The 144,179-nt window shown below is 39.0% G+C and overlaps 2 protein-coding genes and 1 non-coding gene across 4 annotated transcripts in view; 2 read left to right on the top strand and 1 right to left on the bottom strand.

Annotated features, from left to right (window-relative positions):
- The first annotated feature begins 10,136 nt into the window (after window positions 1-10,136).
- CALD1 (caldesmon 1) lies at window positions 10,137-120,307 on the top strand. 2 transcript variants are annotated; one of them, XM_049774430.1, is made up of 13 exons: window positions 10,137-10,244; window positions 75,673-75,822; window positions 80,756-81,704; window positions 83,038-83,112; window positions 88,411-88,556; window positions 93,416-93,659; window positions 96,776-96,916; window positions 102,095-102,138; window positions 102,226-102,307; window positions 104,577-104,714; window positions 107,539-107,634; window positions 114,406-114,486; window positions 118,051-120,307. In XM_049774430.1, exons 1-13 carry the CDS (start codon window positions 10,174-10,176, stop codon window positions 118,054-118,056), a joined length of 2,223 nt encoding a protein of 740 aa, XP_049630387.1. In that variant the 5' UTR covers window positions 10,137-10,173; the 3' UTR covers window positions 118,057-120,307. The 2 variants fall into 2 exon arrangements, with proteins under 2 accessions (XP_049630387.1, XP_049630394.1); XM_049774437.1 differs by lacking the exon at window positions 83,038-83,112 and having other exon boundaries at window positions 80,756-81,149.
- On the bottom strand, window positions 43,911-44,050 carry LOC126032829 (small nucleolar RNA SNORA48). Its single transcript, XR_007504012.1, has one exon. It is a non-coding gene; the product is annotated as a small nucleolar RNA SNORA48 (small nucleolar RNA).
- An 11,869-nt stretch (window positions 120,308-132,176) lies between the features above and the next one.
- The window catches only part of AGBL3 (AGBL carboxypeptidase 3), a 66,049-nt gene continuing 54,046 nt past the window's right edge, over window positions 132,177-144,179 (top strand). The window contains exons 1-3 of the mRNA XM_049782454.1: window positions 132,177-132,238; window positions 135,637-135,690; window positions 139,298-139,491. Of these exons, the coding sequence (XP_049638411.1) occupies window positions 132,177-132,238; window positions 135,637-135,690; window positions 139,298-139,491 (310 nt within the window). The remainder of the gene's footprint in view (window positions 132,239-135,636; window positions 135,691-139,297; window positions 139,492-144,179) is intronic.

The raw sequence follows: 144,179 nt of genomic DNA on the forward strand, positions 1-144,179 counted from the left end.
ATTGAGGCACAAGTTTTGCAAGGGTGAGCCTAGATTTGTTCCCCAACACAATTTGGTCAACACCAGAAGTGGCTTCCTTACCCCTCAAAATGATCACTAATAATTATTTATTCAGAATTTCTCTGGGGCAGTTTTAAAAACTTTATCTAAACACCGTAGTTACAAGGTTGTTCATAATAATACTGTTGATTTATTTTTTTCACAGTTACAAAATTGTACTTGATTGCGTTTCAGTCGTCCAATGTATAACATCCTTCACCAATGCATATTTTCTGTCATCAATGTCCCCAATTTCCCTCCAACCTTCTCCCATACCTATTTCTATTTTCTTCTCACTTTCTCTTTTCTCCCTCTTCCTTTTTATCCCCCCTTTTAGACACTGTGGTTTGCAATATTGTTACAGCAAGGGTATCGTGCATATCTCTTTACCTCCTTTCAGCCCCCAATTCTTGTTCAGAGAGATAATTTCCAACTATCACTGTCATAGTCGTCCCTTTTCTGCACTAACTGCCCTAAGAAGTGGCAAGCTTCCTACCATGGACTGATCTTCCTACCCTTTATTTCTATTGTCTCTGGATATTATTACAATACTACCTATATTTTTATATCTCACAAATGAACGTGATTATTTTATGTCTATCTCTATCCACTGACTCACTTCACTCAGCATAATACTCTCCATATTCATCCATGCAAATATCATGACTTCATTTGTACTAACAGCTGCAAAGGATTCAATTGTGTAGATGTACTAGTTTCATTATCCACTCATTTGTTCTCGGGTACTTGGGTTGTTTCCAGATTCTGACTCTTGTGAATACTGTTGCAATGAACATAGGACTACAGAGGGCTTTTCAGCACTGTGTTTTTGGACTCCTAGGATATATTCCCAAGACTGATATTGTTAGATCATATGGAAGCTCAATTTCTAGGTTGTTTTTTTTTTTTTGAGACTATTGTTTTCCATAAAGCAGGGGGTCTCAAACTCGCGGCCCACGGGCCATTTGCAGCCCTCCGTACAACATTTTGTGACCCGCGGCCAGCCTTCAAATATCGCAGTATTTGCGATTATTCGCTTACTGAATAATCGCAATAAAAATCGCATTAGTAAGAAAAAAACCGCATTAAACATTCGCATACCCCCGAGCAATTTCGTACCGGGTTTGCAAATGTTTAATGCGATTTTTTGCGATATTTTTTCTTACTAATGTGATTTTTTTTATTGCGAATATTCGGTAAGTGAATAATCGCAAATAATTTGCGCCTAGCATAGACTTCATTTCCGCTGCTCCTGCCCACTGTCCCTTGCATTATCGAAGGCCTAAGGGAGAGAAGAAAGAGAAGGGAGAGAAGTTTATTACAGAATTAGATTTTGTCATACCTTCATCATGACTTCAACAAAGCCTGCAGTGAAGAGAAAGATTGATGACGAGCATAGACAATTTCAGGAAAAGTGGGAGAGGCAGTATTTCTTTGTTGAGCACAGGGGCATCTCCACGTGTCTTATTTGCTCAGAGAAAGTTGCAGTGCACAAGGAATACAACTTGAAATGCCATTATTCAACTAAACATGCTGAGGAATGTGCAAAATATCAAGGAAATGAGAGAGCCAAGCAGGTTGCCAGTCTTAAAGCATGTCTAATGAGGCAACAAGATTTCTTCAAGAAAGCAACCAAAGAGAATGTTGCATCAGTCGAAGCTAGTTCCATGGTTAGTGAGATGATTGCTAAGGCAGGGAAACCATTCACAGAAGGAGAGTTTGTTAAAAAAAAATGCATGTTACAGGCTGCAAGTATTATCTGTCCGGAAAAGAAAGGTCAGTTTAGCAAAATCAGCCTTTCTGCCAACACTGTGGCAGAGCGCATTTCTGACATATCAAGTGACATTTATCATCAACTGTGTGAGAAAGCCAAATGTTTTGATGCATACTCAGTTGCTCTTGACGAGGGCACAGATATAACAGACACTGTGCAGCTCGCAATTTATGTCTGTGGTGTTGATTGTGATTTTGAATTGACAGAGGAGCTGCCCACAATAATTCCAATGCATGGCCAGACCACCGCTGAGATATTTTGGCATCTGTGTGATGCCATTGAGAATGCAGGTTTGCCATGGAAGAGGTTTGTTGGCATAATAACTGATGGAGCGCCATCGATGGAGCGCCATCGATGACAGGGAGGAACAATGGACTGGTGGCACTTGTTCAAAAAAAACTTGAAGAGGAGGGTATAGAGAAGGCCATTGCTCTTCATTGCATTATTCATTAGCAGGCCCTTTGCAGTAAATGTCTGCCGTGTGACAATGTGATGTCTGTTGTGAAATGCATCAACCAAATCAGATCCAGGGGCTTAAAGCACAGGAGGTTCCATGCTTTTTTAGAGGAAATGGAGTCAGAATATGGAAATGTGCTCTATTTCACCGAGGTATGTTGGCTCAGCAGGGGAAATGTCCTGAAAAGATTTTTTTTTTTTTTTTTTTTTTGGTTTTTGGGTCACACCTGGCAGTGCTCAGGGGTTATTCCTGGCTCCAGGCTCAGAAATTGCTCCTGGCAGGCACAGGGGACCATATGGGGCGCTGGGATTCGAACCGATGACCTCCTGCATGAAAGGCAAACGCCTTACCTCCATGCTATCTCTCCGGCCCCCTGAAAAGATTTTTTGAGTTGAGAGAAGAAGTGAAAACCTTCATAGAGAAGGATGAGAATGCTGTTTCTTAGTTGAGTGATCACAAATGGCTCATGGACTTAGCTTTTCTTATTGACATCACACATAAGCTGAATGTATTAAACAAGATGTTACAAGGCCCGGGGCAGCTTACCAGTGCTGCCTATGACAACATGAGAGCATTCTCCACAAAACTTGTGTTATGGAAATCCCAGCTCTCTCAGACAAACTTTTGCCATTTCCCAGCATGCAAGGAACTTGTGGATGCAGGCATACCATTCAGTGGTGAGAAATATGTTGATGCTATTTTTAAGCAAGAGAAGCAATTTGATCACAGATTTGCAGACTTGAAAAAGCACAGAGCCACTTTCCAAATTTTTGTGGACCCCTTTTTCTTTGATGTGCAAGATGCCCCTTCTGTGCTTCAAATGGAGCTCATTGACCTGCAATGCAACCCTGATCTCAAAGCCAAGTTCAGGGAGATTAGTGGAAAAGCAGACACGCGTGGGCAATTTTTGAGAGAATTGCCCCCCAGCTTTCCTGAGCTTTCCCGAATGTTCAAGCGCACCATGTGCCTTTTTTGGAGCACATATTTGTGTGAAAAGTTATTCTCCACATTGAACTTCAATAAGTCAAAGTACAGGTCTAGACTTAATGATGATCATCTTTAAGCCATACTGAGAGTCTCAACTGCTTCCTCTCTAAAGCCAAACACAGTTCAGATTTGTGAGAAGAAGCGCTGTCAAGTCTCCGGCAGCAAGGAATAGACAAAAGATGCCATGTTCAGAAGAAGAACTGTTCATGATCTTCACTCAATATTCTATTCATACTCAGAAGAAATAATTAAAACTGTTAATAATGACGTTTGAGGACTTTTTTGTGTGAAATCCCTTATGCGGCCCTGCCTCACCCTGACTTTGCCTCCTGCGGCCCCCAGGTAAACTGAGTTTGAGACCCCTGCCATAAAGGCTTTATTAGGCAACATTCCCACCAGCAGTGAATGAAAGTCTCTCTGGGCATTCTTATTTCCTGAGAGGAAAACATTTCTTAGAAGGAAATAATTCATTCATGAATATTTTAGTGATGAAACTCATGCACTTCAAAATTGTTTAAATTAAAATTATAATAGTTACATATCATATTTATTATATTCTTAAATTTATATTACATGTTTTAAGTATTCTGATAGACTTATGCTACAAAAAGACACTCAGGATACTTCAATGCATATTACTAAGAGGAAAAAAGATTGTGAGCAGGGTGTAGTAGTGTTTTATACCTAATGTATAAATGGCATAGATATAACACTATTGTAAAATATGCTACACCAACAACAGCAATAAAAAATGTTTGTCTAAAAAGGAAACTTGCTATCTTATTTCAACTGGAAAAGGCAAAGGCAGAGAAGCATTTAAGAGTCCAATAATTTCTGAGGATTAGGTTCAAAAAGGAGAGAGAAAATGGTGGAGAACCACAACTGCTCAGGACATTGAAATGATTCTGTCTGGCTGTGGATGTATGACATCATATATCTGGCAAAACTCAAAAAACTTTATGTACAGTATAAAGTGTATACTTCATATGATCTATGAACTGTGGTTAATAATAATATATTGGCATTCATTCCTCTATAATAACAAATGTTTCATTTGTGATAACAAATGTACACACTTTCAAGATGTTAATAGGCTGTATTAGTTAATGAAAGCTGCTGTAACAAAGGACCACAGACTGGCTTACCAAAAGAAACATTATCTCCTATCTCATAGTTCCAGAGACTAGAAGTCTGAGATCAAGGTGGCACAGTCCCTGAAGACCCTTGGAAGGATTTGTCCTGTGCCTCTCTGGTAGTCCTGGGTGTTTCCTACAGTTTATCCCCTCATACAACTTTCTCAGAATCTTCATATTCTTTCTTTCTTTCTTTCTTTCTTTCTTTCTTTCTTTCTTTCTCTTTCTTTCTTTCTTTCTTTCTTTCTTTCTTTCTTTCTTTCTTTCTTTCTTTCTTTCTTTCTTTCTTTCTTTCTTTCTTTCTTTCTTTCTTTCTTTCTTTCTTTCTTTCTTTCTTTCGGGATGGTGGGAGGTTGAACTACTCAGCTATGCTCGACTTACTCTTGATTTATAACTCGAGATTATATGAGGTTCCAGGGATCTAACCCAGGTCAACTGCCTCAAAGAAAGCTACTACTGGGGCCGGAGAGATGGCATGGAGGTAAGGCGTTTGCCTTTCATGCAGGGGGTCATTGGTTCAAATCCTGGCGTCCCATATGGTCCCCTGTGCCTGCCAGGAGCAATTTCTGAGCCTGGAGCCAGGAATAACCCCTGAGCACTGCTGGGCGTAACCCAACAACCACAAAAAAAAAAGAAAGAAAGAAGAAAGAAAGAAAGAAAGAAGGAAGGAAGGAAGGAAGGAAGGAAGGAAGGAAGGAAGGAAGGAAGGAAGGAAGGAAGGAAGGAAGGAAGGAAGGAAGGAAGGAAGGAAGGAAGGAAGGAAGGAAGGAAGGAAGGAAGGAAGGAAGAAGAAGGAAGAAGAAGAAAGAAAGAAAGAAAGAAAGAAAGAAAAGAAAGAAAGAAAGAAAGAAAGAAAGAAAGAAAGAAAGAAAGAAAGAAAGAAAGAAAGAAAGAAAGAAAGAAAGAAAGAAAGAAAGAAAGAAAGAAAGAAAGAAAGAAAGAAAGAAAGAAAGAAAGAAAGAAAGAAAGAAAGAAAGAAAGAAAGAAAGAAAAAAGAAAGCTACTACCTGTTCTACTGTCTCTTCATTTCTCTTTGCCTGGCTCTGTCTCTATGTCAAAAGTTCCGCTCTGTAGGACATTAGTCATATTCTACTAATGCCACCCAATAACTTTATCTTAACTTGTCTACATCTATAAACATCATTACAATAAATTAATATTCTGAAGGACTAGAATTAGGACATTAACATAACTTTTAGCAAGGAGTCTCTATTTTAATGTATGCAGAATCAGTTGTGTGTAGGCTTAGAGGGAAAATGTAAGAAATCTGTATTCAATTTTTCTTAAAACTCAAACTAATTTTATGCCCTTAAAATTCTAGAGTTCTATAAACCTATAATAAATTCACTAAAGACAAATAAATTAAACTACCCTATGAAAAAAGACCATTATATAATCTAAATTGTTTTTTTAAATATGACAAAGCATATAGTATATCCTATATTGACTATATATGTTATGTATATATATATATTAGTCAATGCATTCCAAGAACAATCCTGAGACTGCTCCCATTCACTATTCAATTTCTCATGGGTTGATATTGGCAGGGTTAAGCTTTCCTTTTATAGTTTCTCCCCCTAACAATTCAGTACTGTATTAGAAAACTTCCTATTTACATCTTTCTCCTGTTTGGACTTTTCGCACGTAATTGCCTACTTGCTCATATACATACACCTAGGATGATGTCATATGCTTTACTCAATCTGAATTATTCCGATTCTGATTTTGTGATCACTGAAAGGCAGGGCAATGTGTAAAGTGCATTTATATCTCCAACATTGGCTTTGTAAAGCAGCATAGGAAAAACCTGAAAGTCTGCTAATTGAGGATCCTGTTAGAAAGACTGATATATCAGTAGCTAATGATTTGTCTACCTTTGAAAAGGGCCTTTTCCTGTTAAAAAATAAAGTCATGTCAGAGTTCTTTCAATAGAGATCATAATCTCCAGCACAGAAATTCAGATTTTCATAAAACTTTTTAGAGCACTTCTGTCACAGAAATTGTTATATTCATTAGCCTATGTTTCTTTCAAGCTACTGTGTTCATGTGTGATATTCAAAGCTTTGTAGAGTTTCTCTGCCTAGACCTGCCATAACTTCATTGAGAGTTTCTTTCCTAAAACCAGTGTCTCTGGAAGGAATTCAGCATTGACAACGGGTTGAGGAGGATATGAGAGTATTGAGCAGGGTACATGTCCCAAAAGGACAGCAGGAATTAAACACGGTTTTATATAGATACAGCTCCCTTCCTCAGGAACAATACCAGAGAACTTCAGTAAGGCTTTATGGTATCAGGGTGTGAGCATCAGATTGCTCTCTGTCCCAGTCCTGGTTTGAGACAACAGTCATTTTCACAAACATGCACCTCTCCAATGCCCTGCACCCTCCCTCACCCACCCACATACATCACAGTGTACATATGAGCTCGCTTTTTTTCATCAGATATATCCATCACATGTCCACAAAAGTACTTATCAGAGTAGATCCATCAGATAATAGCTCTTTATATGTGTCTCCCTTTCTCTTCCCTCACTGACTCTTTGCCTCTATCTCTGTCTCTCTGTCTCAGTCTGTCTCTCTCTTTCTCTCTCCCTCCCTACTTCTTCCCCATCTTCCCAATTTTTGATGACTCAGCAGAGCTATCATGCCACAAAGAACCAGAGGACATTTGAATGCTTATTCAATCCGTTCATAAGCATCCTCCGTAGCATTCATATGAGTGAAGAAGTAGATTTCTGCTGTTGAGAAAGGGGACATGATCAGGATGGGGGTGTCCAAGTAAGTAATACAAGGTGCAGAGTAGGAGGAGAGAATGGCCAGTGGAAAGAAAGAATGTGTGTGGGTAGGGAGGGAGTCTGTGGGGAGATCCAGTTCCAGTGACCACATGCTGTGAGTCAGTTTCACTTCTATCACACCAAGAGGCAGCTGTGGCATTCATAAGCATCTTCGTCTGCTTGGGGATATTTATTTCACTGTTCATTAGCACCTCCACCAGAGGTAGAGGTTGAGAAACTTGAACCATGGTTGCTAACACGCAGTCAGCATGATCACTTAGCTTGCAGGAGGGAGGTGTGAAACCCAGAAGTTTAGAGGATGCATTTCAAGGTACTTAAATAAATTAATGAAAGGAAAGTCTTAGCTTATGAGCACAGTTGGTCCATCCCGTTAATGTTTGCTGTTGCTATAGTTATGTAGCAGTTGACGTACAACATAAGACTTGACTGAAGGAAAAAAGAGCAGAGTTTGGTCTTTTTTTTTTTTTTTTTTTTTTTTTTTTGGTTTTTGGGCCACACCCTGTGACGCTCAGGGGTTACTCCTGGCTATGCGCTCAGAAGTTGCTCCTGGCTTCTTGGGGGACCATATGGGACGCCGGGGGATCGAACCGCGGTCCGTCCTAGGCTAGCGCAGGCAAGGCAGGCACCTTACCTCCAGCGCCACCGCCCGGCCCCCAGAGTTTGGTCTTAATGCACTCAGCAATCGCATAACTTGGGCTTGCTTGGGTTTAAATCTTCTTCCCACACAAAGCCACTATCTTCAGTCTAACCTGGGAAGACAGACCCGAGAAGTGATAGTTTCTCAGAGGGCCTGCAAATCTTTTTTTTGTTTTGTTTTGTTTTGTTTTGTTTTTGGCCACACCCGGCGGTGCTCAGGGGTCACTCCTGGCTGTCTGCTCAGAAATAGCTCCTAGCAGGCACAGGAGACCATATGGGACACCGGGATTCGAACCAACCACCTTTGATCCTGGATTGGCTGCTTGCAAGGCAAACGCCGCTGTGCTATCTCTCCGGGCCCTATTTTTCTTTTTTTTTTTTTCCCCTGACACTGGAAAGGCTGCAAAATGTAGAGAAATTTCATTTTGTTTGCATCATCCAGAAAAAGAAAAGTGATTCTTTCCTTTATAATCTATAAAGACTTGAAAGGCCTCGGTAAATAGCAAGTAAACACCAAAAATTGAATTTCTAAAAGATACATCAGCACTATAGGTAATAACATAGAGAGGGTTGGAGGAAGTAAAGGTGAGAAATTGATAGAATTTTATTTGTGTTGAAGTGTGACCTTTGACTCCCCATGCCAAAATGTCATGAGAGTTTTGCCTAGATTTTACCCAGCTTCCCTCTTTCTTACACAGAGCAAGTGACTTGTCTCCGGTGCAGAGAAAAGAGGAAAATAAGTTTGATGATCTGAGCACAGCAGAGTCTAGGATTCCAGAGGAAACAGAGAGGCCTCTTGCCCGGCACAGGAAACAATCTCGAAGCAGGCCTTAAATGCCAGCTTCCAGACTGAGTTTCACTAACCACTGACAGCTCTGTAAACAAAGCACGAACAACAACCAAAAAAAAGGCCTACTTCCCCTTTTCTACTAGTCATTTTGGGTTTGGGGGCTGTGGGGAAATTCTAGAACATTTGAGTCCGTGGTATAGAGACACAGTGACAGTGGGCTGCTCAGTTGAAAAACTGGAAAGGGAAGATCTCTCAGGGATTCAAACCCTCCCAAAGGAGGGAGGAAAGAGGAAAACCAGTGGGCTACAGCTGGAGAAAGACTCTCAGTTCTGAAAACAGCATATTCTCAAGAAAATGTTTTTTAAGATGCTGCCTTAGAGTTTATTCATTGTGTGACCCCCTGCAGCCTTAATGATTCTGATATTATGTGGCTTTCGAATATGCAAATTGTGCCTAGAAGCAGGTATTATCTTTGTTCTCTTTTTATCTTTGATTTTTCTTCTCCTTTTTCCCCCACAATACTTTACATTGATTTTCTACTTCTGGAATCAACTTTTAGAAATAACATTTTTTTTTCAAAATAATATCTTTAGGGCCCGGAGAGATAGCACAGCTTTGCCTTGCAAGCAGCCGATCCAGGACCAAAGGTGGTTGGTTTGAATCCCGGTGTCCCATATGGTCCCCCGTGCCTGCCAGGAGCTATTTCTGAGCAGACAGCCAGGAGTCACCCCTGAGCACCGCCGAGTGTGGCCCAGAAACCAAAAAAAAAAAAAAAAAAAAAAAAAAACTTTATTTAAGCACCTGATTATAAACATGATTGTAGTTGGGTTTTTTCTCTTAACTTCCACCTTTGCTGATCTTTGGTTTTCCTCTTGTTTTCTTTTGTCTCTTTGTTCACAGTCCACAACTTGGTCTGTAAGTGGTCCAGCAAGTCACAAAGAACAAAATATACATTTTCAATTGATACACCACATTTTTAAAATTAATATCTTTATTAAAACACCTTGATTATAAACATGCTTGTGGTTGGGTTTCAGTCACATAAAGAAAATACCTTCCTTCACCAGTGCAACATTCCCATCACCAATGGCCCAAAATCTCCTTCCTCCCCAACCCACCCCCGCTTGTATTCTAGACAGGCTTTCTACTTCCCTCATTAATTCACATTGTTATGATAGTTATTTCTCTAACTGCACTCATCACTCTTTGTACCACCAACATTTTAAGACTTATAGAATCTATCTCCTGAGCTTTCCTTTCTATTTTTTACATTTTTTCTCTTCTTTCTTTAAAAGGAAATTGAACACTTATTTATCTTCATTTTTATGAATGAAACTGGCATGATTACAGAAAGGACTGAGCATCTTAGACAGTAATAACTGACATCAATTGTTTTGCAATATTTTTCTTGAGAGTAAAGAAAATGAAGGGATGAACAATGGTGGGGAAAGAGTTAAAACTGCTCTTGGGAGATAATGCTCCAGACTCTGAGATATTTATTTTGTCTCTTTCCCTTTAAATCCAGACATTATCTGGTCTCCCTGAATTAGAATCCAAACCATGGATGACTTTGAACGACGCAGGGAGCTGAGAAGGCAAAAGCGAGAAGAAATGCGCCTGGAAGCTGAAAGGTAAGAACTTTAGTAGGCAGTGATTTTGTCTTCTGTTCTTTTTGTTTGTTGGTTTGTTTGTTTGTTTGTTTTTGGGGCCACACCCGTTTGATGCTCAGGGGTTACTCCTGGCTAAGCGCTCAGAAACTGCCCCTGGCTTGGGGGGACCATATGGGACGCCGGGGATCAAACCGTGGTCCTTCCTTGGCTAGCGCTTGCAAGGCAGACACCTTACCTCTAGCGCCACCTCGCCAGCTTCTTGTCTTCTGTTCTTAATAATGTGGGTCTCAGGTCCCAGAGATCATGATCTGAAGGTCCAGATATCTTGTGCACCAACATGTTTGTTTGCAAAAGCAACTCTGAACATATTTTCCTGGGAGGGCTCTAAATTCTGCAATAAAAGAAAAGAAAAAACAATGAAGTATTAAATCATTGCATTTCATTAGCGCCTTGCACATTGGAAATTTGGCCTGACATGGGCAAGGTGTGGAGAAAAGTTTAAAAAGTACTTATTATATTGAAATGACAGGAAAATGGCAACTGTTGAAACCATTTAGGAAATGGGAGTTTTCAGTCTAAAAAAGTAAAGGCAACAAGTCCCAGATGGAACTTGTGACTAATTTTTATTCTTATTAGAAAAGCATCCAGTTCCAGTAACCTACATGTTCGGGATTAATTGCTGGTAGAGTGTGCTGCTGTGGCCATTCTGAGTCCAATTGGGAACTGTTATGTTGAATGATTCTCTGTAGATGTGACCTCAAAAGCAAATAGGGTAAAAGAAAGTAAAGGCTTAAAAGCATGGGCATACATGCAGGCTTTAAAATGTTTAGGCCTGGGCCCGGAGAGATAGCACAGCGGCATTTGCCTTGCAAGCAGCCGATCCAGGACCAAAGGTGGTTGGTTCGAATCCCGGTGTCCCATATGGTTCCCCGTGCCTGCCAGGAGCTATTTCTGTGCAGACAGCCAGGAGTGACCCCTGAGCACTGCCGGGTGTGACCCAAAAACTAAAAAAAAAAAAAAAAAAAAAAAAGTTTAGGCCTTATTAGTGTTGTTTAATCAGCTATTCTATTGAGAGTGTAGAGTAGACATTCATAGGATGAAAAATGTTAAATCATGATCTTAAAATCAAATCAAAACTTTAAATCAAACCTTAAATCAAAAATTTACACTATACAAAAATATTTTTAATATTTTTGATATTTTTAAAATATTAAAAGACACTTAAGACACTCTGAACTATATTTCAAAATTCAAAACTGAACTCTGTGATTTGTGGTGACTTCTGTAACATGAATCTTGAGTTCTCCAAAAGCTCTGGTTTATCTAATTTGTAAAATACAAGTCAGAAACTATATAGTTATTGTGAAGATCATTGAACTTAATAAATGGTATAATGTAGCAATTGGAAGATAGGTTTTTCCTACATAGTAGCCATTATTTTTATTATTATTATATCCCATTATTTTTTATTATCACTATATCATCACCTTCATTAAAAAATTCATTATCTTATGAGGCTGGAAAACAGTACTGCAGGTAAGATATTTGCCTTGCACTTGCAGACCTGGGTCTGATCTCTGGCATTTCATATGGTTCCCAGAGCATGATCCGAAGTAACTCCAGGGTGCAGAGCCAAGGAGAACCACTGTATTATTGGGTGTGACCCAAAAACAAACAAAAAATTACTAGCATTAGCTGAGCAAGTAGAGAGCAACATAGCAATAATAATAAGAAATAAACAAAGAGGGCTGGAGAGATAGCACAGTGGTAGGGCATTTGCCTTGCATGGCACCAACCTGGGACAAACCGGGTTTGATTCCTGGCATCCCATATGCCCCCCCCCCGAGCTTGCCAGGAGCAATTACTGAGCGCAGAGTCAGAAGTAACCCCTGAGCATCGCCAGGGGTGCCCCCAAAACCAATAAAAATAAATAAATGAACTGCTTAAAAATAAGAAAAAAAAAACAAGAATACACCAAGAAAGGAAGACATGTATCTTGCTGCAGTGAAATGGCTCATTGGCAGTGCTGAACACAGAGGAAGTAGTAAGGTGATGGGAGTGAAAGGGAAGGGACACACCTGCCAACATTTAGAAGTGGAAAAAGAATCCTGTGTAAAAACCGTGTTGAGAAATAAGAAAATCATGAATTGACATCCTGAGCATTCCTCTTTCACAATAAAAGTCAATGATTTATCACATAGAGCTCTGTGTGATGAACATATATTAAAGAATATATACAGTGAATTTGAATAAGAGTATCAATACTCAAGAAGTTAATATCAAACATATAATATCAAAAATATTGAGGATCTGAATAAAATATGGAAATGAAGAGTCTTTATACATGGTGAATTATCAAACCTTTCAGGAGAGAGATAAATGTCAATATAATTGCATAGAATGTAAATTTGAGAATTTACTGCAGGTAGGTCTCTACAGTGTCTAAAACTGGGAAACAGAATTAGTGCATTCTTGGGTAAGTTTGCGGTAAGTGTTCCAAGTATAATTCTCCATGTAAAGAGTTCTTTCAGGCACTTGGAGATAGAGATTTTCCATCTTTGCTTAGAAAGGGAGAGACAATTGTTAGAAAAAGTAAGACTGGGTGTACCAAATATGGCAGTGGCATTGTATAAAAGCTGAGTAAGGATGGCAGTGATGGCACCAAGGAAGCAAAAGTAGGGAGAGCAAGAGACCATAAAGACATAATGAGAACCATCAAGGGAGACAAAAAAAAAAATAGTGTAGAAGATGGAGAGAAACAGGAAGAGTGTAAGAACGCCTACATGTATAAATAGCGAAGTCTTGGACACAATATCCAGATTCAAAGGATCTCTCTTCTTATTTCCATGATATGCAAGTTTGCCTAAAAATCTACAGAATTTCCTTACCCAACTAATTCTTACTGAGAATTCCTTACAAATATTTACAAGTACTTAAGCTAAGGTTTAGTGTTTGTGCCAGAAACAGGGAAAATGCTGATGAGATCTAAAAAATTTGATTCCTATCTTAACTCCCTCATGATGTAGGCTAGAAAATCAAAGTGTAACAGGATTAGAAAACATACCAGAAGGAGTCTGAGGGAATGATTTTAAAAAGTTGGGCTATGGACAGGACAGATAGCATGAAGGTAGGACTTTTGCTTTGCATGCAGAAGGACGATGGTTCGAATCCTGGCATTCCTATGGTCCCCTGAGCCTGCCAGGAGCCATTTCTGACCATAGAGCCAGGAGTAACCCCTGGACGCTGCCGGGTGTAATCCAAAAACCGAAGGAAAAAAAAGTTGGGATACTAAATAACTAGAAATGATGACATGGGAATTGGGCTCCAGTCTTAATCAGTATTTTTGTTTTGTTTTGTTTTCCATATGGATAGAGAGACAGGGAATTAACCAGAATTTTTTTAATTCTCAAGAGTTCACAAATAGTTCTTTTTAATTTTTTACTTTATTTAAAGAAAATGCATCACATAATTGATACAGTTGGCCATTTGTTTTCAGATAAGTGAAAGAAAAGTTATTTAAAAAAATAGAAAGAATAAAAAATAAAAAGGTCGAGAAGAAAGTTTAAAAAAAGATAGAAAGAAAAATGTAAAAGTACAGTAGCAAGCACATTTGTGAAAACTATGTATCTCCAATGAAGTCATTAATACAATGGCAAAAGGTTTTGTAAGCTCTTTTTAGCTATTCATTCTGTTAAATTGATGTGATCCTATAGAGATGACAGCATCAAACAAATGAAGTTGTCCAGAAATTCAAAGCACTCTTACTAATACTGTGACTTCTGGGTGTTTACGAAGCTGGCAGTCCTCCTAGAAGAAGGAAGATGGCGGGAGGAGATGCCCGTACTCACTCCAAAAGGCCCTGGTGATATCAGCCCAAAAACCATTGTACCAGAACCAGGAATTTTCCCTAACACTTACTACATAGCTATATGTTCTATTCTTCCCAGTTGGTATGTGTGTAAAAAGGAAAAAGGATAATGTCTTCCTTAAAAGTATTCTTTTTTTTTTTTTTTTTTTTTTGGTTTTTGGTTTTTGGGTCACACCCGGCAGCACTCAGGGGTTACTACTGGCTATAGTAAAATTATTCTTAAAATAAATGAATTTTGTTAAGTGCCCTCAATAAAAAAAAATAGATCTCATTTAACTTACATTTCTGTAATTTGGGGGAGGAATGGACATTGTTTTTCATCTGATTCTTTTTCTTATTTTTTCTTTCTTTTCCTCATAGCTCTCTATTCCACTTTTTTTAATATTTCCTTTTTACCCTTTCTTCTTTTCTCTTTTTTTTCTTTTCCTTTTTGTTTCTTCTTTCTTTCTTTGTTAATTTTTTTTATTAAGACCATTGCGAGTTACAAGTCCTTCACTATTGTATTTCAGACATTTAGTGACAGTGAATTAGGGCCATTCCACAATCATTATTGACCTCCCTCCACCATAGTTCCTGCATGCATCCCATACCCCCACCCTTAGCCCCCAGGATTAAATGTGTAACATGTTCATTCTGGGTTTAGCTTGCTATAGTTTGGGTCTCTTGATTCTATTGTTGACTTTGGCTGGGGTATTTAGATATTACCAATTTTTTCCCACTCAATGCTCCTGAGGCTTCTTTCTTTCTTTGCTTTTCTTTCTTTCCTTTCTTTCTTTCTCTTTCTCTTTCTCTTTCTCTTTCTCTTTCTTTCTTTCTTTCTTTCTCTTTCTTTCTTTTCTTCTTTCCTTCTTTCTTTCTTTCTTTCTTTCTTTCTTTCTTTCTTTCTTTCTTTCTTTCTTTCTTTCTTTCTTTCTTTCTTTCTTTCTTTTCTTTCTTTCTTTTTCTTTCTTCCCAAGAGGATATTTGAGTACTTTCTTGTGTTTGTAATTAATTTATCTTTTTCTGTTTCAAAGTGAACCTTCTATTTCTTTATTTGGGAAACTAAGAAGTCCATTTCTATCCTTCAAGAATTGTGTAATATTCTTTAGAGGAAGAGCAAAGGTCAGGCTTTATGATCCAACCAACTTTGATGGGAAAGTTCAGGGTATGTACAGGAAACAGATGGCCAGAACTAGAAATTAAGGGCTGTCTACGATGTGGTTTTTATGTAAAAAATAAAAGGCATATAAGACCCTGGGCAATTCCCTCTTCCTTTCTCTTTAAACCTTGGCTTCCTCATTTGTGTAAGGAGTTGGTTTTTCTCAAAGGAAATTCAGAGGAAATACTGGTCATTTTTACTTTCCTTTTGCTCCTCCCCCCACCATTTTTCGTTGAATGGTTTTTGTCCTATTATTTCCCCTGGGGTTTTAGGACTACACCCCATCGTGCTTAGGGACTATTCTAATCAAAGATCACTCCTGACAATGCTCTGATGATCTTATGCAGTGTCAGGGATCAGATTGGGGTCAGTCACATGCAAGGCAAGAGCCTTAACTTCTGTTCTATCTATTCAGCTTTATCTGAAAGGCATAACCATGGGAGATGGAGTATCTCAAAGAGAAGGGTGTGGACTTCAATGTAAAGTAACTATGTTGTCAAACCCCAGGAGTGCCTCTTTTTAACTACCTAAGCTGTGTTCAGGAGGTCTGGAGCGGGGGATTGAGAGGTTGTTCTACCAATGATTCTTGGCCAATTATTAGTTGGGACCTCCAAGGGGAGTGGTGAAGTGCTAGGAATTGAACCTTAGTGGGTGCTTGCAAAATTATCTTACAAGTCATTCAATCTTTCTATTCTTTTCCTCACTCATGAAGTGAAAAGCATAGAAATATCTTCTTGTAGGGTTTTGGTTGGGAGATGAGGAGATGACACCTGAAAACATTAACTAGTAGTCACTAATAGTGAATCCTATAAATTAGTATCCTGAAGTGAATACTAATTAATGTGCACTAAATTATTAGCTACTGAATAACATAATGAATAATTATTGAAAGTTACTCAATAATCATAGAAATTGCTGCTATTATCTAATTTGATTCTTTGGAACCAATAAAGAATTGAAGACACTTTCGTGCCTTCCATAAATCAACACAAATTTAAAATGCAAAGGTTCTCAGAGGTCACAAGATGAAAAGCAAGAATGTGCTTTCAAGTGAAGAGTTTCAAGTCAATTTGAGGACCAACAAGGACTGAAGAAATATTGATTGTAGAAGAGTTAACATAAATTCAAGCTGATTCTTCTGCATTCGGAGATTTTTGAGCTTCAATAAGTATTCTGAGAACCTGCATTGTTTATCCCTGAGGAGATCTTCCATATGACATCCTTTTCTTAGAGCTGGGCTTTTTCTTCCAAGCAGCTCACACACATTGTTTGGGATGTGAACTCTTTCCCATTTCCAGTTTGTGTTGCTACACCCACTATTAGTTCCTCTTTCTGACCAGAAGAAAGGCCCCCATTGTAGAGTTGTGTTACCAGATTCAGGGACTCAGAAAGACACATAAATATAAGGAATGAAAGCACTCTTGCTATTGTCATTGTTCATACATTTTTATGAGTTTCTGAAATAACACTGATGATTAAACATTTGCAAGTAAATATTTTTACTGCTCTATAAAAACAAAAAACTTTTTAAATCTTCAGGGTCTTTATAGTCCCCTCCTAGAAAAGCATCACTCACATTCTTTTATATGATTTAATTGTGTGGTCAATCAATGATTATATAGCACACACTCTTTTTATTTTAAGTACTTTAGTCACAGTGCTTAGCATTGTACCCCTGAAGTTTGAAATCATAGTCTTTACCCCAAAAAATGTAATTTTTTGTTATTCTGTAATCAGAAACTTGTTTTACATTTGGGAGTTAAAACATTCTCTTGAAATTGCTTAATCAGAGTAGCTAAATATACTTTTAAAAATACCTCCTTGGTTCGCTCCAGAAATTGATTACTCCAAGGAGAACAAAAAAAAAGTTAACTTTTTTTTTTTTAATTTCAATCTGGAAATTTTTTTCAAAGAATTTTAAATAACTTTAAAATATTTCTGTAAGGGTTTTTTTCTATTTGATATCATTTATGGTCTGGGATCTTTGATTATTCATTGTATTGACATGAACAAACAAAATATATGCATATATTTACATCTTTCCTGTCTTGTTCATTTTCTTACTATAAATGGAATTATTTATTGTTCCCATCATTTTATAAATTGTCTTATTATAACCAGTATGACAGCATGCTTGAATTTCTACTGCCCTAATTATTCCTCTGGTCTAAAAAGGATTCCATATCTTGGTAACTAGTACAATGTCAAAACTATCATAGGTGATATCCGTTGAAAAAATTGTGAAAATTTCTTTGCGAAATTGAAATTTGTGGATTGTAAAAAAGATGTAACGAGTTATGTGCTGATTCATAAGCTCAAGTGAAGAAAAACATGGCCGATCTGTGAGTAAATACTGTTTAAAATAGCAATGATGTTTTCTTTACAGTCAATGTGATGTAATTTATCAATCGTTATCACTTGAGAAAAGCAGGATGCTGTGGTAGCTAGGTATATGAGTGAAAAAAATCTCACAGGCTTGGGTTCCAATTGTGACTGACAACTATTAGTTGAGTGAGTAGTGGCAAATCACTTCTTACTGCTGTTTCTTTATTCATAAAATGGGAATAATTTTTCTGCCTCACATGACCATTATGAAGTTGACATTTTGTAAAGTTAACCCTTTTAGAGAAAAAATACAGTGACTGGCTTGTAGTAAATAATCAATAAGCATTAAATGTGATGATTCAACTCATTAGTGTTTGACAGGCTTTTGATATCAAATGATCTCTCACCTAATTTAAATCATTATTCATTTTTCAGTTTGGTCATAATGATTTTCTGCATCTTTACTACAAAACATCTTCCCTCTGCTGAGCTCAATCCTGCTAAAATGTATAGACTGAATATGGGAAATAATGAAACTAAAAACATCTAAGTCTACCATATAAACATGTTGCAGAATGGTGATTTCAAAGTCATGTTTTGTATCAATGGTGTTAATTGCCATGGAGATAATTGGTTTGTATTTCATATCTTTTAAGAAACTTAATACAAAATGTCACCTGAAGAGTCCAACTGAGCAAAGAATTCTCAAACCAAAAGAATACCAACCCAAATGTAGTGTTAGAAGAAACTGTCATCATTTAGCATCACCTAAGTACAAGGCTAGACAATGTACTTGATACACTTACTTATATTATCTAATGCCAAATTTATCTGAGAACCTTATCACACTTTATTCAGGCTGCTATAACAGAATGGCATAGATTGGGTGACTTATAAATGACAGAATTTTATTTCTCACAGGTGGGGAGTTTGGGAAGTCCAAAACCAAGGTACCAACAGATACCATAGCTTAATGCCTCTTCTTGCCTCACAGTGTCCTCAAGAGGGAGAAGCTTGAGAACTCTTGATGCCTCTCTTATAAGAAAGACTAACCCCTTTAAAATACTCCCAGCCTCACAACTTAGTTTGTAAGGTTTTCAATTGACGAATTGGTGGGGGTAGGAGATACAGATGTTCAACCTATAGCATCCTAGATCACTCTCTATTTAACAGTTGGGGGATCTGAAATTAAAAAGTGAAACTAACATGTCCAACATCCTAGAATGATGATATTCACTCAAGTTATGCTAACTCCAAATCTCAGAATTTTTCTATCATAGCAAATTGATCAATGTAATGTTTCATGTTTCTAATACCAAGACAACTCCTCACAAGGGAAATGAGAGGGGTGTAATTCAGTTACATGGCAACAGATAAAATGGGGCTGTTGGGCTACACCAAACTGTTGTTTCAGCTCATTCAGGTAAATTGATCACATGTGTATCATGTGATCATTCTTTTTATTTGCTCTCAAAATTAAAAAGCATTTTTTCACATTATTCTCACTTCACAGAAATATAAAAACAATGAAGATTATTTTCTTCCTCAAGCCAAACAAGTCTGTGTACATAATTATTTTTTACTTTTCTCTTGACTTTACTTTATTTTATTGGTTTTGGGGCCACATCCATTGATGTTCAGGGCTTACTCCTGGATCTACACTCAGGAATCACTACAAGCAATACTCAAGGTAGTTGAGGATATGGAATGTTGAGGATCAGACCTTGATTGGCCATGTGCAAGGCAAGGGCCCTACCTGTTGTCCTCTTTCTCTGGCCCCTCTTTGATTTGTTTCAATAGGAAAGTGTTAACCACAAGGACAGGGACTTGGTCACATCATCATTCATCAAAGCGTGGGGCTATCACTGACCTTATAAAGAATCCCCTACAGCAAAATATTACTTTGTCCCTTTTGGACCACACAACACTTTAAGTCTGTGATGAAAGCTTTAGACCCTCCTCTGAGAAAAATGTACATTTGCACCTACAAAACTTGGCACTTACTTCCAATTGTGCTGTGGACCCCAACCCACAGATCTCCTGGGGCCCATGAACACTGGGCCAAGAATCTCTGATCTAATGAATTTTAAAAGCTTCATTTTACATATGAAAAAACTTAAGTCTTGGGTAATGACCTCCCCCAGATCACCCTGTGGGGCTGAAGCCAAGACTGTTTGCACTGTATAAACTCCAAAATAAATGGAGCCACTAGATTTTGCTGTTGTAACAGAATGATACAGCAATTGATTTGGAAAATAAGCATGCCACCTCTGGGAAAATACTAAAATGTATTGCTTATAAGGTATTGGGGTATATTTCCCCTCCACTAACTACCATAATTTCCAACTGAGTTTAGTGTTTGGTTTTGTTGTTTCTTGTCAATTCATTTACTTTTATTATTTCTAGTCCACATAGGAGTGAGACAATTCCATCAATTGTCTTCCACTTTTTTACTTAGTTCATTTAATATAAACTCTTCATAAGATCCAATCATTTATCCCAAAAGGCAATCTTGTCTGTTTTGTTTGTATGTTTGTTTTGTTTGGGGACCCTATCCAGCAATGTTCAGGAGTTACTCCTGAATCTGCACTCAGGAATTACTCCTTCTGGAGCTCAGGGGACCATATGAGATGATGTGCATGCATCATGTGCATGTGCAAAACAAGCATCCTACTCACTGTATTATTGACCAGACCTCCCAGTCTTGTCTTTTTAATGGTGCTTATCCCACAGTTTCTTTACCAGTAACTTGTTAATGGACACTAGGTTGCTCAATGTTCTAGCCACTGTGAATTATGATGCTGCTATGAACATAAAAGCGCAAGTATTTTTTAAATTACCATTTTTATATCCTATGGGTAAATGCTGAGGAGTGGTATGACTGGATTGTGTGATATTTTTCTATCACTCCAGGGGTGCTTAGGGGATGTCCCTGCCTCTGTTCTCAAGGATTATTACCCTAAGTGGTACTTGGAGAACTATATTATATGCATTGCCAAAGAATGAGCCACTATCAGTCACATATCAAAGCAGTGCTTTACTCCCTTTCCTATCCCTCATCCCCCTGATTAATTCATTTTTTAAAGATTATAGATAGGATAGAATCTCTTAAAATCTCTTAGAATCTTCTTAAAGCATATAGATAGGATGGATTCTACAGAGAGCATCCAAGAGATTCTTTCCAAATTCAGGTGAAGGTGCTACTGAGAATTCATTGTTCTCAGGGTAATAGTTTGCCTATCCTGATTTGAAGGTCCAAAGGAATCCTTCTGGGGTGTAAATCTGCAATGCTTGGAGAAAAATGGTATTATCAATCAATGAGTATTCTTTTTTGCTTGATTGTTTGGGTTTTTTTTGGCCACACCCAGTGATGCTCAGGGGTTACTCCTGGCTATGCCCTCAAAAATCACTCCTGGCTTTGGGGAATATGGGGGACACCAGGGATCGAACTGTGGTCAATCCTAGGCTAATGCGGGCAAGATAGATGCGGTACGGATAGCGCCATCGCTCAGGCCCCCAACCAATGAGTATTCTTACCAAAATAAAATAAAAGTATAATTAAAGCCATGAGTTATCCATGTTAAATATGCTAATTCTTTCATTATCTTTCTCAGCAACCAGCCATATAAAAGATCTGCATTTGTAGCATCATTAGCCAAATAGTAATGCCAGACAAAAATGATTCTAGGGGCTAAAGATACACACAGAGGTAGGGTGTTTGCCTTGATGAACCAGGATGGACAGTGGTTCGAATCCTAGAATCCCATATGCCTGCCAGGAGTGTTTTTCTGAGCGCAGAGCCAGAGTAACCCCTAAGCTCCACTGGGTGTGCCCCCAAAAAACAAAACAAAACAAGAAAACAAAAAATATTCTAAAGGGGCCAGAGAGATGGTGCAGCAGTAGGGCATTTACCTTGCACTTAGATGGCCCAGAACAGACCAGGACTCGATTCCCGGGCGTCCCATATGGTCCCCCAAGCCAGGAGCAATTTCTGAGTGCATAGCCAGGAGTAATCCCGGAGTGTCACCGGGTGTGGCCCAAAATAAAAAAATAAAATAAAAAGATTCTAGGATGCTAGAGAAATATATCAATATCAATATATCTCAGACTGGAGAGCAAACTTTGAATACCAGCGGCCTGAGTTTGATCCCCAGCACCACATGGGGATCAAGCACAAAGCACAAAGCTGAAAATGTCTCCTAAGCACTAACTACCAAATTTGACCCCAAAAATCATAAAGAAAATAAATATATTTTTAAAAATAATGAATAAAGACCATTTCAAATTCTTACTCAAGGGAAATCTATTTTCAATTGTCTTTAAATCTTCTAGGGAATTTTCTGACTTTTATTGTCCCAAAGGTTATCATGCAGATTACAGGTACCAGATATGAAACATGAGCATGTTGGCATAATTCAGTGGTTATAATTGCATTTTTATTCATTTGAGAATGGGGTTAAATGTATAATTAGTGAATAAAATTGGTTATTTTTACTAGTGCGTGACCTATTATGCAATGTCCAATAATAAAACAATTTTAGTGGACAATAAATCTTTATCAATTCTTTTCTCTGGAAATTTTTATCCTTTATTCTGGTACTATAGGAAATAAAAACAGGATCTTTGAACTATTTATAAGTTAAAATTTTGGTGAGCATTTTAATTATGTAAGTTACATTCCAGAGCTCCATTTTTTAAGCACTTGAGAGCACAACTCTCAAAAACAATTTTTTAGAACTTTAAAAATATTAGCTAACATTTAAAAGCTTAATTGTCTATTTATAAATCACTTTTAAACATGTTTCCACTGTTTTTGTTAGCCTGGTGGAAGTTACCAGGTGTTCTTGAACATTTTCAAATATTCAGATTAGTGAGATGTTTCTTGACATTTGAGATTAACACCAATTGATTAAGTTAACATGGCAGGATTTATTTTCCATTTCAATAGCTCTCCACATCACATACAGATCTTTTGTTGGAATAAAAATCTCTGCAGAGTAGACATCAACCACTATAAATAGCAACCCAGGGCCTATACATTCAGGAGAGTCTCCAGAGAGTGTATTTTAAACCTCATGTTGTTTAGAATAGGAAATTCTTCCAATGTTCATCTTTTCCATGGTGGATGACAAGGACTATTCCACAGAAATTTCACTGGCTCCTTTTTCCTCTGCCCTTTAAAAGAATTCAGCTGATAGCTTCCAGAAGATGGCTCCAACTGTACTTTTTATTTTCCTAAAGCTAACCTGGGTCTTGATGTCTGGTGGGAATTTTGCAGACTTCAGAGGCTCTCCAAATGAAAGCTCGATGATTCCCAGACCCAGCACTCACAACCAGACTATGAAAGAGTCCTTTATTTTTTGGAGTGAGTAGTGCTACAGGCCCTACTTAGAATAACAGCCGCCAACCCATTTTTGATTCCCACTGAAAACTTTGCACTTTTGGCAGGACTTTCTGGACAACTCAAGAGACTTAATATGGAAAATAACTGAGCAGGAAGTGAAAAGCAGGCGAACAGGAGATGATGGGTTATCATGCTGGTTGAAAGACAAGAAGTGTCCACAGGTATAATTACCCTGCAACTTTCCCCAGGCACTATTGGCAGCCAGAGTTCATATATACTTCTGCCCACTCCTTCCTTGAACAGATCTTCTGTTTCTCTAATCAGAATTGTTGTATAAATTTTCAAAATTTTTTTAAACAGGAGCTTTAATAGTCTCTTGCCATTTTATTTTTTATTTTCCTGATGAAGATTAGTAAGTGAAGGAGACTTGGATAACATTTTGGTATAGAAAGAATTGACATCTAATATCCTTACTTTCTGTTAAAAACCTTCTGATCTTCCACTATATGAATGTAAACCATCCCAAATACACACCACACACACACACACACACACACACACACACACACACACTTCCTTTGGGAAGGAACCAACATCCTCAAAATATGTCCTGGCTAATCCAGGAGAATCATGGGTGCATGATTGTGGTTTATCGATTGAACAGGATGAAGTTTTGGTAACATTGAAGTCTAGTCCTTTCATTTTTGTGTGCCTCCCATTCTACGCAACCTTTATCTATCTTTAGATGCATCTGCCCTTTTTTTAGAACTATGGGATGTGAATTACTTTGTTTTTCTATAAAGTCAATTAGGGGAAGATGTTGGATTACTGGTCGGTCCTACACTAATCAGTATTTATAAGCCACCCTAGTGTGTGATCTGGTGATAGGATTACTGGATCACTCTCTACTTGGTATTCCTTCTCCACTCTAGGGTGTGGCCTGGCTCTTGTGAATAAAAGCTTGGGTTTTAAAAAATAAGAGGTTCCTTCTTCAGTCTTTCTCCACTAGCCTGCTTTCCTTCTTAGGAATAGCAGGCTTGTGTGGTGGGATTCCTGACCTTAGTGTTGGAATTTCTGAACCCGTTCTTTGACCTTTTCGCTGTATGGATTATTTCTTGCATCGACATTTGCTTCCAGACCCACATATTGCCAGATTCTAGTTTTGGAAGAGGGGGGCTTCATTTATAATCCTATGGTTAAAACCTTCTTTCCCAAAAATACCTTGCCAACAAGATTGATTTCCTACCTTGGGTGTCCATGACACATTTTATAAATGTTAATTATTCTCACCTATGTGTTTGTTTGTACCAGCCAAATTGAAAGTAATTCTAAATGTAAATTAGAGACAATATCTTCCCCATATTGATTTCCCCAAAGGTCAGTGAGTGATGTTAAATGAACAGCTACTTCAGTTCCTATCTATATTCCAAGCAGAACTTTACTCAGATCACTAAGCTACAGAAAATAGGGGTGTGAAGACGGGACGTGGAAATAGTAGTGATCTCTGTGGTATATATTCTCCGAGTTCTTCATACTTTCCTTGGGGTTCCATCATTTTTCCCTGACACATCACTGGAATTTTGTTGCCACATCTTTTTCTCTGGAGATATGAAAAGACTCTTTCATGTATTCTGTAATTATTAGGGCTAATTGAATTTCCCCATCATATAATTTTGACCATTATGCTTACTTAATTGCTTAGGGAGACAAATGATATGAAAATGGTAAGAGACATCCTTTAGTTAGCCTCTTTAAGTTAATACTCAAACCTTTCATATCATTTGCAAGTAACATCTGCATTGTAAGACCAGATGTTCAACAAATTACATGTTTCATATCAAACCATTAAGAGTTCCAACAGTGAACAAACTATATTATAAAATATTTCTCTCATAAAAGACCACATTTGTGGCTTGGAGAAATACACTTCTTCAGCTAATCCCAGAAGGAAAAGAAAAAACCAATGGTTGGGACCAAACCTAAACTAGTATTTATCAGCACTCTCTCTAAAACAGACTATTTGACATACCAGTGGGGCCTAATGTTCTGACTAAATAGTAGAGTATTCTCTCCTGTTGTAAGGTAATTATGAATAAAGACAAAACATTAAAATACTATATTAGAACTCAAAAAGTTGGGTATTTTGGTTTGGATTAATTTTGTGTTTTTTTTTTTGTTTATTTATTGTTGCTCTTGGTTTTGGTTTGGTTTGGTTAGATTTTGGGGGTTTGGACCACACCCAGTTGTGCTCAGGAGTTACTTTGGCTCTAGACTCAGGAATTACTCCTAGTAGGCTCAGGGGACCATATGAAATGCCAAGAATCAAACCTGGGTTGGCCGTGTTCAAGGCAAATGCCATACCCACCAGGGGTCTCAAACTCAATTTACCTGGGGGCCGCAAGAGGCAAAGTCTGGGTGATCCTTGAGTGCAAAGTCAGTAGTAAGCCTTGAACATTGGGGGGTGTGATCCAAACAAAGAAAACAAAACAAAACAAAAAAAGATTCCTCTAGGGCAGGGCCACAAAATGTTGTTCGGAGGGTTGTTTGCGGCCCGTGGGCCGTGAGTTTGAGACCCCTGCGACTATACTGTCATTCTGGCCCCAGAACTCAAGAGTTTTAAACTAAGATATGGGAATTAATTTATTATTAGATTAAAATAGATTTAAAGATTTAAAGATACTTTAAGTTAAAGTAAAGTAGAGCACTTTTAAAAAATAAATAGCCGGGGCCGGGTAGGTGGCGCTGGAGGTAAGGTGTCTGCCTTGCAAGCGCTAGCCAAGGAAGGACCACGGTTCGATCCCCCGGCGTCCCATATGGTCCCCCCAAGCCAGGGGCGATTTCTGAGCACATAGCCAGGAGTAACCCCTGAGCATCAAACGGGTGTGGCCCAAAAACCAAAAATAAATAAATAAATAAATAAATAGCCAATATACTTCTTTTAAAAATCACTATTTGGGAGTAAAAGTAGGAGTATTTATAAATGACTCATTTCAGGTTCATGTTAATTCAGTAAATGCTGATTAGATAACATTCTATCACAAACATAGAGGTGTTTTTTTTTTTAATTACAAAAGTATACCCTTTGGGGAAATAAAGTATACCCTTTGGATATCCTATTGACATAAAATTTGTAATTAAAATAAAATTAATTAACTGAAGCTCAGAGCCACAGATCTGGCTGATCTATAGAATAGTTTCAAGATTATATAGCTTATATAAAAATTAATTTTTAATTTTTAATTCTCCTACTTAATAAGAGTCTGAAGAAAAGATAATGTGGAGTTATCATAGAAAGGATCTGAATTTTAAAATACCTATGAGTTCAGATTACATCAATCATCTCTGCTTTGTAGCATATTTTCAAAAGTTGAATGCATATTTCATATCACTGACTTTCCAAACTGAAGGGACTATCTGTACTTTTTGTAGAAGTATGATCTATTTATTTTCTTTGCTGTCTTTATGAGACCTTACAAAGGTTTCCAGAAGTATTTGTACTTCTAACTAAGGAAAATAAATACTATAATTTTGTAATTTTTAAATGTATTTTCTTTTTTTATTAAAGCACTGGCGTTTACAAACTTATCCACAATTGAGTTTTAGACATACAATGTTCAAGCACTGAACCCACCACCAGTGTGAGTTCCCTCCACTGATGATCCCAAATTCCTTCCCATATACCACCTCACTTCACCCATCAACCTGTCATCTTGACAAGCACCTTTTCCTTTAATATAAATTTCTTTATTTATACACCGTGGTTTACAAATGCTCATAATACCATTATTTCTGGCATGTGATATTCCAACACCAATCTCACTACCAAGGTAACATTCCCTCTACCATTGTCCCTAGTTCCTCGCTCCCCCAAGACCACCCCTTGCAAGCATAATTTACTTAATATTATTTGTTACAACTAAATTGTAATGGATTTATTGGAAGAAAATTCATTAAAAAACATGTATGAAAATATCTCACAATGAGATCATTAAGTATTGTATGAAGATTTATTAAGCTGTTTGTTGCCAGTTGAACCTTCTATTACTGGTTTTGTTTGTTGAGCTTAGGTGACTTCTGTGATAATTTCACATCTGATTGGTGCATTCAGACTGGAATATCAACATTAGAAAATATGAGGCGGCACATGGTCCAGGACTTAAGGATTTGTGAATCTGGGTCAATGAGCTTACATGGCGGTGGCTATACAGAATACTATAGCTTGGTGGTTTAAACATCGAACCTTTATTTCTAAATAGATTTCTAGAGGCTGGGAAGTTCAAGATCAAGGTATTTGGTGAGGGCCCACATTGTGGTTTGTTAACAGCTGTCTTTGTTTTTGATCCTCACATACTAGAGAACAGAAAGAGGAAAGGCAAGCTCTTTCTGATAAGGACACTGATCCTATTCATAAGGCACCATCATTATGACCTCCCATAGAACCCATGTAGAATTTTAACATTTGATTATAAGAAAAGGAACATAAATATTCAATCCAAGTCATCTGTCAAATTAGTATCAAGAAAGAATGGGTCTGGGGCTGAAGCAATAGAACAGCAGGTAGAACATTTGCTTTGCACACAACCAACCTGGGATTAATTCCCAGCAACCTCTATGGTTCCCTTAGCTTGTCAGGAGTGATTTCTGAGCACAAAGCCAGGAGTAACTCCTGAGTGCCACTGGATGTGGTGTAAAAACAAAAAGAAAGAAAGAATGGGTCAGTAAGAGAAATTTAAACTAATGCCAAGTCCAAGACCAGCATTGGCACTAGGCATCTAGGACTATCCATTTGATAGTTAAAAGCTCATTATGTGCTCAGTCATGACATGGGAGGTATTCTTTCCTGCAAGAAGATATTTCCTTATACTTTTGCTTGGCTTGAGTGAAATGTTCCTTCTGGTGATATCACCTCCATTTCAAATGACTTTACACCCATGAAGCAGTCTGTGGTAATGGTGAAGTTCTTAATCTGGCTTAAGGAAATGAGGGGTATGTGTGAAATTTGACAGTTTTCCAGTGTCAAAGAGGGAGATCACCCATTTGACCTTAACTAATTGGCATTGGCAAACTAATTTCACTGAGCCCTGCAAAACCTGAAACTTTCAGCATCAAGCTGCTTCTGCAGCAGAAATCCTCCAAAAGAGGCTCCCCATGGAGACCAGCAGGAGAAAGCCAACTAGCTTTCCTGTAGAGAACCTATTCTCCATTATTATTCCATCTTCAATGAGAAGAGAAAGTGATGAGTATTTACTGATACTCTAACACTATCCTAGGGTATATCCAGTGCAGGAAGGTGTCAGGAAGTATCTTACAAGAAAAATGTTAATAATTTCTCAGACAAGGAAAATCATGTACAGGTGAACAATGAATAAAACTGTATTCATCTATATATAGATTGATATTTCATGTAATAGTACAAAGGACATGTTTATTGTAAAATGAAACCTAAAAACTATCATCTATATAAGTAATAAGCACTACATATAAAGTATGCAAAGCATGATATGATCTTTTTCTCTAGCAATAGAAACAAATAGACCTGACTTCCCCTGTCAATAAAAAGTCAAAATTTTAGACCTTATATAATATTAATGAAAAAATTAGATTTTCCCCTCTATATAAATTCACTTTTTATATGTACACTGTGGATTCCATCAAGTTATTATTGTAAAAATATTTAGATATTTAGCACAGAATGATACACACTGAGAGTTCTATAACTTACGTTTTTTTTGTTTGTTTGTTTGTTTTGGTTTTTTTGTGTTTTTTTGGGTCACACCCGGCAGCGCTCAGGAGTTATTCCTGGCTCTATGCTCAGAAATCGCTACTGGCAGGCTCGGGGGACCATATGGGATGCCGGAATTCGAACCACTGTCCTTCTGCATGCAAGGCAAATGCCCTATCTCCATGCTATCTCTCCAGCCCCCAGTTCTATAACTTATAACTAACATGATTTCTCTGAAGATTTGACCATTTCCCCTAGATGAAAATCCTTGGGACCTCAATGATAGTTTCTCTCTCTTTTTTTTTTTTTGGTTTTTCTTTTTTTGGGGGGGGCACACCCAGCGGTGCTCAGGGGTTACTCCTGGCTGTCTGCTCAGAAATAGCTCCTGGCAGGCACAGGGGACCATATGGGATTCGAACCAACCACCTTTGGTCCTGGATCGGCCGCTTGCAAGGCAAACGCTGTTGTGCTATCTCTCCAGGCCCATAAATGATAGTTTCTTAATTTTCTTCATAATTAATTAATTATAGGTACAACAAAATTTCAATTCTAGAGATATCTAATACAGAATCTAGATTCAGTTTCCTATGAATAGAAATCATAGCCTTCAATGTATATGCTTCTTTACTGGAACTATACAAGGTATATATTGTTATTTCAACTGAGATTAGAACTGAAACTTTGTTGATAGGCAACAATGAAAAATCTAACTATTTCCCCAGAAGTATTTTATTGTCAGAAAGGTTTATTTTCGGGCCAGAGCAGTGGCACAATGGTAGGGTATTTGCCTTGCAAGCGCTAACCTAGGACGAACCGCAGTTTGATCCTCTGGTGTCCCATATGGTCCCCAAGCCAGGAGCGATTTCTGAGCGCATAACCAGGAGTAACCCCTTAGCATCACCGGTGTAGCCGAAACAACAAAAATAAATCAATAAAAAAGAAAGGTTTATTTTCATCCTCTGCCCACACCTGACATCTATGTGGCATAAAAATTGGCCCCAACTTCTACACTACGCTCTAAAACAAAATGATGTTCACTTTCCAGATAGTCTTGTCCAGGCTGGAAACACTGCAATCGTTTCAGATGGGGATGGGCAGATTCCTCTTTCTGCCTGAAGGCACAGCATCCCACAGCCATACCCAACACCCTCCTATAGTAAAGGCCCACAATTTAACCTTATGATACTGCAAAGCCACCAAATTTGTTCCAGATCTATAGGTCCTGAACCACACAATGGGACACCTCAACCCAGTAGTAAATCTGATGGGAAAGTTGTATAGAAGAGCACCAAGGTCAGTGAGCCTAAACAGTAATAAAGAAGGCTCAATTAACATCAACCACTGCCGGCCCGAGAGATAACACAGTGGTGTTTGCCTTGCAAACAGCCAATCCAGGACCTAAGGTGGTTGGTTGGAATCCCGGTGTCCCATATGGTCCCCCGTGCCTGCCAGGAGCTATTTCTGAGCAGACAGCCAGGAGTAACCCCTGAGCATCTCCGGGTGTGGCCCAAAAACCAAAAAAACAAAAAAAACCATCAACCACTGCCTAGTAAATCCTTAGATAATGACTTAGTAACACTATTGAAAGATATAACAATGATTACAAATATACCTTTGTTGATAAGTTTTGCTAATTCCACATGTCTTTGTGTTGTAACAAACAACATGAACTAAAATTGTTTGAACCTGTAAAGGGGTAGACTGGCATAATGAGTGGGAAACTGGAGATACTGGAGGAAAGATCACACTGGTGGTAGTATTGGTATTTGGACATTTAATGTTTGAACAATTGTATTATGAACAACTTGGTAAACACATTGTTATAATAATTTTAATAAAACAATGTTCATAGTGTGCTTAGTTAAAAAATAGTGTATTTCAAGTTGGAGGATACTGGGGAAATGGATTTGATGATAGAAATGTTTCTCTTTAAGAAAGAAAATAGTCTTGCTAGCTAAAATATGAAACAAAAATGAAACATATTCTCAAAAGACTTTGGTGGGTAGACCTTAATAATTATTGCAAAACAATTTGGGCAGCAAGTTAGCTGAAAGTAGTGACTCATGCATGACAACTTACCAGTTTCTCAAATATATGCAAACAAGTGGGATAAAACTTGCTCATTTTTCCTTTTAAGATGATGTAAGAAATAAAATCAATCAATTAAGCCTAGGAAGTCTTCATTGAGGCGAACTGGACACTGGGTTCTAAAGAAGCACCAGAATTCAGAGAAACCAAAAGAATATAATAAACATTCTTTGAGGAAAAAAAAAGATTAGTTCATTATTTTCTTCTTATTTTTATTTAGGTCCTGTATTAATAATAGAGTTTTAAATATATAATGATCCAATACCATACTACTACCAGCATGTCAGTATCTCTATACCAGTGTGTCAAGATCCCCTCCACCACCAACCCCATTTACCTGCTTAGCAGACTCAAATCTGTAGGCCACTTGTAGGTCTGTTATTGTTGGTCAACTGCTAGTCTCTTACTATGTTTCTTCTTATCACTCATATGAAAGAGATCATTCTGTATTTGTTCTCTCTCTCTGATATTACTCCATTTGATTTTACCCTCTTGTTTTATACTCATAGTAGCAAATCACTATTTCATATTTTTATAACTAAGTAGATTGATTCCATTTATTTATGTACCATTATTTTGTTGTTTTGGGGCCACACCAGGTGATGCTCAGGGGTTACTCCTGACTATATGCTCAGAAATCCCTCCTAACTTGGAGGACCATACCAGACACTGGGGGATCGAACCACAGTTCATCCTAGGTCAGACACGTGCAAGGCAAATGTCCTTCTGCAGCTCCACCACTCTGGCCCCACCACTATTTCTTGATCTACTCTTCAGTTCTTGAGCATTTGTGTTGTTTCCATGTTTTGGTTATTATAAATAGCACTGCAAGGAACAAAGAATGCAAATGTCTTTTCAATAGTGTGTAGGGACCCATTTTAAAGTTAGCAAAACTTTTGTGTTGATCATTTCACATTATTATCCATCATTATGTGATACACCATTACGTTGTACAAACTAATATTAAGTTATAGGTCAATTATACATCAATCAAAATGTATTTAATAAGATTTTCTGGACAAAAGGAGAAAGAAGAAATTTGTTGAGTAAGTGTAAGGTGTTCAGAAAATAGCAAGCAAACGGTGGCAATGCCAGTAATATTTTTATTGAAACAAACATTTCTTTAAAGTTTGGTAAAATTTGGAGCATACTACACTGCACTGATTGTAGATGTGTATATAATTGCCAGCAGAGGCATAGCTAGCAATATGCTTTAGGGGAAGAATAGCATGGATTGCTGGGATTTGAGATTTAGCCTTAGGAAAGACAGAATATCATCCTTCTCAATGGTGACACAGTCATAATAAGAATCTTGCATTTCACCATGAAGCATCAAGTCACAGTGAAATGACATGTCACTCCCACACTTTAATTTTATTCTAGAACCAAATGCACACCATTGTGTCATTGGTGGTGGCCCTATTGGAGTAGGATTCATGGATAGGGTGGGAGGAGGTGTAGAACAAGAATCCTTTGGAGGCTGAACTCACAGCAGTAAATAGCTTCCTCTTGGGGAGAAAGAGAGCATGTTTTCATAAAAAACCACATGAGGTCTCTAAATTTTTTGCAAGGTTTATTCCTTTTTTTTTTGGTCACACCTGGCGGTACTCAGGGGGTTACTCCTGGCTCTGTGCTCATAAATCACTCCTGGCAGGCACGGGGCACTATATGGGATGCCGGGATTCGAACCACCATTCATCCTGGATTGTCTGCATGCAAGGTAAATGCCCTACTGCTGTGCTATCTCTCTGGCCCCAACAAGTTTTATTCTTAATGAGAATGGTGACCACACCATTGTTCATCATAGTCTCCCTGGCTGGCTCAGTTGAGTTCATCTCAAAGAGCAAAGAATAAAATATAATTTCAAAAGGGTATGGAAACATTATTGCTGCCATTCACATATTCTCATTCAAAATCTGTTTGTGTCAATAGGTTGTCAAAAGAATCACATTACTAACAATCTACTCCTTATTAATGACTTTGATTATATCATCCCAATTGAGACCCCTCTGAATATTTCTGAAAGTCTATTTCATAGACACTCATACCGATGCATCATCTACCCCATACCCCTTGCTGTGATTCTTTCTGGAAAGTCCCTTCCCCCATTAGTCTCCATAATGCCATGAAGTCATTTGCAGATGACGCTCCACTGCCATTACCTAGGGTTATTACCTTGATCAAAGATATTGTCTGTCTGGAGCTAAAAAGAGGTTCTCAATAGATCCAGGCTCAAGCCACAGCACCACATTGTCCCCCAAAGCACTGCCATAATAGGCTCCCAAGCTCCAAGCCAGGAGTAGCCCCTAAGCACTGCTAAGTGTGGCACCAAACCAAAAACTTAATACCTAAAGATGCTGTCTTTAATGGTCTGAAACCATAGTAATTCAGCCTTTCAAGACAGCAAAGGGACTCAGCATTTTTGTAGTGCTCAGCAATATGAGCTCATACTGTGCTCTGGGATAAAAATAAGGATAAGTAGGGACAAAATTCTCTTTTCTGTTGTTTTACTCTCTCAGACACCAACTTGATGCCTGGATCTAACAAGTACTTTGTAGAAACAATTTCAACTCCTTAGTGACCCAGTGTTCCTCAGGAAAACAGGACTCAAATCTGAGGCATGTAGGACTGGAGCAATAGCAACAATAGGTAGGATTCTTCTTGCACACAGCCAACCAAGGTTTTATTGTAGGTATCACACATGGTCCTCAGAGTCCACATGGTTCCTGATTGCAGAGTCAAAAGTAAACCCTGTGCATTACCCAGATGTGACCAAAAAATAAAAAAACTTAATCTGAGACATGTATGGCTCCTAAATCCTCACACCAGACCTTTCCCTAGTTCTCCTCTCGCCATTCAATCATACCTTCTCAGGTACACCTAAATTCTAGGGGTAAACACAATCAAACTTGAGGCCAGACCACCATTCACCTCATTTACCACTTTGACCATTTATTTATGGAAAATTTTTATGTGGTCCCGGTTGTTATTTTACTTTTTATCAATTCAGGTCCATTCATTCATTTACACAGCACATATTTTGGAAGGCCCACGCCATATGAGGCATTAAATTCAACTGATAAGAGGGATCATCAAATCATCATGAAATATGATCTTCTTATCTCTGTCAGTCTATCAAGGACAAGACAAGAAATACATCTACACACACAAAGAACAGTGGAGCCTGTCTATGTTTAGTCTTCCCAAACATTAAAATTCAGGTTGATGGTCTTTGAAAGATTCTTTTTGTCCATTTTTGAAATCATGTTTTGCATTTCTTGCTTTGTTATTTCGATTAATACCTGAAACAAGAAAAAAATATAGTACCAAGAGTCCTGAAAGTGGGAAAAAATGAGCCTCTATAAAGAGTGTCAAGTTCCCTTATATTCAGTGTCAGTATTCACAACAAAAATGGCTTTAGAGATGAATGTGGCAAATAGGCTGACCAAGTAACCAATCTGAAAAAGAAAAGAAAAGCAAACAAACCTTGGAGTTTGCACAAAATAAATAAACAGTCTCTGTAACTAAGACCTGGATAGCCATGTGGAAATGGTGTGAAGATGTGTTCACAGGAATGTGGCAGATAATATTAGGACAACATCCAGGCATATTCAGGCTGGGTCAAGCCTTTATTATGTCCAACTTTGGTCTCCCATTTGAAGAACTATTACATTATATTATAATTCATTATACTATAATTATTGCAGGCTGGTATTATAAAAATGGAAAATAGAACTTAAATGTAATCCTCCCCCCAACTTCCTGTTTCCCTAACCTCTTCTTTTGGTATGTAAAAGTTCACCTGGATTACAGGGCCTTCCCCCACCCTGGTGGGTGGGGTTCAGGATAGAAAAGAAAAAGTGCTGGCTTTGGGCTGGAGAGAGAGAAAAGTACATGGCTTAGGCAGCATAGGGCCGGGAGAGCTCAGCAGAGAATGAGCACAAGAGAGAGAGAGAAAGGCATGAGATAGGCAGCACATGGCAGAGGCTGCACATGGCAGAGGAAGGCCATGAGGAATAAAGCGAGCTAACTCCAATGAATATCTTTCCTGACAGCCTGGTGTATTATTTCTCCACCATTACCCTTCTTCATCAGATCCATTTGCTAAAGAGGTTAGAAATACAGTGCCTGGGGCAGCCTCACCCAACTTGTGGACTTTATATATATATATATATATATATATATATATATATATATATATATATATATATTTTATTTTACACTTGGCTTCTGGTCTAGAAAAGGTGAGACTTACGGGATGACTTAATATATGACCCTGGTAGCAGCAGTGCTTTTCTAGCTCAGCCATAGAAAGTAAAACTCACTCAGAATAGATTGAACAGAAGCAATGGATATTTGGGACCTTGGTCACTAACTGCCACATTTGAAATATAGTACTTTCCTTCTATTGTATTCAGAGTATTTTTTCCTTTTTAATCTTGTATTTAAATTTTGTCTCCATCTCTTTTCTCCCCATAGCACTATCCTTCTTGTCTTTAAATACCCACGCATAACTCTTGACATGCTTATGGAAGATATTCAAGTGGAGTGGTTTGGGTGTGGGTAAAGGAATGAAATTATATGGCCACCAATTCCAGAAAGATAAGAGTATTGAGGCAAGATAGAGACCAGTAACTAATTGAAGAGGCAAAGAATAATAGTCCAGCGGACTGTGAACAAGACCATCAAAATTCTGGGGAAGAACCGGAAATAGCTCTGAGACTAAGAAGAGAGGGAAGTGATGCCTGTTTGTATTGTTCATACATTCCTCACCCCACACCATGCTTCCCCAGGAAAATATAGAGGGAACGACAAGGACTTTAGCAAAGACACAAAGAGGAAAAGAAGTTCTGGAAGGTAGAAAGTAGAAGGAATAGAGGCACCTACAATTTCTTCAAAGGGAGTGAAAAAGGAGGAGGACTTCATAAGATTTCTTAGGAAGATGCTTTAAACAGTAACATCATAAGATAAAAGAAAGAATCATAGTTTAAGTGAATGTGATGTTTAGTGCTGTGATGTGTGTGTGTGTGTGTGTGTGTGTGTGTGTGTGTGAGAGAGAGAGAGAGAGAGAGACTCAATCAGCTGTAAAATGAGAACTACAATAGAAGAAAGAAAAGGAGGAAAGAGGTTCTGCCTGTCAATATATAGTTATTCTCTTCACTTCCTTTTCTTCCCTGAGTGAGCAGCTGTCTCAGCCAGATCATCAGCCTCATTCTGAGTATAGGGTCCATGAATTTCTCTTTAAGAAAATTTATCTTTAAGAGCCTTTCATAAAAATCCTTCTTTTTAGTTTTGGGTTTGTTGTTGTTGTTTAGGGGCTCTGAGAAGAGTTCTTACCCTTACATTGGTTTGGGATCACACCCCGAAATGCTCAATGTTATTCCTGGCTCTGCACTCAGGAATGACTCCTGGTCATGCTTGGGGGACAATATAAGATTTTGGGGAGTAAATCTGGGTTGGCTTGCAAATCAAACACTGTACCCACTATGCTATCTCTCCAGGTAACCCAAAAAAAATCTTTAAAATAATTGCAAGGCTGGAGAGAGTGAGTGGTTAAGGTGTTTGCCTGGCATGGCAACTGATCCAGGTTTTATCCTTGACACCATAGTGTGATTTTCCCCCCAACACTGCATATGGTTTTCTGAGAACCATAAAAATGTTCCCTGAACACTGCTAGATATGGCTCCAAAGCAAAATTAAATAATTACCTTAATTGTTATCTTTCAAATGAATAAAATTTCCTTTGTGCTTAAGTGGGTTTCACACACGCTTGTCTTACATGCATTAGGGCAATTCACAAGCACTTCCCACATACCTTTCTTTTCCTTAGGGAATTGCTCCAAGGTAGAAGCTGTTCTGAAACAACCATAGTGACTATAAAGTCTGGAACTGATCATGTGGTCCAGTCTCCTGGTTCCATGCAGCCAAGTTATTTTTTTCATCATCATATTTTATTAATAAAGGACCACCCTGTGGTGAGAGCTATTCCTTTCAATTGCACTGACCTCCCTCAAACCTTCCCAGTCCAAAATCTCTTTGATGAAACATTAAAGTATCCAGGACTGGAGGATGTTAGAAGTAATCCTAGAGTGGAACCAGCGTCAGCATCGCTGGCGCTGGCGAAAGGGCTAAAAATCACATGTGTGACACCTGCCTCAGCCAGATCACTGGAGAAAGGCTGGCCAAGTTTTTGCCTGATGCCAGGATATCACTAATTCCATTCTCAGAGACACCAGATCTGGAAGCTGGACCCAGGGTGGATAACTCTTCAGTGATGCATAGTGAATTACCTTTGGTCTGATTAATTCTTGCCTCTCTAGCACTAGAAAGAAGCCTGACTTTAGAGCACTACTTGGAAACTGTGGCCTCCTCCCAGTCCTGCTATCCACTTGTGAATCACTCATCTATCTAAGTTTTAGATAGATGTCTAAGTCTCAAACTCGCGGCCTTTTGTGACCCTCCATACAACATTTTGTGGCCCTGCCCTAGAGGAATCTTTCTTTTGTTTTGTTTTGTTTTAGTTGTTTGGGTCACACTCCCAATGTTCAAGCCTTACTACTGACTTTGCACTCAAGGATCACCCTGACTTTGCCTCCTGTGGCCCCCAGGTAAATTGAGTTTGAGACCCCTAAGAGCTGCTTTCAAACACACACACAACACACACACACATACACACACACACACACACACACACACACACACACACACATACACACACACAATCTCCTATTAGTCTCTGTGCTCTTCCAGTTGAAGAGTCACTTCTCTCTTGCCTGATGGCATGCCACTGTCCCACTGAGTGATACCCATGATTGTTACTATCGAAATGAAAACAGTCACTTCCTCCAATGAGCCCCCTTAATAAGAGGGGGTCAAAAAAGATTGGGCATGATTTCAGTTTCCCTATCTTGGATATCTTTCAAACAATCAACCAGTAGCCTACTTTTACTACATAAATGTTAGCATATTAGTAGATGATTAAATTCTTGATCTCCTTCAAGAAAAGGAGAGACATAAAAAGAGAGGAGGAGGTAGGATGTTCGAGAAAGGGAAGGAGGAGAGAATACAAGAGAGGGACAGAAAATAGAGAAGGGAGAAATTAAAAGGAAGGTAAGAGAGAAGGGGGGAGGGAGAGAGAAAAAAGAGAAAGAAGAAGAGAGAAAAGGGAAAGGGAGAAGAGAGAAAAGGGAAAGGGAGAAGAGAGAAAAAGAAAAAGAGAAAAGGAGAGGGGAAAGATAAGGAAAGAGAGTGAGAGAGTGAGAAAGAGAGAGAGAGAGAGAGAGAGAGAGAGAGAGAGAGAGAGAGAGAAGCCAGAGGATATATTCCAGACTTGATTTTATGAGCTCATTCCAAAAATGTAACTACAAACTGTAGTTACCACCTCAGAATTAGATTGGGGGGAGGGGGGAGAAAATCAGGGGATGGAATGAATTCCCAAGGCCAAATGATTTTTGTAAGTAAATGTGTTCATTTTCTGTTTACTGCTCTGGCAAATAACAAGAACTTATTAACTACCCTTATAGACGTTAACATATACTGCATAGCTGAAGTCAAAGTATGGGCAGAGCTCATTTCCTTTCTTAACTTTGGAATTCTAAGAGAGAATCCACTTCCTTGTTTTTCCAGCTTCTAGAAACTCCACATTCTTGGGCTCTGGGTCCCCCTCCCCCATTGTCTGGGCCAGCAGCTTTGCCTTTCTCTGGTCATTTTTCTACCATCCTATCTCCCTCTGACCGAAGTTGAAGAGGGTTCTCTGATTTACTTTAAAGACCACTGTGATTAGATTGAGTTTACCTGGATAAGCCTGGAGACTGTTTATCTCAGCGTCTTTAACTTAGTCATATCTACAAAGTCGCTTTTGCCTGTAAGGTAGCATGTTCTCAAATTCTGGTGATTCAGGCTTGGATGCCTTTGGGAGGAACATTGTTCAAAACTGCCACATCATACCATTGAATTCTGGGAAAGAAAAATAAATGAATCCAATTTGATAGGAAGGCAATTAGCAAAACACCCTCCATTCAGGTTTCATTATCAGCCCCAGAGCAATAAACTCAAGCCAAGTCTGACTACAGGAATGCCCCACTCCCTGACAGCAGAGCATTTATTTGGTATTGATTCAGTAGGTTCTTTTTTGGGGTGGGAAAGCTCAAACTGGGTTCCATATAAATTAATGGTAATAGTGTCTCTTGTCATATTAAACAGGAAGTTCTGATTTCAGATAAAGAGGAAGACCTGACTTTTATTAAGGCCTTCTATATAAAAGCAGACATAGCTCTATTTGAATGAGTGTCTCATGTACTTTAAATAATCAGTATGTTGAGTGATAATATGAGTCACTTAACAATGGGAATTTAGTCTCAGAAATGCATCTTTGGGTGATTGCATTGTTGTACAGAGTTCAGTTACACAAACCTCAACATAGCTTCTACACTCTCAGACTCTATACTATAGCATATTTAGACTACCATTGTATATATGTTCATTGCTAAACAAGGTTCCATTAAAGTGACTATGGCTATATAATCAAAGGAATATTTAAATGTGTATTTACATTATGATATATATAGAGAGAGTTAACTTTGCAGTTCACGAAACTACATTTAGTCTATAAACTGTGGCTTTGCTAAAAGCATGATATTTAAGCAACCCGAGTTTTCCAGTCAGTTGGATGAAGAGCATTTAACCTAATTAAGTGTCCTCAAGTAAAAGCTTAATTGTCTTGATTCTATTTGTTGCATGGTGCTAAACAAAGTATTAAAATACTCTGTGCTTCTGTGTGTCCTTGTGACAAGAAGCTAGAAAGCTCAACGTTTGAGAAGTGTGTGTGTGTGTGTGTGTGTGTGTGTGTGTGTGTGTTCTAAAAAGAAGTTCATAGTATATAGAAATGACTGCTTCTCCTGCTGTTAACCCAATGAATCCACTTAACCTCATCCTTTTGACATGGGAGCTCTTCTCTTATTTGACAGCAAGCCAGTTTCATTAGTAGCTCGCTGACCTAACACCAACCTGTACTTAGCTTGTTAGAGATGAAGAAACACATTCATAACTCAAGTTGAGATAGAGTGTCATCTCCAGATAGAATGAACACCACCCCCTCTTCAGGGGCTGGAATTTGGTTGCTTTCCAAGCTGTGGCTGACCAGGCTTCCTTGCCAGGGTTGGCTGATGAGATCACCTCTGAGAACCCGGATGCAGACCAGGCTCTTGGTTACAACATGCCCAAGGTGGACAGTCACCCTCACTCTTCCATAAGCACCAGACTCCCTAGGTGGTTGTTCTAGTTTATCCCTGATGATGGGGGAAATATTTCAAGTTTTCCCTTTGTCTTGGTCTGTATTTTTTTATTTTTAATATTGCATCTTACTCTGGATGAAGGGCTAAAAGATGTTTCACAGATTGGATTTCTCAGTGGAAACTGTTTTCTTTGGAAGCAACCTACCCCGATGCTAATTGAGAACAGAACCCAGAATGGGGACCTGAGAAACTGCACCCAAATGAACTTCTCCTTGGCATATGCACCGAATGAACTTCTCCTTGGCAGGACTGGTTTCCATTGATCTCTTTCGAACTGATGATTTGTGCAAGTAATATTGGGATCAGCTTGTTCTCCAAAAGCCTGAACACGTGACATTCCCCTATAGTTCTTTAAAAATCAGAATCACTATTTGTATCTAATTACATAAAGTCCTCCTTTTGAAAACTGGGGAGAAGGTCGGGGCGGAATTGGGAATCCCTAAACCTAACTCCCCTGTAATAAATAACATTCTGGAAGGCTCCAGCTTGTGCTCTTTCCCCGACTAAACTGGCTGTGCCTCTATTAGAGAGATTACAGTAAAAAATAACAATCAGTTCTCTGATGATCCTCTGCAGAGGGGAAGGGTGGGGAGGAGAGATTTGGCCTGGGACAAGCCCAGACTTTCGTCACCGGGACTGACCCAAGTGTGAACACAAAGAGCGATCCCGGGAGCATCCCGCACAGAAATCTGAACTTCTGCCAGAGATAACATGGCACCTCCGAGGCTCCGGCCTACGTCCTGACCGCCCCAGGTTCTCAGCATTTCCAGCTGTTTGTGTCGGACCCTTCCAGCTGCGGACATGCTCCCCGGACCCGGATCCAAAGGAAGACGCTGCCTGGCCGCGCTCTCCCAGTGAGTGCTCTAAGCTTAGCCTCTCCACTCCTTTTCCTTTCTTTTCTTTCTTCCTCCACTCCTCCACCTTTTATTTATTTTTTTTAGTAAAATGTAAAAAAAAAAAAAATTAAAAAGAGAAAAAGAAAAATTCCTTTTACAATTGTAGTGATGGGAGGCCCAATGAAAAGCAAAGAAAAAAATGTAAATTTCAGACCTGTATGAAATGTACCAATCTCTAAAAAACTTCTTATTCTCCTGATTGGGTTTATTTATTTGTTTGTTTCTACGTTTTGGGTGGTTTGAAGACCATCTATCTATGTGCAGGGCTTTTTGCATCTCTGGAGATTCTCTAGTCCAAATACTGATCCCCCAAAGCATCTTGTTTCTAAAGATCTGCTGTTAATTTAGACCGGAGTCCTCTGTTCAGAATGAGCCCTTTGCAGGGCTCAAGAGATTTTTTTTTCTGGCTAAAGCATACATTGCCCAATCCTTAAAGTCAACAGCCCAGGGCCCTGAATATACTGGCCATCTGACTGTTGAGAGAACAGGACTGAGCACATGGTATTGATCAGGGAACCGTTCAGATAACAAGCTCCCAGATTTAGGATCCTGAAACCCTAGACTGTAGAAATTGGGGAGCCTCTGAGATTGTTCACTGCAATCCTTGCGTTCTCTGAGAGGAAGGAAGAGAAGCTGAGGGATAACTCAGTTTAACCAACTTCTCCCAAAGACAGCAAATTCTTATTACCCATAGGCCAGGGGCCCTTTCATCCAGGTAATTTATGAGGTTTGGAAAACTCTCTAGGTCTTAGGGAAAGATACTCTGTGAAAGAAAGGACATCAAATGGTCTTTCAGTAAATCCTTCCCAATTCTGAGAGTTTGGGCACTGATTCAGCATGGCAATTGTTGTTCCAGTTGTTCTAGCATTTGTGCAACAGTTAATCAGAGAAACAGAAGTGCTCAACAGAGTGGGAGAAGTAAGCCCCAAGTGTACTCTCTGATAGCAGATCTCCTAACTGGCCAGTTTTCTGGAATTTTGAACACTGAAGTTTGAGGAGAGCTCAGAGGGATTTGAAAGCTTATCTGCACAGTCCAATGGAAGTCAAAATAAGGGGGGTAGGGGTTGTGTTTTACAGTGTTTTATTCTTTGGTACATTTGATCTTCACAAACTATGAATTTTATATCAGAAAAATGTTGTGGGTATGTAAAAGACTTGGGATCTGCATGTGACTGCATCCCATTGGTTACTCCTATTCCCTTCCTCATTCATTCTTTACCCATCCAGTTGACCCACTCCCCTAACCTCCTTCGAAATCATAAATCTCCATGGAATAGTTAAGAAGCCACTGATCTAATTTAGTGCTTTCATTCATAGTTCTATGGAAAAGTAGGACTCGAAAGTAGTTTTGGTTTCCTGGGTGGAGAGGGGGAGAGAAGGAAGGAGAGTGGGATGGAAAACAATAAAGGTGATTGGGGGAACAGAGTAGGGCTGAGGAACACTACTTCATCTACTTCCTGTCTTCTATCCTTTCTCAAAACTGAATCAAATGCCCCATTACTCCACAAGCCTCCCTGGCCTCCTGGTTTTCTCCAGGCCAATAACTTCTACCCATACTTCTGCTATTAGCCTTCCTGAAGAGTCTCAACCTTTCTCACTGCTCAAAAGATACCCATTCTTTTTTCTTTGATTGATAAGTCAAACTTTGCTTCTTGAAGTCTAGACTTTGAATTATCAGGACACACAGAGTGCACTTTTTGCTTCTGGAGAAGCAGGAGGTTAAATGTCCAAACAGGGGCCCTACCAAATAAATTCTAAATACCTTTTCCTTTACATCAGATGATTCTCTCTGTTACATCATATTGGCAGTGTTTTTGTTTTTGTTGTTGTTTTTTAATGAGTTGCATTAAAATTCCAGAGCCCCCCGGTTCAATGTTAATATGTACCTAAAATTATTACTATGAAAGATATGTAATCCACTGATCAAAAAATGTAAACTGGGCTTGAAATGTTTCTGAATATATTTAAATGATCTCATTGTTGGTTTACATAGGCTATCATATACCACTGTTTAACTTCCAACTGTTGGATGAGAAGTGAGTCCAAAAGTGATATGTCCTAGCTATGGTCAGATTGTGATATCATGGGATATTTCACTCTAGAACTTTCTAATTTAGCCCCTCATGTATTCTGGACCTACAGAAAATATATAATAAAATAAATCAAGGATCCTCAAAAAAATTCCAGAGCCCCAAAACCTACATATAGCTGTGTTACTTTCTTGGGGCTGGTATGAAGGGCTCTTCAATTACTTAGTTTTCAAGGTGTTGTTAATTTGCTTCTTGGAAGATTATTGAGGAATTCTGTCACTTGGTCTTTGAATTTTCTTCTTTGTACTTTTCTCATTCTCCCCGCCCCCCACCGCAAGCCCTAATGAACTCTACTTGAGTCAAGAGTTCATGTTTCTTTTTTTTTTTTTTTTTTTTTGTGGTTTTTGGGTCACACCCGGCAGTGCTCAGGGATTATTCCTGGCTCCAGGCTCAGAAATTGTTCCTGGCAGGCACGGGGGACCATATGGGACGCCGGGATTCGAACCGATGACCTCCTGCATGAAAGGCAAACGCCTTACCTCCATGCTATCTCTCCGGCCCCGAGTTCATGTTTCTTATAAACACATATGCATAAGAACAAGCTTTTTTTTTTTTTTTTAACTTCTTATTATCTTGAAGATTAAAACAGTAGTTTTATTCTGTTCCCATGTTTTGTGATCAATGAAGAAGGGCATATAAATTTTAAACCTCCTGTCTCAAAGAGACACAGGAAATCATTTGGTTTATCCTGCTGAGATATTTTTTTTTAAACTAACAGGGAAGTACGTAATTACCATCATTATAGCAATGACAGAACAGATAGCACTTAAGATTATTCAGATTTTTTTTTTTAAAGAAAGGTACTTGATTTCTTCAATCTTCCTGGGGAATTTGATAATACAATTTTCTAGTATAACAAAGTAAGGAACAAATTAAAACAAAAAAAAATTGAATGGGAAGAACCTCATTCTCTCTATTTTTTCTAATGTGCCCCAAGCATGAAATAGGCTGGCCACCAAACCAAGCACCAAGCTAAGAGGAACAAAGGACCATCTGCTCTAACCCTGATTGATATAAGACCAACACCACCAATGAGGCGTCTCTTTGCCCAGTGCCAGGATAATCATTAAAATAGATACTATAATACATGTGGTCAATCTTCCAGTTGCTGAGAATTGGCAGACACATAGAATATATTTACCTTTTTTTAAAATTATGCTGCAAAACAGTGGTGCCTCAATGTATAAGACTCCTATCCCAAAATGATTTTGTTCTGTTATCTGTCATCTACTTTGTGTCTTTCATCTCTTCAAACTGTCATTAATATATTTGCCTTTGTCGGTCCCACTTCATTCTGCTATAATCAAGTCTAACAAGAAAAGCTCCTTTGTTAGAATTATGTTGAAAGTAAAAAAAAAATCAGTATTCCTGGGGCCGGAGAGATAGCATGGAGGTAGGGCATTTGCCTCGCATGCAGAAGGATGGTGGTTCGAATCCCGGCATCCCAAATGATGCCCCAAGCCTGCCAGGAGCGATTTCTGAATGTAGAGCCAGGAATAACCCCTGAGCGCTGCCAGGTATGACCAAAAAACAAAAACAATAACAAAAAATCAGTACTCCAGTAGAAATTTACTTTTCTCTTCCAATGACATGCATGCTTTTGGTTTGCCAACAAGCCAACCTTGTTTGCTCACTTTGAGGTACAAAATTAAGTTTCCAATGATTGATTTTTTTGGGGGGGTGTCTTATTTAGACCAGCTAATTAGGGATAAAATTGCAACTTGCTCTTTATAGATGGAAAATAAGATAATAGCAGAATAGCAGTGAGTGAATGAATGTGTGTGTGTGTGTGTGTGTGTGTGTGTGTGTGTGTGTATTGGCCAGAGGAATGATCATGACTTTCTACGCATGTCTTTTGGCCATCTGGCCACAATCACTCTAGTTCAATACTTGGAGGCCACTGGCCTTTCTTTTCCTTCACATTGGTACTCTTTATAACACATTTCTTTCTCCTTACCTTTGAACTGTTCCTGCCCTAGAAATGAGCACTCTCTAAGCTTCTTCTTACCTCCTATTCCACAGGAGTTCTATGGGGAAGAGAGGGGGAGATGACACAGAGTAGGTCTGCCCCCTTCTCCAGAGTGGAATGGGGGTTTGGGGGAGGTGCTCCCTTGCCATCTGGAGGCTGCCATGCTCCTGATATTCCTAAATGGATCCATAAGGATGCATCCTTACCATGAACATGTAGCTTCTGGGGCTGGAGCGATAGCACAGCGATAGCATTTGCCTTTCACTAGGTCGACCCAGGACTGAGCCAGGTTCAATCTCTGGCGTCCTATATAGTCCCTTGAGCTCTGCCGGGTGTGGCCCAAAACTCTTCTGTTCTTAAGCCTAGTTTCAGCTTAATCTCCAGTGACAAAGATGTTTTATAGGCAGCCTGGGACCCTAGTTGCCATGTGTCATGATGTTTAAAATTCTAAAAGCTACAGGATGTGGCTCAGCAGTTAAGCACTTATTTTACATGTGTGAGGCCCTGTGTTTGATCCCTGGTACTGCTAATATATATAATAGTATATTTTATATATATATGTAAAATCAAGAATAGGTTCAACAACTAATTTGCTTCCTGTACCAGTGGGGGCTGCTTTGGAAGGTCCTGAGAGCATCTCAGAACAAAGCTGTGGCTGAGGCTGCTCTGGTGTGTGAACCCTCCCCCACTGTCCAGGGCCGGAATCTAGCTTCAGTCCTGTTCTACCCCCAGCCGAGCCCACATCCTTTCTAGGACCTTTTAGGCTTTCAGGCTCTTCCCATTCGTTGGCACCCAATAGGCCATGGCTATTTTGCTATCTTCCTATTTTCTTCCCACCCTACCCCACCCAGACTTGTTGAATAAATGCAAGCTTAAGGGCCTAAGAGATAGCACTAAGGGATAGGCTGCTTGTTGATGTGTGTGTGTGTGTGTGTGTGTGTGTGTGTGTGTGTGTGTGTGTGTGTGTGTGTGTGTGTGTGTAAATGCAGAGAGACACAAATGGACACACAGGGTCTATCTGTAATTAATAAAAGTATCCACTCTTCAAATATTTTATAAAAGTACCTACTATTGCTATAGACAATAGCTTCTTTTTTTGAAAAAGCATACCACTGATTTCTTTTGTTTTTATTGCAGTGTCATGAATGGTATTGTTTTAGGAAGGCATAATTTATAGGAGACAAACTGATAAATAAAATTGTAATAGGTTGAAAGTGATGCTTGGATATAGATAGACACAGTGAGTGAATTCCACCATCAGGTTCATTAGCTTGCTCACTCCCTCCCACATTTCCCTTCTTTGTTTTTTTGGGGGGAGGGTGAAAACACTGAGGTTCTCTCTCAACAAGTTTCAGTTTTCCAATGCTCATGACCACCTAGAGTCACCACACTTTACAGTAAGTAAAATTCAGACCTTATTCCTCTTACAATTGCAAGTGTTTTAGTTTATTCTTTAACCAACCTCTCCCTCTTTCCCTGCCAACAGCCCCTTATAACCAGCATTCTATTTTGCCTTAAAAAAAATTCCACACAGAAGTAACACCAAGTATTTATTTTCCCTCTTCTGACTTGTTTCATTGTGCCCTCTAAATTTTCCCTTGTTATTGGAAATGGCAAGTTCCATCTTTTGTGAGACTGAATAATAGAATAATATTCAAAAATCTATATATAGAGAGAGATTTAAACATATATACCATTTTCTTGATCCATTCTTTCTTTAATGGACACAGGCTTTTTTTCATGTCTTTTTTTTTTTTTTTCCCATGTCTTGGCATCAGAGAACATGGCAGTAGAGGCAACTCTTCAAATTAATGACTTAACTTTCTACCACCTAATAGTTTTTTCTGTGCTTTAAATTTCATTTTAAAATGAATGTGCTGATTCTTATTCAAATAATTCAAAAGCTGAAGTTGCTGAAGCACTGACTGTATGGCATCATCCAGGTACCTGGCCCATGCTTCAGAGATATTTAAGAGGCTTAGTCACTGATCAGCCAGTGGCTGCTAGCTGCAGGGGATCGTGTCTTGGGGGGGTAAAGAGAGACTTTGCTGACAAGGATCAGAGTATGTGGATTCTGATCAGCTCCTTTAGTCACCAGCACTGTTACCTCCAGGCAAGCAACATGCTCATGCCTGCTTTGGGTCACTTGACAAGAATGACCAGGAGGCCATGCACTAAAGTCAACAGAAAAGCGAGTCTGTAGACATAGTACAGGGATTAAGACACTTGAATTAGGCTGGAAAGATAGTATAGAGATTATAGTACCACGCAACATGCCCCACATCTGGTCCCATAGAATGGCAAGGAGTGATCTCTTAGCACAAAACCCTGAACACTGGGTGTGGTCCAGAAAACCAAGCAACTAAAGTTAACAAAGGCATTTGTTACCCCAAATTCTAGCACCACATATAGTCCTTGAACATCACCAGGGTATGGTCCAAGAAACAAAAAGAAAAATACCCAAGTCCAAGACAGATGCAATTTGTTTTTATAGTGACTTATTTTTTTTCTCAGTTAAAATGTAATATCAGTGGCCAGAGAGATAGTACAGCAGGCCAGGCTGTGTGCTCAGGTTTGATGCCTGGTACCATGTTGGGCCCCACCAAGAGTTATTTTGGAGTACAGAGCCAGAGGTTAGCCCTGAGCACTGCTGGGTGTGGCCCCCCAGTTAATTTTTTAATACTAGAAGAGCCAACTGGAACCCCACTTGTCTTTTATAAAGTTGGAGTAATTAGCATGGAGCTAATATTTTGCTATGTTTTCATAGATGAAAAGTTCAGTGGTATCTTTGGTGTTGTAACCAGTTCATATTTGAGAAACAGCCTGGTGGTCTGCCCTCCTCCACCCCTGACTACTTTCTCTGGTTATAAAATTCAGGAAGCAGCTAAATAAATGGTCAGTGAGTTTTATTCTCAGGAGGGAATTTGGAAGGAGTGTGATACTATCTACCCTCGCTTCTTCCATTCATAAACACTGATTTCCACCATCATTAAAATGACTTTTTATTAAAAACTACTGGCACTGAATAAAAGAAATCCACAAAGGAGGACATTTTACTGCAAAGTGTTTGGAACAGATGAAAAGTGTGATTTCTTCATTTATCTTTTTCTTTTGTCTGTTTGTTTATAACTTTGTAGTAAACTTCATCTCCGACCAATATTGACTAGAATACTCCTTTCAAGTCCTGATATTCCTACTTAAGGCCTATTATTGCTGCAGTCTGCAGTTATTGGTGCTAATGAGTTTTCGTGAACACTGGACATTTGGCTCTTACCAGCTGGTTCTCTAGATCTCTGTGCTTCTCTAAGATGGCTTTTATTGGAGGGGGGGCCACATGCTGAGGTGCTCAAGGGTTACTCCTAGCTCTGTACTCAGAAATTACTCCTAGCAAGGTTGGGGACCATATGGGATGCCAGGGATTGAACTTGGATTTTTCTCAGGTAAGCTGCCTACAAGGTAAATGCCCTAGCACTGTGCTATCACTCTGGTACCTGTAAGATGGCTTTCTGAGGCTTACATGGAATGTCTGTACCCAATGTTTGCTAGAACTCCATCTTCAAATCACATAGAAAAAGTACAATAAAATAACAATGCTATTATAACCCCAAAGGAAGGAAATAAATTTAACTTTAACTTTTTAATTTTGGAGGGGAGAGGATTGTGCCACACCAGAATACTTAGGGGGATATTCCTGGCTCTGAGCTCAGAAGTGATCCCTGAACTTTTCCGTGGCACCATATGTAGGACTGACTTTCAATGCAGCCTCATATAAGGCAAGTGACTTTACCTTTTGTACTGTATCTCTGCTTCCTCTTGAGATGCTGCAGGGGAGAAGGGCATGAGGTTTTTGAGCCAAACTTAGAGCTTTGCCCACATTAAGCATGCGCTCTACCATGTAGGCTGCTTATTCTTTTTGAAACATGGAAGATTTTGGGCTGGGGGTATAGATAGTCTTGATGTGTAGCCAAGTTACAAGCCTTGAGTGGGCTGACCCCAAGAACATCACCAGGTATGGAGCACCTTCTGGGAACCCCCACTCCAAATCAAGGTATGGAAGCATTCTTTACATAGAATAGTCATGTCCTATGGAGCTCACATCTCATGTCAACCCATGTAGCCCATTTTATAAATCTTTAAGCTATGTCCCAGAATTGAATGGAAAACGACCAAGTTTTTAATGAGCTAGACTTGGAGGCCTGAATACTGAGTATCAGAAAGGATGGTTTTGAAGAGAAGCATTTCACATCACTTGACCTCCTACCTCTGGAGTGAAACAGTGTCTCCAATTTGGGGTAGAGGTCTCAGCACCACATCTATTGGTCAGACCCACATCATACAGCTCTCAAAGGACAGGAAACCAGAACCACACAATCTGAACCCACATTTTGGCTTGGTTCCTCACTCTTCACCGTGTGTGTATTCATCAAGAGGTTACTAGTTTCATTGTGCCTAAGTTTCTTCTTCCTTTTTGAAAGGTTATCTGCCTTGCAGGTTTGGTGAAAGGCTGTTTGTCTTGCATGTTTTGTGAAAATGAAAAGAACTAGAAAAATGAAAAGAACATATCATTAGTAAAATGGAAAATGAAAGAACATTCTTTTTTAAGTGAAAGTGAAAGGCATAAAGAACATTCTTTAAGGAAAAATGAAAAGAACTAGAAAAGTACAAAAGAACATTTAACTTCAGCGTGTAAATGTAATGGCTTTGAAAACAGAATGGCTGAACTTTTTCTCATAAGAAAATAGTTGACCTCACCATTGTTACTACTTTATTTTTTTAATTTTTAATTTTTAATTATGAGAACAAAGATGCAAAGAAAGAGGACAAGGTGTCCTTACAGTGGAAGGACAACCATCCATAACATAATTCTCAGAAGTCCCCTTGCTGATATCTTAACTTTGAACTTTCAGCCAAAGAACATTAAGATAAATAAAACAGAATCCATGTACAATTTCTTTGTCCCTCAAGTCCCCAGATTGTAACACATTATAATATTTCTTAACAGCACACAAGGAAATCTAAAGCCATAAAACTTACTTAACTCCTTAAACATTAGAGGCATAGTATTTTTACATTTCCATGTACATGCATTTAGCTTAAGTTAACCTCAAATTTTATGTGGGTTTTTTTTTTTGTTTTTGGGCCACACCCGTTTGACGCTCAGGGGTTACTCCTGGCTATGCACTCAGAAATCGCCCCTGGCTTGGGGGGACCATATGGGACACCAGGGGAGGGGGGATCAAACCGCGGTCCATCCTACGCTAGTACTTGCAAGGCAGACACCTTACCTCTAGCGCCACCTTCTCGGCTCCAAGTGGGTATTTTTTTTTAAGGATTAGAGTCAAAGGAGCACAGTAAAAACGGTGTTAGAGTGGCAATTGTTGTTTGCATAGGCCCACCAAAATATGAGGGACATGGAAAGGAATAACCTTGGCCTAAATACAAAGAGACCCCTGAAGTTTCCTGGCATAAGACCAACTCTAGGCTCCAGGCAAGCTAGATCGTCCAATCCAAGACATTGTCTGTAGTGCCAACACACTTTTATTTTTCACACAGTCTCTGTTGTTGGTATCATGTTTCTGTATTAAAGATCCTGGAATCTGCATATCCTACATTGAAGTCAGGATGTGGAGCATCCTCTCGTTTCACCTCACCATTAAAGGGCAATGCAGGGAGCCCTGTCCTGTAAGCAGGTCTTTGTTGTTGTTAGGTCCTCTCAGTGTTAAGGGAAGTCTCTTTTGAGCAGGTCGATGTCTGAGCAGTGGTAGGATCTTCCGTGGTAGAGGATTGCTTCCAGGTGATGTTATAGACAAACCTGGATGCTTCGTGAATGGCTTCCCTGGTTCAGGGGTGAATGGAAAATGCCCTTTCTTCAGAGGCCTGTGCCAGGTCGTTATGTCAATGTTCAGGGTGTAAGGTCCCTTTGCACTACAAGATTTGTGTGTTCCAATCTCTATTAGATAGGATCTTATTTGTATGTATAGTATTTTCCCATTTTAATGCGCCTATGCAAAAAAGGAGCAATGCCACATGGTGTTATTGGCGCATATGGGGGCCATAAGAACAAGTCCAACAATCCCCATGACATGGTTCAATCATAAGCATTAAACTGGGGGTCTCCTTCACCAAAATTCCTTGTTGAACAGCTCATAAAAAGAAGATAAAAAGTGGTTAGAACTGTAACTGTATAAGAGAATGTTTAGTAAGACTTATAGCTGTCAGAGAAAAAATACAAAACATTCGAAAGAAATATGTGTCCTTTTTATGTCTCTTGAAACAGTTTGGGTTGTTACACACAATGCACGGCTTTGGTCTGTGATTAGGATTGTGCAGTACTGAAGTTAAAAAGAGTAATGTGGGTTAATGATGTTTGGGGGCGATGAGAGAGTTAAGGAGTAAAGATGAGCTTTGTAGGGGTGTGGGAAAGGGCAGAATATAAAATGGACATTCTGGATACACAAAACATAACATAAAGATAAGGAATACTCTTAATACACGCAGTGCGCACTGGGGCACTAGCCCTCACGCAGTTCTGTAGTTTGTGGATGCATAGGGAGGAATTTCTCTCATCCCTCCCCCAGGGCCCGATTGACCAGGCGTGGCCCTGAAGACCCGCCTGGTGTGGGGGGATATCAGTCCCGTGGACTAAGTGGTCATCCCAGGGGGCCTATGGCTAGCTGTCCTGCCTAGAGCCCCCAACATACCAGTCGAAGACACCCAGAAGTCCTGGCATGTGGAGTCTTCTGAGACCAGCTCTGCCTCTATAGTTTGTGGATGCATAGGGAGGAAATTCTCTCCCCCTCCTCTCCCCAGGACCCGATTAACCAGGTGTGGCCCTGAGGACCCGCCTGGTGTGGGGGGATATCAGTCCCCTGGACTAAGTGGTCAGCCCAAGGGGCCTATGGGTAGCTGTCCTGTCCAGAGCCCCCAACATGCCAGTCGAAGACACCCAGAAATCCTGGCATGTGGAGTCTTCTGAGCCCAGCCCTGCCTCTGTAGTTTGTGGATGCATAGGGAGGAATTTCTCTCCCCCATTCCCCCAGGGCCCGATTAACCAGGCGTGGCCTTGAAGATCCCCTGATGTGGGGGGATATCAGTCCCCTGGACTAAGTGGTCAGCCCAGGGGGCCTATGGCTAGCTGTCCTGCTCAGAGCCCCCAACATACCAGTCGAAGACACCCAGAAGTCCTGGCATGTCTGTTACTACTTTAAGTCCAGCCATTTTATTTTCATATTCATTATAGTCAATGACAGTGAGTGCTTAATCATGATGTGTTTTCTACCTTTCCCTTTCCTCTAAAAACACCACTTTCCAATAACCCTAGAAGACAAATCAGTGGATCTTTTATACCAATAGAGATTCAAACTGTAGTTCAGTTGTGGGGGTTGGCACTAATTTGTGGAAATATCAACATACCTTGGAAAATTCAGAGTACCCTTTACTCCAGATTTTAGTTCTGTTTACTTAACTACAGAAAAACAATAGCCCTTACTGCTATACATTGTATAGCTCTGAAGTTAAAGGTGTCTTGTTAAAAATGGCTTATGGAAGCAGAATATGTGGAATTGTCCCTTTTGTTAGTTAAACCAGACACATCACAAAGAAGGTTGCAGTAAGAATCAGAACCCATTTCCCAGAGAATGCCTTTCCTCTTTTCCCAATCTTGGCAGAAGAGGAGGGTATCGAGAAATACATTATCTTTAAAATGTAGATAAATTTGGACTGAAACAAAATTTTTGGACTGAAAGCCTCATCCCATGATCTTTCTGTGTGTCCTCAACCTCTCTGAGATTTTCATCTACAAAAAGGTGGAAATCATGTAGAGTGCACAGATTCTAAAGTTGAGTAGATGCTCAGAAAGATGAGAGGGTGATGATGGAAGAAGAGAATTACTGACCTGAACTGGATGCCTGGGAATGAATCTGAGGTAGCTTCTGAGTAATCACGAAAGCATGAGTGAAATCACTTCTCAGGACTTCTAAACAAAAGACCACAAACTGGGTGGCTTAGAACAACAGAAACTTATTGTCTCTAAGTTCTGGAGGCCTCAATACTGAAATCAAGGTTTTAGCGGGGCTATGCTCCTCTGAGTTGGATGGGAACAAGGTCTTCCTGGCATCTCCTTGATCTAGGTAGCCCTCCCTCCACAGCCCCCGGTGCAGGGTAGCTTAACTCTCAGAGCTTTATACAACCTCTTCCTACTTCTCATCCTCTTTCCTTTGGGTGTATCTCTGTGTCCAAATGCTCCTCTTCTAAAAGGAACCCTATTGGATAATGGTGCACCCCTTCTCACCGTGATTGCCCTCTTATAAAGGTTTTATTTATAATAAAGTTATATTCTGAAATCCAGCATTTGATTTTTATTGGGCACACTTCAACCCATAGCAAGTACCAAAAGATACAACATACTTGAAGTTGCTATTTCAGAGTTTCATTTATTAGTGGGATTATTTTCAAGAATAGTGGAAACTATCCACTGGCTGAAGGTCAGTGGGTCAGCAGTGATTTTGAGTCCTTCCCTGGTAGGTCAGGTATCTAAAGCCAACTCAGTAAAACTCAGAGCCAAGCTTCAGGCTGAGAGCTCTAATCTATCAACTTTCCTGGGTGTACCCCAAGGAAGAATAGAAGGATTGTTGGTTTTTTTTTTTAAAGGTTCTATCCAGTGATTTATTAGATAGTGACAGTCACAAATCAATTTGGTTATGTTATATGTAAGGATTGTTGTTTTTATTCAAATATTCCTGTTTATTGCTTCTCTGCCTTTTGGTTAAGATCCATTGTAGTATCAAATACTTACGTTTTCTGACATAGGAAGCCCAACGTATCTGATGATAAACTTGATATTTAAAAGACAGCTGACATGAATGAAAAGAGATAGAAAATAAAGAGATAAAAGACATTCCCATTTATTGCAGTGTTTTTTTAGGTAGGCCCCTGTATATGGCCCCTGTGGGGTGCCCAGGATATTCCAAGGAAGCCACAGGTCAAAATCTCATCAATTGCAGCTCTAGTATCATACTGGAGTGGGCGGCAACTGATAGGACACAACTGGTAGGACAAGTGGGGGTAGTACAGGAAGGAAGCTACGTTAGGGTGGGGGAGAGTCAGCCACAGTTAGAAAATGGTTGAAAAATATAGACATTTTTATCATCATCAATATCATCATCATCATCATCATCATTCTGGTTTGGGGAATATATCCAGAAGTAGTCAGGGCTTACTCTGGCTCTGCACTTAGGGATCACTCCTGCTATGTCTCAAGATATATTTTCCAGGAATCAAGCCTAGGGCAGCCGCCTGTAAGACAAGAGCCTTAATCTCTGTCCTGTCTCTCTAACTTTGACTTATTAAACATTTTCAGCAGAACTTTCCTTTTACTTACCATGCTTTATAAAAGAAAAACTAAGAAAGGTAGTGAGCAGAGGAAGGGAGAAGGAATAACACTAAAAAATGAGAAATTTCCCCTATATTTAATTTGCATTTTCTCAGCCTCCTCTGGTGTTAACATTTTTAAGGAAAGGGAATCTGAGGTATCTTGAGTTAGGAAAATCATTTCCCCAATTCTCCCCTTTGTGCTTAGAAGAAAGAGTTGCCTTACCTGAAAGAGATGCCTGCACAGAGAATTTATTTCCCTTTGGACAAGAAAGAGGATGGTGGTAATCAGGATCATAATAAAATATTAGAAAATTTTATACTTCTGGAGTGCCTACTTGTGCCAAGTGCTATTCTAAGTACTGCACAAGTGGTAGTTCACTATATCTCTCCACACTAAAGGCATTACCTCCATGTCACCCATGGGGATAGGAAGTCAAGAACGTGGCTCATTACCCATCTAAACCCTGCTCAGTGGTTTCTCACACCAGGTTCCCAACAGGCTTGGGGTGTCTCCCTTGCCGTCTATAGCTTAACACTGAACGGATGTTATTCTCTCACTTGGCTCTCATAGTACTGACCTCTGGATTTTGAGTGGGAGAATCTGGCAGACACTATCAAGTGACATCATATCCTGCTTGGTGAGCAAGCAATTCTTCCTGGCTGCAGAGACCAGAGGAATGGGCTAAAGAGGTCTTTGATCTTTCACTTTCCCTAAGACTCCTTACCCTAAGTGACTAGTCCAGGACATGAAATTCTGCTTGAATAATCTACAAAGAGGCTCTGAGTGTAAATCTTTCCCCTGAAAAAGTCCTGGACATCCATAAAACTAGTAACTCTTGGGGCTGGATTGATCACGCAAAGGGTAAAGTGCTTGCCTTGTAGATGACTGAGCTGAGTTCAATCGTTGGCACTGCTTATGGCTCCCCTGGTACTGCCAGGAGTGCAAAGTCAGGAGAAAGTCCTGGACCCTTCTAGTGTGGCCTCCAAACCAAAATTACTAGCAATTCTTCTCCTATCATGGCTATTTACAATCACATGACAAGTACTTTTGAACTTCCCGTTATCTTAACTTCTGAATCCTGTCCTATCAAGTTCAGAGGACTGCGATCCGAAAAGAAACAGATGCATGTAATAATATGCAAAGAGCCCAGACTTCAGAATTGCCCAAGTTTTAGTATATTTCTGGGCAAGTGATTGGACTTCTCTCCACCAGGTTTGCTCTTTCAGACCTTAAAGTTAGAATAATTTATTGAAGGTTACTGTAAAAAGACAATGAGAAGCATCTTGCCCCTTGCCAGAGACATCACAAGGATTGTGTAAATGGAAGTTATCGCCACGAAATAAGAATCCCATCCTTTCATCTATATATTGCTTGCTTCCATCATTCGAAGTCAAGTCTTTGGCTGGTCTTGAACATTCTTCTTTTTTATTATTATTTTTGGTTTTGTTTTGGGGGTTACATTCAACAGTGCTCAGAGATCACTCCTGATGGTGCCTGAGGGACAATACATGGTGAGGTGAAAAGAATCAAAGTGGGAAGTACTGTGCATAAGACAAGCACCTTCATAGCTAATCTCTCTCACAGCCCCACTCTATTTTTTTATTATTTGTTTATTTTGGTTTTGGGGTCACACCCTGCAATGCTCAGAGGTTACTCCTGGCTCTTCTCAGAAATCATTCCTGGCATGCTCGAGGGACCATATGGAATGCCGGGATTTGAACCACTGTCCTTCTGCATGCGAGGCAAATGCCCTATCTCCATGCTATCTCTCCAGCCCCCACTCTATTTTTTTTTTAATCACTAGCATTGCAATAGCTGGAGGTCTTGTCTCTGAGCCTATTTTATTTACTATGAAATAGGAATGACAATACAGTTGTCTTTCCAGGATTCCAAAAATCAAACCAGAGCATGTCCATGATGAAAGTGTTTTGTAAATTCTAGAAAATCTGAATTGTAATTTATATGGCTGAAGTGGATCCAAGTTCATGACTTGGTGCCCACAACAGCTTTGCCATTAGATTCTATGGGAATTCCCAAGACAGCCATTGCTAACATAGACCAATAGCAGGAAGGCATTTGGGGTGGACTTGAGGAAAAGAGTCCCAGTTGCACTCTTATTTATTGGTATTGGTATTTATTAAATAAATAAATCTTATTTATTGGTAAAAATAAGCCGTAGTGAAATGCTTGGTCCATTGTGAGAGAAGAAAGGCAGAACATAAGTCTAGATCTTGTAAAGAAAACTTCAAAACCAGGCAAGAATCTAAAAGGCTTTTTGATTTTTCTCTACAAACTAAAGTGGTCCACCGTGGTATAGAGCTATATTTGAGACCCAAGACACATCATCCAGCTCAACTTTTCTATAACTAATGTGAAAACCAGGTATAGCTAGTGACATTATATTCAATTCCCTAGCTTTTAAGTGTGACTTAAAAATTTCTTTGTCTACATTTCTAAGTTTCAAAAACTCCCAAGAATGCAGTTATTAAAATAAAAGAAAAAAGGAATGTGGTCTTGGTTTTTTTCTTTGTTTTATTTTGGAGGAGGGGAGAGTTTGAACTGTAAAAACAATTTCCCCCAAAGCCATAATTGTACCTTTCTCATATGGATTCTCCTACGACAGCAAGGGTTTTATTTGCATTTTCCAGTTCCCTCCCTGCGTGCCTATTGTCCCCTTTTGGTTTTGATGAGCTGCACATATTGTGAAAAGCACTTGATTGCAGGCCCCTGACACCGACATCTCCAGCATCCTAAAAAGGGAATGCGTAGTTCCTGTCCGCGGCTGAGGTCAGGGGATTCTGTGCAAAAGGGAGTTTTGCTGATTGAGGAGGATAAGGTGTGGTTTGGCAGGTATCTCTTTGGTTTGGCTGGCTCTCTCAGCCCAGTTTTTTCTCCTTCTGTACTTTGAGTGCTGTAAAACTGACTCTTAACATCCTTTGATATTTCTCCCAGGTCCTTAGCTGAATTAGAATATCCTCCTGACACACCCTGTCCTTGAGGAGCAAAGCATTAGTGGGTGGCTAACATTTTAACTGTGAAAGGTTTTAGGTTACATGCTCTTGGCCTCCCAGTCACCTAATTACAGAGTTAGTTCTTCAGGGTTCCCACTACTGAAGGTGGAGTCAGAGAAGAGAAGACGTATCACAGAGAGAACTAGAATGAAGATCTAATATGCTGAAGGGATGAATCACCACACGACAAGGGGATGGGGCTCAGGGCTAAAACACCTGGTGCAGGAGTGAAGTCACATGTTCAATTTCTAGCATAACCTTACATACACCCTGTGTGGTCCTCACTTCTGCCAGTGTTAGTCCTTGTGCTACAAATGAGTGTGAGCACCACAATAAGTGTGGTTGTTCCCTGTGCACCACAACACAAGGAAAGGATAAAAAATTAACCTGCATGATATTGTCATCCACTTTCTGCTAATAAATGTTGACATATTCCCCAGTCAAAAAGGAACAGAGAAAAACTGGCAATTAATGTTAAAAGAATTGCCTTTTCTATTTCTACATACATCTCAAAATACTTGCTGAAAACGGCTCTTTATTTTCTGAAGGACTCTAAAGCTGCTTTGTTTTATTTTGGTTTTGGGTTTTTGTTGTTTTAGTTTAGTTTTTGTTTGGAAGCACACCCACCCCACCCAGCAGTGCTCAGGGCCTACCACTAACTCTCTGTTATGAGATCACCTTGGCAAGGCTGAGATACTCAACGTATGTGGTGCTGGGCATAGAACGCAGGCCAGCAAAGCAAGTGCCTACCTGCTATACTATCACTGCAGTCCCTCTCAGCTGCCTTTTAATACCACAACATCTGGCCCCAACTGTTCCTCCACCATTTATTATGAGTTCATGTTTCTCTGTCTGATTGACTGCAGTGGGTCTTGGGGAGCCTTGTTGCCTGTATAACACTCTGGCAGTTCTGAATTAATTGATTTGGGGCACAGCCTGGCCATAGGGACTTTTAAAAGTTGCCCAAAGAGGCATCATAGTATAGTCAAGGTCAAAAATAACCATACTGAATACCTCTCTGTTGTATCACCCAGCTCCCAGATGGCAGGGCTCGGCACTGATCTTTTTAAATCTTTAAAGAAAATACAGCAATATATGAAACAAGTTAGACGGGTTTCTTCTCAGGTTGGTTGGATTTGTTTGTTGGTTAAAACCTAACAGTAGAGAATTGTGCTTTCAATGAAAATCAAAAGACACATGGGGGAGCATTTCAGCTTTATTTCCTATGAATAGAAGAAGCAAAATACACAGCCAAGTGGTCCAAGAACAGGGTATTCATTACAAAGTCATAAATAATGAAGTTATATTTAAATGGCTTTTCTCTTTGTCATGCTTTGATAGTGAATTTTGTTCCTAAGTGTTTCTTTGGGCAGGGACAGGAGAAGGAAGGCCACGTCCTGAAATGATTGGTGACTGGCTATTCTGCACTCCAGTCTTGGGGTGCTTCTCAGTCCTTGGGGTTACCACGTGCCAAACATGTACTCTAATCCTTTGAGCTCCAATCTCAATAAGTGCTTTTTACCACAAATTTTAATTTTTCTTCTAATCGGAAGCCAACTTCATATTCTAGAGCCACAAAATTGCTATTTGTAGCAAGAATAGGGTAATATGAGTACAAAATTAAAGTTTTAAAAATAGTCACCTTCAAAATTAAGAAAATCTTGGAGGGCAGTAGCGGAGTGGAAAATTTTTTAAAATTCCTGGTTAATCAGGTATTCTGAATAACTTGTCAATCTCAACTTTCTTACTGGATAGCTTATTCCTGAGGGGTTAATGATATCATTTGGAAATTCAGCAGAGCAGCCTGAGCTAGAATTATAAATTAGAAAATTTTAGAAGGTGGCCTAAAATTAAGCACAAATGTAATTCAGGGTGAGTATAACTGAGTAAGAAAAGAATAGAGCTTGGGGCCAGAGAGATAGCATGGGGGTGAGGCATTTGCCTTTTATGCAGAAGGATAGTGGTTTGAATCCCAGCATCCCATATGGTCCCCTGAGCCTGCCAGGAAGGATTTCTGAGCATAGAGCCAGGAGTAACCCTGAGCGCTGCCGGGTGTGAGCCAAAAACCAAAAAATAAAAATAAAAAAAGTTTAAAAAAAAAAGAATAGAGCTTAACAAACAAGACCCAGCAAAAGATGCAAAAGGAAGTACAAAATTATGAAAAGCAAGGAATTTCTCACTCCAAAAGGAGATATAATTGACTACATAGAAGACCACTAGGCAAAATCTGTGAAAGATGGCTAGCAACTTTGATCCAAAGTGTAACAGTAATATAGTTATTGGGTAAGGCCCTTGCAATGTGTGTGGTTTACCTGGGTTCGATTCCTAGCACCTCCTATAGTTCTTGATCCTGCCAGGAGTGATACCTGAGTACTACTAATGATAAAACAAACAAACTTTCAAACTTTAGAACACAAATTCCTAATATAATACCATTGGGCGGTTATAGCTACTACTTCCTATATAAAAAAATGTTCCATACAGTGTTATGCTCAATCATTAATTGAGGGGCTGGAGTGATAGTACAGCAGTAGGGTGTTTGCCTTGCATGAGGCTGACCTGGGATGGTCCCAGGTTCGATCCCTGGCATCTCATATGGTCCCCTGAGCCTTCTAGGAGTGATTTCTGAGAGCAGAACCAGGAGTAGTAACCCCTGCCAGGTGTGGGCCCCCAAATAAAAATAAATAAATAAATGAAGTGACAGATTTCTTTTTTTTATTTTTTATTTTTAATTATGAGAACAATGATGCAAAGAGGACAAGGGACAGTTACAGTGAAAGGACAATCGCCTATAAACAGAGTTCTCAGAAGAAATCCCCTTGCTGATGCCTAAATATTGAACTTACAGTCAAAAAAACATTAAGAAAAATAAGGCAAAACCCATGTACAATTACTTTGTCCACAAGTCCCCAGATTGTAGTACATTATAACATTTCTTAGCAGTACACAAAGCAACCTAAAGCCATGAGATTTATGTGACTCCTTAACATTGAAGGCATAGTATTTTTTTTATATATTCATGCACATACATATTAGTTTAAGTTAACATCAAAAGTTTAAAAGGTTTTTTTTAAGGGTTAGTCAAAAGGGCACAGTAAAAACAGTGTTAGAGTGGCAAATATTCTTTGCATAGGCCCACCAAAATATGGGGGTCATAGAAAGGAATAGCCTTGGTCTAAATACAAGGAGACCACTACCCCTGAAGTTTCTTGGCATAAGACCAACTCTAGGCTCCAGGCAAACTAGTTTATTCAATCCAAGTCATTGTCTGTAGTGCCAATACAGTCTTATTTTTCATGCAGTCCTATTGTTGGCATCAGGTTTCTGTATTAAAGATCCTGGAATCTGCACATCCTACATTGAAGTCAGGCTGGTATGGAGTATCCTCTAGTTTCACCTCACAATTAAGAAGCAATACAGAAAGCCCTGTCCAGTAAGCAGGTCATTGTTCTTGTTAAGTCTTCTCAGTGGTAAGGGAAGTCTCTTTTGAGTAGGTCGATGTCAGAGCAGCAGTAGGGTCTTCCCTGGTAGAGGATTGCCTCCAGGTAATGTTATAGACAACCTTGGATGTTTCGTAGATGGAAGTGACAGATTTCTATTTCTTTTTAAAAAGAATCACTAATTGAGCAGTTCTTTTAGACACTTGATCCAATGAGCAAGTGTCTAAGATATTTGCTACTAAAATTTTATAAATCACTTCTTTGGCCTTAGGTAACGAATTCCTAGTGTATAAAGTAGATTATACTAAATTATAAATTTATTCTGACATTAAATATAAAAATAATATGGTAGCTCATGAAAGATAGTGGAAGTCACCATTGTAGGCTAATATTAATGATTTCAATAAATAAGGGAATCTGTTTTTGCTGGAGCATATGAAAATATTTCTAACAATCTGGCTACCATTCAGTTTGTTTTCTTGTACCTTGGTTTTGCTTTCCACAGATTTTGTAAAAGCCAAAGCCAACACTAGACTTGCTAGTGAGAAGAGGAGAATCTTGTAAAGTGGTAGAAAATTTGAGAAGGGAGAATGATGTGGGAAGTGGGCAAGAGGCACATCTATTTGTGAGCCTAAAAAAGGCCAACAGAAATAAATACAGAGAAGAGAGAAGAAACTCATAGGAGATTTCATGAAAAATGACCTCATTGTTTTTAAGTTTTTATCTGAAGAAAGATAGAAATATTTAGCCCACCATGAGTATCAGGTTTCCTTACCTTACATTGGAAATGGCATTTTCTGTCTAAAGTAAATTGGATTAACACCTCAGTCCAGTGGGGTTGATCACAGAAAATGAAACAAACATATAGACTCTCTAACCTATGGGGTCTCCTGGGCTGTTTTATCAGCGTTCACTGGCCAATTATTCAATACAAATTTGCTTTCCCACCTGAGCTCCCAAAATCTGAGACACTATTTAAGTTGACAGAGACATTAAGCACTTCAATATTCAATAGGTACACGAAGAGATATTTTCACATAGCCAACCAGCAAGCATCTAAAAGATACTAACCTGTTTATACTGTTCTTTCTTGGGCACCTTTTTGCTTGCTTTATTGTCTATCCTATTCTTGTGTGGGTGCTCATTTGCAAATCCTTTGTATTCAAAGAGCTAAAATATTTACCCAGGAGAATATCCCACCTGGTAGTTTTTGTTAGCTTTTAGCATCTCTTCAATAAAAATATTTTGGTAGATTTGAGGTAGATTGTATTAAAAATGTAAAACTAGGGCCAGAGAGTCAGTATAGGGTTTAAGGTACTTGCCTTACATGTGGCTGACCCAGATTTCTTCCACTTACCGTACCTTGAGCACCACAGGAGTAAGCCCAAAGAACTGCCATGTGTGGCCCAAGCAGCACCAAGAGTAAAAAGTAAAACCAAAACACCTATGGTATACATTTTAAATAAGCAACTGTTGACATCAGGATAAACATAATAATTTTTTTCTCAAAACACTGTGCAAGGTAGAGAAGATTGTGTATTTTAATTTAACACCATTCTTCAATAAGAAGCTAATGAGATATTTATTCCATGTGTATGTATCTTTTTTGTTGTTGTTGTTGTTGTTTTTGGGCCACACCCGCTGATGCTCAGGGGTTACTCCTGGCTATGCGCTCAGAAGTCGCTCCTGGCTTGGGGAACCATATGGGACGCCGGGGGATCGAACCAAGGTCCGTCCCAGGCTAGCACTGGCAAGGCAGATACCTTACCTCTAGCGCGATCGCACCGGCTCCTCCATGTGTATGTATCTTATAGAGTATTTTAAAATATTATTAAATCAGCTGTCACTGTCATTTAAAATAAAATATTAAGGATAAAGTTCACTTAATGAATTTAGCTTCAAATTACTGTGTTTTTAGTAAAACGGTAACCTAATATAAACATTGATAATTTAACCATTAATTTAAATATTGTTCTGCTTTGTTGTTCTCTCCTTTTAAAAAAAAAATCGTGGGCTGAAGAAATAATACAGAGGTCAGGGCACAAGCCTTGCATGCTACTACTCACCCCAATCTGAACCCTGACACCATATATGGTCCTCTAGTACTGCCAGGAGCACAGAGCCAGGAATAGCCTTGACCACTTCCGACATCCTCGTCTCCCAAATATTGTTTATGTTTTGTAAATCTAAAAACATTTCAATAGCCTGACAGTATATAATCTGTTAATAAATACATTTATTAACAAAGAAATTTTAACTAGTAGGATTATACATCAAAAAGAGAGACTATTGTGTTAGATCAGAGATCAGCAAACTTTTTTGTGAAGAACTAGTGAGTATGTGTTTTTAATTTTCTAGAAATATGACCTCCATCATAATGATTTGACATTTAGAATTGAAGTGTGAAAGCAGCATAGATGATCCAGGCATGGCTGTGTTCCAATAAAACTTTATTTACAAAAACAGAATGTGGGCTTGGCTTGGCTGTAGGGAATGCCAGTCTCTGGCTCATATGACAGAGAAGCTCCTTGTAAATTTGCAGGGCACCCTAAGAAACTTCATATGGTGCTTAGATTAAGAATCAACTGAGAATGAGAATCACAGACCTGACTCTACTCCTGATTTGGGATTAGTGGTGGTGGGATCACTTATTGTATTTAAGTCCAGGATTACAGTGTACAAAATGCAAAAATTGAATTGAAAATAGCCTTCAAATTTTCTTCAGATTTATGCTATAATCCTAATATCTTGCTTGCCACAGTCTGGATTTCACCTTGGATCTGATTTACTAGCAGAGTAAGAGACACCCCCTTCCTTTCACCCTTATTTAACTCACTGTGAAGAGAGTGAGACAGTGGAGAAAGCGGCAGAAAAGTAAAATGCTTCAAGGACATAAATGTCATTTGGGAAAAATTAAAAGTCATAGCTTTTTGCTTTTGAAGGATTCTCTACGGTATTTCCGATCCTAGTGACTGGACTGAAGTCTCTTCTTACAGTTGAAATTTATTGAACCCTTGATATGAGGTAGCTGGTCTTTTCTGTTTCTTGGGGAAAGCTGAAAAGTGAAATGAAACACCTGGAGTGGAGGTTGAAATGAGAAAATTGTGTGTGTGTGTGTGTGTGTGCTTCCCTCACCCACAGCTGGGGGAAGGGGGGTCTCTCTCCCCTTAGGTTTTGGAAAGAAGTTCATGTGTCCTTCCACTTATGCCCACCTGTCCTTTCTGTCTGTGTGGCACAATTGCAGTTTTATGATCTTGTCTTTCATGATCTCAGGCCCTGCCAAACTGAAATGTTTGCTTTTCCATGGCCTGGCTCTGCAACCTTGTCACTGAAACTAATAATGCAAGGCCCCCTTCTGTCCCCTGCACCCCACGGCCCTGCCCAATCATCCTGAAAGATCCAGCTCAAATATCACTTTCTTTGAGAAGTTCTCTCTCTTAGCTGGAATGGTCTTTTATTCTCCAAATTTTAGATCGTTTCACTAATAAATCTCTTGATCCTTTATCGCATTTTATGTAATACGCTACATAAGCCCTCTACCAGCTTCCTAGCTTATTCTAAACTCCTAGCTGGAGTTTAATTCATCTTAATTTTCTTGATCCAAAAATTGAGTGGATTAAATGTTGAATTACTATGCTACTTGGCCATTTGGCTATTGATTGACTGGTTAAAGCAGCATAGCCAACCTTGACACTAATTAGAAGTCCATCTTTGTATCTGGCTTGCAGCCCACCCATGTTTCCTCAAATCTAAATTCTTCATTCAACCCCCTTGGCGACCCTAAGGTCGCTATTCTAATATTCCACTAAACTACTTTCCCCTCAAATCTCAGGTCCACATGGATCAGTGGTTTAGATGGGAAGAAAAACAAACACAGGGTTAGAAATGCATGAATCGTTTTTAATACTTTAATTTTGCAATTAGAAAATAAGAAACTTTCAAGGCTAGAAGTTAATACAGCAGGTAGAGGGGATTGCCTTGTACACAAACAACCTGGGTTCAATCCCCAGCATTCCATATTTTGTGAGTCATTCCTTCCAGGAGTGATTCCTAAGTAAAAAGCCAGGAGTAACCCCTGAGCAGTACCAGTGAGCAGCCCAAAAGAAACTTTAAAGTACATAACTGCCCTTCTGAAACAGCTTCCTTAGCCTAGGTAACAACTTTAAGAAACTAACCATCACTTTGGAATCCAGTCTGAAGACAACAGGAGTCTTGCAGTGATTAATAATCTTTTGTTGTGAGAGAATCCTCCTGGTTGATGACAGGTACCTTCAATTAACTTTAGTACTGCCCAAGAATTCACTAATGCTACATTTCCCTCTCTCACACTCCTGCCTCTCTTATTCTTAACCTCTCAGTAATTCTTTTTTTTTTTTTTTACTTTTATTTTATTTAAACAATTATGATCTATAGAGTCCTTCATAGTTGAATTTCAGATATACAGTGAGCCAGGGCCCTTCCCGCCACCAGTGTCAACTTCCCTCAACCAATCAATGGCCCCAGAATGCATCCTATACCACCACCCTTTGCCCCCTGGTCTTCCTGTGTAACATGCCCCCCCCCCTTTTTTTTTTTTTGGTTTTTGGGCCACACCCAGTAACGCTCAGGGGTTACTCCTGGCTATGTGCTCAGAAGTTGCTCCTGGCTTGGGGGACCATATGGGACACCGGGGGATCGAACCGCGGTCCGTTCAAGGCTAGCGCAGGCAAGGCAGGCACCTTACCTTTAGCGCCACCGCCCGGCCCCTCCCCCTTTTTAATTCCTTACCTTCTCCTTATCCAACACCCAATCTTCATAACATGCCCCTTTCTTTGAGTTTAGATTGTTAACATTTAGATCTCTTGATTCTATTATCGTTGACCAACTTGGCTATCTCAGTAATTCTTACTCAAGGAACACATGTACATGTTAGAGCTTAGTTATTTAACATTACTTTATCTGTTCCAGTGCTTACATTTTTATAGGGGTCTTCTATGGACTGAAGGGAAGTCTTGAAGTGTATAAGTTTTTATTTGCCTTGGTTTGGCCACACTGGCTTTTTAACAATCATACTAGAAGGTCTCAATCTTTTTTCCCTCCCATCTCGAGCAAATGTTTTTTGTTTTTGTTTTTTTGTTAATTTAAGAAGATCCCTTAGTGCAGAGCATACTCCTTGATTTCTGAGTTTTGGGTCACACCCGGCAGTGCTCAGGGGTTACTCCTGGCTGTCTGCTCAGAAATAGCTCCTGGCAGGCACGGGGGACCATATGGGACACCAGAATTCGAACCAACCACCTTTGGTCCTGGATCTGCTGCTTGCAAGGCAAGCTATCTCTCCGGGCCCTCTCCTTGATTTCTTTGACCCAAAGTAGGGAGATTTGGCCCAGACCAAATTCCTTTGCAAGAATAAGTGTCCTGAGTTCAGAAAGCTGGTATAGCAGGTAAGGTGCTTGCCTTGCTTGTGATTGACCTGGGTTCTCAATCCCTGGCACCTCAGATGGTTTCCTGAGCACTATCAGGAGTAATCCCAAGTATATAGTCAGAATTAAAATAGGAAAAAAAATTTAAGCAATCAGTATTCTTTCCAAAGGACCAGCAGTTGTAATTTTCCATAGCCTGTATCCACTCAAGATTTGTCTTTCTTCTTGATAGCTCTTGTAAACAAAATTCTAGCATTCTAGTACAGAAGAGCAGTAATGTGCCAACTGGGCATTAGATAAGATGCAATATCTCTGGATTGGGGGTGCTTGTATATGCTTTTTTATTAGAATGTCAGTCACTTCATTTACTAAAGTTGGTTTTAAAAAAAGAAGTCATGCTCTGAGGTTAGATCTGCATCTGTTTTTAAAAAGGAAAAGAGGGATGAGAAGAGAAGATGGGAGACTTTGTCACTGAATAGAAAGAAATGAAGCCAGGATACAACTGAAGAGGAAACGAATAGTAAATCTTTTTTCAATTAAGAGAAATGAGAGTGGAAATCAGGAAAAGGCTCCAGAGGACACTTGGAGTGTGGAGGAGGGCGTGGAAAGGAGGATCAGAGAAGGCCTGTTATGAAAATCCATTACCCATAAATTTTCTTGCATGAAACACTGCCTGACTAGTAAGGAGGCGGAGAAAACTCTCAGCTGACACAGGACATGTGACTTCAGTTAAGGGACCCATATGCCTTGTCCCTTTGCCTCAGCATTTCTGGAACACCACTTTCCCCTTCTGGGTTTCCCTGTAATTGATCACAGGTTCATAAACACCACTTAACAACCTCTTGTCTTCATTTTTCCAATCACATTATTTATTCTTCGAACGTTTCCCAATGCAATAGTAATTCCATAATGTGAAGCTCTAACTCATGAACTCATGGATATTTGTACCACATCCCATGCATATTTCAAATTTGGAGGGGTGAGTCGTAAATTTCTAGACCATGCTAAGTATGAGATTCATCTGCAATGAGTTCATGTTTTGTTTTGCTCTTTTACATAGAAAGATGGAAATAGAAAGTTCTGTTGTGAGATCAGATGCCATCTTTAGATAGAAATGAAATCTACTTGTTCAAGTATCTGAGGTCAGATGCTGTTTCTGCCAACTGTGCCAGTGGAAATGTGAGGATTTCCCTGCACCCTGATCTGGAACATTTGTTTTTTTTTGGTATATGTCAAGGTCCAGACCTGTATGTCAGAGAAGATGATTACAACATTACTATTCAGAGGCCCAGGGATGTGGCTAAGTGATCAAATACATACTTTGCTTTAGGAGATTCTGGATTTGATCCTTAGCAATGTAAAAGCAAAAAGTAATATATCTTGTTTGGTGTCAATAATGAATGCATGGCTCTGAGTTTATCATTTATTTCTTGAAAAAAAATTTAATCAAGTGTTATTAGCTACATCTTCTATTATGCATTAAAGCTAGACTGTCCTGTTTTAGATAGCTATAGTTAAAAATTAATTTTGAATTATATCTTACTTTTTCTTAGTTGTCTAATACCTATAAATTGTACTTATGCACAGGACCGGAGCAATGGCGCAGCAGTAGGGTGTTTGCCTTGTACACAGCTGACCCAGGACAGACCACCATTCAATCCCCTGGCATCCCATATGATCCCCCGAGTTGGGAGCGATTTCTGAGCACATAGCCAGGAGTAACCTCTGAGCGTCACTGGGTGTGGCCCAAAATAAAAAAAAAGTACCGATGCACAAAAATATATAATATTTATCTAAGACTCTTACTTTTATGTTCTTATTAAAGAACCCAAGGCTGGGAATGAGAATATACAGTGTTTATAAAAACACAGGTAATCATTAGATTTATCACTATTAAACACATTTATACCATTTGGGTTTTAAATGAAAAAGGAAACTTGGTTATTTTATATTAATTTTCTTAATGGCCACTTCAACTTTTCTCACATTCCTTCCTCTTTATTCAAATCATAGCTCAAAAAGGTGATAAGCAAAAAAATCTCCAACTTTCTCTTTCATGATATAATCATTCTAGATTTAAATTTTAAAGTGAACAATTAATATATGTTTATTATTTAATGGTGTGGGGTTGCGGGTAAGAGGCCAAGGCAGTCCTATTTATGATAAAATAAGGACATTCTAGTTTTCCCAGGAAGTTGTCATAAAATTGTCCCTCCAACATCTGTATTTAATAGATTCGATAGATGCATTGTTCCTTTTAAAAACAACTGTGAGAAAGAATATACACTCAAGAAAGCCAATGAAGATTTTAATCACTGTATTTTTACCAGATATTATAAAAATTTATTTTTTTTGTGTGTGTGGTTTTTGGGTCACACCCGGCAGTGCTCAGGGGTTCTTCCTGGCTCCAGGCTCAGAAATTGCTCCTGGCAGGCACGGGGGACCATATGGGGCGCCGGGATTCGAACCGATGACCTCCTGCATGAAAGGCAAATGCCTTACCTCCATGCTATCTCTCCGGCCCCCTTTTTTGATTTTTTTTTTCAGATATTATAAAATTTTTAAAAGAAAATGGTAGTAATGAAATAAAAGTTTAAAATTTATCCCAGGCAAACTATAATCCAAATAAATCTTTGGAAAACCCTATGCTTCATCTATCAATATAAACCACTCCAATTCATATAACCAGGAATGGATCTCAAAAACAGTATATGAAAGCAATTAATCCCAGAATGCAAATATTAACATGCTAACAAGGCAAGGCTAGAACAATGATATAAAAGAAACAGGGGTGCATGCCTTGAAGCAAAAACTACCAAAAACATGTGCTAGTTCATCTTATTCAGTGCCAGGACTCAAACTGAGTCAGCTATATACAAGGCAAGCACCTTGATCCCTGTGTTTTCTCTTTGGCCCCCAGTGTATAGTATATTTTAAGATAAAGGTTTTTTTGATTTTTGTTTGTTTGTTTGTTTGTTTTTTGGGCCACTCCTGGTGATGCTCAGGGGCTACTCTTGGTTCTGCACTCAGAAATCGCTCCTGGCTTGGGGAACAATATGGGAACACTGGGGGATGCGAACTGCAGTCTGTCCTAGGTCAGCCACTTGCACCACCGCTCCGGCCCCAGATAAAGTTATTTTAATTAATTTAATAAAATAAAAATTGATAAGTTACCAACTTAAAATCTTGATGCCAATCAATGAGAAGTTTCATTTGTAAAATATCTCTATGAATTCTGAACAGTCTTTCCTTAGCCAAGTCAAAATTTGATCTCCTGATATTTCTCAGACTTTGTCCCTTTGGTTGGCAATTGCCATGAGAACAAGACTGTGAACCAGCCTGCTGTGATAGGGTAGAGAGCTGGGGCAGTGGGGGAAAAGTCTCTCAAGCATCTGCTATTTCTTCTCTTCTCTGAAGCATATGTTTCCCCATCTTAAGCCTGTGGTTCCGGAAATGCATGAGATTATGGGATGTCACCATTGTGTTGGATAAAACATCTGGTAAACTGGTGCTGATAGCCTGCAGTGATGACATATCTAAGAGCAGTAAAGTTCTCAAGCATGCAACGTTATTCTACTGAGAACCAAAATTTATGATTGCTTTGGAAACTTAAGTAATTCTCAGATGTGTGTATACTTAGGAAGACAGGATGGGAAAGGGGCACTAGCTGAAATGGGATATTTCGCTCTTCCTGGTGTACTTTCGTCAAAGTAATATATCTTGCCATGCCTTCATCCCCATAAAAGGCATACCACAGATTCAATAATGAAGCCTTCATTGAAGAGCTTTTTTTGCCTTTGCCATCAAAAATGAAATGAACTGCATTCTAAGCAAGGGAACTCTCTTTTATTCTATCCTATTTTGATTAATGGAACCCTTACAATGGACTATTAATCCATTTCTAACCTGGAAAATTATTTCTCTTGATGTTTCACTTCATTATTATCTTAATTTTTTTCCCCCAAGGAAAGGAGAAAATACTTAGAGTTGGACCTTGGATACAATAAATGAAATTTTGGACATATAAACAAAATCATATTTAAGAGTCTGGAATATTTCTCTTAACTTCTTTTCAATTGACAACGTCGTCCTCTGACTCATTCAGTAATTTAGGATTTTCCCTCCTGACCACAGCATTTTTTGAGAATTTTTTTCAGGATTACTTGAGTGAGTCACATATCTGATTAGATATGTCTGGTGAGGGTGGAGGTCTGCTTCCATTTCAGATTATAAAAGGAAGCTATCTTGGTAGGGAGGATGGTACATTAAAAATGTATTTATATTGGTGGGGTTTTTTTTTGTTTGTTTGTTTTTTTAGAGTGATGCATACATTTTCAATCCATTTGAATGTTTCAACCACTTATGTTGGATCTCTTAGCTGGAATAAGAATTACTGGCAAGCAAAGGATAGAAATTAACTAAATCAGTAGAAGCCTGGTTAACATCATCCAGTGTGTTCTATACCCTGGGTCTGGCCTGTGTAGACAGAGGAAAATTGTAGAAAACTAGAGACAAATATTATATATGGAACTGAGGAGTGCTCAGGTATTAAGTCCTAGATATTTGACCTTTGCCAAAAGCTACCTTCTTGGAACAACTCCTGTTCTGTGGGAAGTAGAGAGTTGATTTTGGGGTTCTGCCATACTAACCCACTGGTTACTGTAGATTTGTAAAGAAGAAAGCTACTGGCAAGATTCTATCTTTATTTGATCTTTTTATAATTATAGATGCAATGATCATCTTTTATAATGTAGAAATGTGGGGCAGGAGCAATAAGGAAAACACAGAATTGTGTAAATCTTTATGGGAATAGGGGACTCTTTAAATCTTTCATAACTGGACCCTTCTTTTGAAATTTTTATTTTCTTGAGGGTTTTCTCATTTAAACCTGTGTGTCTATGTACATGTCCTCTGTGTGTTTTCATGTTATGCATAAGAGATGCAGAGAACACAAAAAGGGTTTGAAGGTGACCATCCAAGATCGCTATTCAGTACTACACTTGAAATCTCTTTCTGTATAGAACAGGCTCTCCAATGGGACCATTATGAAAAACATGATCAAATTCATAACGCACACTCAGTTATATAGTCTGATAAATAACTTGAAAATCCAAGCTAGATGAACGACTTGGTTATCCAGATGATTATTTATAGTAGTTTTGTGTTTATTAACATTAAAAATGTAAACTATACTGAGTATAGTTTTATCTGAACTTCTTTTTCATTCTCTTTGAGTCTTTAATAACCCTTAATGCTCCATATCATCTCCCATCATAAACATTGTTATTACTTATAAAATTCCATTTATAAATGTGGTTTCTTGATAAGAGATCTTGTTTTGTTAATAAAAATGCTATTGCCAGCATTTTTACTTGAAAACTCTAAGGATCAGATGCTAGAGTTTCAAATCAGCAAGTAAAAATATGAAAAAAAAAGATGAAACTAAAGGAAATAAGGGCATTATTCTTCAAACTAGGGAAAACACAGTGTAAAAACAAAGCAACCAATAATATTGATGAGATGCTAATAAGAATTTTGCCAATGTTATTCAAGTCTTACAAAAATATTTTTGAAGTCCATTGCATTATAACAGTAAATAAGTTTCAGGGTTTACAGGGGCATATGCTGTATAAAACAGTTCTACATTATGTTCAGAACAAGGGGTCATATGTAAATGTCAATAATAGAATTGAAAAAAAAAAAAAAGAGGGTCCGGAGGAGATAGCACAGCGGCGTTTGCCTTGCAAAGCTGCCGATCCAGGGGGACCTAAGGTGGTTGGTTCGAATCCCGTTGTCCCATATTGGCCCCTTGTGCCTGTCAGGAGCTATTTCTGGAGCAGAAAGCCTAAGAGTATCCCCTGACACCGCCGGGTGGTGAGCCCCAAAAACAAAACAAAACAAAAAGAAATATAATTAAAATATAATACCCTAATTTCAATTGGGTTATAATTTATGATTGGGAAAGATAGTATTGGAAGAGGGTACCCTGGACAGGTTGGCTGCTGCTGATTCCTTGTCCCAGTGTCTTTATAAAAGAGTTTCTGGCATTTCTCATTTACTCTCATCAAGTCCAACTTAGAGCCTGATCCATCAGGGTGAAAAGAGAATTATCTTGGGTGATTTCCTTACCTGTCATGTTTGCAATACTTCTATTTATTTGGCTTTATTATTTATAAAGTATAGAAAGGAATCGTATTATCTTGTTCCTGAATGCACTCAGGAAGTAAAGTTAATAGTGGTTAAAAGGCATTTTCATCTTGGGGGTGAAACCACAGTTTTCTGAGTTTTCCCTTTGTGCTAGATTTACTTTTTCTTTTTGTTTTAGTTTTGGATTTCGAACCATACCAGTGGTCCTTAGGGTTTACTCCTGGTTTTGCACTCATAGATCACTCCTGGCCAGGGCTCATTAGGGAACATATGTGGTGCTAGGATCAAAACCCAGATCAGCTATGTGCAAGGCAAGAATCTTATCCACTATACTATTTCTCCAGGCCCTTATATTTGTTCTTAACTTTGAAAGCAATTTTAATAGGACTCTTTATGATTAGTAAAGGATCCTCAGCTAGATTCTTAGAATCTAGCTGGTGGTGCTACATTGAATCTGGTAAGCCCACTCTTCAGATCCAGATTACTAAAGGTCTTCTTTCTTGTGATGGGCAGGCCATGTTCTAACCCTATTGAAACTCCACACACCCACAACTGCTTTCCAGTCGCATTTAAAATTACCCAGTCCACAAGCAATCTTAGAAAGAAACCACAGCTGGCCTGAGATGTCATGTTGCTGAGTCACCCTGGCTGTCACAACTTCTGCAATGTGTGGTCAAATACGCAGCCACACAACATCTCCAATGTTCACAGTACTCAGTCCAGTAGAAGCACAGAAAATTAGATGGGAACATTGCCTAGTTGTTCGATGAGCAAAAACAGTAGCACAGAAGATTCAATTAGTACCTAACAAACAGCTCAACTAATTCTGACAATAACCTAGTTATACTTTTATGAAATATAAAAGCAACATAAAGTAAATTATATTTATTAACCTGCTAAAAGGAGCAGGTTGGGGGGTGTTGAAGTAACTGGAGACATTGGTGAAGAGAAAGTCAGCTTTGATGGATGGCACTGGTGTGTGGAATATAGAGTACCAAAACTATTATGAACAACTTGGTAAGAGCACGATGCTTAAAGTTTCAAATTAAAAAGACAATGAGTCTAGCAGCTGGGTAATTGTATCCTGGGTAAGAATGATGGTTAAATGCCAAGGGACAATGATGGTAAATAAACATATTGGCTAGGCGGGGGAAGATGTTGAAAAAGATTGTGTCATTTCTCCAGTGATAGATCTAAGATAAAGAAAGGTTCTGTGTCATTTGGCTTACATAATCCACCTAATCTCTATCAGAAATAAAAGGCAACATTCCACCATGAATCATACTGGGTAGGTGGGGAGAAAAGAAGATAATTGTGCAGATTGTTCAAATAATAGTGGAAAATCAAGGGCGTCAAATGTAGGTACTTACCACTCAGGAGAGAGTTTTGGTTTTAGCATAAAATGTCTCCTATGGAACACTTATGTCTCTTGCTTGTCTTTAACAAAAATGTCCACAAGTAATGACCAAGACTGTGTGGCCTATCCAGGCATGTAGAAGTGCTAAGTAAGGGCTTTTTGTCTGATTCGCTTGGGAAGCAACTGTTGAGCTTTTATTTTTCCTGCTGGGCTTAAAACAGCCAAGAGAATATTAAGCCAAGAATCTAAAGTTTGAAGCCAAACCACTGGGAAAGGCTTTTGACTGTGAACTATACTGCTATTGACTTAAAAATGAACATTGGACTCCTGTCCTGTTGTCACCTCAAATTCAACATCAAACTTATCTTTCCTTACTGAGCAGCTTCTCAACTGAGCCTTCTAACAACAGCAAAGTATCGATCTGCAGCCTGCCTTCCACACCCACGATTTCCTCAAATGGTCACATACAGACAAGAAAATTTAATTCCAGTTCCTTCAGAACTGCAAGCTAGAGACCACTGTAGATGATACCTACAGGAAAACCATTGCAAGCATTTGTCTGATTAATGTCAAAAGGAAGATGAAATTGGGGCCAGAATGGTGGCACAGAGGTAAGGCATTTGCCTTGCATGTGGCTGACCTAGCACGGACTGTGGTTCGATCCCCCAGCGTCCCATATGGTCCCCCAAACCAGGAGCACATAGCCAGGAATAACCCCTGAGCATCACAGGGTGTGGCCCAAAAACAAAGAAACAAAAACTAAAATGATGAAATAAAGTACCATACCTAAAATTCCTAGTTTGCCCATCTAACAAAACCATCCTCTGTCATATTAGATTCATATTGTTATCTGAGTTGTATGGTTCTACTGGTATGTTTTCTTTCCTTTGTAAATCATTTAAACATGGCTACATAGAAATAATAGGATTATATCTATAGAATATTTTCATGTCAGGATTTCTTCGTACTTGTGGCATAGCTTTCCCATGTGAAAAGCATTTCTACCCCAACCTGTTGGCCTCTGGGAAAGCCTATTCCTGGGCCAACCAGAGCCTATCCTGCCTTCTCTACTCACTATAATTCAGTGCTTATTAATTCATCAAAAGGAGTCAGGGTTACCATGTAGGCCTCTTAAGTTTGGATGTTCCAATTCTTAATTTTGGAATAAGTTTTAGGGGAAGCATATCTAATGTCATGATACAGATTGTGTCTTTTTTCTCAATGATCATTTGCTTCAGATGGAAATAATCAATATCTAGCTCTCTGTGCATCAAAAGTGAGACTCTTATCCAAACATACACCTGTAGACTGCCATGATGTACTCAGCATGATGGGTGAGGTAGCTGTAGAGTGGGATCAGTAAATTCATTTTAGAACAATATCTTAATTGTTCTTCAATGAAGTTGAAGGTCTTTAAGGGAGTTGCCTCCTATCCATTGTCAATGACACTGCCATTCTCGTGAAAAAAGAACAGAAAGGATAAAAGGATAGATAAATAGAAAGGATACAATAAAATGCTAGTAAAGAGGATATCCTGTACTCAGTCTTGCTTAGCAAGTCAGGCTCATTAATTTGTTCCTCTCTGGCCTTTGCCACAATATCTACAACAAATCTTACCACATGCTCAACCTTTTCAAGGTTCTGATTACATTTGGTTCAGTGCTTCGGATTTCAGCTTCTAAATCTTATCTGCTTAGTCTAGAAATGTCACATTGTTAATGAATGCACAGTCACTGAAGGCAGCTGGCTTTTATGCAGATTTCCTTAGTATGAGCTGTTATTTAATCATCCTCTGTGACTACTGGACTAAAGCTGTTCAAATACTGGGCTTCAGAATTTAAAATGTAGTTAGATTGGGTCTTTAAACTTGAAGAATAGAAACTTCACATTGTAAGTGGTCAAAATGAAGAACAGACTCAAGGCTGATTTCTACCAACAAGCTGGTAAAGATGGGTCACAGATGCTCAGGAGTTCTTTGTGATTTTGCAGAATCGCTTACCAGAGGAATGATGATGATGAGGAAGAGGCTGCCCGGGAACGGCGTCGCCGGGCCCGCCAGGAAAGGCTTAGGCAGAAACAAGAAGAAGATTCCTTGGGGCAGGTGACCACCGACCAGATGGAAGTTAATGCCCAGAACAGGTACTTACTGTCTTCTAGTAGAGATGAATACCTAAGTTGCTTCTTAGCCTGTCCGAAGGCATGCATGGAGTAAAGTGTTTCCTTCTCAGCCAATTGCACTTTCTTTCAGTGTGTCCTTTGTTCAATTTGTGGCCATTTTGAACAACAAATTCCATTGGACAATCAGCTTTTTTTTTTTTTTTTTGGTTATTGTTGTTATTATTTTGAGACCACACCCATGGTGCTCAGTACTTAAGCCTGAATCTGTGCTCAGATCACTCCTGGTAGGGTGGGAAGGACTATTTGGGGTGCCATGGATCAAAGCTGGGCTAGTTATGTGCAAGGCAAGTGCCTTACTCACTGTACTATCTGGACCCTGGTCAATCTGTTTTATTAAACATTAGGATACCAGTACTCCTTTACCCTTGAAACACAACAGTTGGAGGATTTTATTGTATAATTTCATAATTGTATAATTTACCAATTATGGTGTTATAACCTTAAGTAAGAAAAACTGTTTGCATTCATTCTTTAGGGTACTATCATTAGTTTTTAACTAAATATCTTGGTTTAATAGAGCCCATTGTTCCTATTAGTAGTAGATACTACTTGAATTGGGAGGAAGGGAGCATTAATGGGTCTTATCTGGCAGTTATCAGGGGCTATTCCTGGCTCTGTGTTCAGGAGTGACCACTGTTTTTGTTCGGGGAACCATATGTCCTTTACCTCCCAAACTATCTCTCTAGTCTGATAATATTAAATTTTAAAGGTAGGCACAAATTGCAAATATCTTGTTTTTCAAACTATATAGCTAAATTAAATTTCCCAACAAGTTGAGTTTTTGCTTGCCTATATGGGCCCTGCTAGAAACCAGAAAAATCAGAATCACTTAATAGGTTCAACTTATTTAAAAAGAATTTTTGCAACAAAAACAGGCATACACAGTTCATTGTGTAACTAGTATATGTCATTAGCCATGCCCCCAAAGTATAGAAAATATGAGGATATGAGAAAGTAGAATGGAGAAAAATTTATTTTAATTTTAAACCTTGAGTTGATTAAATTTAATATAAATGCCATATAAGATCTTGAGTGTAGATTTGGGTTTGTTTTATTTTAGAGTATGTATCTGGTTTAATAGTCTTGATAGTTCTTTGATATCAACATATTTTTAATAATATCTTTATTTAAGCACCTTGATTACAGACATGATTGTAGATGGGTTTCAGTAATATAAAGGACACTTCCTTCACCAGTGCAACATTCCCATCACCAATGCCCCCAATCTTCCTCCTCCCCCACCCTCATCCTCGCCTGTATTCGAGACAGGCATTCTATTTCTCTCACTCATTGACATTGTCACCATAGTTGTCAGTGTAGTTATTTCTCTAAATGTACTTGCCACTGGTTGTGGTAAGTTTCATATCATGAGCCAGTCCTCCTAGTCCTCATCTCTATTGTCTCTGGGCATTATTACAATAATGTCTTTTATTTTTCTTAAAACCCATAGATGAGTGAGACTATTCTGTGTATATCTCTATTCCATGTACATGATGTATAGGATAATTGCATGACTTCATCTCTCCTGACAGTTGCATAATATTCCATTATGTATAAGTACCACAGTTTCTTTAGTCATTCATCTGTTGAAGGTTGTTTCCAGAGTCTGGCCATTGTAAATAGTGCTGCAGTGAATATAGGTGTGAGGAAGGGGTTTTTGTATTGTATTTTTGTGTTCCTAGGGTATATCCTTAGGAGTAGTATAGCTGGATCATACAGGAGCTCAATTTTAGTTTTTTGAGGAATCTCCATATTGTTTTCCATTAAGGCTGGACTAGATGGCATTTCCACCAGCAGTGAATGAGAGTTCCTTTCTCTCCATATCCCCACCAGCACAGATTGTTCTTGATCTTTGTTATGTATGCCAGTCTTTGTGGCATGAGATGGTACCTCATTGTCATTTTGATTTGCATCTCCCTGATGCAACATATTAAGAAAATTCTGAAGGGAACCCCAGTTTGATTGGGCATATCAGAAGTCTTCTGAAAACAGTCCTGAGAAAAAGGGCAAAGAGAGCAAAGGCAGTATAATACATATTGATTAGGTGGGGAAATAGAAGCTTTGAACTTGGTAACTATCTCCCAATTACACAAGAGAAAAGTAACCAAGACATGTTCTGTGGCATTCACTTTTTAGCTTTGAATCTCAACTTGGTCTTCTCTAGTTGTGTTTTCAATGGGAATAAAAGATATTTCTTTTAAGAATGTTATGAAACTTCCCTGAGACCATAATGCATGTCGAATGCACACTCCGTGCTTTTACATAATCTGTGTTGGATAGTTATCACTGCCTTGTTCTAATTTGAAGCTGAAGGAGGAAGAATTACAGCCTGAGACATAGTTCACTGGTTTGGAGTCATTGATTTGCATGCAAGAGTCCTGATCAATCCCCAAATCCATCTGATCCCCAAGCAGCACCAAAAGCAACCCCAAAGTACTAAGCGAAGAGTAGCCCCAAGCACCAAGGTTTTAGATGGTATTTTGAATCCTATTTTTGGTTATTAATGAGTAATAATGATGTAAAATTTGCTAGTGATCTGTAGTTGCTTTAACCTTTTTAAAATACTTTACATTAGTTTATGTTCTTGATAAATACAGAATTTTAAGTAGGGCTTCTTCAGATCTGAGAACATATAAATTCCTTCTGACAGGTTAGTTGCAGAAGAATAAAAGTTCTTAGCTAAATAAAAACCTAACTAGTACCTAACTTCTGAGAGTGTTGTCATTATTGTTAAATAGGTGAGGGATGATTCAATAAAGCTTATTCTTTTCTTAACCAAGAACTTTGACCTTGCAAGCTCTTTGGAATTCTAGTTACCTTTTAAAAATGATTTTAATTTGGCCAATGTGGCAGTATAGCTAGTAGGGTACTTGTCTTTCATATGGTCAACCTAGATTTGATTCCCTGGGCACTGACAGGAGTGATCTTTGAGTGTAGAGCCAGGTTTAAGCCCTGAGTACCATTCAGTATGGCTCAAATACAAACAGCAAGCCATGAAATAGTTTAAGTTGATCCAAATGTCTTATTCAAATATCTCTTCCCCTTAAGCTCTAAACTACTTGGATTTTCAGGGGAATGTAATCTTCGTATGCCTAACTCATGGAGATAGTGTCCTGCAGCAACGACAAAGGCCAGGAAAGTTTAAAAGCTAGTCTTTTATCTGCCATATCTTGTTGTTAAATGTAAAATGTGTTTTTCAAAAATTAAGTGAACTTGAACTTCAAAAAGGCCATGTTTGGTATGAACCATGAAATTTGATGGAGTTTCTAAACATTACAAATATAATCTTCCAATTCTGGTCACAGTTACTGGTATCACATGACTGGTTCTTTCCTGCCTGTGAAGCCCAACAACCCTGACTTGGCCAGTGTCCAGCATCCTACAATAGAGAGGCAAGAACTTGGTGCAGTTAGATGTTCAAATTTTTTTTCAATTTTTAAAGAAATAAACACCTAATTTAAGTGTCAACTCTATAAGGGTTTTTATTTATGATTAATTTATCTCTCTATAAATTTCTTTATTCTTAAAGATATTGACTATAACTTAAAGTTTATAGCTAGTGTTTGTATTGGTATGGTAATGTTGTCTGCTATAACAATGAGCCTCCAACTTTTATTAGTTTAGTGTAATAACTCATGTCAGTCCATTTCAGTCCAGCACAGATAATTCTAACTAGGTAAAAATCATCACTTATTTTCTTATCTTTTGCAGGGTAGGTGGAAAATGGGTCACACCCTACAGTTTTCAGGTTATTCCTAATTTGGGGCTCAGGGTTGGCTCCTTGCTGTGCTCAAGGAACCGACCTATGTGATACCAGAGATTCAAGTCAAAGTAGGCTACATGCAAGACAAGTGCCTTAATCCCTAACTATTTCTCTAATCTGTAACCTCATGAGGACTCTGTTAACTCTTGAGGTTTGAGAGAATACTGTGACCCAGCTGGGGGGGGGGGGTGGTAGAGAGAGAGAGAGAGAGAGAGAGAGAGAGAGAGAGAGAAAGAGAGAGAGAGAAAGAGAGAGAACATATCTCTGCTTCTCACTTGTCTTGGATTGGACACATCACTTCTGCTTACATTCCACTGAAAATCATAAGTGTGGCCTTAGCTATGTGCAAAGAAAGGGGAGCAATAAAAATATAATCTTTGATCAGTCTCACTCCCCTGGCTATGAGAGGAAGAGCATGATTTATGGGAGTTAGGCCACTATCTACTATAGAAGAGAGCATCTTTATGCTATGGTGTGCACTCTTCTTTCTTCTCCCAGTCCTTCATATACAACCAATCCAAATTGAAGCCCAGTTGATTTAGTGACATAGCACAATAATATGTCATATGGAGAAATTTGCTTATTAGGTGATTCTAGTCTTTGTGTTAGTTTGCATTTGTCCCCAAAGCAAGTCCCCAAAGATTTGACCAGAAGTACTTAGGAAGCGATATAGTGAAATCAGTGAAGCTAAATGGAAGTTTATTCCCTAACAAATTATCATGATAGGTCTTTGGAGCTTCCCTCCACCAGGATCCTCCATGATGCTCTATAGCAAAGGTACCTCAGAATTATCCAGTTCCAAAAGTAAGAGGGAGTAGAATTCTTTGAAAATAACAGAGGAATTATTTCCTTCTGCTTATCCATTTTTGTTAGAGTGGTCCTAAATGAGGACATGAGGGAGTGAAAGGTTTAAGATTATTATACTTCTGGATTGTAAAATAGATTTCAATGGCCAGAGGATAATAATTAAAGATAATAACTTAGCCATGATTTTAATGAAAGGTACTAATACAGTACCAGGGATTTGCAGGAGCTGGATCCTTACAGATACCTGCTCTAATTGGATGCATTCATCTAGTTGACTAACTGACCTGCACGTTGACTTTGGTGTTGGTTGTTTCTTTCCTAAAGTGTGTCTAATGAGGAGGTCAAGGCACCCAGCACACACACCCAGGTGGAAGACGATGATGAGGCTGCATTCCAGGAGCGCTTGGCTCGGCGGGAGGAGAGACGTCAGAAGCGCCTGCAGGAAGCTCTGGAGCGGCAGAAGGAGTTCGACCCCACAATAACAGATGCAGGCATGTCACTGCCAAGCCGCAGAACAATCAATAGTACAGAAGACAACGAAAATGCTGAGAAAGAAGAAAAGCATGAAAGTCGCCAAGAGAGATATGTGCTAGAAGAAAGCATCACCAAATCCTATCAGAAGAATGACTGGAGAGAGGCTGAAGTTCCAAAGAAAGAAGAAAAAGCAAAGGAGGAAGAGGAGGAGAAGCCAAAACCAGGGAGCATGGAAGATAATCAGGTAGAAGTGATAGTAGATGAAAAACCAGCAGAACCCCAGGAGGAAACGGTGGTAATGGCATTGAATAATGGGCAGGTAAATGAGGAAGAGATGAGGGCAAAGACAGGGGAACAGGATTTTGATGAGGTTATTCACAATGAAAGGATGGAAGAAGAAGAAAGGGAGAAAGCTGAGGCAGAAAGGATCAGGTTGGAAGCAGAAGAAAGAGAAAGAATTCAAGTTGAGCAAGAGCAAAAACTAGCAGAGGAGAAAGCCAGAAGGGAAGCAGAGGAAAAAGCAGCTGCACAAGAAAGAGAAAGGAGGGAAGCAGAAGAGAGGAAGAGGAGGGAGGAGGAGGAGCGAAGGGCAGCAGAAGAGAGGCAGAGAATTCAGGCAGAGGAAGCAGAGAAAGCTAAGAGGGAGGAGCAGAAATTCCAGCAGCAGCTAGAAGAGAAAAAACAGGACAGGAAAGAGGAGATCAATGGGGGAAAGGTGGGCATGAAAATAGAAGGGAAATGGGTCAATGAAAAGAAAGCTCCAGAAGATAAACTGCAGACAGCTGTCCCAAAGAAACAGGTATAGTAAACATTTTGCACCCAACGTGTGATGCCTGTGACTGACAAGAAGTGTAATGCACACCTGATCTGGGCTTGAGTTCACATTGCCATAGTGTGTGCTTGATCAGTTGGCAAACTCTTCATTTTTCCCTTCAGCCATAACAATATGCAAGCACATAGCAATCAGTTGATGGCTAAACAGCCCATCAGCCAAATTTATGGGGGGACGACTAGAGGGAAGTGAATTGCTCTGTGCTTGATTGTTATGAATAATGGGCGGGGGAATTAATGATGAGAATTGTGGTGGCATTGAGTTGGCTTGTAATTCTGTGCCTGTTTCAAAACACATTCCTTTTAACAGCTTCCTTCTCCAAAGGTCTACATGCACCAACAAGTTTAGCTCTCTTTATTTTCCCCCATGTACTTGAGATTTAATCAAGATTTATAAAAGTTAGGCTAAAAAATTTGATCTAAAAAATTGTAGTCCAGTACCAGGGAGTGGGTACGCAGGAGCTGGATCCTTGCAGATGTCTGCAAGGATCATCTTCCAAAAGCAAACAGTAAACCCCTTGAACTAACTGGTCAGAATGAAAGGGGGAAAGCTTGTTTGAAATTTTTATAAAAACTAGCAAAAAATCTTGTTTTGTCATCATGAAGACCTGAACTTAATGCAGACTGACAGGAAACTGGTCAGCTTGGGAAGCATCAAAGTATGGCTTGGCAATAAATGATATATATTTTGTGCTTTTACATCTGGCTTACCCAGATGAATTAAAGTAGCACAAAGGAGAGTGGAAATAATTGGGATTATTAGAAGCTACTGAAATTTTTGGTCTTCCTTCTGGTTCTACATAAAAGCCTTGTACTAATCACCACCATGGGTTATTGTGGGGAATGGGTGAGAGTGAAAAATTGGTTGCATATTCACCTTGGTGAAACAAGCCTTCTATCCCTAAGTCTGCATGGTGCTCAACCTCTCTTTCATTTCTGCTTCATACAAGGGGCTCATGACACAACTAAGGTTGACAAAAGCAAGAACAAAACTCTCTCTCACACACCCAGGTTGTAAATTAGGCACAAGAAGCACCAGGCCATGGTCACTTGCTAGTTAGCACAATATTACCCACTTCCCTCAAATGAAAGGGTGGCATGGTGGGAGAGACCCTGTTGCTGTTTAGAAGCACAGGCACCAGGGGGCGGTGTGGAGACATCCAAGGGCATGACCTGCCTGCCTCACCCTGGGGAGACTTGGGGGAGAATGCATGGGAGTACCTTCTCACTGGGGAAATTGGGAGTGCCTTATTTCCAATAAGTGATCTCACCATTCTTCACAATTAAAAAAAAAAAAAAAGGAAGAAGAGAAAGGGTCTAAAGTGCCAGCTAAAAGACAACAGTCCCAGGAAGACAAGTCTTCCTTCAAAAAAGAGGTAAATAATGAAGAAATAGACTCATCTTTGAGTCACAGAGAGCAGTATTTCATGACCTGTCAAAGCCATGATCTCAAAATCATCATAACCTTGAATCCGCTTATTGGGTTGTTGGGTTTTTATTTTTTCAAATATGGGTCATCATTTATCAGAAAGGTGACATCAACTTAAAAATGAGTTCAACTCAGAATGAGTTCAGTGTTTCACCAGCTGTTTAAAAAAGTGAAAGTACAAAATAGCAAGGGTTGGTATCGATCAGCTGAAGTAGGCTTTCTGCAGGTTGGTCGAGGTCAAGAAAGCTTACATAATGCTGCTCTGATCCATCTTTCCTGCTTTCTGTTCTCAGCACATTTCCCCATCCCCCAGCCTCTTGAAGTACCCTGTTCTCACTTCAATCCTCAAATAGTTGGGTTTGGATTAATAATTTAATTTTTCAAAACCTCTTCCAACACATATATGTACACCCATCTCAGTGGAAAATTAGATGCACTAAAGATTTTTCAAAGGAAAAGGTTTGACCTAAGGTTCTGCATTACTTTTCTGAGGCACATTGCAGGCTGCAGGGTGCTGATCTGTGGTAAGTAATAGTCAGTGGTTCTGCAGAAACTTTATCCTTAGGTACCACTTAAACAAAATGCCACTTCAGAGAGCCTGGCTTTGTTTTCACCATTGCATTTATATGGGCTCCAAGACATATAAAATTTTTTGAGATAATTTCTAACACATCTCTAATACTGGAAGGTAATAAAACTAAATATTAAAGTGATAATAAATAATAAAGGACTGGAATTGTTTTGCCTCTGGGACTAAGTCAGAGATTTTGAGTGTAAATGTAGAGAGACTCACTATATTTTTCTACTTTTATGTTATTTCTTCAGAACCTCTCCCCTACCAAAAAAATCCATATTTAGGAAATTGCCAGGTTCAATAGGAAGATAGTTATTTTCTTAGATGTCTGTTTCTAAGAGTTAGGTGACAAGCAAGAGCCCCCACCCCCAGTCACGTGATCTTCATTGATTTAAGATCTAGGTTCCTTCATGTTTCTAATAGAATCCTTGGTGGTTTGGGAATAGTGATGGGATGGAAACACTGTCCCTTCAAAGGGTAATAATGGTGGAAGCATTAAAGACTGAATTTGCCTCTACTGAGGCAGCTGATTTAGACATGTGGGGAAACCCCAGTCTCATGTCCTAACAACAGCACATGGGCTATTCTCGAAAGCCGGTGTTTCCTGGTGAATGTCTCTTAATCATGGAAGAAATAGGCAGGAAATGATAATTGTCTGGATGCTTTATTTCAAATGCAATTGGGTTTTCTAAAATGTGCTTTGTATTTAATCAAAATAACCAAGGTCCTGAGCTAGATGGGCCTCACTGCAGTCACCCAAATCATCATTCAGCCTTTTATCAGGCCAGTTTCCAGTTCAGCTGTGTCCATAGACATGACCCTTTTTCATTTTGCCTTACCATCATGCCAAGGTCCCCTGATTTTGTGGAGTAGAAGTGTTAGAGCCACACCCCAGTGTGGGCATAGCTGGCTCTGTGTTCAGGAGTGACTCCTGGTAGTATTCAGAAGACCATATGTGGTGCCAGAAATTTTATCCAGAACCTACTCCAAGCCTGGCAAGCTTCTTACCTTTAGTACAATCTCTCTGACCTCACTCACACTTCTGACCTCTTTTTTTCACACCAGCCCAAATTAGCTCCTCCATTTTGACAGAGCTCGAGAGAACCCTGTCCTTTCTAATTGTGTGCTTATATTACACTCTGACTAATTTTCCCCTCACCCAGTGAGTTGGGTTGGCTTTGCACAGGATTCTAAATTGTGTTTTACACAATGGCACTATTTTAAACAGTCTTCCCTTTAAAATAAAAAAATATTTAAAAATCAGAAATAAAGCCTTTCCTTTCTAGAAATTATTCAAGATCTGTCCACAAGTAAACACCAATTCTGTGTGAACCTTCTAGAAAACTTTCAAAAAGGATTCTATTCATCCAGTACCTTTCAAAACACCTTTTTCTCTCTGCAGTTTAACTCTGCGGCAACAATTAAGAAATGATCAGCAACCTTGGAATGTAATTTAGCTCTTCTTTTTTTTCCTCTCTCAGTAGAAAACACCTTCATTCATTAAAAAAAAAAAAGATTTTCACCATACCTATTTGTGACCCCCTACACACACACACACACACACACACACACACACACACACACACACCTTCCCATCTCTAACAGAAAAAGTCTCTACAGAGTTTATGAAACTGAAATCCATGTCCTGTGGGCTTAAAACTCTCAAATGAGCATACAATTCACCTGGGAGTCTTCTCCAATGAGGGACCTGACACAGGAAGTTTCTGAGATGGAGCCTAAGCTCCCTGGTGAAGTCTGAGGTGTCTGAGAACCCCTGTTTTGTTTGTTTGTTTGTTTGTTTGTTTGTTTGTTTAGCAAAAGCATCTGAAAGATAGAGGTTGGACCAGAGAAGAAGTGAGGTTTCTAGATCAATGAAAAGTATGTTCAAACTTGTCTCGAAAACTTTAACTGACCCCGGTTCTTTTTTTCTAAAAATCTAATAATTCAAAGCAAGATTCTACAGACTAAGACAAATAATGCAAATGAAGCCCATGTGTATGGTCACATAATATAACTAACTCAAATACAATATGCTACAAATAATACAAAGTATTAGCTATATCAAAAGACAATCAATACCCCAAAATACAGCACAGGGCCTGAGGTCTGTGTCCTTGGGACTTTATCACTTGACCTTTGGGGAGTCTCTGGCACATAAATCTGTTCTTTTGACTCCCCAAACCTCTCCAACACCAATGTGTTATCTGAGTGTGCATTTCTAATACTCTGCGTTCTATCCAAATGAGCACATTTGGCCTTGAGTTGTTCATGAGTATTTCTTTTCTAAAACACATTCGATATTTTAGAACTTTTAGCTATTTATTAATCCATCAGCATAGATTGGTAACATTTGGAATTAGTTCTTTTTCCTAAAGGCTTAGATTCCACAAGCTTGAGTTGAGCTGCTGTAAAATCCAATCTACCATGTTCCTCAAAATAAAATTAAAATCACTTTATTTGTTCATTTCCCAGAAAGAGAAAAGTAATTTCCAGCTAAATTTAAATGATCATTTACTCATCAGAATTTTTCTCTCAGGAAGTTTTCCAAACAGAATATAATCATAATCTTTTTTTCCCAAAAATGGCAGAGCTTGATTTTAAAAGGGGAGAGAGGAGTTCTTCTGTCAAGCATGTATTATTTTATAAATCCACTTGGCTTTTTCTTTTGACCAGTAAATCAGATAGTGCCTTTGAGGAGAATAAAAATATCTCTGACTCTAGAATAGGAAAAATAAGTTAAAGACAGTTTCTCTTCATGAGTGTTTCACAGACCCAGAGATTTAAATCAGAATCTTTTCCCATGAGTTCCCAGAAATGGGATCTCCTCACCCCAAATTTGTATCCTCAGATACTTTTTAACCAGGACATAGACTCACATCCATGGCTTCTGGAGTTTATTGAAGCCCCCCTCCCACCTGCCCAGTGAAGACTGATCTTTTGTTGAACCAGAATAGCCAGCAAGGAACCACAGTCCAACTCTAAGACAAGCAGCTAAATGAATCCTTTTCTCCACTATAGCCTCTCAGGACCAATCAAGTGCCAAGAAATAAATGGCTAGATGAAGAATTGGGAAGAGATCATCTAGTCTAACTCCTTTTGGTTTTAGAGCCAGAATCTCAGAGAAGTCACTGACTTTCAGAGAAAAATAGCTTGTCTGTAGACAGCGCTGAAACTCAAACTCAGATCCCAATGTCTTCTAGGCAAAGTTCTTAGAGGGAACAGCAAAAGAGCCCTTGCCTTCCACATATTATCTTTCACAGGTTATCCTAGGGATAGACCCCTTGAAGAAAAGAAAGATGAGGGTCTTAACTCATCAGGAAAACATAGAGAACAAATGAACCTTTGAGTGATTTTAGTCCAGAAAGAAGTATGGAAGGTAGTTAGGAAAAAAAACAAAAGCATTTTACTTAGTAATGCCTTAGAACCCAAGATGCAGAGATGATCTGAAGAATAGTGGAAAGTGGTGAGTAGTCAAATGAGGGGAGGCATTTTCCTATAGATTTTTTCTGAATGTTAATGTTTTATCACTATTTGTCTTAGCAGACATGTAAGGTACCTTCCCATTTTCATGCTTACCTTTTAAGAAAGGGTAATAGGGTAAAGTGTACATTTCTAATATTCATCATTTTATTCAAATGAGCACATTTGGCCTTGAGTTGTTCATCTGAGTATTTCTTTTCCAAAGCACATTCAATAGTTTAGAATTTTTAGCTATTTACTAATCCATCAGCATAGATTGGTAACATTTGGAATTAGCTCTTTTTCCTAAGGGACTTAGATTCCACAAGCTTGAGTTGAGCTGCTGTAAAATTCAATCTACTATATTCTTCAAAATAAAATTAAAATTAAATTACTTTGCCCCATCTCTCCCAACAATGATATCTAAATCTCATTGGAAATCACGTTTTATTTACTGTGAAGAGCTTGTAATGAAAATCCCACAAAATAACAGCCTTAACACTTGCTTTCCCTGTATGACCTTCCTCTGCCTCCCACACCAATCACAAAATCACTTCCAGAAACTAAACTATAACCTGCATTGAAAGTCAATAAAAAAACAACCTGAAGATGTTTCCCGTTGCATTCTGGTGACTTGCACAGGTGGTTCCATAGATCTCTGAGTCATCCCCTCCAAGGTAGGGGTATAAGAACTTCTAGCCTCAGGATACTAGTTACTGAACTGAGTAAAATGCAAGATAGAGCATCCTCTGACAACTGCCAAAATTGGCTTGTCACATCTGGCTGATCCAATAGATTACCCCTTTTTCCTCCCAGAATATCTGTATTCTTCTCAAAGAAGCAAATCCATCTCAGAACGAAGATGTCCAGGCAGCTTGTCCATGTTCCATCAAGGCCACATGAATAATGACTCCCTACATACAGCAACTCTTATGGGGAGTTCCAGAATGTAATAGTATCCAAACGTTAGCACCTCTGCTGCTTTTCAAAATAAAACCTTGGTGAAATCAGGGGTTGTTTGGGCTCCCTAAAATTGGGATGAAGATCTTTGCTCAGGAGCTAAAGGATCCCATTCATTCTCAGGTGTTTCCAGTGGTTTATTTCACATGAGTTTAATGTCTCCCTAACAACTTTAGGTCTTATTTAGTGGTTGCCAACAGCACCTAAGACAATTCTCATTGTTGTTTCTTGCCAATGTGTACTTTGACTTAGGTCAAAGAGGAGAAGATGAAAAAGGACAAAGAGCCCAAGGAAGAGGGGAAGAGTTTCTTGGATGGGAAGAAGGGATTAACAGAAGTCAAGTCCCAGAATGGAGAGTTCATGACCCACAAACTCAGACCCACTGAGAATACTTTCAGGTAAGAATAGGGATGAGTTCACAGTGACTGCATTGACATGTAGGAAAACAAAAACAAAAACAAAAAGCAGTCTTCTAGCCTGTGCCTCCAAACAGAAACATGCCAAATAGGCGCCATATTTTTATTGTGAGGTCATTGGCTGTTGTCTGAGATACTCAGTCAGCAATCCAGCCTATATCAATCACTAACTACAGACCAGCCATCTATGTTCAGACAAAGTTTAATCTGCTTTTTCCATTATTTAGCAAGGCAGATCATGCTTGGCGGCTGCATTTTTGTTCTATGACTTCCTAAGCTCATGTACTACCAACTTATTAGAAAACGGTGTGATGAGGGCTAACATCACAAATTTATTCTCTGGCTAATCCAGCCAACTTCACAAGAGACCATTCTTATTATGATCATAAGAAAGATAGTAAATACAGGGCTAAAATTAAGATTGTTCTGAGGTCAAATAGTCAGAAAATATTGTGTTAAACCAAATTTAACACAAGATCTCTTCTTAACTCTGGGCACCCAATGTGGAGAATATTGTAAAGGCCAGTAGAGGGCAGGAGACTGATGCTCCTTCTAATATACTTCACACAAATCTATTATCTTTTTCGGTTTTTTTTTTGTTTGTTTGTTTTTGGGGGGGGAGGGGGGCTACACCTGGCAATACTCAGGGGTTACTTCTGGCTCTGTATTCAGTAGTCATTCCCGGCAGTGTTCAAGGAACCATATGGGATACTGGAGCTTGAAGCCCTGTCGGCCATGTGCAAAACAAGCACTATACTCTCTCTCTCTCTCTCTCTCTCTCTCTCTCTCTCTCTCTCTCTCTCTCTCTCTCTCTCTCTCTCTCTCGCCCAATTTTCAAATTTTTCTTGCATCATAAATTCTTTTTTCTCACCTATATCCCACCCCCATCACATTTAAAAATCTAGGCAGGTAGAGAAGGATATATCTGCCATGGGCACTGTTCCTGCACCACACCTCTCCAACCACTCCCATATGCCATATCTCCAACCACTCCAACCACAACCATATCACATTCCCATTCCACTCACTCTTATGTCACTGTGCTATGCCAGATGTTCTGGAATAGAGTTGTAAGTCCTTGTAACATGGGTTCTCATGGGATTAGTTGGCAGAAGCGTTTCCTGTGGGTAAACTCTTTAGCTGAATGCTTCAAACAAACAAGCTTCCATGCAGGTACTGTGTAAAAGTTGGACATGTTCTTTACAAAGTTTTTTGTCCCATTAGAAATAACCAGAGTAACTAGGGACAACAGTTTCAGTTTCATGCTAAGATAAATTATTTTCTTTATAAAAATTTGAGCAGAAACCTAGTCATTTTTTTATCCATAAAAGAGACAAAAGCTTATGGAAGGGCATGTGCATGCTGTAGGCCAAGATTAACTGTGAAGAAGTAAAATGAGAACCTGCCATTATTGCAATTGGCAAGAGAGTAATAAGGAAATTAGGGGGTTATTAGAATTTCATACAAAATCTAGAAATCATTTTGATTCCATCTGGTATGCTAGGCCCTAAACTTGTCGAAGTTGCCAATAGCATAATACTTTAAAGTCCTAAGATACTGCCAGGTTAGTGAGAAGTCATGGTTACCTAATGTTGTTATTATTTTATTATATGATAGTGAAAATAGGTTTCATGGGTATAAGTCCATTTTTGTTAAGAGAAATCATATGTTGGCTTATTTTGGTTTGTGTTTGCTTTTTTTTTTTTCATTTTGTTTTTTTGGGCCAGACCCAGTGACGCTTAGAGGTTACTCCTGGCTATGTGCTCAGAAATCACTCTGGGCTTGGGGGACCATATGGGAGATAGAACCACGGTCCGTCCTAGGTTAGCAAAGCAACTTTGGTTGCAAAGCAAACGCCGTACCTCTTGCACCACAGCTCCGGCCCCTGTTTGTGTTTGCTTTAAAAAAAAAAAAAACTTGTGTAAAAGAAGTTTGGTTAACAATTAGTAAAGTTGCCAACCAGCTCAGATTAATAATTAATGCATGCATTGTGTGGGAATCCAGGTAGCTTCGTAATTCAAAGAGAAAAGACAACAGGCATACAGTTGGTTGAGCACTGAAACTCTCTAAAGTAAATCAAGACTTTACTTTTTTAATCTCTGGGCAGAGAAAAGATGCAAGAAACAAGTTACAACCATATTACTCATTTTGGTTTAGCTGTTGACATGTTATTTTAGTTGCAATTAGTAGTGAATGTGATGGAAGCAGAGAAGTCTGGTTTTGTTCCCTATCCATAGAAAGTGAGGAGTTGGGAGGGATCTTATATGTAATTTAACCAAGTGAGAAAAATATCATATTATTGATCATGGAATGATCTGAGGTTTAACTTGACTTACACTTACACCAAAAGTCATCAGGACAGGGGAGGGGACCTTTTAGAAGAAATTTCCATTTTTTTGTGGCTCCCTATTGCTGAGGGCCTCCCAACACAGCTGAGCAGAAGTGAAGTAAAGAAAGAAAAAAAAGAAGTGAAGAGTCCTTCCTCTTGTTTGGAGTGTGGTTCCTTTCATTTGATTTGTCCTGTTTTCTTATAATTCAATGGTTTTCAATGGTGACATTCTTTCTTGGATCTGACAAGAAGTTTATAAGGAACATGTTCAATTTCTGTATCTCCATTCAATGAAAAAGTTATAAAGATAGAAAATTATACCAGTGTTTTTATAGAGCACAAAATGAGGACTTGTCTTACTTTTTGTTTATTTTTTAACGTGGGAATTAAAGTTTTTTTTCTGATTTTTTTTGGAGTAAAAAATGTACTCGCTCTAAAACATTCAGAAAATAGAAGTATAAAAATAAACACCCACCACTCCCCACAAAAAATAACCACCAGTAACATTTTTTTCCCAGCTACTTTCTGTGTCAATGCATTCAGAACAGACATGCAAATATATATCAAATATGCATATATGTACATATATGTCTATATATGTGTAGGTATAATTATAAATGATTTTCATTTATTCTTCTACAGAATCTAGCAGTTTAACTATACTTAGCTTTCTATATGAATTAACATAATTTAGAAATTAGAGTAATTCAACAAATGCAAGTTTCATAATTAACCAGTCCCTAACAGTGACCATTTTTGGTTTTTGTTTTATTTTTGAACAAAACGAAGACTGAGCGACACCTAGTGGAACCCGGAGTGCTGCTTGAGTTACATGTACAATCCAACTATATACTAATGTGATTAACACAAAATGAGAACAAACTCATCTTTAAAGATAGAAAGACCTTATCAGAACAGAGAAATATTTCCTCTCTGGATTCACAACCTCTGACCTAGAAGAGACTGTGAAAGAGAAACATGAAGTTTTAAGAGACTTTACATCCTGTTCTAGTGTGTCTATATATTAGTTACTGAAACCTGCACGTCAGGAAAGGGGGCTGTCCTTTGCTCAGTGCAGTGAATTCTAATGTTTTCTGTTTCGTTTCATTTTAATGTTGAGTATGGGGATGAAGACTCTTCACAAAGCATCCCACCTGGGTTTGATTCCCCAGCACTTGAGCACCATGAGGCTTGTCCAAACCCCATTCCGGTAGAGAGAATAAATAGTATTTGTAGCATGGATATTTTTTCTTTGTGCACAAAAAATTTACGAGAAACCCTATTATCTTTTGTTTGGTTCTTGGGTCACATGCACCAAGTTCCTGGCATACTTCTGGCAGCACTCAGGGTGACTATATGTGATGCCAGGAATCAAACTGGGCACACAAACAAATGCCTTAACCCCTGTTAGGTCTCCACCTTGGCCATTATGTAAACTCTTCAGTAGCGTTAAATATAGGTCTCTAGGACTTGCTCATTTGCAAATAGAAAAATCTATTTCCATTAAACATCCCTGTTTTTTCCAGGCACACTCCTCCCATGTCCCCTCCCAGTAGTCACCATTCTACTTGGTTTCTATAAATTTGTCCACTTTCCATTCCCCGTATCAATGGAATTACGCAGTGTGTGAGGAGTGATCATCTATCTGGCTGGTTTATTTTACTTAGCCTAAGATCCATATTATAGAGAGTGGCAAGTTTTCCTTTCCTTTTAAGGCTGAGAAATACTCTCTTCTCTGGGTGATACCAGACTTGGTTTACGAGTCTCTGGGTGAACATTTGAGATACTTCCAGCTCTTGGAGAGTGTACACCAGGCTTCCTTGAACACGGATGTGCACACACTCTTCCAAACCCTGATTTCAGTTCTTTCTACTAAACCCCAGCTCAGAAGTAGAATTGCAAGATTTTTTTTGAAGTGTTTGACCGTCATCCCTAAAATATTTTCCCTGATTGCAAGATGTTCTTAGTTCACATTTGCCCATGTTGTCAAAGATACCCAGAGAGCTTTCTCTTGGCTGCAGAGAAAACTAGATTTCCATCAACCACGACTCACCCATCCTTTCCTTCCTTCCTTCCTTCCTTCCTTCCTTCCTTCCTTCCTTCCTTCCTTCCTTCCTTCCTTCCTTCCTCCTTCCTATATTTCTTCCTCCCTCCCTCCTTCCTTCCCTCCCCCTCCCTTTCTTCCTATCTTCCTTTCTCCCTCCTTTCCTTCCTATCTTCCTCCCTTTTTATCTTCCTCCCTCCTTTCTTCCTATCTTCCTTCCTCCTTCCCTTCCTTTCCCCTTCCTTCCTCCCTTTCTTCCTCTTTTCGTCCTTCCTTCTTCCCTCCCTTCCGCCTTCCTCCTTCCTTCCTTTCTTCCTTCCTTCTTTTTCTTTTCTTTATCTTTTGCATTGGGGTGGGTTGTTCAGAAGGGGTGGGTGATGCGGGTTCCACCAGGTCTCCAGATGGAGTCTGGGATGTGGGCCCGGGATGCCTGGGAGCAAATTCTTTAGCATTTCTCTCCATCCCCAGCCGACCTGGAGCAAGAGCCAGCGAGGCCAAGGAGGCAGAGGAGGCTGGGAAGCGGCTGGAGGAACTTCGCCGCCGCCGGGGAGAAACCGAGAGCGAAGAGTTTGAGAAACTCAAGCAGAAACAGCAGGAGGCGGCCCTGGAGCTGGAGGAGCTGAAGAAGAAGAGGGAGGAGCGAAGGAAGGTCCTGGAGGAGGAAGAGCAGCGGAGGAAGCAGGAGGAGGCCGAGCGAAAAGTCAGGGAGGAGGTAAGGAGGCCTCCGCCCGGTGGCCACATCTGGTACAACCACTGCATCCCGGCCCCTGCTCACCCTTCCTAGGGCATGGGGAAAAATTGTTTCCTTGTGAGATGCTGCAGCATCTTTTGAGCATGGGTTCTTACAAATTCCATTTAGGAATAATAAACATTCTGTGGTTCTCAAAGGCTTCTAGTTCTCCAATACTCATAAGAACTATGCTATCCTCACTATATGCAAATAGTGATTGAAATACAAATACTCTTATACAATACAAATATACAATATTACATATATTTCCCATAAGCAAATAGGAAAGGAAGGCAAAGAGAAGCTTACTTGCTGCCTGCCCACTCCCCTCTTTGGAACACTTTTTCCCAAGGACCTACTAATCTAATTCATTGCTGTACTTACATTACCGTCTCTTAAAGAACATGGCATTGAAAAGGGTGAAAAGATGTTGCAAGAACCAAGAATCATATCATAGTTGTTACTATTTGCAGAGTTTTTGTATATTCCATATATTGTGGTGATTTTTCTTTTTGTCAAGAGAGGGTAAGTAGACAGACAAGGTTCACAGCGGTAAAGACCGTTTCTGCTTTATTCATTCTTTTATACCACCATCCAGCACTGATCCAGCTCAAGCAGGAGGCCAATAATTATGAACAGATGAATTTGTTACTTCTTTTACAACCAAATTCAAAACAACAGACAAAGTTACAAGAAAGCAAATATTGGAAACAAAAAAATGCTTAACCAACTACCACGTATATTACTGCCATTTACATGGTTCTGTCTTGTCTTTTTTCCTAAGATATATTAGTCTTATTTGATAGGAAGAGAAACAGGAATCAGATTATTTGAGTGACTTGTATAAAGGCTCTTGACTTATCAGTGGTTCAGTTCTCCTGGGGGACCCTACTATCCAGCACACTCACATTTTTCAAACTGTTCAAAAGAATCTAGATGGCTTTCTGACATGGATCCTACACAAACATTTCCTGAACAGTGTGGAAAGTTTGGATAAATTATTCCAAGTTCTCTTCCAACTATTGTACTCCATGAGCCAACTCCCACTGGTTGGGATATAATTGGAATGATGGAGCTTGTGAATCGATACACCTGGGTTTAGGTCTTACCTGTAGTCAGAGATCTTGGAAGAGCTCATGGGTTGGGCTCAGACTTTTTCCTTCTCTGGGAAATACTAGCTCCTTTTGTGATAGATGTGATGATTCCAAAGACCGGAAGGAATCACAGTGCCTGGGACAGAGTAATCTCTGATGAACTGGTAATTATCATGTTTATCCATGATAATTAGAATGCTAGTTATCATGAAGGCCAAAGAAAAGCATGACATCTAGTAGTGGATGTCTAAGATTGGACATAGGAGGCCATTTGATCTAACTTCCTACCAAACACTGTCTTCTTTCAAGCTGCTCTAATAAATTGCCATAGGCAGATTTTTTCTTTTTTACAGTCCAAACTCAAAGCACCACCACTTCTTGGTTCACAAAGGCTTCTCTTCTCTTTGTCTCCTCACAAGGCAGAAAGAATGAGAGAGCCTCCTGAGAGTTCTTTGATAAGAGCATTAACTCCATTCATGAGCGCTCCCATTCTAATGAGCTCCTCACCTGCCCAAGACTCACAACTCATTTTTTTTTTTTGGGCCACACCCGGCGGTGCTCAGGGGTTACTCCTGGCTGTCTGCTCAGAAATAGCTCCTGGCAGGCACGGGGGACCATATGGGACACCGGGATTCGAACCAACCACCTTTGGTCCTGGATGGGCTGCTTGCAAGGCAAACGCCGCTGTGCTATCTCTCCGGGCCCAGACTCACAACTCTTAATGCCCTTCAGTTCATATAGATTTTAGTATCCTCTGCAAATCTCTCTAACTGACCTAGTCCCACCATGACATTCAGTCTTCCATGCAGTTTAAAATACCAAAAGCCTATCTAGGGACTGGAGAAGGGGAGGATGGCTGGTAGAGATGAGGCACTGAGTACCCAGCAAAACTAGGTGTGACCTTAGTAGACCCCAAGCATCTCTGGAAGTGGCCCCTATGAAAAATAGGTTAGTTTTTTGTTGTTGGTTTTTTTTAAAGAGTAGTAGGTAAGTCTCTTAAAGAATCCCTCACAGTGAAGAATAAATGTGAACAAAATTTGCAACTACTTTAGGAGTCCTTTTAGGGGAGGTGCAACCCTGCAGTGTTTAGGTGACCAGATAGTGGCAGGGATCAGATCTGAGAAAGATCATACAGGCTGTTCTAAGACAGGAATGATTAGGCCCAAGTGATCAATGAGGCAGATTATAGATGTCTGAGAATCCACCACTTGAGAGACATCATTTCAGGATGATCAAGCTAAAATAATCTAGTCCACAGAAGCAAGAACCATCAAATCATCTCATACAATTTGTCAAATCCAGCATAACACATTGATGTAACCTTGCACCAACATTATCTCATTTGTCTCCACAAATGTCCTAAGATGTAGCTAAAAGGGATATTTTATATTTATTTAGCAAACAGAGTTGGAAGGTCTGTGTGTCCCATATGACAGGCTGATAGTGGATTGTGGTGATTGTTCTATCCTCCAGTCTGAGTATATTTTTTTGTTTTTTTTTTTGTTTTGTTTTTGTTTTTGGGCCACACCCAGCGTTGCTCAGGGGTTACTCCTGGCTGTCCGCTCAGAAATAGCTCCTGGCAGGCATGGGGGACCATATGGGACCCTGGGATTCGAACCAACCACCTTTTGGTCCTGAATTGGCTGCTTGCAAGGCAAACGCCGCTGTGCTATCTCTCCGGGTCCACTCTGAGTATTTTATACTGTTTTTCTCATTTCATCTTCCTTTTAAGTCCTCTTCTGTAGGTATTGTTATCATGCCCATTTTACAGATAAAGAAAACCGAAGCCCAAGTCAAGGAACAGATGTATCCAAGGTCTCAGAGTCAGGTAGAGCAATACTCAAGTGAATGAGACCATGAGACTGCTGATCTCTAGTGATTTGCCTGGAGGAGATTGTGTTCAGTCCAGGGCATTTCTCCCCTTCTGCCATTTCTGCCACCAATGCCCTTTCCTTTGGGGTTGAGGGCAAAGCTCATGTCTCCTTTTTACTTCTTCTCTTTTAGGAAGAGAAGAGGAGACTAAAGGAAGAAATTGGAAGACGAAGAGCAGAAGCAGCTGAGAAGCGTCAGAAAATGCCAGAAGACAACTCATCAGATGACAAGAAACCATTCAAATGTTTCACTCCTAAAGGTTCATCTCTCAAGGTATTGGTGTGTTGTATTACACACACACACACACACACACACACACACACACACACACACACCACTTTCCTAGAGAATTACTATTTCTGTCTTCAGGGACCTGGAGGAAGCAGACCCCTATTTTATTTCATTATTCAAAGCCTCAGCTGCCTTTCTCTTTGGCTTATTTCTTTTCCACCTTGGGTTCTTTTCTTTTCTTTTCACACCTCTCTGGTTTTGGCAGTGAAAAGCAAAGATACAAAGGGCTGATGTTCATATCTGTTGCTTATTTGCAGTTTTTCTCACTGTGGAAATAGCATTTAGGGGATCATCTTAGGGTTCCCTAATCCCTGCTCTCCAGCACCTCAGTGTTTTGAGAACATGAAACCATTTCAAGTTTACAAAATAGGCAAATCCATTCTAAAGGTTCCGCTGATTTTCCTGTGAGCTATACTTCCCCACTCCCGCTCCCAGTGGTCACAGTTAAAAGCAGTACAGCTGCAAATGATCTAGGTCACAGTTGAAAATTGTTGTCACAGAGGGAGATGAAGTGTGACTTGGACAGGCTTCTTTGCTAAGATGAGTTTGTCCTTCTCCTGCCTTCTTGGAACATAATTCCTATTGGACAGCTTCCAAGAGTTCTGCATTAGGGAGGCAGCCACAGAGAGTATGGAAAGGTGGAGACATGGAGAGAAAAGAGAGCAAATGCACAGAAGTTTTAGCATTTCTATTTGGTTTACCATTATTTTTAAATATCTTTCTATATATTATTTTTGAAAATAATAACATTTTCTAGTATATTTTTATTTTTGAAATATACATAGTTTAAATCTATGTTTCTTAGTGAACACCTGGCACGGTGAAAATACTCCATAACTGGGGTGGGGGTAATGCTTGTTTATCAGGCACATCCAGTGATGCTCAGTGGTACCTCTTCACTCTATATTCAGATATTACTCCTGGTTGGATGCTGGGGATCATATGTAGTTTAGTTCCTTTGTAAGGCAAGGGTTTGTACTAGCTTTGTACTAGCTCTCCAGTCCCTCCATCATTGAATTAGTATCTCAATAAATGAATGAATCTTCAGAGATGGGAAGTTTGAATATTTTAACTCCTTTCTCATTTTTCATCACCCTACTTTGTTAAAATCATTAATAAAGGGCAAAGCCAGAATCAGAGTCTCCTGCTGAAAGTGGTGTGTGTGTGTGTGTGTGTGTGTGTGTGTGTGTGTGTGTGTGTGTGAATAGGTGAATGTGAGTGCAGTATATGACATACTGCAATAACTATAGGCCATTAACTTACACTTTAGTTTCTCTGTTTCATTTGAGAATGGCTGTTTTGTCCTGAAATCATTTCCCTTATGAAATGATAGTGTGGGTTCCCTCTCTTGTTCTGATAAACCCCAGTAAACTGCTTGGTTTGGACATGCTCATCTCAAGCTCTGCTCCAGAGGAATTCAAATAACCCCACAACACATTAGATTATGTGACATATGGCAGCTAGAACCTAGCTGGCATGTGCTATGTACTATGATAGAAGCACAAAGCCACACCGCTGACCTCATAACATAGAGTCCATTCCCTGCATGGATCCAAGAGCTCTGTGCAGGAGATCAGATACAGATGCAGGGGATCAGATACAGCGGATCCCTGCACAGTGAGTGAGCCTCAGAACCACTCTGTCCAAATCAAGAGCAACATTCTACTTACGGACACCAAATTCTAAATTTTGCGAGTTTCTAATGTTAAGAAAATCTCCTTTTTAAGTTCTTTTTGATTGTTGAATGGTGTGACACTCATTCTTATTTATTTATTTATTTATTTATTTATTTATTTATTTATTTTGACACATCCTTAACTGGAGTCTGTGTGGGTGGAAAACATCTTGTCCAGGGGAAAATGGGTCCAAGTTGCTAGATCCAACTCTAGATGTTAGAGTAGAAAACCCAAAATAAACCCTTCCATTAAGATGATCTCTGTGCCCAGACTGTATTGCTTTGTGGTCATCAGTTAAACAAAACCATGTTTTCTCTTTTCTTAACTTTCTCAGATTTTTATTCTAAGTTTTCTTTGAACATTCTTATATCATAAAGTCAGTCACCTGTTGATTTACTGCAGGGATGCAGGAGTCACATTATTTTATGAGATATTGATTAGGGTAAGATCAGTAAACCAACAGTCACCTACACTTCTAATATCTAGCTTTCTTGGGGGGCATACCCCTGGTGGTGCTCAGGGATTACTCCTGGATCTATGCTCAAAAGCAACCCCTGGCAATCCTGGGAGGACCCTATGTGGTGCTGGGGATCAACCAGGAATGGCCACATGCAAAGCAAACACCTTAATCCTTGTATTTCTTTGGTCCCATTTCCCCATTCTAACCCACATCCATACACACACTTTTTTTTTTAAAGGAGAAACTTCTACAATATTCTCCTCCTCTGCTTCTTTAATTCTTTCCTCTTTCTATCAATTTTTTTCTTGTCCTTTCCCTCAATTAGACTTTCTTCATTTCTATTTATTTCATTAGTGTCCCAGGACACTAATTTATTATTGTTCCTCATTCCCTTTTGTACAGTGTATGAGATGTCAGATATAGGAGGAAAGACCTGAATTATTTTTTATTTCTGTAAAATGTTTCAGGATCAGTCTAGTTTGCTTCTCCATAATATGTGCCTTGAAGAACTTGCCCTGGCTCTGCTTTTAGAGTTCAGTTTTATATTTTGCATTAGAAGGTCCTACAGTTATCAAGAATCTTGGTCCTGAAACTTTTATAGATGGTCAGAATATAACCTCATAGTATACCTGTTATGGTGGTGGTGGGGAAAACATTGGCCTTTTGACCTCAAAATTGCATCAATTAATGCATTTTGTTTATTTCTCCATGACTACTAGTTTATATCTGAGAAACAATAAACCTGAATTCTCATAGTTAAATTCTGGTAGCAGTAAATGCTTTCTTTTACATAATGCACACAAGGAATAAATGTTAAATAAGCAAAATGTCACATTTTTTTGGTAAGATTTTTTTCAAATGGGGTGGAAAATGGGAGTGAAATGAAGCAGAGTAAGGGGAGTACCAACTTTCTAAAACTTCAGTAAGAATCTTCACAGAATCACACTCCCTTGATACTATTGTACTATCTCTTGGTCCTCAGAAGACTCTATTTATGTTATGTTAAATGGTACTGATTGACATTTGTGTTTCTAATTCCATACTAGTTGTTAGATTACCACAAAGTTTTCCAGCAAGGGTGAGTTGATAAATGAGTAGTGAGCGCTGCTAACTGTCACATTGGAGTCAGGCTATGTTGGATAATGTAGATACATAAGAAAACAGAGCAAAGGCTCTGTGATTTGAATCAATGTGATGGCCAAGATTAATGAGATGAGCACATCTGATCTCCTTGCCACTTTCCTACCCCACATAGATAGAACTGTCTTTCATTCTTCACGTCCACCACTCAGCATGGATTCCCCAAAACTGTAGATATGTATTTGCATTGCTTGAATATATCTCTCTAATTGTGTGCCCAGACCTCACTTCCTTAAACTCTTATATAAAATTATATAAGCTACAAACTAAAATTCTCAGTTTAAATATCTGATGCTGTCATATAGTCATTCCTATAATCACAGAATTTTCTTATGTTCAATATGTATTATAAGTATTCTTATCTCTCATTGAATTATAAGTATTTTCCTTACATGCTCTACCATTCTTCCCTCCAATATTATGTTATCTTCATAGAATGAAGTTTTGTTATTTTATTTGTTGCTAGATATTTTACTTTATGTGTTAGGTACTCAAAATAGAATATATTGGTTGAGTGTTTCTCATGGAGGCAAAGTTTAAGGAAAGAGAAAGGGAGAGAAATTTAGATGTTATAAATGTGTGAATAATTTCAATAGTTTTATATGTTTTCTAAGAATACATAGTAAAGAATGAATATCATGGGGCTAAAAAGATATTACAACAGATAAGACATTGGCCTTGCTAATGGCCAACCTGAGTTCAGTCCCTGGCATCCTATATGGTTCCCCAAGCCCACCAGGAGTGATTCCTTCCTGAGTGCAGAGTCAAGAGTAAACCCTGAGCACCACTGTGTGTGCTCCATAAAAAAAAGAGTACCTTCACTAATATGTCTAAAAATGATATTCAACTAATAAACTAAAAAATCCCGAGTATTGGTACTCCTTAAATCCTAGGCCTAAAATCTTAAGAGACTATAGGCAACATGCTACCACACCAGCCTAAGGTATAATTGCAGTCTAATTGATTTCTTGGTCACCCCAAGAAAGGCATGCTGTAGAATCTCTGGCTATATGCAATGGAAGCTTTATATTATTTTTTGATACTGAGAGGTGATGGGTTCAGAATATATTGCTGGCCTGGACTAGGGTATCATAGCGTCAATAAATAATTGCTGAATTATAAAGAACATCTGAATTTAAGTGATACAGTTTCAGTATATTTATTTGAATAAACTTAGGTTATAGCAAAATGTTCCAAGCTCTGGAGGAAAAGAATAAATTTGTTAAATCCCTATTTGGTATACACCTATCACAGTTTCTCTCAGTATAGTTTTCACTTATATACCAAGGGTCATGGAGGCCTCAGTCACTACTGATGAGCTGTGTCCTAACCCACTTCTACTTTCGAGGTAAATTCAGTTTAGCAAAAGTCATCGAGCAAAGAAATCTAGCTACACAGTAAAAGCATTCATAGTTGTGAGTTAAGTTTCTTACTCAATATTATTACAGATTAACACCATAGTTAAGACATTGTATAAAAATATTGACACTCAAGTGACATGATGGATTTGTATTCATAGACACATCCAAAAGAGAAATGACATTCATAGCTCAATAAGTTATTATGCCTTGATTTGTAATCATTTTGATACTGACTTATATTATTTCAGAGACATTTTTAGCCCATTTCTGTCTCTATACCTTATTTATCTCTATTTTCTTTAACTTCTGTCAACTCTACTATCATCTCCCAAATCTCATTATCAATTACCCTTGATATCATCTTCCTCCCCAAGCAGAGCTGCCTAATATAGTCCCCTAATTTCCTTTCACGTGCTTTGATGCTTTTAGTTAACAGATTCAGAGAACATAATGGTAGCAGTATATAATAAGCTAAGCATTATGAGTCGAAAATACTCACTGATTTTTCTTTTCCAATTTCTAGATAGAAGAGCGAGCAGAATTTTTGAATAAGTCTGTTCAGAAAAGGTAAATATGGTCTATTGCTCAATTGAATCATCAGTCATTCCATACATGGAAATATTCTTTCATGCATACGTTTATTTATTTCCTTAGCAGTGGTATCAAGTCAACTCATCAAGCAGCTGTTGTCTCCAAGATTGACAGCCGACTTGAGCAGTACACCAGTGCAATTGAGGTAAGAGATAGCCTCAGAGTTATAGTCAAACAGATGATTACAAAATATTTAGGACAGTAGTCAAGTCCAGTAACCACAATAATATATTAAAATATTGGACCAGCCCATGATATGAAGCTTATTAGCACAAAGAGTGATGAGTTCAGTTAGAGAAATAACTACACCAACTATCATGACAATGGTAGTGAGTGAGAGAAATTGAATGCTTATCTCAAAGTCAGGCAGAGGGTGGGGGGAAAAATAAGATGAGGGTATTGGTGGTAGGAATGTTGCACTGGTGAAGGGGAGGAGTACATTTTTAAGACTAAAACCCAACTACAAACATATTTGTAACCATGATGCTTAAATAAATATATTAATTAAAAATAATTGTAAAAATTTTAAAAAGCTACCACCACAAAAATAAAAATAAAAAAGCAGAAGATGGAAAAGAAACAAAATAAATGAACATATTATGGAAACAATTTTCAACATAAATGAGCAGACAAAGATGGAAAAAACAAAACAGAAAAGATATAATATTTATAGTGTTTTGTTATACTTTGAACACACTATAGAAAACAATAATCAAGATATATTACAGAGAAACTTTTAAAAAATGGCTTACTACTTTCTGTCTAGGTATTCTGAATGAAGACATTGTTTTACTGACTAAGTTTATTGGCACTTAACTGTATTATACATGTGTTCATAGGTGTATATCTAATACTTTAATTCCTTATGAAACTTGTTCCTAGTTTAAAACTGTTCCTGTGGTTTAGTTTCCATATAATCTGGGTTAATCCTCATTTGTTTATAGAATCTTATATTATGAGATGAAATTAGTAATATATGTGAATATAAAAATGATAGAAAGCATGAACTCAATTATTGGTAGTTTCAAGCTATACTTATACTTGTAAGACCATCATTTTATGCTTCTGTCAATTCCAGTTTTTTCCCAATCCAATTGTTCAACTTTGTTTGAAAATAATGTTTATTCCCAACTACCAAGCACAAAAAAAGGTAGGATGCTTCTGATCAAAATGTGGTCCTGTTTCTCCCTTATATAGACTTTCATCAATAGCTTTTTGCAGTCTATCACAAAATACCTGCTGTAAAATAATTGGATCAATTACAATCAATAAAATTTATTTTATTTTCCTCCTCTCTCCTTTGTACTGCAAAGTAGAGATACTTATAATACAATTCGCAAACAAACCAGAGCATAAAAGAATGTGAGAACTCTAGCTGATATAACAAATTAATAATCAAACCCAAACATTCAGAAGGTGACTTTTACAAAAGATGTCACATTGCAGAAGGGTTTTTTCTATGAATTGATCACAGATCTAATAAGTTCACAAGGACAAGACTGTGGCTTTGAGACTTTATAAAGTTTGCAGAAATGTTTATGCTCAGGGCACTGAATGTGTCACTCTCCCTGGCCAATCACTTTGACCAACCCACAGGTCACAATGTAGAGGACCAGGAGATAAATGGCAAGATTCAGGCCATACCCACTCTGCTGCTGGAAAAGTATCTCCAATGCACTCTTTTCTTCCTGACATCCCTTTTTTGCTTCTTCCCAGTCTACTCTCCGTGCTGTGGTGTCTCATCTTTCAGTCTCTCAGCCTGATTTTGCCACAATCCGCCTCTCCTGCTACTTCTGCATGGATAGTGTTTGCTTCTTTTCACCTCATCACTTCCAAGTCTTCTAGATCTGGTACTTGCACAGAATAACCTTTGTTTCTCCAAACCAAGCAATCCTTTCTCATGATGAGCTCTCTAGGCAGGCTTTATGGCATTACACCTCATCTTTCATCTTTCATGCACTGATTGCAATGTGAAATAAACACTTCTGTAGCTAATGACTATCTTTTCTTCTTTATTAAAATTAATCCTCCTGATGAAAAGCAGATCACACACACACAAAGCAAATGATCCTGAGAATCTCTGTATTCTCAGAGCCTACCATGGTGCCCTGACACAGTAGACACTTAACAAGTACACATTGAAGACATACTTGGGATTTCACCTTCACACTAAATGATGCCCCCACTTAAAAGGCAATTTCACTTTTTAAAATACTCTGTAATCTAGATCTGAGAGAGTGTTGTGAGGTCTATGTGTCATCAGATTATAGTTTTACATCAGAGGTTAGGACTAATTTGGGGGGAAGTGATTTACATAGTGGATTTTCTTCAAGTGATAATGTTGAGTTAGATAGGCTCACATGATGAGAACAAACTTACCAACACCAATTTTAAAAATAATTTATGCACTTCAGGGGACAAAATCTGCCAAACCTACAAAGCCAGCAGCCTCAGATCTTCCCGTTCCTGCCGAAGGAGTTCGTAATATCAAGAGCATGTGGGAAAAAGGAAATGTGTTCTCATCCCCTTCTGCCTCAGGCACACCCAACAAGGTAAACATACAGTTTTTCTCTTTTAATCTTGGAGTCTGGAATTTTTTAATTAGCACTGGTTTAATAATAAAAAACATTATATTATTAAAATGTTAAGTATTAAATTTTAATATAAAGTATTAAAATATAAAATGATGAGGGTATGTTTTTAGTTTTTTCTGGGCATGTCACTAATTTATAAGACTATAACAATTATTGTACTCATCACTAAAAATACCTCATCCTCCCAAGCACCCTAATTAACCCTCCAGTAACCTCCATTGTTTTCAGAGTTTCAGGGTTAGTTTTGGTTTTTAACCAGTTTATTTTCTTTAGTGATTACCATTCCAAGTACAAATGTATCATACAGAAATGATCTTTCACCATTATACAATTTTGGGGTTTTGCTTAGGAGCCAAACTGGTAGTGCTCAGGAATCACTCCTGGCAGTGCTTGGGAGGACCCTATGGCGTGCCAGGGATTGAACCCTGTTGGCCACATGCCAGGCAACTGTCTTATTGCTTACCCACCTACCCACTGTCTTATTGCTCCGACCCCTCATTACATTTCTTAGCACATACATTTCATCTACCATCCATTGTGCCCCAAATGACACCATTTCATCTGTTTTAATGGCAGATTTAATCATTGTTGATATGTACTGAATTGAGTCCATATGTTGGCTATTGTGAATAATGCTGCTGTACATTGGGGTACAAACATTCTTTCAAATTAGTGCATTCAACTATGCCATCGTTAGAAAAAAAAATGAAGTCATAAAATTTGCCTAAACATGGATGGATATGGAGACTATTATGTTGAGTGAAATAAGTCAGAGGGAAAGAGATAAACACAGAATAGTCTCACTCATGTGTGATATTTAAGAAAAATAAAAGACAATATAATAATATTAATACCCAGAGACAATAGAGATGAGGGCCAGATGGGCCAGCCCATGATATGAAGCTTACCACAAAGAGTGATAAGTGCTGTTAGAGAAATAGCTACACTAACAACTACCATGACAATGATAGAGGAATACAATGCCTGTCTCGAAGACAGGCAGGGGGTGGGGGAAAGAGGGAAATGGAGGATAATGGTGGTGGAAAAGTTGCACTGTTGAAGGGGTGTGTGCATTTTATGGGTGAAACCCAATTGCGAACATGTTTGTAAACTTGGTACTTAAATTATATGAAAAAAATTTAAAAATAAATTAGTGCATTATATTTTGAAGCTTAGGTACCATGGTTACAAAAAGTGTAAATTTTTATATCCTTGATGGATAGAAAGTAACTGCACTTTGCCACTATCATAGTCCCTTGGACCCTGCCACCACTGTCCCCACATTTTCTCTCGTCTGTCTCATCACTCCTCCTCCACTCTCCCCCACTGCTTGTTAATCTCAATTCTGCAGTCCAAGCCTAGGATTTGTTCTCTTTCCATTTCTACTCCCTTGTTTTGGATCTCGATATAAAGGGTATAATTTATAATGTGTCCTACAATGATTTTAAATGGCAAGCTCTAGAGAATGTATTCATGAGGTTAAACGGGGTTCTGTTCTCTGGATATAGTTTTCTAAATAAAAATTTCTAAAATTAAGCATCACTTGTAGGAATTAGGATAGCAGAAGCGCGGGAAAGAAAAATTAAATAACACACCTTAAACCAGGGTCCGGAGCAGTGGCTCAGTGGTAGGGCATTTGTCTTGCATGCACTAACATAGGATGAACCAAGGTTCGAACCCCCGGTGTCCCATATGGTTCTCCAAGCCAGGAGCGATATCTGAGTGCATAGCCAGGAGTAACCCCTGAGCATCATTGGCTGTGGCCCAAAAAAACAAAAACAAAAACAAAACAAAATACCTCACACCAGTGAGAATGGCCTGCTTCAAATAACCTGGAAACATCCAGTGCAGGTGGGAATAAGGAGCTGTCATTTATCAACTGTCATTCAATTTATTAGATAACTAAACTGTTGTTTAATAAGCAGTATGAAAACTTCTCAAAAAGTTAAAAGTTTCCATATGACTCAGTAATTCCCATCTTTGGCATCTATCCCAAGAGTTTGAAAACTAATTCTAAAAGTATGTGCACACCTATCTATGTTCATTGCAGTACTTTTTACAATACCACAAAACTGAATACAATCAGAGCCCAACAACAGGCGAGTGGATAAAGAGGTGGTGATTTGAATACAAATATATATTTAGCTATATGCAAAGATAAAATCTTCCACCTTTTGTGGAACCGGGGGGAAACCATATTCATTGAAATGAATCAGAAGAAGAATAAATACCAGTGCGATCACTCATATATGGTGTATAGAGAAAAAAAGTTAAGTAGCAAACAGTGGCTTGTAAAAACAAACCCTGAGACACTCTGGTGATGGGTGTGATATAAGCAACACTATATGCTTAAAACAATTAATATTCTTACTATTAAAAGTCATGGTACTTGGGGCCGGAGAGATAGCATGGAGGTAAGGTGTTTGCCCTTCATGCAGGAGATTATCGGTTCGAATCCCGGTGCCCCATATGGTCCCCCGTGCCTGCCAGGAGCAATTTCTGAGCATGGAGCCAGGAATAACCCCTGAGCACTGCCGGGTGTGACCCAAAAACAAAAACAAAAACAAAACAAAAAAAAAGTCATGGTACTTACATTTAAAATACACAAAAAAGAAAATCCAATAATATCATTTTAAAAAATGAAGTTTAAGTTTTTTCTAAACATTAAATGTAATGATTAATATGTAAATTGGGGCTATCAAAAATAACAATAGTGTCTTGAGATGGTTTTGATGATTTCTTTCCATATAGTCATTTTTCTTTAATCATATTGACCCAATAGGAAACTGCAGGCCTGAAGGTGGGTGTTTCCAGCCGTATCAATGAATGGCTCACTAAAACTCCAGATGGAAATAAGTCACCTGCTCCCAAACCTTCTGTAAGTAACTTTGTATTCTTTTGAATATCTCTGATTTCTCAGCTTCTTTTTTTTTTTTTTTTTTTTTGGTTTTTGGGCCACACCCTGTGACGCTCAGGGGTTACTCCTGGCTATGCGCTCAGAAGTTGCTCCTGGCTTCTTGGGGGACCATATGGGACGCGGGGGGATCGAACTGCGGTCCATCCTAGGCTAGCGCAGGCAAGGCAGGCACCTTACCTCCAGCGCCACCGCCCGGCCCCGAAACATTTTTTTTTTTTTATTTAAACACCTTGATTACATACATGATTGTGTTTGGGTTTCAGTCATGTAAAGAACACCACCCATCACCAGTGCAACATTCCCATCACCAATGTCCCAAGTCTCCCTCCTCCCCGCCCGACCCCCGCCTGTACTCTAAACAGGCTCTCCATTTCCCTCATACATTCTCATTATTAGGACAGTTCAAAATGTAGTTATTTCTCTAACTAAACTCATCACTCTTTGTGGTGAGCTTCCTGAGGTGAGCTGGAACTTCCAGCTCTTTTCTCTTTTGTGTCTGAAAATTATTATTGCAAGAATGTCTTTCATTTTTCTTAAAACCCATAGATGAGTGAGACCATTCTGCGTTTTTCTCTCTCTCTCTGACTTATTTCACTCAGCATAATAGATTCTGTGTACATCCATGTATAGGAAAATTTCATGACTTCATCTCTCCTGACAGCTGCATAATATTCCATTGTGTATATGTACCACAGTTTCTTTAGCCTTCTGTAAGTAACTTTGTATTCTTTTGAATATCTCTGATTTCTCAGCTTCTAAAAAAAAAAAGTAAAACAACAATCAGTCCACTTATCCCAGAAAGATGGTCTTCAACTCTTTGATCTCACTCCTGAGCAACCAATAAAGATTGGGATTCAGAGAGAACAATCTGGAAAACTCAACCCAAGAATCCTGGGTAAAATGGAACCAAATTATTTCTTTTTCACTCTGAGAGCAGCAGTGAGTTAGAACTTTGGGCAAGTTCAAATTTGCATTCAGAAGTGGTCTATTTCAGCTCAGCTTCTAGTATATAATTCTTACCACAAATGTGAAAAATGAAAATGTTAAATTATTTTGGCCACAACTCTTTTAAGAACAAAAAATAGAAGCTGTGAATACTAGTCATGAATGTAATTTTTGGAAATCTAAAGTTTTCTTTTTAAGTGTAGTCACACTTATCTTACTAGAAAATATTGTCAATCTTTTCTTTAACTATCTATGATAATTACCTTGCCCATATCACTTATATTAGCTCCTTCCTCTGTGTTGGTAAATGTTCTCTGTTAACTCCTTAGGAGCTCCATCCCCCCCACCCCCCCAATGTGTGGGACTAGAGTCTGAATTCACAGAACCTCTCCACTTTAGAGGTAGAAGAATAACTCTCCCCATTCAAATCTATGCCACTGAGCATTTAACTGCATCCATTGGTTCCCTAGTTAATCTCCAAAAGCAGTAGAGATTTTCCAATCTAAAAAAAAGCACAGAGGGCTGGAGCAGTAGTACAGCAGATAGGATGTTTGCCTTGCAAGTGACTGACTTGGGTTCAGTCTCAATATCCCATATGGTCCTCCGAGCCCCACCAGGATTAACACCTGAGCACAGATTCAGAAGTAAATCTGAGCACTCAAGATATGGCTGGGAAAAAAAAGAAAGAAAATAGAGGAAATAAGATGAAAACTTTCTCTACCTTTCTTAGATATGACTTCTTAAAATCTCTTAATATTTACCCCCAGATTCTCTGTAACAATTCTTTGCTGGTATGACTCCTAAAAAAACAAACAAGCAAACAAAAAACAAAAAACAAAAAAAACCAACCTACACTGGAAAGCACTTATATATTAGAGATGGGATGGGGGGGGCATATTTTCCCCTTTCCCAATAGATTCAGGAGAGGGGAATATCAAAAAGGAAACTGTTGAGAAGAGTAATCACACCCAAAAGGTATGTGCTTTGGGATGTCACAAGCTTCCCAGGCACCCAAGTTGATCTCAAAAGTAAAAATTTATTTCTTTTTTTTTCTTCCACACCCAGTGACACTCGGGTTACTCCTGGCTATGCGCTCAGAAATCACTTTTGGCTTGGGGGATCAAACTATGGTCTGTCCTAAGTTAGCATATGTAAGGCAGACGCCCTACCACTTGCACCACCACTTCGGCCTCAGAAATTCATTTCTTAAAAGGTCATCTATGTAACTTTGGTAGTTATATAAACTACTCATTCTGATAACTAGAATGAGGACCTCTGAAAACCTACTAAGAACCTAAGGACCTACTCCCTGAAAACATACAAACATACATACTTAGCAACTTCATGGATTGACTGAAGAACTCTCAAGGGAGCAAGGAAAGAGAGTGAGAGACATGTACATTGCTCTTTTGCTTGAGAAGATCATTTTTTTTTACATTCTTCTGATTCTCAATCTTTTTCATTTTCATATCTGGTTATATTCGACCACTGATCGCAGATTTCACTTATATTTTATCAATACTTGAATTGATAAGCGATGTCATCCTCATGGGAGAGTTAAAGGATTAAATCCAACAATAGAAAAGATTCCGTTGAGTTATTATTACAATAGATACAGCTGTGTTCTCATTTGCTGAGTAACCAGAAGCTGCCTTAAAAACAAGAGGCCAAATTGGAAGAATGAAGAAATTAAGGAAACATCGCTTGCTTTGCCCATTATTTAGGAAGTGATTTTTAGTCTATCAAACAGAGAGGATGAAGAGAAAAAGGAAAGAATAATGTACCAACTAGAACGGATTGTAATGATCTTCTCCTTGTGGCCCTGAGTTTTGTAAACTAGCATTGGCTTTGTCCAATGAAGGTGAGATTTGGGTGGGGGGAGTGAAAGCTCATTAATGTAATAAATAAAAGGTTGGTTTGAGGGAAGTCAGTAAGAAAGTTTAAGCTTAGTGCACATTTCTGGGATAGGAAACCCACCCTTGTCGAAGAAGGAACAGCAGTTCCCCTTAGGAGAGGACATGAGCTGAATCCAGTCAAACAGGAAAAATCCCAGATACTGAAATCTCAGCAGTAAAGAGATGAACTTTCTTCAGTAGGCAAATGGTTAGCTAGATCCTGCAAATGCTGAGAACATGACTTGAAGAAATGTAAAGAACAGAAAACTAACTTAGAAAAACTGAATCTTGGGGCTGGAGCAGTGGCGCAGAGCATTAAGGCAGCTGTCTTGCTAGCACTAGCCTAGGATGGACTGAGGTTTGATCCCCCGGTGTCCCATATGGTCCCCCAAGCCAGGAGCAATTTCTGAGTACAGAGCCAGGAGTAACCCCTGAGCATCACCGGGTGTGGCCCCCTCAAAAAAAAAGAAAGAAAGAAAGAAAGAAAAAGTGGATCTTGTCCAAGGATCCTCGCCCTGGAGGCCTGAATCTATGATTTGTGTTGTAATGTGTCCCCTAAGATGTACTTTCTTTTGCTTGAAGTGATCACGGACACACAGTTGAGATGTGAAAGCATGGCCCCTTAGATTTGTTGTTTGCCTTTCTCATTTTTTTTTCTTTTTGGTTTTTGGGTCTCACCCTGCAGTGCTCAGGGGTTACTCCTGGCTCTGCATTCAGAAATTGCTTCTGGCAGGCACAGGGGACCATATGGAATGCCGGGATTTGAACCACTGTCTGTCCTAGGTTGGCTGTGTACAAGGCAAACGACCTACCACTATCTCTCCTGTGCTCTCTCCAGCCCCAGACTTTTTCTTTTCTTACACCAAGCTTCTGGAGGCATTTGTGTTCCTACTCTGGCCTTTGACTTTGACATTCATGGTCAAAGTGACTAACCCTGAACCCAGGATGTCAGAGGAGTCCTAAATCCTAAAGTAAATAAGAGCACCCTCTTTACCCTCTTACATTTCCCCACATTTACACAAGTTATTTCTGACTTGGGAGCCTTGATAATAATGACTAAAGGGGAATGTTTTATTTGTGTATGCAGCTGTTTAGATTGTGTCTTTAAGGAATAATCATAGCAGTAGCACCATGGGTAGGGCACCCAGGTTCAATTTCTGGCATCCCATATGGTTGGTCTCCTGAGCACTGCCAGGAGTAATCCTTAATCATTACCAAGTGTAGCCCAAACTGTTCTCACCAAAAAAATCTTCATCATCATCATCATCATCATCATCATCATCATGAGAGGAATTTTTTTACCAAAGAAAAAATAAAAGAGAAATTATTAGAATAGTGTGTTCTATCTGGTCTAAAATTCACCTAAAGGACAATCATAGCAAATTGGATAATAATTTTCACCTACCAGAAAATTTAAAGTACTCAGAATAATTTAGCCAATCAGTCTGATTTTGGGATCTCTGAAAGGCAACTTATCTGAAAATAAACATCTATCTACATCTACTGCAATTTGGGGTTAGTGTATACAGGATTTTCAGTATAACTGTAACAATTCAATTTTGAGTATGTCTGTTTTACTTGGCTTGTCTGTTCAGATACAAACCTTTTTGTCAGAAGCCCATGTTATACTTAACAATTAAAATGCTAATTTGTCTTTCCTTTTTGTTTTCAAAAAATACCAACAATGTCTTTCTCAGCTGTATTCTCTTCTTCATTCTTTGATCTCTGGGTGATTGGAACCTGCTTCTCCTGTCTTCATTCCTCCCTCTTCTTCCGGAGTGGGTCTTTCTGTAAAATATAGTCTGGTCAGGTAACTTCATTTATATTCCCTTTTTGATTTAAAATGCCAATTTAGCACTGGAATGTTAATATTTTCTTTAAAGGGGCTCCTTAAACTCTTTAAGTGATCTGGAGAGATTCACAGCAGGATTTAAGTAAAACAGAACATTCATGTGAAAGAAAAATATTTGTCTTATATAAATCAAATAAATAAAGTAATAATAGTCCTTTTCTAGACTATCCATTAACATGTTCCTAATTATAGTTTCCAAAAATTTTAAAACAGTCTTCCAGACAATTTGGCAGCTTCTCCTCACATTGGCAAATGTAATGGAATTCTTCAAAAACAATCTGATTTGTTGCTGATTCGTTCCAAGTTAAATAGGTGTAACTCTCTAATAGACTATTAGGATTCAGGCCACAATGGAAATTCAGAAATACAGGAATATTGAAGCAAATCTGAAATGCTTCACATGGTAGTATTTAACCAGAGCATTTTCAGCATTGACATGTCAATATTCTATCAAATATATGTTCATTTAGTCTGGTGGCCATGAATTAAATCATTACTATTCACTTAGTCTCACTAATGAGAGATACATTTGCCAAAATAAACATTACTATTTTTGTAAAACACATTTATTTCTGCAAATTACCTTGTGCCAAGAACTAACATAAGCAAATGCTGAAAGAAAAGTAAATGGAAAAAAAAATTGTTGGAACCCTTCTCAAACCCAAATTAATTATGAGGTAGTAAATAATCAAAGCTATATAACTGTTATTGATTCTGCTTGGCTATTTTTTTTCCAAGATATCCACAGGTTCTCACATAGGTCATCAACTGTCCCTTTCTTTTATGATCAGTGGGTGGTATGTTTACTTTTGTGGGCCCAGGTTTACTGGTAAACTTCTGAATTATCCACTTGCTCAGAGGGAAAAACAAGACCTCTTAGTTCAAGGAAAGTGCAATTAGAAGAGTGTCCTTGTTTGAGCTGCCTGGAAACGGCATAATTTAAACTAGAAATGGGAGTGAAGTAATAAGTGTATTCCACCAGAGAACACTGGAGGGATGAGATGGGGAAACCAAACAGTGAAGAGTGCCATTAGTAGCCACCACAGAACTGTAATAACTTAATCCTCTAGGGAAAGTTCTAGAAGCTCCATATTGGGGTCTGCTCGAGAGTCCTGCATTCAATCTCATCTCATGAGGATGGATCTGAGGACTGCAGCTAGGCATGCATGTCTGTACCCCTAGCCACAATCCCCACCCTGAAGTGGACAAAGGACCTTGAGAACTCGAGAAATGTCTTTGGGAAAGAAATGTAGTATCACCTTTTGGAAAATAGGTTGCTGTGCCTAAGATTGTAGGACCAGGGAACCATGGGCCAGGCGCAGACGAAAGTAATCTGGAGAAGGGGTGATGCTTAGCCATTCAAAAGGAAATTATTGAGCATTTACCTATATCTTCTGTTTCCTGAAAGAGCAAACATAGAAAGATAAAAATAGGTAACATGTGCCTTTTCAAGAGTTGAATGATTAAGTTGTGAAACTAAATGTTTAAGTTTTGTTTTCATTAATTGGCAAACATGGGGACAGAGATAGATAGTACAACATGTTGGTAAGGTGCTTGCTTTGCATACACCCAACCCAAAACAACATACATTGCTCTGATCCCTGCCAGGAGTGATCCCTAAGAATTAAGAGTAAACCATGAGTATACACAGGTATGGCCTAAAAATCCAAAAATAATAAAAAGTAAAACTCAGAGAGCAAGAGAAACAAAATATCATAAATTATATAAAACTTGCTAAAAAAAAAACAAAACAAAAAAAATAAAAAACAACACCTTGCTGAAATGACAAATCACTGGTAAAGGACAGAACCTCAATGTTAGATGGTTCTTGCCCTTCTCACATAACTCCTGGTCCGGTTAAAAATAATGGCTGATGAAAGCTTTGGCTTCATCCATTTCAGATCACTAAGACAAAGAATATTGAAGAAATTGATTCAGACAAATCACCAAGCAGAGGTGATGCTGGTTTATTTAGACCTGGTCAGAAAATATAAATGCCACCTATGTATATATAATTATTTTCCTGTTCTCTCATATTAGGATTTGCGGCCAGGAGATGTATCTGGCAAGAGGAACCTCTGGGAAAAACAGTCTGTGGATAAGGTCACTTCTCCCACAAAGGTAATCTACTTGAAGGATCTGTATGTCATAGGTTCTTCTCAGCTTCCTCTGCAATGCATGTCAGAGCCCAGTGAGAAATACTTAGGACTCAGAGAGCCTTTTCTGGAAGACCATCAATGTCTCATGACCTGTGCAGAGGTTTGGAAAAGGTCCATCCATCATGTAACATAGTCTAACCCTGGAAGAGATTTTTCCAACAGGACACTCTCTGGACACTCTCCAGCATGTGGACATTGACAGCAAGCAGAAGGCTGTAGGGAATAGCCAGGATCTACATTTGCTTACAAGGTGCAGGTTTATACCTCCATCACTTAAAAATCACCTATGGAAAGGGCTAACTCTATGAATTACTCTAAAGTAATATGACAAGCCAACAGAAGAGCATTTAAGGTTGCCAGGACGAAGTGTTCAAAGGATTTAAATATTACATAAAACTAACTAACCTAAAAAAAAAACCTCAAGGCTAAAAGGCTGAGTGCTGGGTTTTGTCATTTTGGAGGCAAGGGGTCTTCTGTTCTTAAAGGAAACTTAGGAAAACATAAATGATGTTCAGGCCAAAGGAAGTCCAGGGTGTACCAGGTACTCTTACAACTTCTCACTGTAGCTCTTCCCCAATTTCAGTTAATGCATTCGATCTTCTTTTGTACTAGAGGGAAATCTTAAAGAAAGACAACAGGGATCAAGAAAAGGTCAGTTTATGAACTCTAGGGAAAGAAGCATTTAAACAAATTCAGGTCAGAAGAATATTCCCAAAGGCAACTAGAGATCACTAGAGCTCACTGAAGTGAGATTGACCCTCTTTCTAATTTTCTCTGTGCTCTTAAGTCTAGTGCAGCCCCAGAAGAAGTTACTTTATGTTCTCTCATGGTAGGATTCCAATAAAACCCACTAGGCCAGCATTTAAATAGACTTAATAACTCTAATTTTCTAATTTATTGTTAAATATATACATAGTGCCTAATAATTATTACAAGCCAAAACACTTGGTCAGTTCCTACTATATATAAGGTTCTACCTTCTTAACCTATGTAAATTCATGTCACCCTCCAGCCAATAATTAAAGTAAGCATTATATTTACTCTCATTGATGGCTAAGAACATTGAGATGGACATAATTAACTTTCCTGAAGTTACATAGCAAATAAGTAGCAGAATCTGGCCTGAAACTCAGGACAAACTCATTCTTTTCTTTTTTTTTTTTTTTTATTACTAATAATTTTTATTTTGACCAAACTTAAACCATTATCCTGGCTTTATTTTGAGGCTTGCATATTCCATTGAGAATTTATATTCAAAGAGGAAGGTTTTTTTTTGTTTTTTTTTTTGTTTGTTTGTTTGTTTTGTTTTTGGTTTTTTGAGCCACACCCGGCGGTGCTCAGGAGTCACTCCTGGCTATCTGCTCAGAAATAGCTCCTGGCAGGCACAGGGGACCATATGGGACACCGGGATTCGAACCAACCACCTTTGGTCCTGGATCAGCTGCTTGCAAGGCAAACGCCGCTATGCTATCTCTCCGGGCCCTCAAAGATGAAGTTTTAAAGTACCCTTTAAAAGTTCTCTCCTGGTAAACGAAGTAGGAGATTGTTTTTAGTTGTTTTGTTCTTCAAAGAATGAACTATTTTCATCCTAAGCCATTAGGACCTTTGCCCCTGTATGTGGGTTTCTGGCCTTTCAAAAACAATCCAGATATATACATAGTCTTCTGAGGAGTGTCTTCACAGATGTAATGGAATCCCTGTAAATAACATTCCTGAGCTGGAGATCTGAGATATGGAATATATTTTATTTTTTATAGTTTAGGTAACCTAGTTACAATAGTGTTAACATATAATCTACTGCGTCTTCCCCATCTCCAATGTGCTTAAGACTCTCCATGAACTCTCCATGAAGAAATTATTCGGGGCCGGAGAGATAACATGGAGGTAGAGGGTTTACCTTGCATGTAGATAGACGGTGATTCGAATCCCGGCATCCCTTATGGTTCCCCGAGCTGCCAGGAACGATTTCTGAGCGTAGAGCCAGGAGTAGCCCCTGAGCGCCACCGGGTGTCACCCAAAGACAAAACAAAAAAAATCAATTTAGGGGCCAGAGAGATAGCATGGAGGTAAGGCGTTTGCCTTTCATGAAGAAGGACGGTAGTTCTAATCCCGGCATCACATATAGTCCCCTGTGCCTGCCAGGGGCGATTTCTGAGCATAGAGCCAGAGCGCTGCCAGTTGTGACTCGAGGGGAAAAAAAAACGGCTTTCAAGAGATTATTAGGATAATCTCTAATATTATCTTTATCTATTGGAATACATGCCTCATCTGGAATGGTAGGACTCCTAGAATTCTACTCACATGGAAAGGTTGTGTGTAATTTCTGTCCTTCTGGTAGACTGTTGAATTAAAATATAAAATATAAAGAGATCCACTCTAGGCAGCATGTTTCTAACCCCTCGGGAGGATGATTCTGATGAAGGGTAGTAGCAGCAGAGAAATAATTCACAAGTAATCAGTTAAAGTTTCATCAGAGTCAGCTTAGCTTTTATTCCATGGCCCTGCGCCATGAGTCATGGGTCTCTCTCTGTCTCTATTTCTCTCTCCCTCTCTCTCTTTCTCTTTCTCTCTCCTGCTTCTCTGCTATGCTTTTCTTGCTGCCTCTCCTCTCTGCCTCTTTCTGCTTTCTTTTTGCCTCCCCCACCCCACAGTCAGCCTCTTTTATTCTTTATTCAAAACAGACTGTTCCATCCCAGCTGTGGGTGGGTCTGATCATCCAGGTGGGATTAACATCTCAAAAGAAGAGGTTAGGGAAACAGAAAGTTGGGAGAAAAGATTCCTTACAGTAGAGTTAAGAAAAAAACAAAACCTTTCACTCGTGTTTCAAAAGTAGTAAATGGTGAAAGAGATGCAGAAAAAAAAAATGGTATAAAGGGAAATTACATTATTTGAACAGAATGCCAACAAGAATCTTTTCATAAATATACAATCATATTATAATTCTTCCCTCCTAACACAAGTATCCAGCTACAATACCATGATATGCCAATTTAAAACTGTCTTATTGAAGCCAGAGCAGTAATACAATGATAAGGGTCTTGCCTAACGCATAGCTAATCCTTGTTCTATTCTCAGCATCTCATACGCTCCCCTAAACCCCTCCAGTAGTGATTCCTTTGTGAAGACTGAAAAGTAACCCCTGATATTTCTGGGTGTTTCCCCAAAATTAAAAATTAGAGGGCCTGGAGAGATAGCACAGCGGCGTTTGCCTTGCAAGCAGCCAATCCAGGACCAAAGGTGGTTGGTTCAAATCCCGGTGTCCCATATGGTCCCCCGTGCCTGCCAGGAACTATTTCTGAGCAGACAGCCAGGAGTAACCCCTGAGCACCGCTGGGTGTGGCCCCCCCAAAAAAAATTAGAAAAAAACTGTCTTCTTTTAGGGACCAGGGAGATAGTACCATGTGTAGGGAGGGCACTTGCCTTGCATATGATTCCCCCATTAGAACCCCATTCCTGAGTATAGAACCAGGTGTAAAGCCCTGAGAATCACTGAGGAAAGTTTAAAAAAACTGTCTTCTCTTCACAGGTTTGAGACTGTTCAAGATGGAACCCAAAAGCCACTCAACATGCTGAACCAGCTCAGCTGAAGAGGGCTCATTTGCTCTGTTTTATATTTATGTTGATTTACTAATTGGGTTCATTTCCTTTTATTTTATTTCTTATTATCCCGATAAACCCATGTATATTATCACTATATTTAATAATCACAGTCTAGAGATGTTCATGGTAAAAAAAAAAAAAAAGTACTGCCTTTGCACAGGAGCCTGTTTTTAAAGAAACCCATGCTGTGAAATAGAGATTCTTCTACTGATCCTCTTAACTCTGGGTCTGGATAATGATACCAACCATGTGGAAAGTTATTGTAAGCAAATTCAAGTCAAAATTGCCTGAGGAAATGTGTGCAGTAACCAGAAAAAATGAGTGATGGGGGATTTATTTGAAATACTGAAGGGCTTGTTGTTCCTGCACTTTAGAGAATAAAGCATGGAAGAAATGATCTTATGAGGCAATTGTAACACTTTCTCAAAGTAACCCAACTCAGCTTTGGCATACTGCGGTAATGATTCTTTTCCCTTAAAATGTACTGTTAAGGTATTACTTTTTTCATGCAAATGAATATCTAAATTGGAGTATGATGTAGTGGACAGTGGTACTGATCTCTGTAGGTTTATTGCTTTGTGGATTTCTTTGATAGCGATAGGGCACCACATTTTAGATGGCCTGATCATGTATGTATGTGCATACACGTATACAGACACTCTAATGGTAGAAGCCTTTTTTGTGTGTTATAGATTATTATATTTAGCAGTATGTCCTTGTAACTAGTCAATATCACAGCTTTTTAAAAATTAAAAGTCACAATGCTATATTCATATCTCATCTTTGCCAACAGAGACATCGCAGACTAGGTATCAATATTTCAATGTCCAATAACTTGTAAAAAAAAAAAAGGGAAAAAAGGGAAATTGGAAGTGTGGAAAAGGTTGGCATTTTCTATAAAACATCATATTTAGTTTATAATTTAAAAGCAATCTTTAAGTCCAGTGTAAACTTTCCAAATATACCATCTGGCTCAGACTCAAAGCTTGCTCACAACTTTATTCTGTGCAATTAAGTTCACCATAAGTTGCCCTGAATGGTATACAAAATCTTTCCCTTCTCTCAACTTTAAAGACAAGAATGTTAATGAATGAGAAGATTGTATATATTGGCATACCATGTATGGGTATACAAAAAACAACTTTGGCTCATCTGAAAGCAGAAAGAAAAATGAGAAAAGCACAGTATCTTATGACAGTACTTTCAGCCTTAGTATACTGAAATGTATTTAAAAGTTTTGCCTTATGAGTGTTAGTACTTATCATAAGGGGATCATGTGTTGAACTTTTAACACACATGCACATATGAGCTTCACTAGTTTTAATTTTTAGCCCCAAGCCTTTTAATTCGCCACTTTTTACACATATTTTATATCAATTTTATTTTTCTCAAAAGTATTCATTTATGCATCCCAATAGATGATAAAAGAGTTGGCAATGTGTTCTGGCAACAGAGGTATACCTATAATGTAAGTAAATTTATTTATACCTCTACTGATTGAACCAAAATTGTTGTCATCTCAATTTTCCTACCACACTGAGATAGTACCCCAAAGAACTATTTTTTGAAACTAAAGAGTTCCCTGGAAGAACAGGCCAGGGCAATGCTGTCTAGGTAGTTATTACCACCCTCCAAATACTATTTTCTTTGTGAGTCAGTACAACGTAGTCAAAGTCTAGCTTTTAGCATATCTAGGTCAAAGGAAGGAAAGCAACCAAGATAACACAAGTCATTCAACTTTGACATGAGTCTACTAATGACCAAGAACTCACTGATAAATACTGACATTACTGCCCATCACAGAGGCCTAAGGCAAGAGGACAATGTCTTCTTGTATTTTTGAACAAGTGCTTCTCCTGAACTATTATTTTTTTCTAGAATGTCTAAAGTTGACAAAAGAATATATTAGTTCTTACTTTTACTCCAAGGTTGGATGGAATATGTTTGAGTGTAGAATCACCTTCCATTTGGATTTCATCCTTTGAAAACAAAAATCCATGTTTACATGTTTGGTTACAATTCTCTGTTCTCTTTGAGAAGTCAAACTGCAGTGTGACTAGCATGTTCTGTGAATCTGCCATGCCTAAGAATTTTGTAACACTTGATATTTTCACTGATAAATGATTGCCGCATTAAATAGATATTGTGAAAAATGGCATCCACAATAAATGGAATTCCTTCAACTGTGTGGAATTGCTTGTTTTGTGTTATTGATAAAGAGAGTTCTAGCTGTTGTAAAAAGATGGTATAGCGGGCCCGGAGAGATAGCACAGCAGCGTTTGCCTTGCAAGCAGCCAATCCAGGACCAAAGGTGGTTGGTTCGAATCCCGGTGTCCCATATGGTCCCCCGAGCCTGCCAGGAGCTATTTCTGAGCAGACAGTCAGGAGTAACCCCTGAGCACCGCAGGGTGTGGCCCAAAAATCAAAAAAAAAAAAAAAAAAAGATGGTATAGCAAAATAAATGTATATCACATAAAGTATTGGTTTCACCCTTCACAGAAGAAAAGCCACCTTGTATATTTTTATAATTCCTATTATGGACATTTTTTTAAACAAAACATTGAACTGTTCTAGTTTGGAAAACATGTATGAAATGAGGGATTTTTAAAACTCGAAAAATTAGTTAAAATTTTCAGGACAAGGGGCCAGAGAGATAGTAAAACAGATAAGGCACTTGCCTTGCATGTGACTGAGACAGATTCTATCCCCAGCATCTTATAAAGTCCCTGAGCCTCACCAGGAGTGAGGACAGAGCCAGAAGTAACAACTGAGCATCACAAAAACAACAACAAAATTATGGAATAAAGGAGATAGCATAGAAATGGGATACTTGCCTCATATGCAGCTTATCCTAGTTTCCCCAGCACTTCCAGAAGGGATCCCTGAGTGCAGAGCCAGGAGTAGACCCTGAGCACCTCTGGGTGTGACCCAATTTTTCCTCCCTCCAAAGTATACGTTCATTTACCCTCCTGCTTATTTTCTGTCTTGTCACAAAACACCTTCGGCTTCTAAGTCAACAATACTATTACCCCCAGGGAGTTTAGAGGTCTTTGGAGGGGTTGTTTTGGGGAGCAATACCCACTGGTGCTCAACAGCTACTCCTGGGTCTGTACCTAGGTGTCTCTCTCGGCTGTTTTGATCAAGGAATTATGCAGTAATGGGATATAATCAGATCAATACAATCAAAGCAATCTATAACCTTTCAATCACCACAACCTTTAACTGTACTCTCTTATAGTAGGAATACTATTAAATAGCTCCAGCCATTGACAGAATCGTATTTAGTTGCAAAGACTTGACAGTATCCAAGTAGGAACCAGAGAAATAGCTGAATGGGTAGAGTGTTTTCCTTGCATGCAGCCAACCTGGGTTTGAACCAGACATCCCATATGGTTCCCCAAGCCTGACAGGAGTGATTTCTGAGCACAGAGCCAGGGATAACCTCTAACCCCTGAGCACTGCCAGGTGTGGTCCCGAAAATTATTTTTCAAGTAATTTTGTATATTGATATAGAACAACTTTGTCTGAAATGTGAGGGTCAAGGTTATAAAGTGTGAATTAAAACTCTTCCCCAGAAGATTGTACAAATTATCAAATTCATATAACTTAAAACACAATGTCTGTTTATTTCCATATGAAAAGTGCTAGCTTTTTAGAAAATAAGTGTGATCATCAAGTTAAAATGATCAAAAGAATATACAATACTGAACTTAAGAATAGGAATGAGGGGCCGAAGAGATAGCGTGGAGGCGAGGCACGCAGAAGGACAGTGGTTTGAATCCCAGCATCTCATCCCCCGAGCCTGCCAGAAGCGACTTCTAAGCTCTGTCAGGAGTAACCCCTGAGCGCTGCTGTGTGTGACCCAAAAACCAAAAAGGAAAAAAAGAAAAAGAAAAAATAGGAATGAATGAAACTAACCTGATATGGTGCATGTTCAGGAAATCACATTATGATATAGTTTCTTATTATTATTAGTATCAGAATCTCTTTATGTGGCACAGACACAGTGCCACAGTGTGAGCAGTAATCTACCCTTATTTACAAGTGTATCCCCAAAAGGAAAGAATATTTTTAAAAAACTATTCACTCACAATGAATTCATTGAAGCACCAGCAGAAAGTTTAGAAAGCTCTTCTTTTGTTAAAAAAGGATAAGAGTTAAAAAATACAGCAATAACTGTGGGAGACTGCTCTAGCCTGCACAAAATGGATGCTATCAACCTTAGCCTCTATCTCTGTGGAAAGTTCCACTGAGCTGCATATGTGACTGTCGGCAGGTTCCTAGCCCATGAGCAAATAGGAAATCTTGCAACAGCATAGCCCCTTGTACTAACCGCAGGGCCATGAGGCCAGGGATAAGATAATATTTCCTTATATGTCTCTGATTCCGGTCGAGCTAAAAGTTGCTAGGATCAGTCATTGAGTCATTGAGTCATGCCTCCCCCTTTTTCCTTTCCCACCTCCTTTGGGCTGTGCTTAACAAGACACACTCTATCCTTTTTCCCTTTTTGGCCAAATACCTGTAGTAAGTATATAATTGGTGAAAAGCTTGTTTGAATTGACCAATGCTTGTATGCCCCATAAGTTTAATGTTTAGTACCTTTATTCATTTTTGGTTATGTGCCTATGCTTGGAATATAATTGGATAAGAGATGGTTTGAAATGACCAATAGTTTTTGAGACATACTTCCCCTTGTGTAAATATATATATATATATATATATATATATATATATATATATATATATAAGCATTTGCCTGCTTAATAAATTGCCTTTGATCAGATAAAAAGACTTAGGCCTTCTTTCTAACCTCTACAGATTTTTCCCATAGATATTTCGGATCGGGTCGGCTTCAGTGAACCCACGAATAAGTTGCAGCATTCATCCCCTTCACCCTGCTGGCCGGGGTCCCCAGAAAGCCACACAATAACGGTGTGAGAGTGGCAAGTGTTGTTTGGATAGTCCCAGCAAAATATGGGGAAAATGGGGGAAAAAAAAGCCTTGTCCTAAATACAGAGAGACCTTATCCCTGAAGTTCTCTGCATAAGACTGACTCTGGGCTCCAGGCACACTAGGTTGTCCAATCCCTGAGTCATTCATTATCTGTGGCGAAAATTTTTCACACATTAGCTGTTATTGTTGTCCAGTTTCTGTAAAGACTCTGGTTTCTGTGCCAAAAGGATTCTGGTTTCTGTGTGGTTTCTGTGTTTCATCAAAGTCAAGATGTGGAGCGTCCTCCAGTTTCACCTCACCATCAGATACCAAGTGTCCTGCCCTGCAAGCAAGTTGCTGCTGTCACTGAGTCATCTGAGTGTCAAGGAAACACTCCTTGGAGTAAAGTCAATGCCAGGGTAGTGCAGGGTCTCCCCTGGTAGAGGTTTGCCTCCTTGTGATGCTTCCATAAATGGTCAATGGTTCAGGGGTATTTGGGAAATGCCCATTCTTCGGAGGCCTGAGCCAAGTCATTATGCCAGTGTTCAGGGTATAAGGCCTAACTGCATTAAAAAATTTGTGTTCCTATCTCTGTTAGATAACAACTTGTTTGCATATGTATTATTTTCCCATTTTAATGCACCTATGCAACTAAGAAACAATACCACAATGCATTATTGGTGCCTCTGGGGAGCTGAGGGAACAAGTCCAACAATCTCCTTAACTTGGTTCTAACATGAATTCTAAAGTGAAAGATTCTTCTACCATAATTCCTTGTTGAGCAGATCACAAAGAAAGAAAAACAAACAAAAGCAGTGGGCACAATTGTCACTGTATAAGGGAATATTCGAGTTATAGCAGTTAAGGGAATACATCTAGGATATTCAAGGGAGATATGCATGTCACTTTTATGTCATTAAAAATAGTTGAAGAGTGGTAAATTCTGGACGCCACTATGGTCTGTGATTTGGCCTTCTGGAGTCTGCAAAATGACTCCCAGCAGTTCCATATCAGAAAATGCCTTTGAGTGGGAACTAATCAGAAACCTAGTATGGTAGCAACCATAGTTACACAGTGAAGGAAAGTGGAGGACAGGAGGCTGCTGAGAGTAGGTATGTAAAAATAAAGTACTGGTTTCTTTTCAGCCTGAGAGTCTATTTTTTCACTTTGGTAGCTGGTTGGCAGCTAGCTTAGGTGGGGATAACAGCGTGCTTCATGGAGAGCCAAGAACTGGGGGTAAAAATGGTAAAATGTGGGGTAATAGGTGGTGGGAGTGAGGAAGTAAAGGACTAAAAATGAGCTTCTGGGTGATGAGCCAAGGCGGGAAAGAAAGTATATAACATAGACATTCTGTATATGACAAACAGATTAAACCCAATGATATCCAAATAATGCCTATACTTTCCATGCAGAGAATGGACAGGAAGAAAAGTTGCCTGTGACTTTCTGAAGCCAGCACCTCTTGTGCTCTTGTGCTGCCATTCCCCATGCTGGCAAAAACTTCCAGCTCCCAGAAAGGAAAGAGATCCTTCAAGAGCTGGAAGCTAGGAAGTTCACCACCCCCACTCAAACCACAACAAGCTATACCCAAAAGGGATTTGTTACACTAGCAGTTCAGGAGGCTAAGGGTGTGTAGATATGGAATGCATGCTGGGAATTCTGGTGGAGAAAGGTCAACACTTCCTAATTCACTGTCACTATCTATGCACCTGAAATACAACTGTGAAAGACTTGTATTTCATATTGGTCTCAATAAAAATTAAGAAAAAATTCTTATTGGGTGCCAGAATGGAAATTGGATTTCATTCCCAGAAGATTCTTACTTAGTGGCCTTAGAGTTAAATCTTATAGTACCCTTTGCTACTTAAAATAATGCCTATTTGTCAAATGCAGGTCCTGATATAATTAGTTTAGGAATGAGTCTGAGAATGTACATCTATAGTAGGGTCTCAACTGACAATTGATTGTAGATCCAGAGCCATGCCTTGAGAAACCAGAACTTTCTCTCACCCTCACATTCTCAGAGAATGCATGTTGGAAGATTCTCATTGGAAACTATGAGAATGAGAGCACTAATTACTACCTAACACTTCACAGCTTGCTCTCACTCTCCCTGCAAGTAAAACAACCCTAATTGGTATGACTTGGAAAAAGGTTTTTTGATTCATATTCAAGAATGTGCAAATATTCTCCATATAACTTAATGGCAATAGCATTTCCAGATATTAGGGGTCCTGAGTTCATGTCCCTGCCCTTTATTCCTCACAGTCTCTCACCAGAGACTTTTTTTTTTTTTTGGTTTTTGGGCCACACCCTGCGGTGCTCAGGGGTTACTCCTGGCTGTCTGCTCAGAAATAGCTCCTGGCAGGCACGGGGGACCATATGGGACACCGGGATTCGAACCAACCACCTTTGGTCCTGCATCGGCTGCTTGCAAGGCAAACGCCGCTGTGCTATCTCTCCGGGCCCTCACCAGAGACTTTTATTTTGTATGAGTATGCCTTAAAGATAGAGTGGTGGGGGCTGAAGAGATAACAGGGAGGTAGGGCATTTTGCCTTGCATGCAGAAGAAAGGTGGTTAGAACCCCAGTATCCCATATGGTCCCCCAAGCCTGCCAGGAACGATTTCTACGTGTAGAGTCAGGAGTAATCCCTGATCACTGCCGGGTGTGACCCAAAAAGCAAACAAAAATAGATAGAGTGATGAGTGCAGTTAGAGAAATAACTACACTAACAACTATCATGACAATGGTAATGAATGAGAGAAGTAGAATGCCTGTCTGAAATAGAGGCAAGGAGTGGGGGAAGAGGGAGATGGGCATTGGTGGTGGAAGGTTGCACTGGTGAAGTGGTGTTCTTTTCTCTAAAACCCAACTACAAACATGTTTGTAACCATGGTGTTTAAATAAAGATATTATTTAAAAAAAAACTAAAAGTATTCCAATACATGTTTTAATCAGTGCACTTTTTAGAATCCTCATTGTTCTCCTAAAGTCTATAGACAAAGCAAAGAGCAACACTTAACACCAACAGTGTAATCTGGCCCAATTAGAGAATCATTTTCCCTATTCATTGCTCATTATAACACACAGGAACCAACATCTAGATAGAAAAGGTGATAAATACAAATAACAAAACATTATTTATCTCCAACTTCCCAAACTATCAGAGTTCTGTACACTTACAGGAGGAGGAGAAGGAGACTTTGAATTAAGTTTGCCAAGTCTTAATACTAGAACCCAAAATGAAATTTTTAGTAGCTAAAAGTGACAGGAATTTTAGCTCTGGCCAATATCACTACCATGGAAATATGTCCAGTTCCATAGCATTGGTGGAGAAACAACAACATTGCATATGTTGGTTCTAAGACTTCACTTTGAGCCTGGACTATTCTTACTCTTTTGAAAGAATCTATTCTGTCCAATTATCATTGCATGGGTAGAATATATTCTATTACTGCATTTAAATACTTCAGTTCTAATCCCCAAATGTAAATATTCTAAAACAATTAAACCGGAAAAAATACTTTTGATGATAGAGGGTTAGAAAATATTTCTTTTTTTTTTTTTTAGTTAGGAAATATTTCACTATAAGAATTATCTTGGGTAGTTGACTAGCTGGAACAGATTTCAGAATTTGACTTTGAAAATAGCTTAACACGTTTGGCCCTATAATGGGTCACCCTAAATCCAAATAAGTCCTATGAAAATCAGTGGTGGCTCCCAGCTCTGTATGCTTCTGTAGACTAATATTTTTTTTTTTGGTATTTTTGGGTCACACCTAGCAGTGCTCAGGGGTTACTCCTGGCTCTATGCTCAGAAATTGCCCCTGGCAGGCACAGGGGACCATATGGGAATCTGGGATTTGAACCACCGTCCTTCTGCATGAAAGGCAAACACCTTAACTCCATGCTATCTCTCCGGTCCCTGTAGACTAATCTTACTTTTTATTTCATAATTACAAGCATGTTTGTAGTTGGATTTCAGTTATAGAAAAGAACACCCCCCCTTCATCAGTGTAGCCTTCCCACCACCAATGCCCCCATTTCTCTCCTCCCCCACCCCCACCTGTCTTCGAGACAGGCATCTATTTCTCTCACTCACCCACTACCATCGTCATGATAGTTGTGAGTGTAGTTATTTCTCTAACTGCACTCACCACTCTTTGTGATAAGCTTCATATTGTGAGTGGCTCCCTCCAGCCCTCATCTCTTTTGTCTCTGGGTATTATTACAATACTGTCTTCTATTTTTCTTAAACCCCCTAGATGAGTGAGACTATTCAGTGTGTAGACTAATCTTAATACTTTTAGAAGTATATGTGTACTAACTTCTATGATGTCATAAAAATCAATGCTCCAATCACTTCATCATCTTACTGACATCTTTGGTCACCAAGATTAATTCTTTAATACAATTTACTTGACACTTAGCATATTTAGAGAGGACACTGACCCTTGTTGCTTTAAATCATAGTGTTTCATCCTTCATTCTACTTTCACACTTACTGTGTAATCTATAACTTCCACTGGTGTAGCATTACAAACATCTACACATCAGGCTCCATGTAGGAACCAAAAAGATGGCATATGGCTGATATGTGTGAGGCTGAGTTTGAAAATAAGCGTACTCGTATATATACACACAACACCCAGCATTTTGCCAGAGCTAAGGACAGAGGTATGGGAAGGGGGAACTGAATCACAACAGAATATCTACATCTGTTACTGAAAGATCATATTAAATTGGCTGAGACGAGATATGCAAAATGATTTATTTGCATGGTGCCCTAGAAGAATGAAATGTAGTTTTTCATTAATTTTTTTTATTTTGAAACAGTATTTTGACTGAGTTCATATGGATTGGGGGGGGGGGTACATCCAGTGATGCTCAGGGGTTACTCCTGGCTAAGCGCTCAGAAATCACTACTGGCTTGGGCTTGGGGAACCATTTGGGACGCCAGGGATAGAATCCAGGTCTGTCCTGGGTCAGCCGCGTTCAAGACAAACGCCCTACCGCTCTGGCCCCTGATCTGGATTTTTGAGAAGCCAAATATTTCCTCGTATGTTTATGATGTCTCAAGCATTTTAAAAAACTTATTTTTCGAGTCGGAAAGATCCCACAACCGTGCAGAAAGCAAGTCAGCGTGCCAGTCAAGACCAGCCAAGCACAAACCTTAACCTGCTCCAAAAAATCGGATTGCAAAAAGACGGGATGATGGTGGGGAGAGAGACACTACTGCTTTGTCGGCCTCTTCTCCACTCCTAAACTTTCCCGCCAGCACGGGCTTTTCGCTCCACCTACATGGCAGCTCTGCCCCGAGTTCCCAGAATCCTGCGGGCCGCCTTTTCCTCTAGCCCCCAAATCCCGCGAGGGTTCATTCCTCGAGCTATTAGCTTCTTGCGGGCTGCCCAAAGTCTCGCGAGATGATTCTGTTGCCCCAGTAACTGGCGACTTTGCTTAGGGGGCGTGGCCAGAGCTTTAAGCGCTATAGCGACGTCTCACCATCTTTAGGTATCCCGGGCCTGACCAAAGGGAGTCTGGGCGGGGCGAGCACTTATCCCTGGCAGGATAGTGAAGTGCCCGGAGGAAGACTGGGGGGATGCTGGCAGCGGAAAGATGGGGAGTGTGTGTGTGTGTGTGTGTGTGTGTGTGTGTGTGTGTGTGTGTGTGTGTGTGTGTGTGTGTGTGTGTGTGTGTGTGCAGAAACAAAACAAAACAAAAAAAGCAAAAAATAACAAGAGCCAAAAAAAGAAAAGAAAAAAACAGTCAACCCCCAAATAAACCAACAACAACAAAAACCAAACCAGCAACTACAAAAAGGATTTTGTTTCTTCTTCTTCTTCTTCTTCTTCTTCTTCTTCTTCTTCTTCTTCTTCTTCTTCTTCTTCTTCTTCTTCTTCTTCTTCTTCTTCTTCTTCTTCTTCTTCTTCTCCTCCTCCTCCTCCTACTCCTACTCCTCCTTCTCCTCCTCCTCCTCCTTCTCCTCCTCCTTCTCCTCTCTCCTCCTCCTCTCTCTCCTCCTCCTCTCCTCCTCTCTCCTCTCCTCCTTCTCCTCCTCCTTCTCCTCCTCCTCCTCCTTCTCTCCTCCTCCTCCTCCTCCTCCTCCTCCTCCTCTTCTTCTTCTTCTTCTCTTCTTCTTTTGCAAAGGCACAGTAAGCATTGGGGAAATTAGAAAGGGAATTTCCGGCCCGGAGAGATAGCACAGCGGGGTTTGCCTTGCAAGCCGATCCAGGACCAAAGGTAGTTGGTTCGAATCCCAGTGTCCCATATGGTCCCCCGTGCCTGCCAGGAGCTATTTCTGAGCAGACAGCCAGGAGTAACCCCTGAGCACCGCCGGGTGTGGCCCAAAAACCAAAAAAAAAAAAAAAAAAAAAAAAAAAAGAAAGAAAGAAAGAAAGAAGAAAGAAAGAAAAGAAAGAAGAAAGAAAGAAAGAAAGAAAGAAAGAAGAAAGAAAGAAGAAAGAAAAGAAAGAAAGAAAGAAGAAAGAAAGAAAGAAAGAAGAAAGAAAGAAAGAAAGAAAGAAAGAAAGAAAGAAAAAGAAAGAAAGAAAGAAAGAAAGAAGAAGAAGAAAGAAAGAAAGAAAGAAAGAAAGAAGAAAGAAAAGGAATTTCCTTGACCTAAGAGATGCAGGGTTTCTCGGCCCCTGAAGCATACTGCCATGGGAACACCTACAGGCTTCATACACGCCCATTTTCGCATCCCAAGGTCTTTTTATGGTACCAGGAAACTTTCCACTCAATTGTGGATAATAACATCTGGCCTCTGTAGCTAGAGATTTTGGTGTTTGCGTAGGTCATAGGACGAAGGTTAGGAGTGAGTTTTTCTTTACGGTTCTAGAGGTTCTGTTCCATCACTGTTGTTGTAATCAGTCTTCTGTAATTAGTGGTCTTGGTTTTTGCTCAGATCCTTGGACAAAGCCTGGGAGAGAGTCTTTCAGTGTGGTTTCAGAAGTTCTGTTCAGTCACAGTTGTCAGAGTCAGACCTCTGGAATTAGAGATCTTGGTTTTTGTATGAATCCTAGGCCATGGCCTAAGCTAGAATCTTTTTTATTGGTCCCTCGATATGTTCTGCCCAGTCCATTTTGTCAAGGTCAATCTTCTCTAGTTAGCAATTTTGGTTTTTACATAGAGCAATGGATGGCATGTCTTCTGATTTCATCATACCGTTAGGTGATGAGATAGAGCAACCCTCTCTTAGATCAAGTTGTTGCCATTTCCTCATGTCAAAATGTCATATCAAAACTGGTGCAAGTTGGTGCCAGAGTGGTATTAGGAATTTCTCAGGGAGGGGTTTGGTTCCTGGTGCTGTTGCTGGGGCCTGTGTCGGTTCCACGTCTGGGATCTGGGGTTCTGGGTTGGGTCCAAATGACACATGCTCAGGGTCAGATATGCCCCTGTATTATAAAATGTATGGGCTCTTATTCCTAGTTGATAAGAGCTTGTTTCTATATGTAAAATTTTCCTTTTTTACTATGCCTTTGCAAAAAATGGTGCCAAATTGTATTGCTGGTGTGTTTGGGGGTAAGAATGTCAGGCTACACAATCTCTGTGCCCTGGTTTTGACCTGAGATTTTTATCCTAGGTAGGACTTTTTCTTGTAGATTTTCATACCAAGCAAAACCAAGAGAGATGAAGTTCCAGAGGAGAAAGAGAAAAAAAATATATATATATGAAGAAATAACTAAAAATAAATTTAGAAAAGGTATTAAAGAAAATAAGTTATTTAAGAGGTTCTTATATTTGGGGATAAACAGACTAGGTGGTATTATTATAGAGGTATTAAACATGTAAAGGACATATAGGCCTCCCCATTAAGTCTTTTGAGACATTTTTGTGTGGGGTGGGTGAAGTCCAGGGCACAATTTGATCACACACCATGGTCTTGTTGAGTTTGAGAAATGATTTGCGACCATAAGGGATCAGATAGTGTCCTTGGGCTGGGGGTCCTTTTGGGGCTGAATCAGTAGCATGTAACAGTCCACATTTGGGGGGTGAGAAGGAGGGCCACAGAGCATGAGTCATCAGGAGTGTTGGTTGTAGTTTCTTGCTGGTATGTGAGACTTGGGACTGAGAGGGTGTCCTTTCACTTTGGAGCTGGGTGGTGGCTTATTGGGGCAGGAGATCTGTCTCAGTACCTGATGAATTAAGAACTGAGGGTAAAGAGGGTTAGATAAGGAGAGATCTCGGATCAGGGTTGGGGGATGAAAGGAAATTAGAATTTCTGAAAGGGGAAGGGAGATAATATATAGGAGGGGTTATATACACTTTAGGCATGAATTATTTATATTTTATTTATTTATATTTATGGCAATCAAAGGGGAGTCCACTGTCTACAAACTCATGTCCACATAAAGACAGGTGTTATTGATCTATTCTTAGGTTGCTGTTAAAGTCCTGACCCTCATAGGCTGAGTCTGACCTTTTAAGAGATAATTGAGTTAAGAAAAGATAAATAAATGGTTAAGATACAGATTAGGAGAGAAAGAGGGGGAAAACAAAAGATAAGAGGAGAGAAAAAAGAAGAATAAGTAATTACAGTAGAAATAAGTTTAAAAAGATTATATTGGGGCCAGCAAGGTGGCGCTAAAGGTAAGGTGTCTGTCTTGCAAGTGCTAGCCAAGGAAGGACCTCGGTTCGATCCCCTGGCATCTCATTTGGTCCCCCCAAGCCAGGGGCAATTTCTGAGCACTTAGCCAGGAGTAACCCCTGAGCATCAAATGGGTGTGGCCCGAAAAAAAGATTGAATTGATAAGAATCAAGGAGAAAGGGAAAGAAAAATGGGGGAAAAGAGAAAGAGAGAGAAAAGAAAAGAAAAGAAAAGAAAAGAAAAGAAAAGAAAAGAAAAGAAAAGAAAAGAAAAGAAAAGAAAAGAAAAAGGAAGTAGTAGTTTGCAAAAGCGTGTTCTATGAATGGGACCTGTACCGAAAGTCTATGGTGTGTCATTGATTGCTCCAGTGGTCTGAATGATTGTATGCTTTGGGTCCCTGTCCAGAGATGCAGGTGGCCCCGGAATGTGCATTTAATGTAATAAATACAACCTAAAAATACTGTCAAATAAAGGTGTTAGTAATTGTTTTACAGCATAGCCATATAAGACATTTCAAGCCAAATATTGAAAGATGTCAGAAGACTCAGAAAACGAAGACTTTTCAGACAGATCAGACACTGATGAAGATGAATCAGTAAGTTTTGCTCAACTTTGCCTTTATTTAAGATAAAAGCTATTATAAAATACAAACTCCCAGTGAAATATAACATCTCTGTGATATAAAAATCAATGTTTAACCAGTTTTTATTGAAGTTAGGAAATGGTTTGAAAGCTATATTATTATTGTGTGAGGCATGTTCTATCTGGAAAGAAAAAGGACACTGATTTTTTTTTGAGAAATTATTTAGCTGAGTCTTCTGAGTTTTATATGTATGATAATATGTGTCAGTATTAGGATTTTCAGCTTTCTAAATTAAACATATATGGCTGTAATAAATTTAGTGTAGTGTTTATGCAAAGGAATGACAAAGAAATGTGGGGAGGCAGAAGAAAGATAATCTTTTTAAAATAATATGATTCATCATGACAATGGTAGTAGTGTGAGAGAAATAGAATGCCTGCTTCAAATACAGGCAAGGGGTGAGGAAGGAGAGAAAAAGGGCATTAGTGGTGGGAAGATTGCACTGGATTCTTTTTATGAATAAAACCCAACTACAAACATGTATGTAATCATGGTGCTTAAAGATATTTTTTAAATCTAATAATAATAAACATAAAGCTAAATAATATGATTCTTCAAGCCAGAGAGACATACAAATGATCTGGGTTCAATATCCCTGTAGCAATATTGTCCTCTGCCAGGAAGAAGCCCTCAGCACAGCTAGTGATGAGCCCTCCTCCTGCCAGCCCCGCAAAAAGGCTAAAAAATAGTTTGGTTCTGGTACATATTTCTGAGACTTCCTTTCAGCCAATCGCGTTGTTTATTTTTTCTGTCTTATTTTTTTTCATTGTAAGTTTTCATGTGTTGTTGTTCTTCAGTTTGTTCAAACTGTTTAAACTATTCTCAAATTTGCCAAGAACCTTGAGCTTTGATTCCTTCTCCACACCCATTATTATGGGGCTTACCTAATGGAAGACTTTGGAAAATCGAAGGTCTCAGTATCTTTGAAATATTGGGTATTTAAAGACCAATGGGCCATAATCATCCTTAACTTTTATTCATTAAAGATGTACATTCAATTCTAAATAGTAAGATGGGAGTAAAATATTTGTGTGGTGTACCCTAAGACCCACCCATTTCTGGGAGGGGTCTTAACCGGATAATAGGTGTGACCCTACCTGCAAGACCTCCCATTCCTGGGAGGGGTCGGGAAAAAGTTAGATAAGCCTGGGACGAAAGGATTCGGCCCCTTTTGCCTTTTTGCCGTTTCTCTCTTGGCCCGGCTTGGCTTCATGGGCTTTTGGATCTTTGGGCCGCATGGAGCCCAAAGGGAAGATGGCTAACAGGAGATAAGATGCAGGGCTAGCAAAATATAGGCTGAATGGCTTAAAAGGTTGACATAGGCCACACACCTGTGGTGGCTAGGGCATAAATAAAGATGATTCTTCCTGAAGCCTGCGTGGTGAGTGAGTCTTAATTACGTGGATTACCTGGGCCAGAAATTCGCCAGCTGGATGGGGATGAAGCCACGTGGCTGGGGGCCTAAGCACAAAGGCCTCCATCCATCGCCATCCAGCCCCATCGATAAATATTTCATGCTACCAATGGCGGCTCCGAACTTTGACCTGAATCCTGGACCCAACAAAACAGCAAAAATGGTGAGGAGTTTTCTGCTCTTTTGTTTCATTTTGGCTCTTTTCGGGTGCACTGAGCCCAAAACACTGGGCCACGTGGAGCCGATGTTCAAACATGGCCGTGACCCCTTCTAGGGAAACAAGGGCAATTAAAACAAAAGGAGGTGGAAAGCTTGCATCACCTCCAGCCCAGGCCTCAGGGCCCAAAACTGAAACTTTGTTACAAGAAACAAAAACCTGGGCCTCTTCAAAGGGACTTATTAAAAGTCTAAATTGGAAACGGAGGAGAAAAAAGAATGTATTTTAAAGTGGACTGATTTTCTGAAAATGACCTTTGCTTGAATTTGGATTTCGACTTTGGAAATTTCGAACTGAACTTTTAGGTTTAAATCACTTGGAACTCTGAACATCCAAAGTGCCCAGAGGGGAAAAAAGGCAGCGGGTGAAGCCCCTGCGGCAAAAAGCTCCAAGTGGCAAGCTCCAAGCAGCTCGGCTCGGCTGGGATCTCGGCTGAAATCGGCTTGGCTGGGCCTAGCTTTGCCCGAAAAAGCGAAAAACCTGAAATCCTCGCTCCAGATCACAAACCGGCCAGCGGAGCCTGGAACTACGGAAGAAAGCCACGTGGTAAGATCAGCGTGGGACAAAACATCTGAACTTTAAAAGTTTAAAGAAGCCACGTGGTGAGATCAACGTGGAACAAATTAATCATCTGAACTATGGTTTTAGGTGTACAAAATTAGTGGGTAGTAATATTTTACTCATAGTTGGTGATGGAATAAGTTTTACTTAGTAGTTAAAAAATAAAAATAAAAGGGAAGTCATTCAGTTTAGCCCATTTTAACATCTAATTTCTAACCACCTGCATCTTTGTCTTAGTCATTTTCTTTATAATTTAAATGTGTTTTGTTGTCTTTCAGAGTTAATATTTTCAATTGCAAATGTTTTACTGTGTATTTTAATGTACTTAGCCTGTTTTTAAAATGTATGTTATGCATGTATGCTGAAGTACTTGTGTATAGGAAAAATATAGGAACAGTGAAGTTCCCCCAATATAGTTTAAAAATATAGGAACATGAAAGTTCCGAAATAGTGCTTGGTAAAAAAGCATTAATAGAATTTTTAGGTTACAGGTGTAAAGTATATTTTGCAAATGATATGTTTTTGAAAAGGGGGCTGGTATATTAATTTTCACTTTATTACTGTTGGCGCATGAAAATATTTAAAAAAGGGGGAAATGTGGTGTACCCTAAGACCCACCCATTTCTGGGAGGGGTCTTAACCGGATAATAGGTGTGACCCCTACCTGCAAGACCTCCCATTCCGGGGAGGGGTCCGGGAAAAAGTTAGAATAAGCCTGGACGAAAGGGATTCGGCCCCCTTTTGCCTTTTTGCCGTTTCTCTCTTGGCCCGGCTTGGCTTCCTGGCTTTTGGGATCTTTGGGCCGCATGGAGCCCAAGGGAAGATGGCTAACAGGAGATAAGATGCAGGGCTAGCAAAATATAGCTGAATGCTTAAAAGGTTGACATAGGCCACACACCTGTGGTGGCTAGGGCATAAATAAAGATGATTCTTCCTGAAGGCGCTGCGTGTGAGTGAGTCTTAATTACGTGGATTACCCTGGGCCTGAAATTCGCCAGCTGGATGGGGGGATGAAGCCACGTGGCTGGGGCCTAAGCACAAAGGGCCTCCATCCATCGCCATCCAGGCCCCATCGTTAATTATTTCATGCTACAATTTGGATTTGGAAACTTCTGCTTTGAGAAGAGAAATATTTTAAAACTCTCTTCTTGTTTTAGGATGGATGATGCTTTCATGAAATTTGTGAGTGAAGATATACTTCCATGTGCACTTTAGCAGGTGTTGAATTTACTCTTATTTTCCCTTTTCTTCAGTGGTTACCTGTGGAATAAAAAACAAGAATATAAGAAAATTGGAAAGGAAACATTGTATAATATAGAATACTACTATTATGGTTTTGAGATTGTATAGTATAGAACTACTTTATGTTTGGGATGAGAGAAAAATGTATCCATGGTTGTAAGGCTTTGAAGTTCAACTAAATGAGAGTGCTCACTCTTCAATCATTTTGAATAAGAATTCATGGTAACACTTACCTAAGACTTAAATGCACTTAAGTATGATTTTATAATGGATACAGTGATTTAAAAATATAAAACACCCCCCTACTTAAATACAAAGACATCGTTACTTAAATTTCAGGTATAACACGTGTAATATGTCTTCTAAATGTGTACATATCACAGTATTCCTAAAATTTAAGTACATTTTAGATTATTTCATATTTTTTCTACTATCCTAAAACTTTGAAGGAGAAACTATTCTCCACCTGGTTAATATTCTTGTAGATTCTAGTTTGCTTAAAACTGTTAGTTTTCACCCCCATATAACTGAATATAGCTGAGAATAAAAACTGAATGTTGGGGTCATCTCAAAATAAATGTATTTGTTTTTGTTATCATAGTAACAAATATGTGAATCTCCTTGATCTCCATTAATCAAACGTTTTAAAAGATTCACAGAGGCAGAATAATTTGTCATCTTTGACTCAGCATCAGGACTTTTTAGAAGTATCCATGATACTGCATAATTAATAAGATTATTTTTAATTAAGTAGTATTCATTTTGTCTTTGCATTAGTAGTTATTTGTATTATTTGTATTGTTTTTGTATATGAGCTTTACATGTGAAGTTCTTATGGACACTTGTATACAGTTCTTTAAATATCTTGGAGTGGTTACTAGGTCATAAGCTAAGTATATAGTCAGCCTTATGGAAACTACGTATTTTTCAAATTTGAAAAATACTCTTTTTGGCATGGTCATCAACAATGTTTTCTGGTCTCTTGCAATGAACTTCTATCATTTCATTTATTCAAGTTTACTTTTTCCATTTGATTATAATAAAATTACACTGTTGACATTTTGTTGCTTAATCTCCTGATTTGCTCCTAGCTCTGAAATATTGGTTACATAGAATTTGTTTTGTGTGGAGGCCTCATCTGGACCTAACTCCGTGTTCAGAGCCATGTGATCAGGGTCTTGGCGACAGCAACATACTAGACAAGCACTTAACCTTAGTATTATCTCTCCAGCCCCACCCTAGATTAATTGTTAGATTCTAAGTTCTGGTTCTTCCCTGCAGGCAGTTTCTAATGTCAGCTCAGATCCGTATGACTGATATGTTTGTTGGGGTTTTTTTCTTTCCTATTCCTGTGTAGTTCAGGGATTCAGAGACTTGTGGAAATGATTTGTATCTCTGTTTTCTAAGCTCTGCCTGGCACTGGTCCGAGCTGTCTCACACTCACAAATCTATTAATGTGAGGTTTGGAGCTGAGAAATGTATGTTTTCAAGTTCCAGTGGTTCAAGTTCCAGTTCAAGTTTCGTCTTTTGAAGTGCCTCTCTGCTTGTTTAGCTCAAGGAATGCCTGAGATCTGTGCTGGCTCAGTCACAGAGCAGGATGACATTCTCTCTGGTTTTCTCTCTCTTCAGATTCCCTCCATACTAAGAGAACCTTTTTGTTAAGAAAGAATAGGGACTTCTCTCTGACATTGAGCCACTTGTGCCACTGCACTTTCAAAGGTGAACTGAACCTTTCTCAGGACAGAGCGGAGAAGAAACTCATGTATCTCATGCCCTCTTTCACTTTTGGGACTCCATCCACCCACCACTTGATTTTGTTGGACTTTCAAACTGCTTCTAGTAGCTATGCTTATTACTTAACTGTAATCACTGGGAGGAGAGGAGTTACAAGGACTTAGTCATTGCCACAAAAGACTGGAACTCTTCATTTTTGATTAACGACTTGTAAATATTACACACCCATTGTGGATTTTTGTGTGTTCTGTTCTAGAGTGTTATTGGCCATTATTCTGATGCAAGTTGCCACAAATCAGTCTTAATAATTTAGGGATTGCTTTTAGCCATGTTACACTATTCCAGGATGGACGTTTTTTATACCAGGACTAACTCGCATCAGTTTTAGGACTCAGCTCAGCTGTGACCTCTTCAGAAGAGGACTTGCCTGACCACCCCACCTAAAGTAATGTTCCCATTATTACTTCCGTTGTGTTTGTTCTATTTGGGGGGATTAACATTTATCACCATCTGAAATTATCTTATTTCCCTTTTTATTGTACAATAGCAGCATCACTTAAAACACTTAAAACTTCGGGACTTTTTTCACATCTGAATCATTACCATGTATTTATAGTTTTTGATATGTAGTGGTAGATATTTAATGACTGAATTTTTTGGGGGGGTCACACCCAGCGGTGCTCAGGGGTTTACTCCTGGCTGTCTGCTCAGAATAGCTCCTGGCAGACACAGGGGACCATATGGGACACCGGGATTCGAACCAACCACCTTTGGTCTGGATTTGGCTGCTTGCAAGGCAAATGCCTCTGTGCTATCTCTCCGGGCCCAATGACTGAATATTTCAAATAAGTGGCTCTAATTAGCAAATCTGAGAAGTTAACAAGGGAAGGTAATATTACTGCTTATTTAGATGGAGTAATTTTTACATTTCAAGAATCCAAAACCATTCTGGTATAAAGGAGTTAGAATAGAAGTTTAGATTCCTCATCTAATGACAATCCCTGTGGTTGTTCAAAATTAATTAAGAAATTTATTACAGATAAAAAAAAATCCATTTTAGAGTCAGATAAAACAATGAGACAAACAGAGAAGCAACTTTGTGAAAGAAGAGAAAAGCTGAATGTTGAAACGTTTTTTAAGGCCAGGGAAATGGGATAAAAAGGTGTGGTTGTCACCATCAAATTGATACTCTACAAGTGACAGAACCTCTTAGCTACCTAATTGGATCAGCCCCATTAAATGCATGATTCCTGGGCTTGTGTCATGCAGGGTCCCTTATAATGGATCTGAAAAGTGACTGTGTGTTCACACTTTGAGAATATAGTTCAATGAGGTGGTGAAGTATTAATGACGAAGAGTGTATTTAACTTATTAGACACATTTTTTTCTCCGTGTGACTAAGTTTGAGACTCTTAAGTAGACAGTTCTCTAGAAAAGCTGCAAGAGACAAATGCAAGAGAAAATTCTGTGGCAGTGTGATAGTGAGAATTTAACATAAATTGTATCTGAGACTAGCAGTCTTTAATGATCATGAAAGTCTGTCATAAAATCTCATTAGTATGCTTTGCTTTTAAATTCTAAGGGGCTGGGGTGATAGTACAGTGGGTTGGCGCCTTGTACATGGATTACCCAGGTTCAGTCTCTGATACCCCTATGTATTGTCTCTCGGCCTGCCAGGAGTGAGACCTCAATGCAGAGCCATGAGTAAAGCCCCTGAGTACCTCCTGGTGTGTTCTCTGAAACAAAAAAATAATAAATAAAAATTCCATAGATATTATTTAAAAAGTTATAGGAACCAATATTTTTTCTTCTTATTGCTCACAATCAATTATATCTGAATCATTTTGCAGCTGACAGTATCAGTGACCCATTTTTCCCTCGGACCACACAGATAATATTAGAATACCAGTTGGGGAGATGGGTGCCACGTCTTCGTGAACCACGAGATTTATATGGTGTATCTTCTTCCGGTCCTCTGAGCCCAACACGGTGGCCATACCACTGTGAGGTCATCAATGAAAAAGTGCAACATATAGGTATGTTCTTGGCAGTTTTGAGCATTCAAACATTAGCAGATTTACTTTGTTATTTTTTATTTTAATCGGAAATCCATGGTGTTCAAAAAAAATACAACAGAATGTAAGATGAACCATGTAAAATTTTAAGTTTTTTTAGTAGCCACATTTAAAATGCTAAAATGGAACAAGTGAAATTGACTTTACACACACACACACACAGACACACACACACAGAGGCAACTATCATGACAATGGTAGTGAGTGAGAGAAGTAGATGCCTGTTTTGAAGATAGGCAAGGGAGTGAGGGAGGAGGAAGATGGGGGGGCATGAAGATTGCACTGATGAACGGAGGTAAGATGTCTGCCTGCAAGCGCTAGCCAAGGAGAGGACCTGCAGTTTAATCCGCCGGTGTCCCATATGGTCCCCCCAAGCCAGGGCAATTTCGAGCACTTAGCCAGGAGTAACCCTGAGCATCAAACGGGTGTGGCCGAAAAAACCAAAAGAAAGAAGGAGAGAAAGAAAAAGAGAGAAAAAGAAAAAGGAAAGAAAGAGAGAAGGAAAGAAGAAAGAAAGAAAGAAAGAGAGAGAGAGAGATGAGAGAAAGAAAGAAAGGAAAGAAAGAAGAGAGAAAGAAAGAAAGAAAGAAAGATAAGAAAGAAAGAAAGAAAGAAAGAAGAAAGAAGAATGAATGAATGAATGAAAGAAGAGAAAGAAAAAGAAAGGAAAGAAAGAAAGAGAAGGAGAAAGAAAGAAAGAAGGAATGAATGAAAGAAGAGAAAGAAAAAGAAAGGAAAGAAGAAGAGAGAGAGGAGAGAAGAAAGAATGAATGAATGAATGAATGAATGAATGAATGAAGAGAATGAAAGAAAAGAAAAGAAAGAAAGAAAGAAAAGAAAGAAAGAAAGAAAGAAAGAAAGAAAGAAAGAAAGAAGAAAGAAAGAAAGAAAGAAAGGAAGAGGAAGGAAGGAAGGAAGGAGGAGGAAGGAAGGAAGGAAGGAAGGAGGAAAGGAAGGAAGAAAGAAGAAAGAAAGAGAAGAAAGAAAGAAAGAAAAGAAAAAGAAAGAAAGAAAGAAAGAAAGAAAGAAAAGAAAGAAAGGAAAGAAAGATAAGAAAGAAAGAAAGAAAGAGAAGATAAGAAAGAAAGAAAGAAAGAAAGAAAGAAAGAAAGAAAGAAAGAAAGAAAGAAAGAAAGAAAGAAAGAAAGAAAGAAAGAAAAAGAGAGGGAGGGAGGGGAGGAGAGGAGGGAGGGAGGGAGGGAGAGAGGAAGGAAGAAGAGAAAGAAAGAAACCCCACTACAAACGTGTTTGTGATCATGGTGCTTAGATAAAGATATTAATTTTAAAAAGAAAAGAAAAATACGGTAATAATACCCAGAGACAATAGAGATGAGGGCTGGAAGGAGTGGCCCACTATATGAAGCCTTACCACAAAGAGTGGTGAGTGCAGTTAAAGAAATAACTACACTGACAACTATCATGACAATGGTAATGAGTGAGAGAAATGGAATGTCTGTCTTGAAGGCAGGCAAGGTTTGAGTAGGAGGGAGATGGGGGGCCATTGGTGGTGGGAAGGTTGCACCGGTAAAGGAGGGTATTCTTCTTTCTTCTCCTTTTAGTTTTTTTTGCACTAGAACTCAGACGTACTTTAAAAAATCAAATTAGTTTTTTAAAAAAATAAAATTCAAAAATTCAAAATTACAGTTCATTAAGTAGTTAAATGAGTGAGCACATATTTAACTGACATCTTATTAATACTTTTTTGTTAGCTCCACTCTGATTCACAGAGGCAGATGAACATAGTTTTGTATGTGTACTAATGCATCTATGGAAACAAATATATACATAATTTTAGAGTGAATAACTAGAATTTCAAATTACCCTCCAAGGAGAATGTTATGATTTTATTGTAAAAATAGTTTTTATATGGCAGAGGGTCCTCAAACTAACTAGGAAGACAAACAGAATTTTTTAAAAGTCTTCACATATTATACTTATGGTTTTGGTTTATTGCCTTGAAGATGGAAATTATAATCAGCAGAGGTAAAAATATATATCTACAGAATCTAAAAAATAAAAACAAGCTTCTACTTATTCCCTACCTGTGGAAGATAACAGACAGTGCTTAATTATCTGAGCTATGATCTATTCTAAGGTAATACACCTGATATATTTATTGCTCATCAGAATTATATATTCAAGCATTGGCATGCAGGATTTCAAATGAAGGCTGGTTAAGTCCAAGTGAAGTAGTTTGGCCTAAGATATAAGTCTGGCCAAAAGCCCCCACGATATGTCATATTGTTTGTATAACTCTGATATGAAACATTTTCCAATAGACAGACTCTTACCAAGCAAGATATTCCAAGGTCTTAGAAGTTGCACCAGAGCTAAATCTTTTGATGTGTGTGTGTGCAGAATTTGGACAAGCTGTGCCTGTTGAGTTAATTCTTTACTACACAGTAAGAGTGCCTATTTTTCATACACTTATTGTTTTACTCTCTTTTTTGCTAACTTTTTACAATCAAACATTATTTGTTTTACATGTGTTATTGTTTTTGTTTATATACTCTCTGAGTGACTGTGATCATTCTTGTATATTGAATTGCTTTAGTTTTTACATTATTTTGGTAAGAATACTTAACAGGGCATCTACCTTCATATATTTTACGTGTGCAGTAGCACTAAGTGTATGAAGTGTAAATTGCATTTTTGAAACTTTAAAACTAATAATTAGCATCATGTAGTTTTCTACCTCTTCCTTGTCCATAGCCTGACTTACCATCTTGCTCTCTGCAGCTTAGAGGATGTTTTTAGAAAATTGACATTTTGGGTACTTAATGTAAGTGAAATTTAGATATTATACCATTTATCAATAATATTTCTTATAGAATGATCACATCATGCATCATGCTATTTCATATTGCAAGATTGACTAATCAAGGCTGAATTACCTTGTTTAAATACCATATTTTATTTATCCGTTTAGGTTGTTTACATATGCTAACAATTATATTTCTATAATTAATATTAAATTTAAATTTTACATTAATAGCATCAAATATCTTTGACAAGAATGCTAATACAGGGTACCAGAATGATAGCATAGCTGGTAGGGAGTTTGCCTTGTATGCAGCCAACTCAGGTTCTATCCTTGGCATTTCATATGGTCTCCTGAGCCTGCCAGGAGTAATTTCTAAGCACAGAGCTAGGAGTAACCACTGAGCATCGCAGGGTGAGGCCCAAAACAAAACAAACAAAAAATGTTAATACACTGGGGAAAGGAGAGTCTTTTCAAAAAATGTTATTTAAAAAACCTTGAATATTAGTATTCAAAATAAGATATTGGAGCCACATATTACATCATACATAAAATATATAAAATAGCCAAAGAGCCACAGAGATAGTATAGCATTTTCATTTTCTTCATCTGAAAGGATTATCCTCAACAGTGCTATGCCTACTGTGTTATATGTGCTGCATAATTTTTGTTTGTCCTTCACCTTTTGTCAATTTAAAATATAATATTAATATAACTAAAAATTCCACAAAATACTAGATAAATACATATATAATTATACATCATGAGCAAGTAGAACCTATACAAAAGTTCAGTGTTGTTTTTAGCATCGAAAAGTTAATGAGGATTTTTGGAGAGATAGTGTAAGCGGAAGATTCTGGCCTTTCATGCAACTAGTTCTGGGTTGATACCCAGTACCACATATGATCTCCTGAGCATTGCCAGGAGTGATCCCCAAGCATAATAAAGAGGTGGCCCAAATACCAAAAGTATAAACAAAAAAAATCAATGGGATGAGAACATTGACTCAAGTATAGAGAACTTGCTTTGCATATGTGATCCCCTGAATTCCATCTCAGCACCACATGACCCCCAAAGCATGACAAGATGATGCCCCTATATAAAAAAAGCAAAAACCAGTGGCAATTAGTGTAATGAATCAACTAATAAAATAGATCCATAGGAATAAAAATATTCTTCCAGGTGCTGGAGCTATAGCACAGTGGGTAGGGCTTTTGCCTTGCTTGCAGTCAAGCCAACATGTGGTCCCTTGAGCCTGACAGGAGTAATTTCTTTTCTTTTCTTTTCTTTTCTTTTCTTTTCTTTTTTTTTTTTTTTTTTTTTTTTTTGGTTTTTGATTTTTGGGTCACACCCAGCAGCACTCAGGTGTTACTCCTGGCTCTATGCTCAAAAATCGCTCCTGGCAGGCTTGGGGGACCATATGGGATGCCGGGATTTGAACCACCATCCTTCTGCATGCAAGGCAAACACCCTATCTCCATGCTATCTCTCTAGCCCAGGAGAAATTTCTAAGTACAGAGCTAGGAGTAACTTGTGAGCACCACCAGGTATAGCCCCAAACGAACAAAAAATAAATATATGTGTGTATATATATATACATATATATATATTATCCCTATAGGGAAAAAAAGGTCTTTTTTGTGTTTTTGTTTGTTTGGGGGCCACATCCTGCACTGCTCAGGGGTTACACCTAACTCTTTGCTCAGGAATCACTCCTGGCAGGCTTGAGAGATCATTTGGGATGCCAAGGATCCTACCCGGGTCAGCTTCATGCAAGGCAAACTCCCTACCCCCAAAAACATATTCAGCACCTATTTGTATTTTGTTTTTAAAATTAGGAAGAGAGGAGAGCATCCTTAACATCATAAAGAACATATATAAAATCAAT

The sequence above is a fragment of the Suncus etruscus genome, chromosome 1 (genome assembly GCF_024139225.1).
Source record: "Suncus etruscus isolate mSunEtr1 chromosome 1, mSunEtr1.pri.cur, whole genome shotgun sequence".
Taxonomy (NCBI): domain Eukaryota; kingdom Metazoa; phylum Chordata; class Mammalia; order Eulipotyphla; family Soricidae; genus Suncus; species Suncus etruscus.

Bases quoted from the DNA above. Each gene is read 5' to 3' on its own strand.
- CALD1 (XM_049774430.1), top strand. From the start codon at position 10,174: ATGGATGACTTTGAACGACGCAGGGAGCTGAGAAGGCAAAAGCGAGAA. The intron at 93,660-96,775 runs GTAAGGAGGCCT...CTTCTCTTTTAG, and splicing joins AGCGAAAAGTCAGGGAGGAG to GAAGAGAAGAGGAGACTAAA. The intron at 102,308-104,576 runs GTAAGAGATAGC...TATGCACTTCAG, and splicing joins AGTACACCAGTGCAATTGAG to GGGACAAAATCTGCCAAACC.